This window comes from Rhinolophus ferrumequinum, chromosome 11 (genome assembly GCF_004115265.2).
Source record: "Rhinolophus ferrumequinum isolate MPI-CBG mRhiFer1 chromosome 11, mRhiFer1_v1.p, whole genome shotgun sequence".
Taxonomy (NCBI): domain Eukaryota; kingdom Metazoa; phylum Chordata; class Mammalia; order Chiroptera; family Rhinolophidae; genus Rhinolophus; species Rhinolophus ferrumequinum.
The window spans coordinates 11,407,903-11,529,798 of record NC_046294.1 but is presented as its reverse complement, the minus strand read 5'-3'; the positions used below and the strand labels follow the sequence as shown (position 1 = coordinate 11,529,798).

At 44.6% G+C, this 121,896-nt stretch overlaps 9 protein-coding genes and 1 non-coding gene across 26 annotated transcripts; 6 read left to right on the top strand and 4 right to left on the bottom strand.

Moving 5' to 3' along the window:
* Nucleotides 1-4,575: 4,575 nt before the first annotated feature.
* On the bottom strand, nt 4,576-9,331 carry YPEL4 (yippee like 4). Its single transcript, XM_033121649.1, has 5 exons — nt 9,077-9,331; nt 6,385-6,709; nt 6,188-6,231; nt 5,753-5,861; nt 4,576-5,558 (listed from the first exon to the last, which is right to left on the bottom strand). The coding sequence occupies exons 2-5, from the start codon at nt 6,523-6,525 to the stop codon at nt 5,469-5,471; spliced, it is 384 nt and encodes a 127-aa protein (XP_032977540.1). The 5' UTR covers nt 6,526-6,709; nt 9,077-9,331; the 3' UTR covers nt 4,576-5,468.
* Nucleotides 9,332-13,316: 3,985 nt separating this feature from the next.
* Nucleotides 13,317-16,560, top strand: CLP1 (cleavage factor polyribonucleotide kinase subunit 1). 5 transcript variants are annotated; one of them, XM_033118799.1, is made up of 4 exons: nt 13,342-13,437; nt 13,892-14,004; nt 14,429-15,056; nt 15,469-16,560. In XM_033118799.1, exons 3-4 carry the CDS (start codon nt 14,451-14,453, stop codon nt 16,138-16,140), a joined length of 1,278 nt encoding a protein of 425 aa, XP_032974690.1. In that variant the 5' UTR covers nt 13,342-13,437; nt 13,892-14,004; nt 14,429-14,450; the 3' UTR covers nt 16,141-16,560. The 5 variants fall into 5 exon arrangements, with proteins under 5 accessions (XP_032974691.1, XP_032974690.1, XP_032974694.1 ...); XM_033118803.1 differs by lacking the exon at nt 13,892-14,004 and adding an exon at nt 13,762-13,812 and having other exon boundaries at nt 13,395-13,437; XM_033118801.1 differs by lacking the exon at nt 13,342-13,437 and adding an exon at nt 13,754-13,812.
* A 4,078-nt stretch (nt 16,561-20,638) lies between these two features.
* ZDHHC5 (zinc finger DHHC-type palmitoyltransferase 5) lies at nt 20,639-43,876 on the top strand. The gene is made up of 12 exons (XM_033120927.1): nt 20,639-21,288; nt 24,430-25,622; nt 32,727-32,848; nt 36,035-36,192; nt 37,125-37,297; nt 37,455-37,557; nt 38,182-38,273; nt 38,696-38,828; nt 39,296-39,419; nt 39,831-39,943; nt 40,406-41,265; nt 42,552-43,876. Exons 2-12 carry the CDS (start codon nt 25,519-25,521, stop codon nt 42,715-42,717), a joined length of 2,148 nt encoding a protein of 715 aa, XP_032976818.1. The 5' UTR covers nt 20,639-21,288; nt 24,430-25,518; the 3' UTR covers nt 42,718-43,876.
* On the bottom strand, nt 28,491-28,564 carry TRNAI-GAU (transfer RNA isoleucine (anticodon GAU)). Its single transcript has one exon. It is a non-coding gene; the product is annotated as a tRNA-Ile (tRNA).
* On the top strand, nt 41,602-42,438 carry LOC117030712 (40S ribosomal protein S6-like). Its single transcript, XM_033120928.1, has one exon. It carries the CDS (start codon nt 41,634-41,636, stop codon nt 42,381-42,383), a length of 750 nt encoding a protein of 249 aa, XP_032976819.1. The 5' UTR covers nt 41,602-41,633; the 3' UTR covers nt 42,384-42,438.
* A 1,257-nt stretch (nt 43,877-45,133) lies between the features above and the next one.
* MED19 (mediator complex subunit 19) lies at nt 45,134-50,688 on the bottom strand. The gene is made up of 5 exons (XM_033120929.1): nt 50,337-50,688; nt 46,368-46,624; nt 46,105-46,201; nt 45,702-45,796; nt 45,134-45,527 (listed from the first exon to the last, which is right to left on the bottom strand). The coding sequence occupies exons 1-5, from the start codon at nt 50,602-50,604 to the stop codon at nt 45,459-45,461; spliced, it is 786 nt and encodes a 261-aa protein (XP_032976820.1). The 5' UTR covers nt 50,605-50,688; the 3' UTR covers nt 45,134-45,458.
* A 235-nt stretch (nt 50,689-50,923) lies between these two features.
* TMX2 (thioredoxin related transmembrane protein 2) lies at nt 50,924-59,736 on the top strand. Of its 2 annotated transcripts, XM_033120924.1 has the most exons (8): nt 50,924-51,190; nt 56,815-56,875; nt 57,081-57,194; nt 57,464-57,540; nt 57,772-57,878; nt 58,058-58,123; nt 58,211-58,340; nt 58,872-59,736. In XM_033120924.1, exons 1-8 carry the CDS (start codon nt 50,924-50,926, stop codon nt 59,016-59,018), a joined length of 969 nt encoding a protein of 322 aa, XP_032976815.1. In that variant the 3' UTR covers nt 59,019-59,736. The 2 variants fall into 2 exon arrangements, with proteins under 2 accessions (XP_032976815.1, XP_032976816.1); XM_033120925.1 differs by lacking the exon at nt 58,872-59,736 and having other exon boundaries at nt 50,933-51,190; nt 58,058-58,112; nt 58,211-58,303.
* A 143-nt stretch (nt 59,737-59,879) lies between these two features.
* On the top strand, nt 59,880-61,921 carry SELENOH (selenoprotein H). The gene is made up of 4 exons (XM_033120926.1): nt 59,880-60,468; nt 60,554-60,699; nt 60,807-60,937; nt 61,744-61,921. The coding sequence occupies exons 1-3, from the start codon at nt 60,347-60,349 to the stop codon at nt 60,905-60,907; spliced, it is 369 nt and encodes a 122-aa protein (XP_032976817.1). The 5' UTR covers nt 59,880-60,346; the 3' UTR covers nt 60,908-60,937; nt 61,744-61,921.
* A 727-nt stretch (nt 61,922-62,648) lies between these two features.
* On the bottom strand, nt 62,649-68,572 carry BTBD18 (BTB domain containing 18). Its single transcript, XM_033120923.1, has 2 exons — nt 68,413-68,572; nt 62,649-64,663 (listed from the first exon to the last, which is right to left on the bottom strand). The coding sequence occupies exons 1-2, from the start codon at nt 68,534-68,536 to the stop codon at nt 62,649-62,651; spliced, it is 2,139 nt and encodes a 712-aa protein (XP_032976814.1). The 5' UTR covers nt 68,537-68,572.
* A 7,585-nt stretch (nt 68,573-76,157) lies between these two features.
* Nucleotides 76,158-120,290, top strand: CTNND1 (catenin delta 1). Of its 12 annotated transcripts, XM_033120911.1 has the most exons (21): nt 76,166-76,403; nt 96,758-96,874; nt 98,075-98,364; nt 100,360-100,431; nt 101,131-101,283; nt 102,279-102,814; nt 106,361-106,824; nt 107,945-108,128; nt 108,958-109,075; nt 109,553-109,706; nt 110,117-110,134; nt 110,576-110,644; nt 111,441-111,568; nt 111,665-111,815; nt 112,944-113,136; nt 113,491-113,605; nt 113,991-114,078; nt 116,376-116,438; nt 117,255-117,358; nt 117,774-117,860; nt 118,138-120,290. In XM_033120911.1, the coding sequence occupies exons 3-21, from the start codon at nt 98,170-98,172 to the stop codon at nt 118,147-118,149; spliced, it is 2,904 nt and encodes a 967-aa protein (XP_032976802.1). In that variant the 5' UTR covers nt 76,166-76,403; nt 96,758-96,874; nt 98,075-98,169; the 3' UTR covers nt 118,150-120,290. The 12 variants fall into 12 exon arrangements, with proteins under 12 accessions (XP_032976810.1, XP_032976807.1, XP_032976811.1 ...); XM_033120912.1 differs by lacking the exon at nt 96,758-96,874; XM_033120913.1 differs by lacking the exon at nt 110,117-110,134.
* The last annotated feature ends 1,606 nt before the right edge of the window (nt 120,291-121,896 follow it).

The following is a 121,896-nucleotide window of genomic DNA, read 5'->3' as shown; positions in this document are numbered from 1 at the left end:
GGAGGAGACAGTTGGGGCCAGCCGCTGCCCCTGCTGCTCCAGCTAACCCTCCACCTGCCCTTTCTCTCCCTTCCACAGGCTGGGCCCCATCCCCTGCTGCTCTGGGGGGCAGGGGCCGGAAGATGGTGGCCAATGAGGAGGGGGAGTGGAGAGAACTTGAGCCGGGCCTCCCCTCCCCCATTTCCTCCTCGGTCTCTACACCGCCTCTGGAAGGAGCTGGGGGATGGCTCCTGGGCCCGAGGTGGGGGAGGGGCCCTGCTGGCTGGTGAATCGCTGGGAATCCCGCTCTGGAATGAGTTGGGTGTGAGAGCTGAGGGGATCTTGGCCCCAGCCCCCTCTCTCTCTCTTCCCAAGGAGACATCTGGGCACTCCTTGGTGAAGAATCTTCCTGTAGTCTCCCTGAAGCTCGCTGGGCAGTCCTGTCTTTGCCCCTCTGCCCTCTGTTGACGTGATCTGGTTCCCAGCTGGGACTGGTTTGCCCAACCCAGGAGGAGAGGCCTGGTGACTGACCCTAGCGGGCCTTAGTTTCCGTCCATTAGAACTGTGCAAACTGTAGGACAGGGCCCGTGTTTGCAGATTACAGGAACAGACTCTGCCTGGGAAGGCGGGAGAGAATCTCTCCTGCTTCCTGAGTGGGGGGTGGTTGGAGAAGGTTGGAGGGGAAGGCCACAGGAAGAGCTTCCAAGTGGAATTCTGTCCTCCAGCCCTCTTGTTGGCTGGGGAGTGGGGAGGAGGGCATCTCGCAGGCTTCCCCATCACCCGGAGGCCTTCATTGTTCGACACTGTCGAGGAATCACCCCATGCTTCTGCCCCCCTGGGCTGCACACAGTTCACCAGGTCAGAACTGGAGCTGGGCCTCTGGGGCCATAGCGCTAGCCAAGAGTGCACCCCGCAAGAGCGCTGAACCTTTGGCTATCCAGGTGTCCCTCCAGGGCAGTCTTCTGGCTTTGGGTTTTAATCAGTCAGGGTTGTTCATCCAGCATTGAAGCCCCCTCCACTAGGGCAGGATGGGGAAGTTATAGGTGAGCTTGAAGACTTCTTAATGGGAGGCCCTGGATAAAACAGGAAGCTCAGATTGTAATCCTCCTGCCAGTGAAAGCCTATTCCTACTGCTCAGTACAAGAGGGAATCACCCTCACCATTTTGTTTCATGCTGAATCTATAAGATGGATGTTGAAGATCTCTGAGCAGAGATGCAGGGGTGAAGTGTCACCCGCAGCTTCCACCTCCAGGCTTGGAAGCTTCTCGGTGCTGCCTGGGGAACTGTGACTATAGTCCCCCACCCTCTGGTTCTGAAGCTTCATCTTAGGTTGTCCCCTTGATGCCTAGAACTGCCCTTTAAACTAAAAAGGAGAGAGAGCTTTAGAGTAGGGAAGAGTAGAAGTCTCTGTGGTCTTAGTCAGCAAGCTCCTTTCCAGAATGGAAGCTGGCAGAGATATGAATCCAGATAAACACAACTTCATGAGCGTGTCCCCCAAACTTCTGGGATTTCACCCATTCATTTCCTGTAAAGATTGAATGCCAAACTCAAGGTATCCAGCTGCCTCCAGGGACTCTGTTCCCCACCTCAAAAGCTGAAGAAAATGGTGGTCTCAGTACTGGGAAGGGCACGAGGAAGAAGGCAGAAGGAGGAGTGGAGAGAAATAGAGATTGACCCTGAGAACGGAGAAGAAGGGAGGAAAGGCTGTACTGAAGATGAGAAGGGGCAGAGGGCGGCTGAGTGGGTCAGGGACTGGGAGAAGGGGCGAGGAGGCAGGGCCGGCATGCCTCTGCTGCAGGCCGGAGCTCTTTTCACATTGTGCTACTGTCTGCACCTACCACTAGCAGTGCAATGTTAAAAGGGCATTGGCCGTGTGGTGCTACCAGCGCCGGCTGCCTCCTCAGTGTGGAGACTTCCTCTCCCGTCTGGGCGCCAATCAGCTACCCTGGTGGGAAAGTGAAAAGCCTCACTATTATAGTCAGACTAATAGCTCACATTTATGGAAACACTTCCGCATGCGTTCCCTATGCCAGACACTTACGTCATTGTGAACACTAATGACTTCTTGGCAAGTAATGCCCCCATTTTACAGATGAAAAAAATTGAGGACCAGAAGGTTTAAGCAGTATAGCCAAGGGTATGCAGCTCTAAAATTGCAGAGCCTAGATACAATCCTGTCCTAAGTTTGACAGCTCACCCCCATCTTTTTGTAGACCTACCTGAAGAGGTTTGGGTAGGTTCTCAACTGGAAGATTGCCTGAGCTGAGGGGTGGAAGGTTTTGATGCCATCTGCTGGTTGTATGAGGACAGCTTCCAAAGTCTCAAGTCTTTAGAGAGAAAACTGGTGGCTTGTTGGTCTAAGGAGGAGGAGTCCCCAGACTTGGCCTGGGATTGCAGGGCCGGTAGAGAAGATTGGGAGACTCCCTGTCAGGACCTGAGTAGACCTCCATGAGAAAAGGGATACACAGGAAAGGGAAAAGCCAACCTAAAGGACTGTTTCCCGGGGACAAGGACATGGGTTTCAGGACCCTCCTGGTCTCATTCCACACCTGTGGCTCTTTTCCTGGCCCTTGAGACATAGAAAGGAGACCTCATCTCCTGTAATTCCCAGCACGACCCCTGTTGGTCACAGGTATTTGATAATGGTTCTTGAGAGTATACCTGCCTGGGCATCCACCATTTGGACAGCATTGCCCATGGGCTGATCTTAGAGACTAAATAGGTTTCTGAGTCAAGTGCACAGAATGATCCTTCCAGGAGAGGTTACAAGGAACTTAAGAGCAATGACTGACTGCCATTTACTCCTTTGTTTCCCACAGTGCCTACTTGGCTTAACAAGAACTTCTTAAATTGAAAGAGGCATACTTGAGGATCCTTAAGAAAGCTGCTAGTTTGTGCCCAATTTTTTTTCTTTCTTTTTTTTTTAAGTGTGTTTTTCCAGGATCCATCAGCTCCAAGTCAAGTAGTTGTTTCAATCTAGTTGTGGAGGGCGCAGCTCACAGTGGCCCATGTGGGGATCAAACCGGCAACCTTGATAAGAGCACTGCGCTCTAACCAACTGAGCTAACCGGACGCCCATGTGCCCAATTTTCAAGGTCAGAGTTTGGGGCTTCAAAAACCTTCCAGAACTTTGGTGCAAGAAATAAGACCCAGTAGGACAGGGTTCTGGGTCCCTTGCTAGAGCCTGAGAGGATCTCTAGGCATCGCCAGGCATGCAGAAACTGAACGATGGGACAGACTCCCTCCCAAAGCCTCTCAGGTGGGGTGCTGGACATCATTCCTTAATGGCTTGCATTTGCCTTCTTGCACTTCTGTGTCTTCCAGTTCTCTTCCATCCTTTTGCCCAGACAGCTTCTCCACTGACAGCAATATTTGAGGTGGTACACAGTTTGCTTTATGTCCCTTACTTCAGTCTGTTAACATTTCCATTTCAGTCTCTTCTCTGGGCATGAAACAGCCATTTGATGCCACGCCATTCTTGTTAAAAAAACAAGAACTTTTCAGTTTCCCAGTGCTCTTGGGATGAAATCTAGATTCCCTGAATTGTTCGTGGCCACTGTCTGGCTTGCCGAAGTCATCTCATCTCTCACCTACTTGTACCTCTACCTCTCCAGCTATAGGAAACTTATTTCCTCCTCAAATGGACTAAGCTTGAGCCACTTGATAGTTCTCTGCCTGAAATATTTCCCCTCTTCTCACTCTTCCTTTTGCCCACCCAACTTCTCATCCTTAAAGAGCCATCATAGTCATCACTTTGGCGAAGCCTACCTTGACTCCTCCTATCCAGGCTAAGTCCCTCCTACAAGCTCCCAAGCTTTTGCTTATGTTCAGAGCCCTCTGTTACCTACTGGAATTGCCTGGTTATTGTTTGTCTTTGCACTAGACCAAAAGCTCCATGAAATCAGGCCATGGCTGCCTTGTTCTCTACTGTGTGCCCAGTGCTTAACACAATGCCTGCCGAGTAATAGTTGCTCTACAAATATTTGCAATGTCAATGAATGAATCTGGAAATAACAAGCTAGCTTACAAAAAATGATTTTTTATGATGTGTACAGCTCTCCCTGCAGTTAGTGACCCAACAATAATAGGAATTTCACATCACTTCCCGAAATTGGACTTGGGTCACATGGTTGCATTGATGCTGCAGTTTTGAGCTGTTTTATTCTACCGCGTATCAACCGCCAGGGCAGCCACCTTGGCTGATGGATTTTCCTTTTAGCCTTAAGTGCGGCCATGAGCTGACCAAAACAATACAGAACCAGGTGGAAAGAATGGGCCCAAGAACACCCTTCTTCAGGGATGAGCCCCTTCAAGGTATCCATTCCTGGATCCAGGCAAAAGTTGATTCGTTGTCAAGGGCTCTGGAAGACCCGCTGGTTTTGGATGCTCTAGCTGGGATACCGCTCACAAAAGCCATCCCTCTTGCTAAGAGAAAACTCCCCCTGGATACCCAGCCTAGTAAAAGCTGCAGTGGGGTCTTGCCCCGGTGGAAACAATTGCTGCCCCCTAGTGGCACCAAGGAACAGGCCCTGGGGAAGGGAGTGTGACTACATGGTACGAGCTCGAGGAAGGAAAGTCAGAGGATAATGCCTCACAGCTGCTTTTCCCCTTTTTATTAAAAAATAGACCCAAACACTATGTATCATACAAAAGTTTCGTTCGCTGGTGGCAGCCACGAGGAAGCCTGGCCCCGTAGCACTGATTTCCCACCTCCCCTCCATGGGACTGGGTCCCAGGGAGCAGTGGCTGGGCCTCAGGTAATGCCCATAAAGACTGCTCGCTCCAGAAACAGCCAGCTGGGGGTGGAGGCTGTTCCAGGGGCAGCTTTCCCCACCCCACCCAATGGCAAAGGTTAGATACTCGAAAGTGCCTCTTTAGTGCCAACATAAACAAGTGGAGTGAAATGGAAACCCCTGTGATTCCTTTATTTCCCAGGGCCTGGGATTGGGATTTTCCCCGCCACCCCCGAATCCTTTCTCCTACCAGTGGGGTGAGACACTTCACCCTCAGAGACTGGTATCCCCCAGTGTCTGAGGCCAGAATTTCATTCCAACCCAAGCCTTTTCTCATCTGCTATTCTGCGGCCTAGAATCTACCAGCTCCATGACTCCAGGTTTGTCCTCTGTTCACTCAAAGAGGTGGAGCAAAACCTGATTCCTCCCATGGTCCTCTCTGCCTGAGAGTACGCCCTGCCATCATCTCAATTCACCGGACTTGAGAGGGCTAGGAGGGCCCACAGCCATCCCTTTTCCTCAGTTCTGTCTTCCCCTGACTACTGCCCACTCCTGAGCCTTGAGCACCCCTGGGGTACCCCAGACCCCTGTTCCAAAGAGGCCTGGGAGTCATGAGGTGGAGGCGGGAGGGGTTGGTGGGAGGTGGGTCCCCCCAGGGGTGGGGCAGTACTCATGCTGGTATGGACTGCTTGGCAGGGCCAGGGGACAGGTGGGAGGGTGGGGCATGCGGAGAAAGGGCACAGCCTGCCTGCCCCTCAGTCCCAGCCGTTGTCCTTCACCATGTGTGACATTTCAATGATGTACTTCCCCTCCTTGTACTTCTGACTTGTCTCAAAGGCCTGTTCCTGGTGGAGAGGAAGCAGTGAATGTGGGACCAAGCAGTTCCCCTCCAGGCCCTCCAATCACCTGTATTACCCTGCCCCCAAAGTCCCCCCACCCAGTCCTCCTAGACCTACCCTCCAACCTCTGGCCCACGCAAAGACCTGACGTGGTCACTGGGGCTTGGAGGTCCATGGAGGGCCGTCCCCCAGCTACTTACATATTTCCAGCCCAGTGTGGTTTTGCAGCTCTCGCAGAAAATGTCAGCTACCGAGTGAAGCCCCGTGAGCAGGAGGCGCTGTTCAGCTGGCCCACAGCCCACGTTGACCCTGTCTCAGGAAACAGGAAGGGCCCAGCACCCAATGGGGTTGCTCTGTCAGTCCAACCCCCAAGTGGCCCAGAAGCTCTTCCATCTGGAGAGTTTGCCCTGCCCGGCTGGGAGCCCCTGCCTTCAGCGGTTCTCCCCTTTCTGGCTAGTGCCTGGTCCTTCTCCAATGTGCTGAGTCCAGTTCTGCCCATACTCCCCAGAATGAGTTTCTGAACCCCTTTGCAAGAGGGGAGGAAAAGCAGAAGGTACGAGGCCACCTTCTGGTGCCTAACCCCCTTTCTCCTCAGAATTATGCACACACGCAAGCACAAGGAGGGGTGGACTCACACGGAATTAAACAGGTAGGCTCGGCCATGGCTCCCTTGGAAGGACTGTGGAGACACAGGACAGACAGTGACTACTGGGTGGCCCACGGCCCCACTGCCTGAATCCCCAGGGGCATGGAAGAGGGAGGATGGGTACCTTGTCTCACCCCAGGTGAGTTTGGACAAGCCTGGTAGGAGAGAGGAAGGAAGTGGCAGTACCTTAGAAATAAGCTCATCGTGTTTGGCCAGATGTGCACGGCAGTGGACGCAGCTATAAGTGCGGTGGCAGCGGGGCAGGTAGCTACGGAACGTCTTGGTGGGGAGGCAGGCAGGGCCTGGGCCGGGGTCACAGCTGGGCATGACGGGCTGGAGGACGATGCCCTGGCGGGCTGGAGGGGCTGGCGCCGTGCAGCCCCCACACAGGCGGTCGCAGGTAAAGCAGCGGAGCAGGTTGGCTAGAGCCGTGTTTCAGGGCAGGAGGAATGTGGGGGGGCTGCCCGGCCAGGGCCCCCCCAGACGTGAACCAGATAGAAATGAAAGTCACCTGGGAAGGGGGGGAAGGTGCGTCAGAAGAGCTGTGACGTCATGAGAAGCCCCTCTAGAGGGAATGGAGAAGATGGGGCTTGCCTCACCCCTGCCCCTAGTTCCCTATCACCACCAACCCTCTCAGCTTTCAGTCGCACTGAGCCTCCCAGTGCCCTGGATTCCCATTTGCTCGGGCAAGCCTGGCCTCGGGGGCCATAGCCGGGGAGGTGGTGTCTCCCTCGTGGGACGGGAGCAGCCTCCACCACGTTCCACTGGGAGCAGCCCGCGGGCACAATGCTGCCATGGGAGCGACGTCTGCAGTGCTCGCCTTGATTTCAGTTCTTTGGTGAGGATCTGCCTTCCACATGCTCTGATAGGGTCTGGAGCTCAAAGTCTTAAAAGTTGGGGATTCCTGGCAGTTTTTCTATTCCGTGGCCTCCATTTACCATACAGTTGGTCCTTAATACATTTTGTGTGGAAAGAGGGGCATGATGAGAGGGAGGGAGAGCTGGCTGGCTTACACCCTGCTTCAGCCCGCTCCTGGGGTCAGGGTCCTGCTCTCTGCGAAGCAGAACTGCATGGATGCCTCCTTTGGTGCCAAGGACATCAGATGTGGCTGCTGCCTGGTCCTGACCCTTAGTTCACTCATTTGGCCCAGAGGCAGCACCTTGCTGTCTTCCCAGCCTCTGAGCTCCTTGGCGTCTCTCTACTGCTCTCCTTACCCTCAGACCCTTACGTCTCTCTCTGCCCTCAGTTAAGGACTTAGGCTCCCAGCTATAGGACAGAAACTGTCCTTCAGGCAGATCTGACAGCTGGAACCAATGGGAAATGGAGACCACAGGGAAGACAGCACTCCCGGGCTGAGCAGGGCCGGGTGGTGTAGTGTGTGGGTAACATCCACAACAGGTAGCAAGAGGGGGACTCTCATTTTCCAAAGCTGTGCTTTGGAGCACAAGGCAGAGAATGTTTCCACCTCCCAGGAGCAGGGACAAACAGCAATGCCTCTGTGGGTGACAGAAGGAAAATAATTGCTGGGTTCTGATTACGAATCTTGAGAAAGATGTTGATACTTGTCCAAACTCCACCCCCAAGTGGATGAGGGTGCTGGAGTCAGAGGATAAGAAGGGAGGTGTCCTCTGTGGGCTCTGATAAGCAGGTGAGCTGCCTTCTTCATGGGCCCTTCAGGCCCCACTGTGGGTGGCATAGCCCAAGTCTGGTTCAGAGGTGCCAGCTGGGTGTTCTGGCAACGCTAGGCCACGAAACTGAACAGGCAACGTGGCTCTGGGTAGTCGGGCAAACGGGCTCTCATCCTGTCCTCTGTGGTGGCTGCTAGTGGCCCGGCTGTTCGTTTTTCCAGGGGTCATCAGGCAGTCTCTCCACTAAACCCCCATCAGAGACCGTCTTCAGTTTCAGGTCCTCTCCCTGTGGCTGGGCCCCAGGAAGACACCTTGGGCTGAGTTCAGGGTGACATTGGGCTCTGGCCGCAGGAAATGGGCCCTCCTCACCAGCACACTGGTCAGCGTCCACTTCACTAGTCGGCCTCCAACTTTGCCTGCAAGTACCCCTCTGCCGCTCCACCTAGCACACCTTCAAGGGCCCGGGGAGGGGGCCAGCCAGGTCCCTGCTCTACCTCCTTCCCCAGCCTCCGTCACGCCTCCCGCCCCCTTTCTCTAATGCTTCCCCATCAAGCAAGGAGAGGCTGCACAGAAGGATAGAGAATACTCAGAGGAGGGGGAGTAGGGGTCATTTCTTCCCCATCTCAGATCGCAGGGAAAAGCACATTGGGCAAATGACTGGGGAAAAAACAAAGGCAAGCTAGCTGAGTGCTGGGGAGAGGATGTTTCCCCAAGTGAGCCGGGGATGGATCGTGGGAGGCAGGGGAGAGGGAGGACTGGGGTGGGGGTGCCGGGGAACCATCCCCGACAGCAGAGGCCCAGAGGCGGAGGCTGGAGGAACCAGGTTCGAATCCCATGCCTCTCGGGAGGGGAAAAAAAGGGAGGAGGCCACCTGCTCACAATGGATTTTCTCATCTGCTCTGAGGCTTCGGCCCCCTCTGGGCTGGCATTCTCAGCATGGTATGGTCCAAAATCATTAGCAGCACAGCCAGCTCCCTGGGCGGGCTTTGGGGGGTCCACACCAGCAGCAAAACAATAAACAGTGATGCCTAATGCTGCAGCTGAAGTTGCCAGGAAATAAGTGCGGGAACCATCAGCGCTTGGAGAGGGATGGAGGCTCTGAGAGCGGAGCGGAGGCAGCAGGGAGGGGGAAGGGAGGACAAAGGGTGGATGAATAATGCTTTTGCAAAGGGGAGAAAGCAACACGCAGCAGGAGGAGGAAATTTGCAAAGGGAAAAAAAAATTCATTTGGAGAAGGGCTGCCCCCTCACCTTGAGGTCTGCTCCAGAGATCTCCGTCTATCTCTCTTTTTCTCAATCTCTCTGCTCACTCTTCTCTCTTCTCTTTCCGCTCCTTCAATTGCGAAGGGGATGGGGGCAGGGAGGGGACTAGGGGCTCAGGACGGGCTGCAAAGCTGGCCAGCTGCTGGGGGGCCAGAGGTTGCCTCCCGTCTGCACCGCGGTCTGTGGGTGAATGTAGCTGGTTGTGGGACTGCATCATAACACTGTGAGTCATCCGCCCCCCACCCCCTCACCTCCCACGTCAGAGCAGGGCTGGGAGACACAGGAGGCGGGGCGGGAGGGAGGGGGGACAGGAATCGAGGGGCGGGGATGAGGGAGTGGGGCAAGGGTTGGGAGCAGAGGGACAGGACCAGGAGGGGACGAGAAAGAGGACAGGCTGGTTACCGAGGAGGAAGGCAGTGTGGTCAAGGAGAACCTGGGGGAAGGACAGAGCTGGGCAAGGATGGAGCACGGGTGGCAGGGCTGGAGGAAAGGAGGTGGCAAGGCAAGTGACGCTGAGAGATGGTTGCAGAGTGGCGCCTGCACACATGCAAAATGATATATTCCTCATTTCGGCTCAGATGGACAGCAGCCCTGATGCAGAGAAAAGAAAGACATACTAGTTGTCACATATGGCAAACTGTGCCCCCAAGCTTGTACCAGGCATTTGCAAACCTCAAAGCCTCAGCGTAATAGCCTACCCCACCAAGGAGTCATAGAGCAAATGCGACATCTCACGTGTGGGAACCTCTTATCAACTATCGCCAAATTGCTTGTGCTTCACGAACGGAGACACCCGCATTACATAAGGTTCTCTACCGGGTTGTAAACTTTCTGAGGCAGGTCCCGGGGGCAGTTCCTCTGTTCACCCCAGGACTGCAATGCCTAAGTGCAGAGGTGATGCTCCCAAAACAGCAGTTGAATTGCATCTTCAGGCGTGATCCCAGTGTCTGGCTTTGGTTTTAAAGAGACCTGAGATAAAATCCCATCTCTGCCAATATACTCACCAGGAACCACTGGGCAAGTTCCTGATCCTCTCTGTGCCCAGGTTTCCTCTTCTGCTAAATGAGGCTAACAATATTTCCCTCACAGAGACATGCAGCAAAGTGAGATGACATGTAAATAGCTAAAACGTGCCTGGCACCTGATAGGCACCTGGTAAACAGCCGTCGCTGTTATTTCAAAAGTATGTTCTCAACTTGATACCCTGAAACCCAGAGAGAGGGTTTATTATTAAGTTATGGTAGCTCAAGAGACACATGCCAAATTTGTGTCGTTTGAAGAACTCACGTCTTTCAGTGCTATCTTTCTATCAGCTTCCAGTTATATTTCTTTTGACTCAGAATATTTCTTATGGGGGCGGCCGGATGGCTCAGTAGTTTAGAGTGTGGTGCTCTTAACAACAAGGTTGCTGCTTCACTCCCCACATGGGCCACTGTGAGCTGCGCCCTCCACAACTAAACTGAAACAACTACTTGACTTGGAGTTGATGGGTCCTGGAAAAAAAGACACTTAAAATAAATAAAAGTTTAAAAAATATATTTCTTATGAAGTGCTGCCCTGTGCATGTCACTGAAGTATGTGGACACAGAACACATCCTCTAAGAGAAACTCCCTGATTTCTAACAGAGGCTAACATTCAGGAAATGAAGTGTGACAAAGATGGGGGCTTACAGAAAGGACTGCTTGTGGGTGGTTAGTTTTTCTTTCAAACGTAAGGTAGGATTCAGAGTGAAGGAATATTCAAAATCTGGCTGATATCATTCTGGTTGCTATCTTTTTCTGTGGATTTCCTGTATTCCTTCCTAACCAATTACTTCAAACAAAAAATTAACCTGAACTTTTATTTTAATGAGTCACAAGATAGTCCCTCAAAAAATACTTTTAGTATATAACCTCTTTGCCTTCCATCCTCAATAACTAATGGCATCTTCTGATGCAAGATTTACATAAAGCCTTGTTAAATATAGATTTAAAAAAAAGTAAGGTAAGGAAATGTAATGGGAGGCATTGCTAGCTGGGTGTGAATAAAGGAATTCTAAATATTTAATCAGAAGATTCTGGGGTTTAAGGTAAATTCTGAAAACACAATGTAGGTGATAGTACCAGAACTTTGAAATTGAGAGGGAAAACTCGGTAAAGAAAGAAGAGGGACGTGATCTTGACTGGGCAACAGATAAGAAAGGAAATATAAACACAGGAGGAATATGCGGAACAATTCTTGAGGAAAACAGTGGGAAGTGGGAAAACGGAAGGTGAGTAGTTTTAGGACAAGGATTAAAAGTTTGGAAGCAAAAAGAATATCAGTTTAAATTAACTTGGGAAGAAAATGATCAAGGTAGTTTAGCTGGAGAGGAGGTTGGAAAAGATATGAGGACAGTGTTATTTGGGGGTGGGGTGGAGATGACAGGAGTGCTTGGTGAAAGAGAAAAGAGAGTGTGTAGGCAAGCACAGATGCATTAAATGTGCCCTGACTCTTTCTGTGTTTAGAAAGCAAAATGGAGAAAAGTCTAAGCGGGGGTGGGGGTGTTTCTTTTCCCTAAATTCAGTTTGAGATAGCTATACAATATCCAAATAAAGATGACCTTCAGATAATTGGAAGAAATTGCCTCAGGGGAGAGGGTGTGGAGGCAAAGAAAAAGACCTGGGAAATAAATAGACTGCTCGGAAACAGGAGAAGAAGATGAGCTCACTCGGGGAGAAAACTTGCGAATGGAAGACTGGAATTGAATTTTTGAAGAATGGTGAAAGATTAGGGAATATCTAATAGTTCATTGGAGAGTTAATGCACGCATGGTGAATGCATGAAATATTTAAAACAAGCTATCAAAGAAAAAACTGTGAGAAGTGAGGATGGCACTCTTAGAAAGTGAGTGCTAAGGTAGGGTCAGTGGGACAAAGGCAAACCAGAAAATCTTTCTGGGCTTTCAGTCCAGATTAACCATGTGAGCTGGACTCAAAAAAGTACTCATCTATAAGGCAGGGATGACAATGGTAGTATGTACTTCACAGGGCTCTTCTGAGGATTAAATGAATTTACACCTGTAAAGCCCTAGGACAGCACCTGGCATCTAAGACTATGTGTTTGCTGTTATTATATTAACTGGACTCAGACTCCAAAATCCTGGGTTTGAGTCCTAGCTTGGTCAAGTCCCTTCACCTATCTTCATCTCCCCCTCATCTGAAATTGGAGATAATAAAACTTACTTTACAGGGTGACTGTGAAGAAAGGTAACCTGAAAGGGCTTTGAAAAATGGAAACCACTGTAACAAATGGATGGCATTATTATAGCCCCGCTTCCTCAGACTATAATAAAAACTTAAAAGCTGACATCAAATGTTTTCTGTGTTACAGGCATCGTGCTTTAGAACTTTGTACATCGTGCTTTAGTACAGGCATTAGTACTTTGTGTATCATCCCATTCAATCATCAAAACGACATTAAGAGGTCGGGTACTGTTATCATCCCCATTTTACAGACAAGAAACTGGATCTCAGAGAGTTTAAGGCTATGATTCGCCCAGTCACAAAGTGAGCAAGTCGCATAGCAAAGAATACAAGATTCCAAAGCCCAGGCTGGGGAGAAGTGGCTTATAGATGTAGCCCAACCTGTTGACCTTGTGTAACTGTCAGGGATTTAGGGAGGGCAAAGAGTACCCAACCAAACTCCCCACTCAAAAGAAGAGAGGTGGTTGGGTAATGACTGGGTAAAGAGTAACAGGAAGAAATTCTTGGATTTTTATTCAAAAAAGTTGTTTTCAATGCCCTCTAGGTGCCAAGCACTGAGTCAGGTAGGGGATGACAGCCCAGGTGGGCCTCTGACAGGCTGTTTTCCTCCACTTTCCCTACACCTAGGTTTCTTCGTGTCCAAGAGGGGTTTGCCAATTTCGTCACTTCCTGGCTTGTGGTCCAGGCAAGCAGGCTATCGTGGGACATTAATAGTGAGGCCCCCTCCGTTCCCCTTCCTGGGTAGCAGGTGAGCGGGAACACAGGGCAAGAAACCACACCGGCCGCGCCCACGCGACCCACGGCTCCTCAACCGGTCCCCGCCCCGCGCGGGGGCGTAACCGGCACTCCTACCCGCGTCCCGCCCACTTTGCGAACAACGTTGGCCGCAGCCCCTCCCACTTTGGCGTCATTATCAAAACAATCCTTTAACTACAACTCCCAGAAGGCCGAGCGGCTGCATAAGCTGGGGCTGTTTCTGTACAACTATATATCCCAAGGGGCATCGCGCCACCGTGTCTCCTCCACTGCGCAAGTGCAGAACCACCCTTGTTTCCGGCGTGGGTCCCAGCGAGCTTAGGTCCTGTGTGGGCGGGCTTCTCCATTTGGGGCTCGTGGCTGTGCAGGTGAGATAATAAGTTCAGGAAAGCTACTGTCGCTTCCTTGGGGCCTGGGCAGATTTTGTGTCTGGGGAGGCTGGGACAAATGCCGGACCTAGAGCTGCAGTCTTGTATGAGAAATACACTGGTACCTCGGTTTTTGAATGTCTCTGTTGACGAATATTTTGGTTTATAAAAGCTGTAAATTTTATGGATCTATAGTATCATTAGATAGTAAAATTCATGCTAAATTTGTAGTTTTAGGGGTTGATCTTAAAGGTCTGGAACGGATTAATCCATTTTGTATTACTTTCTATGGGGATACCGCGCCTCTGTTTTCGAACGTTTCAGAACTCGAACGGTCTTCCGGAACGGATTATGTTAGCAAAGCGAGGTACCACTGTAAGTCTTAATTATTCCTTGGCGTTTTCTAGCTTACCAAGTGTTTTTTTTCCCTTCAATAATCCCTGTTAATCCCCAGAACACTTTTGTGTGAGGAAGTTTAAGTGCCTCCGGTTGACAGCTGAGGAAAAGGATCACACTACTAGTCGTTGCTGAGCAGGGCCTTAATGCTGTTTTCTAAGTTCACACCAGGTATTCTCTTCTTTGCATACGGATTGCAGATGCCCTTTCTTGTTGATTAAGGGTTGGGAAGTCGGCATCCCTTGCTTTCTCAAGTCTGGAGTATCCCAGTAGAGTGAAGGGAATGATGAGATAATGTAACCAAGTGTTCTGTCAATCTGTAGATACAGTTTTCTAATTATGTCTGAGTCATTTATTCACTTGGTGTATTTATAGAGGTGCCTATGGGTTTTAAAGTCCTACTCTAGTTACTAGAGATGCAGCAGCAAAACAAAAATGCCCAACCCTAGTGAGGATAGACAGACAATAAAATATGTGAGACAGATGGTGATGAGCGATAAGGAGAAAAATAAAGCAAGATAAGGAGTAACATCCACTGGAGGATTCTGAACAGAGTTCTAACTTGTTTAGATCTGAAATTTACTTTGTATTGTAGGCACAACAGCTACACAGAAAAGATGGGAGAGGAGGCCAATGATGACAAGAAGCCAGCAACTAAATTTGAACTAGAGCGAGAAACAGAACTTCGCTTTGAGGTGGAGGCATCTCAGTCAGTTCAGTTGGAGCTGCTGGCTGGCATGGCAGAAATCTTTGGCACAGAGCTGACCCGAAACAAGAAATTCACCTTTGATGCTGGTGCCAAGGTGGCTGTTTTCACTTGGCATGGTTGTTCTCTCCAGCTGAGTGGCCGCACTGAGGTGGCCTATGTCTCCAAGGACACCCCTATGTTGCTTTACCTCAACACGCACACAGCCTTGGAGCAGATGAGGAGGCAGGCGGAGAAGGAAGAGGAGCGAGGCCCCCGGGTGATGGTCGTGGGCCCCACTGATGTGGGCAAGTCCACCGTGTGCCGTTTGCTGCTCAACTACGCAGTGCGTTTGGGCCGCCGCCCCACTTACGTGGAGCTGGATGTGGGCCAAGGCTCTGTTTCTATCCCTGGCACCATGGGAGCTCTCTACATTGAGCGGCCTGCAGATGTTGAAGAGGGATTTTCTATCCAGGCCCCTCTGGTGTATCATTTTGGCTCCACAACTCCTGGCACCAACATCAAGCTTTATAATAAGGTCAGAGCCAAGGTCGGGTGGAGGGAAGGGTGGGTATTGAGGTAGGAAGCTGTGCAGAAGTTTGCTAGTTAAAACTGTCTACGGCCATTGCTTTGCTCCCTTAGCTGGTATTGCCACATGATTTCAGAAAAGACAGTTTCAGATATAAGTCAACCTCTGATTGTAAATGTTTCTGTGGACCTATTCTTAAGTAATTATTAAATTTCCATAAATTCCCATGTGGAACATGAAACAGGAGACAGAAGAAACAACATAAACATTAAATCCATCTTGTGGGGGTCAAAACCACAGCCATTATAAAATGTTGTTTTTCTTGTACCTAACACCACTTTTTCTAAAGAGGGACAAAATAGCTATGGATTTGTTCTTTTTTGCGGTTTTTTCCCCCTCACCTTGATCCTTTCTTCTGCAGATTACATCTCGTTTAGCAGATGTGTTCAACCAAAGATGTGAAGTGAACCGAAGGGCCTCTGTGAGTGGCTGTGTCATTAACACCTGTGGCTGGGTGAAGGGCTCTGGTTACCAGGCCCTGGTGCATGCAGCCTCAGCCTTTGAGGTGGATGTGGTTGTGGTTCTGGATCAAGAACGACTGTACAATGAACTGAAACGGGACTTGCCTCACTTTGTACGCACTGTGCTGCTCCCTAAATCAGGAGGTGTGGTTGAGCGCTCTAAGGACTTCCGGCGGGAATGTAGGGATGAGCGTATCCGTGAGTATTTCTATGGATTCCGGGGCTGTTTCTATCCCCATGCCTTCAATGTCAAGTTTTCAGATGTGAAAATCTACAAAGTTGGGGCACCCACAATCCCAGACTCCTGTTTGCCTTTGGGCATGTCCCAGGAGGACAATCAGCTCAAGCTAGTACCTGTCACCCCTGGCCGAGACATGGTGCACCACCTCCTGAGTGTTAGCACTGCTGAGGGCACAGAGGAGAACCTTTCCGAGACCAGTGTGGCGGGCTTCATCGTGGTGACCAGTGTGGACCTGGAGCATCAGATGTTTACTGTTCTCTCTCCAGCCCCCCGCCCACTGCCTAAGAACTTCCTTCTCATCATGGATATCCGGTTCATGGATCTTAAATAGAGATCAACAGGAAGCCTTGCTGCCTGGGGCATGGAGATCTGGCCATCACCAAAGGCAGGTGGGCTGAGGTATGAGAATCTGTTGAGAACAGGCTGACAAGTAAATAGTGACTAGTAGAAAGTTTATGTTCTACCTCTAAAAACCCACCTCTTGGGTGGTGGTAACACACCTCTTCTAATTTTGAACCAAAAGGAAAACCATGGGAATATAATTGGTTTCTTTGATCCCGAGGGGCTGCTTTGAAATCTTGAAAGCCCTAGGGAATCCCATTTCTTTTACTGTTTTTATCACTGTTTTATATTTTGTATATAGTACTTTTTATCTCATTTATCCAGAATGAAAGATTGTGTTAAAAGGCCTCCTTGCAATAAAGTTCAAACTTGGGAAAAAATTATTTTAATAAATATTTTTGCCGTATCACAGAAGTTGGTATAGTTTTTTCAAATTGTTTTTTTCCCCTTAAGAATTATAGAACCATCATTGTTATGATCTATTGCTAAATGCTTAGAAGAGAGGAAAGCCAAGAGCGCATCTATGAGCCAAACAGGTGAATTTTTATGATGGTTCCCCGTTCCTCTGCACTTAAGTAACTAGATGGCAAATCTGTTGCCAGAGCCAGGGTTACTATGAGAAACCAAAGAGGCTGGTGATAACTTGGGATGAGATTTCAGATCTAATCATTTTCCAGAGATGGCTTATTTTCTCCCAGCTGCAGCTATCTTTCCTATTGTCTATTTGATTGGAATCAGGCCCTAAATCAAAGTGTAAATTGAGCTTTCAAGGAAAAGTCCATACTCTGATCTCTTGCAAATGACTGGGTTCCTAGTTTGGATCTGGATTATTGAATAAGTATCTGATGCCCTTCATTCCTTCTTTCCACAAGTATTTATCGAGCACCTACTATTTGCTAGGAACCATTCTAGATAGGGAACAGGATAGACTAAAAGTCTTATGGAATTTACAGAACACAAAAAACATAAGTGCTATATGCAGAGACTTCAAATTGGGTGATATGGGACAGTGACCGAGAGGCTACTTTAGATTGGGTGATCAGGAAAGGCCTCTCCTAAGCATACACTTCGAGTTAAGACCTAAATAGCTGTGTAAAATTTGGGTAAAATATTTCTGGTGGAGGAAACAGTGTGAAAACTTAAGAAAGGAAAAAGCTTGATGTGGTTGGTGAAGGGAATTGCCGGTGAGACTGGAGTGTAGTGAATCCAGGTGAAGAGGCTGGAAAGGGCAGCAAACATAATGTAGGGATTTTGTAATCCAAGAGCAGTGGGAAACAATGAGAGAGGGGGTGTGTCTTAGTCTTTTCTGGCTACTTGAACAAAATACCGTCGACTGAATAGCTTATAAACACCGGAAACCTCACAGTTATGGAGGCTGGAAAGTCCAAGATCAAGGCACCAGCATGGTTGTGTTGATGAAGGCTCTCCTTCCAGTTTGCAAACTGCCAACTTCTAGCTGTGTCCTCAAGTAGTGGAAGGGGCAAAGGAGCTCTACGGAGCCTCCTACGTGTGGGCACTAATCCCATTCACGAAGGCTCCGTATTCATGACCCAAGCACCTCTTAAAGACCCCACCTCCTAATAGCATCATCTTTGGGGGTTAAGATTTGAATATATATGAATTTTGGGGGACACACACATTCAGACCATTTCAGGACACAGCAGTTAGAATGATATGGTCTAATTTACACTTTGGAAAGATCACTGCTATGTGGAAAATGGGTAATAGAGGCAAGAGTAGAAGCAGGGACACAAGGTAGTTTCAATGTGAGAACTGATGGATTAAAGTAGGGCAGCAGAGGTGGAGTTGGTGAGTACATTGCCTTGGGACATTTTCGAGGAAAAGTTGATAGGACTTGCTGATGGAAATGGTGAGGAAAACAAGTGGAATCAAAGATGATCCCTACATCGTTTACTTGAACTAGACTGGCTATGAGATTGGGGAAATTCAGGGAGGGAATAAGGGAATATCAATTCTACTTTGACATTGTTAAGTTTGAGCTATTAGTCATCCATATGGAGATGCCACATAGACAGTTGGAAACAAATATGGAGGGTTGGGGAAAGTTAGGACTGAAGGTTCAGAGGAGCTATTGTTTATCGAGGGCATTTAAAGCAGTGGTATTCTAAGTGTAAATCAGGAGGCGGCAGATGGACTTTCAGAACACTACAAACATAAGAGGTGAAGTATAATGGGAGCTAGCAAAGAAGACGACTATGGATCTGGAACCATGGATGTCTGTTGACCTTGAAGAGTGTAGTCTTGGAATGGTGGGGATAAAAATCCTATTGAAATATATCGAGATAACAAAACGAAGAAGTAGAGATAACCATTATGGACAACTCTTTCAAGACGCTTTGCTAAGAAATAGTGTAGGAGGGGGATATGGGGTTAAAGGAGAGTTTATTAACCTTTTAGATAGGATGCCTCAGCATAGCAACACTTTAGAGGGAGATAATTTAAAGATGGGCACGGTGTGTTCCTGACACTTCTATTTTTTTTTTCTGTGTTTCATTTTTCAAATAAAACGTCAACAATTTCAGAAGAAAATGCAGGAGTGAAGGGTGGGATCCAGAACACAAGGGGAGAAACTGTCCTTTAACACAAGCAGAGACATTTCATAGGGATCGGAGGGAAGGCAGCAGTATTTATACACAAAGAGAGATCATTCCTCTCTGCATCTAAACCCAAGGGTAACATTTTGTTGTCTTTTTATTTACCAGTGACTTGAACTAAAAATGATCGTGTGGTTTGCCATCTAGAGGCATGAGGAAATGCAAGTGAAGAGAATTTGAAAAAGTATAAACTACACTAGAAAATTATAAGGTATTTCTTGATATACATGCAAGTAATTTATCTGAAGTTTGATGGTCTGAATATCCCATTTTGTTAGCCTCGATTTTACTGTGCAATACTTTTCAGAAGTGGCTGGTAGTTTAAACCTTATGTTCCATTAAACATTCTTTCCAGGAAATGTCTTGCATGATCTTAAGGAAAACTGGACAAGAAATTGGAATCTCTCTCTAAACCTTGGAGTAGTGATTATGCCGCTGTTTGTGCATATCCAGCTAAGAGATTAGCATCCAGTAGACCCGTGTCCTAGGGGAGTTTAGAATGTGTGGTTGGATGGTGGAAGGTCAAATTTTTTATTCCCATTTAGCACTGTCTAGCAGAGACACAACAATTTACAGGTTCTTAGGAAAAGAAAGATGCCCAATTTGTGAAGTTGGGGAAATGAAGAAGTTTTAAAATCCAAGAAAAATACACAGTTAAAAAAATGAAATTTGAATCCTTCCTAAGGAAACAACCTAAAAGAAAAGCCTCTATAAATAGAAGAAATATTTTTATCTCCAGTGAATACCTTCCTAAGGAAACAACCTAAAAGAAAAGCCTCTATAAATAGAAGAAATATTTTTATCTCCAGTGAATACCTTAACTTTTGTACTGTCTTAAGTATTTTAAAGATTTCATTTTTTAAATGCACACTGTCATTAAAAAAAGAGAACCCTCATGTCTGTTGCAGTAAACGGAGATTGAAGCCCTTAGCAAGAATGAACTAGAACCTGATGTAAATGCCACGTCAGAGAAGGAAGTAGACTAGACCCCAGAAAACAGAAGGTAAACCTTTCTCCTTCACCTACTGCCTAGTGCTGAAGCATCAGACCAGTTAAACCAGCAACATTTGACACCAAACCCCAAGGCAGACCGTAGGATTTAGAATCACACTTGACAGATGAAGACACTTGGCTTCAGAGAAGTGGCTGGTTGTATACTTTTTTGAAAGACAATTATGTAATAGGGCTGCTTTCAAAAGAGAAATGGCCTGGAGCTAAATGAGAGAACACCTGGCCTTGTTCTTGGGTTCACAGTTGAGTAGAGCTAATTAGGGCAAAGTGTGGCGCTGTGATCTACGTAGAGTTGGCCACAACCTCGCCAGGGACTGGAGCTTCTAGAGAACCTTTTCCTACCAGCTAGATTAGGGATGCGGCGCCCATTCCTTGGATTGCAGTCAGAAACTACGGGAATGAAGCGGAACCAAGAGCTGGCTCGCACCCCGGGGGGCCTCCACCGCCTCAGAGGGCGCGCACTCCCTGTGCCTTCCGTCGTTGGCACTACGGTTCCAAGGCTCGCGCTCGCTTTCCTCTTCATCCCGGGCTTTTGGTAGGAGCTTCGCCCCACACTGACGCTTCTAGTCCCGGCAGCCACTCCATGCGGGAGCCACAGCCAAGACCATTCCTTTCCCCCTGGGAGTCTGCTGGTACCGGGCAACTCGCTGGACCGAGAACTGTTTCATCAAGATCGTCTTAAATAAAGTTTTCCCCATCAAAAAAAAAAGAGGAAAAAAAAGTGGGGGAGGGGAGGGATATTTAGTCGCTAAAGGTTTGGCCAATGCCTGAAGGGGCAGAAGCAGGAAGGCGGCGGGGCCTATATCGGTGATTGGTTATACTAGAAGCCTGTCTGGACTGTACCACACTTACTTGGAGGTGGTCTGGTGAATTCGAAGGGGTAGCTGCTTGCTTTTGATTTCTTCCAGCGCACACATATTACTACTTTTTACTTCAAAGATTTCTGCTTGGATACAGCAGGAATAGAAGATCGGACACAGGAAAAGGGAAGACTCGCGGGCCATTTCCCCATTTCTGACTCCTGCGCAGTACGCCAATCCCCCACTCCCAGTCACCTGCGGAACCCGACGGCCTTGCGCGCGCGTTCTCGTTTTCTCGCGTGCGTACGGCGCTGTGCTCCTGCAGCCAATCAAATCGCGAGGTCGCCGCGGTCGTCGGGGTTCGCGCGCACGTCCCAGATTGGAGTTGGGGTGGGGGCCATGGGTGAATGGACGAGTGAGCGGGGGCGGGCGCGGCGGCGCGAGTCGCATGAATGAGAGAAACGTGCCCCGCGCGAGACGTCGCGCGTACCCGGGACAGGGAGCCAATGGGAATGCTGGGAGGGCTAGATACCCGGCACTGAGGGCAACGGTCGCGCGCCGGCTCGAAGACAAGCGTCGCCGAGCGGGAGCGCGCGGAGCAGGGCGGGCGTGGAGCGTGCGGGGGCCGCGCGCTTCTCCTCAGAGGCCGGACGGCACTGCTGGGAGGCAGCAGCGACAACGACGGCGGCGGTGACGGGAACCGCGCCGGGGGTGAGTACCGGGGACACCGGCCCCTGCGGAACCGGAAGTGCGGGGCCAGTGATGTGGGAGGGGAGAGTGACCTCTAGGGAAGGGGGACCGATGTGGGGGAGGTGGTTTGAGGCCCCATTCCTTCTCCGGGCCGGGTCATCCAACTGCGGCGGGACCCGTGGGCCCCGAAAACTGACGACGAGTAGAGGCCTGGGATCCACGGCCACCCGTGCTCAAAACGGGTTAGTGCCCGGCCGCCCGGTCCTAGCTCAGGATCCTGGTCTCTTCGGGCACCTGGCGCCCAGCCGCCGCCCCTTCCGCCCCCGGCCCTGCGCCGCCCGGCTCTGCTGTCTCCCGCAGTTTTCCCCGCAGCCCCAGTGGGCCCTGCCGCCGCGGATTCCGTCTTATCGGTCTCAGCTCACCCCCATACAGTGATTCTCCTTGCCCCAGCGCCGGGGTGGGGACTGGGTGCTGTTCGCCGTTTACCTGCCTGCATTTCAGGTCCCTCGCCCCACTCTGTTGATACTTGTTTTGGCTCAAGCCTTATCCTGTTACCTGTTCTCGCCTATCCGTCCACTTCCTCACCCCCACCAGCCGGGTGCTCCATGCTTTTAGTACTTTATACTTTCTACAAGTGGAGCTCGGTTATATTTGCCAATATTTTACCAGTAGGAATCTCTTTGTGGGACAGGGAGGTGCAAGATGTTTTACCCACTTGGCCGAATTAAAACACTGAAATGAGAAGTAAGAAAGTGACTTAAAGTTATGAAAGGAAGTGTAAGATCAGATATGTTATATTCTAGACCATTTTTCTGCCCTGGATTTTTCACTTCCTGCTCAGTGCCATCTTATCTAGGTTGATCTTATATTCTCAGCCCTCTTCTTTTATCCCAGTATATCCCTCTGTACTGTATCAAATCTCTTCAGAATGCTCATTATCACCCATTCTTTAAAACCCCACTAATGATTACAAGACTTAGATATCCGTGAACTTTGCTACCTCGGTATATAAGGATAACTTCTGCTTGACTTTTCAACCAATAATATCTTGACATGTGGATTATTCCATGATACCTTGATTACTTTGTATTCAGATTTACTATATTGTCTATTACACCACTTTATTTCAACAAACAATACTTGTGCTATCTGTGGTACTGTCCATATCCATTCACTCCTTTAAGGAGATTATTGTAATAAACCTATATTAAAGCCTTCAAACCACATACTCTCTGGTTTGTTTTATAGATACATATTTCCATTCCATAGATTACTCTGTGCCCTACTATGTCATATACATGCTTGTACACCTTTCTCATACTGGTGTGGATCCAGACTGCTGGCTCTGATGAACCATGCTCACCCTGCGGTCTTACCCCTACTACCCACAGCACATCCCTCTGCTAAGACTTGGTGCGTCTTTATTATACCCAATAAATTCTTAAGTTATGTCTTGTCCCTTCTAATGTATACTTCCCAAAGATCTCAGATGCTGATCTCTTGTTTCTCAGTACTATACTCCCAAAATTGCATGGCCTTTTATAATCCTGCATTCCTATGGCAGTATTAGCCCATGTGACTTTTTTCCTGTCAGAAAATCTGTTCTGAAATAATATGTGGTGTCTAAACGATTTCCTATGCTAGCTAAAATATAAGCAGTGCAATTTTCCATCTTCTCTAATCTTTGGGGTTTCGAGGGGAAAGTTTAATAATACTGTCTGCAAACCTGAAATTTGCTTCTCATTGTTAACAGAGTTACTTAGGCCTACATTTAGAAGGTTGGAATTTGATTCCTATAGGAAACCGAGAGTTAAATAGTCATAAAATTAGGGGCTAGAGAGGATTTGTCTTTTTTAGGACTTTAACAATTTCTCATAATCTCTGGGTGTTCACTTTGTTCTAATATTGCTGTTTGGCCCTCTAAAACACTGTTTTTCAAAGAGAGACATGATGCATCTTGAAAGCAGGTGCCTTTGCCTTCCATGCCACAGGTAAGGGAGAGGAAGTGATAAATTACAGGGCACATTTGTATTTCATTATCCAAACTTTCTCATATTTTAGTCTCTGCCTTTGGTATTAAGGGGAAATACTAGATCACTTGGGTGTGATAAAACTTTTAGTTTTAAATTCTAACAAGTAAAATGTTTGGTCTGCAGATTCTAAGTTGTCATTACTGGGCAGGTAGTGTGGATGAGAAAGAGGTAGAAAGGGTTTGTGTTGGCAAAGAGACATGTAAACTCTTGGGTTCTGAACTTGACTGCTCAAGTGGTTCAGTAGAATGGCCTCAGGCATTCTCTAGTCTTCAATTTTACAGAGTGGGATAAGGGACTGTGTCACCGATAATGTGAGTTAAGTACTTTGAGATCACTAGATGAAAAGCATCCTATAAAATCCAAGGTGCTGATGTTATTTTGCTACTACCAACAACAGAAATAATTGTTAACTCTTCATCATTTCAGGGAAGGTGGGGCTCATTTGACTTTCTAATAGGCCAATATAGGAATAAAAAATTGTCGAATTGGGTAGAAAAGGACCAGCCCCTATGGTTGACTCAGTTTCTCATAGAAGGTATCTCACCTTTCAGTCCAAGAACATTTCTCAACGTCCTTTCATGTGTTATTACAGACGACCAAAAATTCAGCTTCTACGTCTTCAGGGTTATAACTGAAAAGTATAGAAGGATAAGAGAGAGAGAGAGAGACATACACAGAAAGGAAATGAGACTCACTGTCCTAATTTTGAGGTTATTTTTTCTCTTTTCATTGTAGCAATAAATACTCTTCGTCCAAAGAGAAATCTCTTTTCTAGGACTGCCCTTCACTGCTGTGCCCTTGTTTGTTTTCAGATTTTGATATTTGTCACTGACTATCTGTGTCAGGTGAGATGGGCCCCTTTCAAGAACTAGTTCTTTGATGACCTTACGCCAGGTGAAACCATGTTCTTCTCTGTCTTATGTGACCAGCACTTAGAAGAGTGAAGGATTCTGGGTCCACTGTCCTCCCAGTTCAGAGTTCTACACACACAGAAGTGAAGTGGAAAATAATCTTTATTTCAAAAGGCACTTTTTAACAGAGTGGCCTGTGCAGTTTTAGCCTTGATATTGTTAAGAAATGCCCTGAAAGAATTTCTTTGATAAAGATATTTGTTTTGTTTTTTTTCCAGGTGAGGCACTGTAACCCAGTTGAGCTCTGCATCCCGAAAGCCCAAGATTGAAGAAGAAAGATCAGAGACATTGACTAACTTGGATACAGGGACCTCTTTGGATTTGCTTTCATCCACAGTAACCTTTAAAAAGTATCATAGAGTGGAATTGGTTTCTTCATCTTATTTTGCTTATCAGGAAGAACATGGCTTCAGGGATTTTATGTTTCCCTTTAGTTTTGCATGAACTCTCTAGGAAACGGAGCCGTTAAAGGGTTTGGGACGAACAAGAAGAGATTTGAAGACATAGAAGCTTGCTGTCTCTCTCTTTTCCCTCCCCCTTCAAGGAAAAGGATTTACAACTCAGTCTTGTAACAGCTGCTGTCCAGCTTTAGCCGTCAAGAGAAAATAAATAAAATTAAATCACTACTGCCAGACTACAAGCCCTGAAGTCAAGGTGTGGGAGTGGTGGCATTGAGAAAACTGCCTAAAAGGGACAAGGACTATAGTAAAAACCGCTTCTCTTTAAAACTGGAAAGGGACCCCAGGTTCCTTCTTGGATGAAAATAGAAGCACAGGGCACCCCTCTCTTGGTGCAGCTCACATTTTGGAAGTGTGGTAGTCGTGGAGGTACTATAGTATCTCTTCAGAAGAATTTTTCCTTGCCCGAAGTGGTCTGCCCTCTCCTGATGGTCTCCCCTTCTTTCCTTTTGAAGGCTTATCTCCATCCATGAACTATTCCTTGATCTGTCTGACTGCCTATGTTCTCTACCTGCAACCATTTGCATGTGTACAGCCTACTGTTTGTCTCCAGTTTTACAACTGTACAAATTGTTTCTTAATCTCTCCTTCTGCCTTGTTCTGGGGAGGTGGTTATTCATCATTTGGAGTCACCTTTCCCCCTCCCATGTGCTTTCCTTCATTTGAGACCTTTTGACCTTTGGTTTTATTTGGGAGGGGGAAGGGTGATAATTTAAAATTTTCTGTTTCCCTGGTGTCCTTCCGTGCTCTTGAATCTCCATTGTTGCCCTCATCCCATTTTCTTGTCTGTTCTGCCGCTGTGTGGGCCTGGGCTATGCGGCAGGGCAGATCTCCCATCAGAGCTCCAACATGCCCGCAGAGTCTGGAAAGAGATTCAAACCCAGCAAGTATGTTCCGGTCTCAGCAGCCGCCATCTTCTTAGTGGGAGCTACGACCCTCTTCTTTGCCTTTACGTGAGTTTTCTCCCAGTGGTGGCTTTTGGGGGGGCATTCCGTGGGAGGTGAGCGGGTATTTTTTCCTCGAGTTTTGCTTTCAAAGCCAAGCGACTGGGTGTGCTCGATGTCTGATAGAGGTAAATCCAGATCTAAGAGACGTGGTAGAAAGAGTGAAGGAAAGCCTGTCCTTTCAGCCTTGTTACAGATTTTACTCCAGTGACTCTTTTATCCTCCCCTGCCTCCCTTCCTTTGGAATCACAGATGTCCTCATATTTTCCTACCCAGCTCCATCATTAGATGATCCTGAACTAGGAAGGAAGTGGGAGGGAACCACCAGAGAGGCTTGAAGCAGCTTAGGCAATCAGTTCTCTGAGAGACAAGAACTAGACTAGATGAAAGGTTTTTCAGATAGTCATTAATGGCTTTTCCCCTGGATATCTGAAGGCTGGATTTTACATTGTGGGAATGGATGGTACTGGAGAATTTCAGAATTGATTTAGAAGATATACCAGAGAGACAGTTTTGGCTTTTAGTATTACCCTGGTGGTTTTCAATGTATTCTTAAGAGCTGAAGCCTGGAAAAGTGAAGGCCACTGGGAAAAGGCAAGTTTTATTTAGAAAGGGAGTCCTAGAAGACTTCCTTTACATTCGTTCCTGCTGAAGGGAATGGCAGTAATTCTCCCATTCCCTGGTCCTGTTAGGAAAAACAGTTGATATTGAAAGGTTTCCCACTTAGGATATTCAGACTTTGTTCGTCTGCTTGTTATTGGAGGAGGGTGGTTTATCCTTAACCCTTTCCTCAGTATTTTAGCCATTGGTCACCTGGCAAGCATCTTTGCTGTTTACCTGTTTATAAATTAACATGTCCCAGGCTTCTGAGCTTTAAACTGTCGAGTCATTGAGTTGGTGTTCTAGATGTAGCTCTTGGAACACTCAGAGCGTGGTAGATTTTCTGGGAAGTTCACTTTGCTGTGTGTGGTTCAGGCTCAGAGCTAATTGTGAGGTGCTGTGTGAGGAACGGGAGGTTGCTGGGAAGAGGAAGAAAATGAAGTGGTAGGGGATGAAAGCAGTTTGGTCTCACTGAAGGATGAACGAGCAGGAATTGCTGGGCTGGGCGGTGGGGGTAGTTACTATTATGGGGAGAAATTGAGAACAGAAATTAAATCTGAGGTAGGAGGGAGGTAAACCCCCCAAATTGAGCTTCAGATGCAGAAAAGAATTCCAAAAAAAATGTGGGTCGTTTGGCTAAAAGAGTCAGCAAAATAATACTGATGTTTTCTATTTAGTTTTTTAAAAGGAAAAAATTTGATACCGAAGGTACGAGCATCATCCTACTCCTCACCTCTTCCTCTGATGAGTAGAAGGTGTAGATTCCGTGGCCCCCAGCTCTCCTGCCTGAGCATACCTGCTGATCTCTCAGACCTAGAGCAGCCGCTCTTCTCTATCTCCTCTGTTCTTCATAATCATTGTCTCTTGCTTAAATCCAGCGTGTTCAGTGTTTGTCCTTCTTCATGCATTGACTACCAATAAGGAGGAGTCTTCAGCTTCAGACTTCTGCTGGGAGGCTAGCCAGTCCGTAGAATCAACATTTTAACCACAGGACATTTATATGGGATCTCAGCGTCCTTGGGGCAGTTGTGGAGGGATATGTATAAGACCACGCTGGCATCCTTAGTCCTGCTTAATTGGCAAGGGTCTCTTTTCCTTCACGGGGTAAAGCCTTTAGGAAGCTAGGAAATTCAGGGGACTGACTGGCTCAACTCATCTGTTCTTGAGATAGGGCAAGCAGAACCCTTGTTCCTAAGTTGCTAATCTGGAACCATTGAAGTGCTTGGCTGGTTATACCAGTTTCACCGTAAAGAGTTGTTCTGACATAGGCATTTTCTCAACTGATAGTTGAAGCCATTTAACCTACTTTCCCATTCCCTGGTGCCAGAAAAGTAGGGGCCTTCCTTATTCCACGGTCTCTCAGCCCCAGGAAGAAGAATTCTGGAGCACAGTATTGACTCTGTTTGGAATTATTGCCTTTCATCCAGAGTTAGAATCCTTAAATCATAGTTTCCCCTGGCAATTTTTTCAGGACCAGTTTCTGGGCTCTTTTTACCTCCCTGGGGTCTCCCTTGCCCGCCTGTGGAGACATAAACACCCAATTTATCTTTATCACTCAGTTCTTGGTACTTCTGAAATTCTCATCTCTTCCTCTCGATCTGACCATGACAGTTCCTCTCCAAGCATGTATCTGAGCTGAGGTGCCACTCTTCTCCAGAACTGTTGCCCACCACATTCTATGTCTTTTGAGGTTCAGTTCCTTGGAGAACCCCCAGTTTAAAATCATATGCAATCTAAAAACGAATTTACGATTTCAAATAGAGAGACAAGAGGAAGGCTGTCTGTGAACCAGCTCCTATTTGGGGCCCTAAATAAGTAACTGCTCTGTCATCCTATTCACTAGGCTACGACTGTCTGTCCTTATATTAGTATAAGCCTCAGGTGAGAATTACTTTGGGACCTAGAGGACTGGGAGAAGGACGAGTCCCTTTCAGCTGGCAAATATAATTAGTAGAGACATGGAGGCCTCAACCAATTAGAAACAATTTACCGAACATGTTTCTTTGTCAAATAGGGAAAGCTATGAGCAGAAATTCTCAGTTGGGCTTGGTCATCAAAAAATGGTCTGCTGCTGCAGAAAAGCTTGAATAAAACAGTTGAGGTCTTCCTCCTAAATTCACTGAATTTGTCTAGTACTAAAACTAAGCAGGTGAGTTATTAGGGATCGTGTCTTAATTCTTTTCCCTTTTCACTATTTGGGAAGAAGGGTTTGCTAAAGTAACCCTCCCCCTCCCAATTAGGTTTTTTTTTTTTTTTTTAGGAGGGCACAGCTCACAGTGGCCCATGCGGGGATCGAACCCGCAACCTTGGTGTTATCAGCACCACGCTCTAACCAACTGATCTACCAGGCCACCCCCCAATTAGGTTCTAGACTCTGTATTTAAGATAACGTGCCTGGATCCTCATCTCTGTGTTTGGTCTCCTTTTTTGATTGGCAGGGGAGCAATACTAGGTAAAAGGAATAAGCTCTCTTCTGGGGGTCAGGAGACTGATTTTGGTGAAACCTGTTAACCTTTGTGGACCTGTTTCTTCCTCTGATAATGAAGAAGTTGACCTAGAGCAGTTTATTCAAGCAACATGACCCTTTTTTCAAATGAGATCTGCTGTGGAACCCCAGTGTATAAAACATAAGAGTAGGACTGTCTGCTTCAAGTGAGGCTGGTGCATAGAGGCAGGTGCACTTGGTGTCTCCTCTGCCTTCCTAGGGACCCTTGAGACCTTTTTAAGGGTCCTGGCAGTACCATTTGAAATAAATCACTGAGTTTTATCCTCTAAAGTCTCCTGGAGCTGTGAGTGAAGTCAGCCAGTGTCTCATTTTGTTTATTTCTAAAGTCGGTAGGGAGGGCATGAGGGGGAGGGCAATCTGCCGCAGGTGAGCCTGTGAGGGAAGGATAAAAGCCAGGGTCGTCCAGTGTCCCATGCCTGAGACAGCTTTCTTCCTTTCAGTTTCTGCCTCTGGCCCCTCCCAGCCCTGTGCCCCAGAGAGTTGGGCAACCTGAGTGACTCTCCCTCGGGTCCTTTTTCATGACTGCGGAGGTGCCAGCACCTGATTTGAGTGGGAGCAGCCTTGTGATTTAGGGCATTAATTGAGCAGTGGTTGTTCCTTTGTCTTCCCACGTTGTTTTCTCATCCAGGAATATGTGTCCTGTGTCTTGCACTGAGCTGCTTGAAAGTCTGGGTAACAGATACACCACAAATGAAGTGCTTTAAGAGAAACTTACCCACCTATACGGGAGAAGTTGTTTTCCCGTGGAGTCTTGAGGGTCCCCACAGGCAGGAAGTAGGATATTCATTTCAGCCCTGCCTATCAACCAGGAACACGAGGCATACACTCTAGCTATGTGCTCGGCATGGGTGGAATGCACAGACCTGTTCTTTAGGAGCGCAGCCTGTGTTCTAAGTGTTCTTGAATGTCCAGTACTTCAGATAGGGGAAGTGGAAAAGATGAAGGTGGAGCTGGAATGATAATTGATGATGATGGTAACAGTTAGTAATGTTTTTTTATGTGTATTCTAGCCAATGAATGCCCAGCATTAAGCCAGCTGGTTTGAAAAGAATTCCAGGATCTTTTCAGACATTGTCTCCTTCATTCTCATATCTGTATTGTGTAGCTGAAGTAACAAGCTTGGCCAGTTTCCTGTGGATTACCTAAGGCTAGGAGCAAAGCCTTGATTGAGCTAGGATTAAAATCCAAAGCTCTTGACTCCTACTTGTGTTTCTTACCAGTAATTGAACCATTTTTTATAATAGGAAGTGTTAGAGCTAGGAAACCGATTTTCAGGACTGTGGGTATTGAAACCTACTCTTCCCGTTTTATTTGGCCTTGAAAATAGGAGTGCTGAATGGGTGGGCAGAAGAACCTGTTTCTGGGATGGTATGGGTCTGGGAGTTTCATCAGTGAGTCAGCCAGCTTTCTGGGCTACGGCCACTCCCTATGCTTCGGAACTCTGATTATTGCTATAGGCTGAGGACGAGCCCCAACAGCTCCTCTCCTCATTTCAGGCCTCCTCTCCTTCCATCAAAGGCAACAGATTGAGACAGGCTACTTGGACTTGGGGTGGTCACCTAGGAATCTGGCAAAATACTATAGCAACAGCAGGTCTCTCCCCGAGCCAAGCAGAATGTGGGATATGGCAGGAACAGGCCTTGCTCATACACGCCTCCTTGGTGAGGTGTTCCTGCAGCTAGAGTGTTCAGGTTGGAAGCAGCCGGTCTCTGGTTTGAATCTAGCAGCAAATACTGCCTGTGAAATTGAGTGACTTGCATCATTTCTAGATACTGCCACACTGGGGGCAGGCTTTATTTTGGCAACATGCTGAACTCGATTCTAGAATTTCGTACTTCAACTGGGATGGGTTGATAGCAAGAAGGTTGCAGGGTAAAGTTCATTATCCAGGGGAAGGTGTTTGGCAGGATACCCAAGAAATTGTGTGATTTGCTTTGTTTGCAAATACAGAACATGAAGAAAGAATGGGGTCAGAAAGACTGACAGCTGAGCCTGCAAGGGGGCTGATGTCTCATTCACCTTAGTGCCCCTCAGGGACGGAGGTACCCTTATTTTTTTCAGATGCTCAAGGCCACAGTAACCACAGTGGCCAATTCTAGGAATGAGACTTTTAAATCATGGCACCTCAGTGTTCTAAGGATTTAATTTCTTTTTCCCTTCTAATTATCTTCCCAGGCTGTAGGAGTCAAGTGAGTCACCCTTTCTCTTCTTCCCCAGGCGGAAATTGAAGCGACAGCTAACTACTAGGGAGGGGCTCTGACCTGGATGACTGGTTTTCAGTTTCTTTCCCTCCCTCCTCAGGAACCAGAAGCAAGCTTTAGGTGGGGCTGTTGAAGGACTCTTCTTTATTTGTAGTTCATCCCCAAATCTGCTAAGGTAGGGGGACATCTTTTCTGAAACAAAGAACCCCCAGAGGAAGAGGCTTCCATGGGAGACTGATAGAATAAACCTAGAACTGTGACAGCAGGTCTGTTTGCCTTTGAAATCGGTGCCTTCACTCACTCTAGCTTCATTATTTTATCTCCCAGTTATGCACTGACCCATCAGGAGAAGCAAAGAGTTAATTGATATTTACTATCTAAAAACCCTAGCATGTAACGAATATTTACTTAATTTTTTTTTTTTTTAATGAATGACTAAATGGAATTTGAATAAATAGATGGTGGCGGTCAAGACTTGTGAAATGCTTTGTGGCAATCAGTTTTGTCTCTTATCATTAGTTTGTTTATATCTCATTAAGGAGCTCAATTCCTGTGAACTGTCCTGAATCACTGTTCAGGGCTGTGCTTTTTGGTTTGAGAGGTCACCTCTTGCTGTGGATGAATTTTTCCAGACTCATATGCTGTGTTGGTCTCCTGGCCCCTCCTTCCTTTCAATGAACTCTTCCTTCCTTCTGACTGGACTAGATAAAGGGGACAAAGACAGATGCTGTCCTAATTCTGGAGATTAAATTCTGAGCCACAAAGCAGATTAAGGTATTTAGCCACTGTCTTGTAATGGGACATTCTTTCTGAGCTGAGACGGGAGAGAGAGGGCAATTGATACTACAGACAAAGCAAGCAGCACATCTGTGTTCTGAAACGTCCAGCTCTCAGGACATCACCAGAGAAGGAAGAGCACTTGCAGCATTCCTACTAGACTCATATCCTGACAAAAGCTGAGCATAATCCGCGACCAGGGCACTTTTTTTTTTTTTTTGGGGGGGGGGGCAAAGGAAAGTTACCTAAAGCCCTAAAGCATAGCTCTTGATTTGCATTCTGTGGAATACTGGATTGTTTGGCCAGTTTCTTTTTCCTAAGGACGTAGGACTGCATTGCTCTGATAGCTTCTCTTTTTTTCTTCCCCGCTCTTCTGCTTCATTTATAGACCCCAAAGGATATAGTTCTGTGTCTTGATACTGATCCTTATCTGGGTGTTGTGTTTTTCTCTTCCCCACCTTGAGAACTAGCCTCTAGTTGAATAAAACTCTCGGGACTGTCTGACGCAGTGATGAAACTTTAGGCAGTTGAGAGTGGTTCAGAGCCAGAGGGAGCAGGAGCCAGAGGCTGGTGGTATCCCAAGCTTCGGGCCAATGTGCAGGTCAGTGGGGCATGGCTGGGATCCAGAAGCCTTAGGCTGCTCCAGAGAAGGGAGTGTAGCCGGTGTCCGTTACATACTCAGTCCGTAACTCCTGTGCCTGGTAAAAAGGAGATAAGAACAGATTCCAAAACGTGGAAGGACCACCAGGGAAGAAAGAATCTGAAGAACACAGACCTTAGTGCAAGGGGTTTTTCAGATTTTTCAGAAATAGACTCAAGAAATCCTGAGTATTGTGCCTTGATCTAAAAGGAGCATTTCCATGGGAAACTAGACCCATTTGTTGGAAAGGACAAAGATACTTTGAGCCTGCAAAGGTGAAACTCACAAGATTTATATATAGCTTTGGGGGCTGAATCTTTATAGATCTTTCTATGGTTGGTGTCCAAAGTGTGCAAGGCAGTCCCTCATTTTCTTTCTTATCTGTGCAGCTGTCCAGGACTAAGCATCTCTGTGTCACCTGCAGTGCCCATCTACAATGCGATTGTTTTTCTCTTTGTGCTGGCCAACTTCAGCATGGCCACCTTCATGGACCCAGGGATTTTCCCTCGAGGTAAGATTTCCCTCCCCTCTTGGAAGCTCCTTAGTGCCTTTGAAAAACAATGATTTTTAGACATACACATTTGGTCTTGGGAGTCTTGTGGTTTTGGGGTACTTTTATAGTCTAATGATGAAAAGCAGGTCAGGGTCTTCAGGAATATATGTCATAACTTTTAGTCATGTGATTTGACTTTGAGTCAACTCTTTGATTTTCAGTTACCTGTTCAGAAATATATTTTGAGCATATGGGTTGGGCATTATTGCTAGGCACAGTGAAATCCACGAAGAATTAGTCAGTTGTCACAGGGTGATGCAACCTGAAATGGAGGCATGAAGAGGGTTCTTTGAGACCACAGAAAAGAGTGCACTTACATTTGTCCAGATAAATTGAGGAAATGCTACCAAGTAGAGGATAGAGGGGAAGGGCATTCTGTGCAGAGGAAGGAGCATATGCAGAAGCTTGTAGCCATGAAAATGCTGGACTCAGTGGGGTGGAAATAGCATGCATGGTGGGGCGAGAAGGGGCAACAGATAAACCCAGAGCCAAATTGTGGGGGACTTTATATGCCAAATTAAATAGATTATATTTCTTCCTTTGGGCAGCGAGAGGTCTTTAATTAGGAATCACAGGATCAGATTTTATTTCACAAAAATAATTCTTGTAAGAATGTACAGATACTGTTTCGGAGGCTATTGGAATAGTGCAAACCAGATGAGGACTTGAATTCAAGGCTGGATTTACAGATTCTTCAGAAGTAGACTCAACAGGATTTTTCATCACCAGTTGCTTATTAGGGGATAGTGAGAGGGTGAAGAAGTTGTCTGGGGTAGTTCCAAGGTTCCTAACTTGGTAGATAAGTTGGATGCTAATTTTTATAAACCAGGATACGAGTTACAGGAATGTTGAACAGGTTTGGAGGGAAGACAGAGCATCTTAGACATGTTGAATTTGAGATACTTATGGGTCAGTTAGCTCGAGTTACCCAGTGAACAATTGAGTAATCACACTTGGAGTCTTCAGCCATGTGGTATTTGAAGCAACAGGAATACGATTATGTAGAGAAAGTAGAATGAGATTAGGAAACAACCAAGGTCAGACCTGACCTGACATTTTATAATAAGGGACAGAGGAGAAGGAGGAGCCATTGAAGAGGGGTTGAGCAAGAAAGGCTAGTAGGAGGAGAAACTGGACAAAGTAGAAACTAAGGAAAGTTCATGAAGTAGCTGATGGTTGGCAGTATGAGAAATTAGATCCAATAATATGGAATCTCAAAATTGCCTATTGTTAATTAAGAAATTAGTGATCTGAACAGAATAGTTTTAATAGTATGTATATATGTATGTATGTGGGAGAGATAGTTAAATTACCAAAATTGTAATGATTTGGAAGACAATGAATGGGAAATGGGGAAGAAGAGTTAATGAGTCTTAAGATTACTCTTTCAAGGAGTGAAGCAGAGAAGACAGAAGATAGAATATCTTACAGGAGAGGGAGGATTTTTTTTAATGACATAGAAGTCATGCTGGTAGCCTGAGGAGATGGTACCAGAGAAGAGAGAGAAGCTGAAATGGGAGAAAGGGGATCATTGAAGAGTGACCTAGAGGAAGGAGATGCTCTCCCATGCATGTTGGGAGGGTGATGCTTACAGAAGGAGGCTGTTTCTGGGATAGGAGGTGAGAGTAAAAACCGTCACTGGTGGAATAAGAAGTGGAAGAGAAATTGGTGGAGGTTGTTGCTGATGACATCTGATTTTTCTCTCAAATGTGAAGTTGTCTTGTAAGAATGAGACAGGTGGAATTGGGATAGCAACTTTGGTGAGATGAGGTTTTTCTGAAATTCATTGTGCTCAAAAGCCTGTGTCACTGCACTTCATTTGTGACTTGTCTTTCAAAGATTAGGTGAATGAAAGGGAACTTTGAGTCTCTGAAGACGAGGGCTGTTTTAATGAGCCTTTAGTGTTCTTTTAGCAAATATTTATCTATGTGGAAGGCATTATGGTAATTTGGGATGATTTTTTTAAAAGGTCTTTGCTTTCAAATAGCTTGGTCGGGAAGGGAAGATGGGGAAAGCGTTTATATATGAATAAGTACGCTGTGTGATAAGAGAGTAATCAAAGAACTATGTAATACTTTAAGAAGAAAAAGAGCTCATTTCTGGTAGATGATGGTGTGGAAGGATCAGAAATTTCAAAATAAGTAGCATTTAATTTTTTTTCCTTTAAAAGAAAAATTTTTTTAAGAAAAGTAAAGATTTTAATAAATAGTGAATGTTTATTATGTAGAAACTGTAAATAAGATAAATATCACCTGTAATGTCACATTCCAGAGATAACTACTGTTTATATTTTCTTCTAGTATTTTGAAGACATATATACAATATAATATATAGATGTGTGTATTTCTATTCTCAAGATGGGATCTTTTTTGTTTGTATAGTTCTTTACCTTGCATTTTTTCACTTATTTATATTATAAGCATTTCCTCAAGTCAGTAAAATTGAGAACTTAATTTTTAACCCCTACACCATAACTTACCTAATTAGTTTTCTTTCCCACATGTATTTTTTTCGAGATTAATAATAAAAAATAACAATTGCACACAGTAGATGAGAAAGAAAATAATATCCTTTAAGTTTTGAAGTGGGATGGTGGGTTTTGATAGCTGAGAATTGAAAGGGCATTCAGGTACAGAGAAATGTCTTGAGCCAAGAAACAATACCAAACTATACACATATCGGGAATTAATAGAGTGGGGGAAGGTCTTTTGGGCAAAAGCCTTGTGCATAGATAAAAAGGTTGACATTTGGTCCTCTCTGGGATTACTGTAGTTCAGTCATGAACTTGGAGGTATTGAACTATTATGCAAACTCATTGTAAATGTGTGCTTTGGTCTGTAAATTATTTCTTTTAAAACAATCATAATATGTACAGCAAGAATATCAGCGTACCCGTAGCAGAGCCACCTCTAAGGTGTGTTCTCGTGAACCTCATTTCCCAGTGCAAAATAAACTGCTTCCTCGCCGGTGCTGCCATCGTCGTATAGAGAGCTGGTCTCAGTGTTAGAGTTACCGGTTCCTGGCCTCTCTCCCCCATCAGTCTGAATTCCTCGCAGGCAGAGGCCAGATCTTAAATAGCCCTGCTTTCCAAGTGCTGAGCACGTCCTGGACAGTTGTTGTTTAATTGACGTTTCCTCTGTGCAGCCGAGGAGGATGAAGATAAGGAGGACGACTTCCGAGCCCCCCTTTACAAAACCGTGGAGATCAAGGGCATCCAGGTGCGCATGAAGTGGTGCGCCACCTGCCGCTTCTACCGTCCTCCTCGCTGTTCCCACTGCAGCGTCTGCGACAACTGTGTAGAGGTAAGAACCCTGAGAGGTGAGACTTGATGCGTAACCCAGGTGATCTTTTTCATTCCCACAGAGTAAGGATTGAATCCCACAGAGTAAGGATTGAATCCAGTGGATTCCTGGCCTTGGATGAAACAGTCTTGGCTGACTCCCTGGGCCGTGTGCTCTAGCAATGTCCAAAAGTGTTAGCGGTGACATACACAGGAGAGGTAGAGAGCATAAATATTCTGCTGTTACAGGAGGGACCTCAAGTGGCCATAGGCTTTCTCAACACCAAGATTCATAGCTCCAGCCTTCCTTCCCTTGGCTTACCTTCTGGTTATTTGTCCTGGCTTTGTGATACCTCTTGCTTCCACTACATCATGCTGTTGCATTCAAATTTTACACTTGTATTTCTTTTCCTGCCTGTCCTTCTGCATCTCTTGATTTTATTTGTAACTCTTTTTCCCCCGAATTTTTACTTAGCTGTAAGCAGTTGCCTGTCAGAGTTTCCTTTGAAGCCTCTTTTCTTGTGAATCTTGATGTTTTTATAAAGTCTCTGACATTCGTCCCTTTCAGGGTTCCTTGGTCACATAGGATAAACTTTGAGAAGCGGCCTTGGCCTTTGATCATCAATCTCTGGAAGGTCTTCCTTACAGATTGATAGAGCAAGATCAACTAGTTTTTCTTTCTTCCTTATCTACCTTCTGGAAGGCACAGCTCACAGTGGCCGATGTGGGGAATCAAACTGGCAACCTTGGTGCTACCAGCACCACACTCTACCCAACTGAGCCAACCGGCCACCCCAAGATGAACTGCTTTTTAATTTTGCAACTAAATGATGAACGTGATCACAGACTACTGAACACAACACTTAAGTTCTGCTCTTTGTTCCTCTTCTTGACCAAAGTGATCTAGTGCTATGGTCCAAGGATGCCTCTAAGTCTGTCTCTTTTTGCCCCTAGGAATTTGATCATCACTGCCCCTGGGTGAACAACTGTATTGGTCGCCGAAACTACCGTTATTTCTTCCTCTTCCTCCTCTCCCTGACAGCGCATATTATGGGTGTGTTTGGCTTTGGCCTCCTTTATGTTCTCTCTCACATGGAGGAACTCTCAGGGGTCCGCACGGCTGTCACGTATCCTTCAAGGCCCGTGGGTTGCACGATTGGGAGGGGGAAGAGTGAGGAAGGTTGAATGCTGTGGTGGTAGTGAGGCTCAAGGGAAGATGGCCACAGCATGGGCTAGGGAAGGTGAGACCATGCTGCTCTGTTCTCCTTGACTGTTTGGCTTCAGAATGGCAGTGATGTGTGTGGCTGGCTTATTCTTCATCCCTGTAGCTGGCCTCACGGGATTTCACGTGGTGCTGGTGGCTAGGGGACGCACAACCAATGAACAGGTACGGGAAGAAGTGACGGGAGACCCCTGTGGAGTAGGAAGGGCATGTGTCAGGTAGCCCTCTGAGTAGTGTGTAGCATAGTGCTTCCATGAATGGATGCTTCGTGAATACTTTTTATGAGGAAAGCCCAAGTTCCTCCTATAAGCATGAGAGCAGAGGCCATCTCTTAGTTAACAAACATTTACAGAATCCATTCTTTATACTGCACAGTTTGGGCTCTGGGCTTGTAAAAAATTTAATAAAAGACCTGGGTCAGCCCTCAAGAAGCTTATGTGCTGCTTAAAGGAAAACAATTATTTTTCTACATAAAATAATAGATAACCTTACTTGTTTGCTCTTATGTGTATTAGCTTTCAAGAGCTCTTTATCCCATTGTACATGAGGAAACTCGTGTCTAGGGTGAGACAGCTACCATGAGTTAGACCTAGGACTTGAACTGAGGACCCTGACTCTAGAATTCCCATTCTTAGCCTCTGTAGGATAAGCTGCTTGATGTCAGGATTGTGTTTCACTCGTTTTTGTTTCTCTAAGGTAGTGGGTGCACAGTAATTTCTCATTGATGTTTTGGCCTTTGGAGGTCAGGGTCCATCGTCTCACTTGATTGGACCTTTTCTTTCCTTCCAGGTTACGGGTAAATTCCGGGGAGGTGTGAACCCCTTCACCAATGGCTGCTGTAACAATGTCAGCCGTGTACTCTGCAGTTCCCCAGCACCCAGGTACATCTACCCTTTTGGTCTAGTGTTCACCCTTGGTCAAAACTTTTGTCGTCTTTGGGCTTTTTCTGGTATGGGGAGGTCTGGTGGGAGACGGCCTTTAGGAAGGATTCTCTTAGAACAGGAAGTACCTGCAAGAGAGAGACATGCCATCCTTTAGTGGACCCTGTGAGTTCAGTTGATGTGCACCAGGTATTATGGTTACTGTCCTCTGCGAGTTGAGGGTGAGATTTACTCCCGAGTGCCTTGAGCTAGGTATCTGCCCAGAGGCCTTGCTTTGCTGCAGTTCTTCATGGAATCAAAGAGATCAGTTCAGTGCTGACCTTTTCACTGGCTTTGTAGGACTGTTTCTTGTGCTTTACACTAGGTAGGCAACCGATAAATAGAGGAATGAACCAATGAAAGCCCTCTTATTCTCGACACAGGTATTTGGGGAGACCAAAGAAAGAGAAGACAATTGTAATTAGACCTCCCTTCCTTCGACCAGAAGTGTCAGATGGGCAGATAACTGTGAAAATCATGGACAATGGCATCCAGGGAGAGCTGAGGAGAAGTAAGGTGAGAAATTTAGGGGAGGAAAGCTAGGTAACTTGGGGACCCTCACTCATGGCAGAGAGATGGAAACTTGCTTTTAGTTTCACCTCTTTTAGTACTTACCACTTTCTAATTTAAGTTAAAATTACTAAATACGTATCTTCTTTTCTCCATTAGATTGTAAGTTCATTGACATTAGACATTGGGTCCATTCATTTCCATGTCTTCATAGGACTTAACATAGCAGCTTGCAGATGGTAGGAGCTCAACAAATAATTGCGGTGAAAATGAACAAAATGACAGGAGTAAACCCTTGTTGAAAAGTTTTCTTTATCCAGTACCATCCCCAAACTGACTCTCGTACTTTGTCTTCCAGCCCCAGTTTAGAAATACATGATAATCGACTCCCCAACACCCACATATACCAGTTTAATACTTTGAGTTGCCCTAATGCCCAGTTCTCCAAATCTGATTCTCCCTCCTTTATCCAGTCTAAGGGAAGCTTGGAGATCACAGAGAGCCAGTCCGCAGATGCTGAACCTCCACCTCCTCCCAAGCCGGACCTGAGCCGTTACACGGGGCTAAGAACACACCTCAGCCTAGCTGCTAATGAGGGTAAGGGCAGCGGCAGGAGTGAGAAGGTGACTAAACCGTGGAGTGGACAGGCAGGCCAGGGCTGGGAGATAATACTTGTGTTGTGGCTGAGACCACCCAACAGGTGCTCCTTGAGCAACACTTCTTTGGTCAACTGGAGAAAGGGGGTGCCACTTAGCTATTGGACGTTTGTTGGGGGACTGCCAACTCTGGACGGAGCAGAGAACATTAGACTTGTTTGGTGCATCCTCTCACTGTGAGTTCTGGGCTAGTATGAGTCTTCAGTATTGATTTCAGCAAAATCATGTTCCAGGACGTTCCCTGTGCTGGCTATGTGGACTCCTACCTTGTTCTCCCCTGTACTCTAGGGAACTGTAGCCAGGCTGAGAGAGCAGCTTGTAAAGTGGTGGCCCCTGGGCTTTTTTCCTGCAGATAGCAGCCTCTTGGGCAAGGACAGCCCACCCACACCTACCATGTACAAGTATCGGCCAGGCTACAGTAGCAGCAGCACATCAGCCGCCATGCCTCATTCTTCCAGCGCCAAGGTACTGAGTTCTCTAAGAAGTAGGTCGTAATGTATGCCAACTGCTGTGGGGAAAGGAGATTGGGAGAAGGGAAGGAAGAGGCAGAGGGAAGAAAAGAAAACCAGACGCATGTTACTAAGTGTTCGTGTTAGTGGGACTGAACCTCCTTGATAGAGTTACTTCATCAAAGGGGGTGATGTTGCATAATAGAAAAAAGCACTGATGGCAGTGTCATACCTGACTTAAAAACCCATCACGGGCAAGTTACTTAACCTCTGTAAGCCTCATTTTGTGTATCTTAAAATGAGATCATTTGTTCCAACTCATAGATTTGCTTCAGGGACTAAGTAAGATAACACACGTAAATGTTGTAGACGTACTGTGGCACAGAGCAGATAGTTTTCCACTGACGCCTTGGGCTCTGGGGCCTAGCGTCTATACACAAGGAGGAGCACTAAGAACCTGCTTTACTTTCTTCCCCAGTTGAGTCGTGGTGACAGCTTGAAGGAACCAACCTCAATTGCAGAGAGCAGCCGCCATCCCAGCTACCGCTCAGAGCCCAGCTTGGAACCAGAGAGCTTTCGTTCTCCCACCTTTGGCAAAAGCTTTCACTTTGATCCACTGTCCAGTGGCTCACGCTCCTCCAGTCTCAAGTCAGCCCAGGGCACAGGCTTTGAGCTGGGCCAACTGCAGTCCATTCGTTCAGAGGGTACAACCTCCACCTCCTACAAGAGCCTGGCCAACCAGACACGCAATGGAAGTCTATCTTATGACAGCCTGCTCACTCCTTCAGACAGCCCTGATTTCGAGTCAGTGCAGGCAGGGCCTGAGCCAGACCCGCCTTTAGGCTACACCTCTCCCTTCCTATCAGCCCGGCTGGCCCAGCAACGGGAAGCTGACAGGCACCCACATTTGGTGCCAACTGGCCCAACACACCGAGAGCCCTCACCGGTCCGGTACGACAATCTGTCGCGCCATATTGTGGCCTCCCTCCAGGAACGAGAGAAGCTGCTACGCCAGTCACCCCCACTCCCAGGCCGTGAGGAAGAACCAGGCTTGGGGGACTCAGGCATTCAGTCAACACCAGGCTCAGGCCATGCCCCTCGTACTAGTTCCTCTTCAGATGATTCGAAGAGATCCCCCTTGGGCAAGACTCCACTGGGACGCCCAGTTGCCCCCCGTTTTGGCAAGCCAGATGGGCTAAGGGGCCGGGGACTAGGTTCCCCTGAAGCAGGCCCAACTGCCCCATATCTGGGCAGATCTATGTCTTACAGCAGCCAAAAAGCCCCAGCTGGTGTCTCTGAGACGGAGGAAGTGGCCTTGCAGCCGTTACTGACACCCAAGTAAGTATTAGTCCATCCTGGCCCTCAGCAGACTTGAAATTAGCATACCGCCCTGCAGAAGGTATTAGGGCTACACTTGTTCATTCTAGTGCAGATGGACCCAGGGTTATCCTGCGTGTAGGTGGCTCTTCGTTTTCACTCTCACTCCAGCTGCCTGTTAAGGGATACTTTAAGTACTTTTTTCTTAATCCTGTCTTCTTAAAAAGTGATTCATTTGTCTGAGATTAAGTATGCAAGATAGCTGCTATTGGAGAGAAGAAATAAATAGGGGAGCTAGGGAATCAGGGTTGTTTTAAGCAGGGCAATAAAGCAAAAGGGAATGTTTGGGTAAAAAAGTGTATGTGTAGGAGGCCGTCGGCTGCTTCAGGATGAAGCTGAACATCTCTTTCCCAGCCACTGGCTGCCAGAAACTCACTGAAGTGGACGATGAACGCAAACTTCGTACGTTTTATGAGAAGCGTATGGCCACAGAAGTTGCTGCTGATGCTCTGGGTGAAGAATGGAAGGGTTATGTGGTTCGAATCAGTGGTGGGAACGACAAACAAGGTTTCCCCATGAAGCAGGGTGTCTTGACCCATGGCCGTGTCCGCCTGCTCCTGAGTAAGGGGCATTCCTGTTATAGACCAAGGAGGACTGGAGAAAGAAAGCGCAAATCGGTTCGGGGTTGCATTGTGGATGCCAATCTGAGTGTTCTCAACTTGGTCATTGTAAAAAAAGGGGAGAAAGATATTCCTGGTCTCACTGATACCACTGTGCCTCGTCGCCTGGGGCCCAAAAGAGCTAGCAGAATTCGCAAACTTTTCAATCTCTCTAAAGAAGATGATGTCCGCCAGTATGTTGTGAGAAAGCCCCTAAACAAAGAAGGTAAGAAACCTAGAACCAAAGCACCCAAGATTCAGCGTCTTGTTACTCCACGAGTCCTGCAACACAAACGTCGGCGTATTGCTCTGAAGAAACAGCGTACTAAGAAAAATAAGGAAGAGGCTGCAGAATATGCTAAACTTTTGGCCAAGAGAATGAAGGAGGCCAAAGAAAAACGCCAGGAACAGATTGCCAAGAGACGCAGGCTGTCTTCTCTGAGAGCTTCTACCTCTAAGTCTGAGTCCAGTCAAAAATGAGATTTTCTAAGAGTAACAAATAAATAAGATCAGACATCCAAAAAAAAAAAAAAAAAAAAAAGTGTATGTGTAGAAAAGTATATCATTTTATTCTCTGAACATTTAAAACTATCTCCCTTTTCTGTTTTATGTCCCATTTCCTGACATTCTCTCTTCTTTTCTTCCCAGAGATGAAGTACAGCTCAAGACCGCCTACAGCAAATCCAACGGGCAGCCCAAGAGTCTAGGCTCAGCCTCCCCTGGCCCAGGCCAGCCACCTCTGAGTAGCCCCACAAGGGGAGGAGTCAAGAAGGTGTCAGGGGTGGGTGGCACCACCTACGAGATTTCGGTGTGAGCCCTTGGCACCTCCCCTCCCCTGCACCTCTGCGCCTACACCAAAGGGCCCCAGGTGGCCACCTTCCTTTCCTCAAGGGGCTCCCCTCCCCTGCATGGACATTTTTTAAACCACCGATTCCAAGAGGATGAGGAGCGTTTTATAAAATGCAACGGGGTTGGGGAGTTGGAGAGTTGGGGCCCTGAGACTGGGGTAGCAATCTTTACCTTTACCGTATAAGACCTTCCCTTCCTTGACCCCTGGACCAGACTCAGTGGACATTTGTGCAATTGCTCGCCCTGGAGGGAACCAGATCATTTTTAAACCAGAAATAATTTTTTTTATTATTGTTACGGATTCTATTTTTTTCCTCTTCTGCGTTACCAGGTGTGTGTGTACATATATATATATTATAAATATCAAAGAAATTATATATCTATCCTGGGATGGGAAAATGAGGGAGGGATATATTTAAGGAGGGGAATCTTACTCTTCCCATTCCTCAGACCAGCAGGAAAAGAGGGGATACAAAGTCTTCCTTTTCCCTAGAGTTCCCTCTCTCGTCCCAGTTACCAACTAAGGAAATAGCACCCCCGGTTGCTGGTGCTAAGTGATCAGGAAAGAAACTGGGGAGAGGCGAGTCTGGGGTCTTGGTCAGAGGAGCGCGAACCTGGAGAGGAGGGTTAGTTTTCTAGGCTCACTGGCACTTAGTTTCCCCAGGAAAGGGGTCACAGCCCCAGGACTTGGGTGGCAGTGGGGAGATCAGGAAAAGAACTTAGCTGAGCTCCAGAGACAATATTAGAGAATCCCCCCCTTCTTGGGGGAGAGGGATTAGGACTAGGGTGGGCTTCTTCAACTAGCCCCTCAAAACCTTCCCCCATCTCACACAGTTAACATTATTTTTAAATCCAAGGCTGGCAGAGAAGAATCCAAAAAGCAATATTTTTCATCACATGCCAAAAACGGGGGATAGAGAGGAGTGGCAGGCCTAGGCCCCTCCGAGTGTCCCTTGGGGGATCCCCTCAGCCCACCTCAATATGGTGCTGGGTAGAGGGGATACCTGGGTTCTAACCTCTAAATAGGGGAGACCCCAGCCTCTTAATAGAGGCCCTTTTATTTTTTATTCTGATTAGCCATTTTAAACCAACAAGGAATAAAAAGATATCCTGATCTAACCAGCTCCCCCTGACTTGCGTTATTTTGTCTGGTTAAGACAGGGTAAGTGATCCCTGGTGAGAAGTTACAAAGAAAACCTCAGAAGTTTCTCTGGTCCTGACCCATCTGTAGGCAGGATTATAATGCAAGTAATCACTTAAAACAATAGGTCCTGTTTTTATTTTGGTGATTTAATTAAAAAATTCCTGGAAAAAACTGTTTTGCAACCACTAAAGCTTGTCATTTTGAAGCTTAGAGAACTCTTGCCTTGTGCCATAGTTGTTTCTTAATGCAGAATTTTGTCTCTGGAAAGTAGAGTTCATTGTGGATGTAGCCAAAAGGGAGAGAGTGGATGGGCAGAGTATGAAAACCCTATTAAAGGCGTACTGGACATACGGGGGCATAGTTCAATTCGATATCTCATATTTTCTATTTGTGAAAGCCAAAGGCTGGGCCCTAATTTTAATGGGCATCCTAAGACACTAAATTTCAGAAAACTGTCCAGAACCTTTATTTTCACTGTCCATAACTTAAGTATATAAACTCTTGCTCTGAAATCCTAGATTACAACGAGCTAAATGAGTGGTTTTCCGCCTACTGATCTAGGAACAGCCTTGGCTCAGAAGAGATTTTAACTGTCCTGTGTCAAATTTAGCTTAAGTCAGATTGCATTAGCTTGGGTTTTTCTAATGGATGTTTTCAGTTACCTGTCCTGCTGCAAAAACTGAAGGGATTTACATTTTCTAGTTTAAGGTGCCTTTTTATTGCTGTCTTAGAAGGTTAGAAATGTTTTCACATCAGCCAAATACTTGCATTGTCTTAGCTAAGGAATGAGGCAGGTCAAAAGTTCTTATAAAGATAAGCATTACCTTTGCTTGCCTGATGTTTACTTCAAAAAGAAATCATAGGCTTGACCAAGAATCACCCTGCTGAAATACACTGGTGGTTGTGGGTAGTTTTTCAGTTGGTTATTGTTTCAACACACAATTGACTTAGTTGGGCTCTAACTGGATCAGTCCTTCAGATGCAGCCTGAAGCTCATCCAGCTGCTTGGCTCTCAACATTATGGGCAGGGTGATACACAGCTGCTGTGGAAAGGTAATGAGCAAGCTCTGCCTACCTTTTGGACCACATTCTCCAGTCTCATTTTGGCTATTTCCCTGCCTGCTGATGAGGTAATGTAATACAAGACCCAGATCCCCTCAGATCTTAGCATGCTTTGCCTTAAACCCCGACTCTCAGAGAAGGGTACTTACCTCTTAAAAAGGCAGCCACACTTCAGCCAGTTTGATAAATGCCATTTTTTTTTCAAAAAAAGAAAAACCCTAACAAATCAGATAAAGTCCTAAATCAGACAAACTGCACAAAAAAAGAGATGAAAGCTTCCTGGGAGAGGAAGAGATGTCCATGAGAAAGCTGGGCTGAGCCTTAGAAAAGCATGGCCCTTCTCTCATAATGCATTACTCTTAACCGAGCACAGCAGGAGCTGCCTTCTGTTCCAGCTGCAGGGGATGCTACGAAGGCTGTGTCCAAAAGCCCGGAGGCAGCTTCTGTCAGCAGGTTTAGTTCAGTAGGAAAAGTCATCCTGGCAGAGTCCAGTGGTCCTGTTAGCGCAGGCTGCTGCTGCTGCTGGCCTGAGAGCTGCCCATACTTGGGTGGTCTGGACTGTGTCGGTTCTGGGGAAAACAAAGGAGGGGTAAAAACTAGGACGTAGCCTTGGCCTGGATCAGGGCTGTACAGGAAAGCACTGTAACCTGCTCTGGGTCCAACCTGAGGCCATGGACTCGGTGTAGGACCGGGGTGAGACATGGGGAGACCCACTGGGCTGCAGCAACAGGCCTCTACCCTACCTTCTTTTTCTTCTTCTCTTTCTTCTTTCTTTTCCGTTCAGGATCCTCTTCTTTTTTCTTTTTCTTCTTCTTGTGATCCGAATCAGATGGTGTTTCTGTAGGAGACATTAGGCGCCTATCACCTGTAGAGCTCAAAATTCCCTCCTAGGACTCTGCAGACTACAGAAAAGCCCTAGTTAGGGGCAAATGCTTCTCTTCAAATGGCCAGAGGCTACCAAGGCACGGCTAAGGCCCCGTCCCAAGCTCCTACTTGCCCAGGAGACCCCAGGACATCAGTTTCTTCTTTCAGGAGAATTTGGGAGTCCAGGGCTCCATAAGGAACTTAACTGGGTTTTTAACTGAGGAAGGCTGAACCAGATTCAGAACGTTAGGTTTTCTGCTTTGTAACAGAACTGCTTCTTACCTGGGGGGACAGGATCCTGGGTACGGCTCTGCTTGTGCTTGTGCTTGTTCTTCTTCTTGGGAGGCTGAATGTGCATCAGACGACACTGCTCCGGCAACTGAAGGAACCAAAGGGAGGTCCAGGTGAGTGGAGTGAGGAAATCCCTTGCTCCCATCATCTGGTCTGCTCAGTAAGTTAGGAAGGAACAGACTTGGACAGAAAAACTACCTCCATGCCTTTCAGGCCTCCCCATTTGCCTTCTTCCTCCCCAAGAGGGGACTCACCGGGCCAGTGTGGAGGCGGAAACCAGCCAGCATGGTCCCTGTGATAGGATTGAAAGAGCCACCGAGAATAGGGGGCTTCTCGATGAGGGAGCGGAGGCTGCTGTTATCATGGGAACCAGGCAGATCAATCATCCCTGGCAGGTCAGGCAGGAAGTTACTCAGCTTCTCCTTCACTTTCTTCCCACAAAATTTATTATAGTCATGTTCCAGGTTGTAGTGTGTGATCAGGTTGGTGCTGCCTGTCAACTCGGTGCTACCTAGAGGACACAGGGAGGAGGATAAAATATTAGTCCCAAGAGTAGAAAATTGTTAAGTCACCCAGAGGGACTATATTTTAGCCTAAATAAGGAATCCTTCAAGTGAGAATTACTAAAATATTTAAATTTATTTTTAAATAATAGCAAAAGTAAATAACATGAACTAAAACCACAATACTAAAGAAGGGTAGGTTGGAATGGGAATGAGGGGAAAAAAGGCAAAAATCCAAATAGGGCAGAGATGGAAACTGCTCTCACCCAAAGAAGAAGACACTTCTCTCCTTGGACTAAGCACAATAACTTCCATGATGCTTACTCTGTGCTGAACACTGATCTGAGTGCTTTTCATAGAAAGGGATAGTGCGAAATTATACTCCCTAACACGACCGGGATAGTAGTACCTCACAGCCCAGCTACAACCAAGCTAAGAGCCAAATATGACCCAATGGCTTCCTTTTTTTTCTCTCCAAACACTGATCACCTTTACACAGAAAAAACAGCCAGGAGATTTTTCTAGCTACTGTTGTCTAACTTATTATCACCATCTTTATTCCTCCTCATAATAATGAGTATAATGCTTTGCCTAGAAAAAAGAAATGTTTGATTAGAAGCTGGGCAACTAGAATTCTAATCCTAGATGTCCTCTATGCCTCAGTTTCTTATCTATGGAATGTGGTAATAACTATCTTAAGTGCGTTAAATTTTTTTGCAAGGTTCAAATGAAAACATACTGAAAAATATAAAGTATTATATAAATGTGAGGCAATCTCAGCATAAATATTGTATATCTGACTTTTGCCAAATAATGTAAACTCATTAGTAATTTAATAAGGATCCCAGTGGCAAGGGTGGGAATATCTAGCCTACAAGTTCATCTAGAGTTATGATAAACACAAAGGGTAAAATGACAAAAGTTGCTTGTTTATAATCCTTCACTTGGGAAAACTCAGGTTCTGAACTGTGAGCCCTGAGGGCAGACAATGCCTTGTTCACTCATGTATGGCTGATGCCCAAACCAGCCACACTTGGTGCTCAATAACTATTAAATGAACAAGGAATTTTTTTCCCTTCATACCTCTAGGCATTACCCTATTCTTTTTCTGTATTTTCATATCAAACATCTCAGAAAAGTGATCTGTTACTATCAGAGGCTCAGTGCCACACTGCCTTTCCTCATAACTTGGCACTACCTTATGCCATTACAGTGTCCTGAGTTCCCCCGCCCCAGTCAGCTCTCCTCCTTCCAGGTGGTTATGCTCAAGGCTCAGGTGAAACGGCACTTTGCTATTTCTGAGTCCATCCAACTTTCTATCAGTTCTATGAAGATGATTTATAAATCTCTCTCTCCGGCCCTGACTCCTTTCCTGAAAACTAATCTTGTATTTCCAACTTCCACTTAGTCAATTCCATGCAGATTCTATTTTTTTTTTAAAACTCTGAATCTTCCTCACTTCATTGATGGTTTCTCTATTTCAATACATGGCACACCCATTTTCGAGATATTTTTAGAAGCAATACTCCTCAGTTCAAAAATCAGTGGTTTCCTATTACTCTCAGGAAAAAGCTCAATTCCTTTGACTGGCACTCATGGTTAAACACATCTTACTGTAACTTAGCTTTGGGGCCCACTCAACCATCAGTCCCCTATGCAAACTTTCTGATCCATCCAAAATGGGTCTCCATTATCTCCTGAAAAAAAAACAAAACACCCTCATAGTGTTTCCTTTTAAGAAATTTCTGTCAGGAAAATTTCTGTTAGGACCTAATTATAGGAAAATTCTTCCTAATATTCCTCACCAATACATGAATTCTTCAAAGTCCAGTCAAGTGACAACTTATTCTTGCTGTCATCTTTTTTTTTTTTTAAGGAGGGCACAGCTCCCAGTGGCCCATGTGGGGATCGAACTGGCAACCTTGGTGCTACCAGCACCACCCTCTAAACAACTGAGCTAACTGGCCACCCTTCTTGCTGTCATTTTGGATAACAAGGAACACATTTTGAAAACCATCATGTAGTTCTTAATAGTTGCCCTATGTGAGGCATGACCACAAAGTAATGAGATTGGCCTTGACAAGAAATATGGTCACTGTCCTCAAACCACATAATTTGCATCCCTAAGTAAAATAAGCTTTTAATCTCTCTTCTCACCACATGCCCCCACCTTTCTACACACCCCGCGTTTGTCCAGAATATCTATTCAACATCTGTCAATTAATTGAGATACAATCAGAACTGGTAAGGATAAAGAAACTGCTGGTAGACATCAACCACCAACCAACCAAAGGGAAGTCAACCTCTTTATACTTGTTTTTTAAACTATAAAGTGAAGATAATGTCTACTTCAGAGGGCTATTCTACGTATTAAATTCATTATTATTTCCCTCGACTGGTGATGTAGCAGTAGGACTTGGGATTAACTGAAAGGCATGTTGGAGTCTTAACTTGTTCAGAATGACTCTTGACTTGCACCTCTTCAAACTTGTTCCTTCCTGGTCTCCATACTACCGTCCGCTCAATTATTCAGGCCAAGAATTTACAAGTCATCCTTAACTCCTCTCTTCCTTATTTTTATATTCAGTCCTTCATTCCAGTCAGCTCTAACTTATCTTGTATGCATTCATTTGTGTCCTCTACTGCTATCATTTAGTCCAAACCATGATCTCTTAACTGGATTACTGAGCAGTTTAACTTCTGATTGATTCCCTCACATTCCATCCCTTGTGTAGCTGCTTGAATGATTAAAAATAAGTCAGATTATGTCACCATCCTGTGTTAAAATGGATTCCCCCTGAACTTAAAATCTAAATGCTTTATAAACGCCTCTGCCTGCCTGGCCCACCTATATCTTCTGTCACTCTTTCCCTGTTCACGTCACTGGAGTCCAAATGGTTTTCTATCCTTTCCAAGCTTTTTCTCACATCAGGGCTTCTGATTTCATTTCTTGTATTTAGAATTATCCCTCTCACTCCTACATAGCTGGCTCTTTTTCTATGCTTCCATTTTAGCTCAAATGGTACCTACTCAGCAAGGGCTTCTCTGATCACTTTAGCTAAAGTAGTTGTGTCCCCTTAATTCTTTGACGTGTTTTTTTTCCTTGTAGCACTAACCACTATCTGCTGTTAATCTGGTTTACTCTGCGTTCCCCCACTGAAATGTAAACTCCAAAAAAAGCAAGGATCCTGTCAGTCTCGTTCACAGTTGTATCTTCAGCATTTAGAACAGTGGTACACAGCAAATGCTCAACAAAATCACTTTCTGAAAGAATCTGATTTAATTTAATTCTGTCACTTCTTCAAACAGATGAAGAAACGCTGAGACCCTGAGGGTAACATGTTCCAAATCAAGAGCAAGTTTGTGACAGATTTGAAACGAAAACCTCAGGACCACAGTGATGTTGAATCGGGACTCTCGAGTTCCAAACTCACTCTGGATAATTTTTAGGGAACCATAATAAACCAGTGTCAGGGACAACGAACGGATATAGCGTGAAAAATGGTTACGGAGATGCATTCTCTTCCCACCTTGAATCCACCCCAAGACTCACGTCATCGGTTTGGTTGTGAATTCTCAGAGGCCTTTGGACTTAGAGCTCCAAGGGCCTAACACGCGTTGTCTAGGTTACCTTGCACCTCCGCCGGCCGGCTAAGACCCACGCCCATCACCCCCTCCTTAGGATCTGATTGGCTGGCTACGGCCAGGCCTAGTACTCACCTGGCAGTTCCCTCATTAGGTAGAAGGGACCACAACCAGCTGCTGACTTGTCGGCGCCGGGAGGGGCCGTGACCGTGGTGGGGGGCGGAGCCGTGCCAGGTCCCCCGCCTGGAGGAGGGGGAGGCGGGGGTGGAGGTTTTCCTGGTCCGAAGCCGAGTGCGGCTGGAGGCGGGGGTGGGTCAGCCTGAGCTCCGAACAGCGCCGTGAAATTCTCCATCTTCCCCTCTACTCCGGCGCTGTCCGGGTGTCTGGCGCTAGTGGTTTTCATTGGACAATCTTTTCACGGTGTACCGCCCTCTTCCTCCGTGAGCCGCTTATCATTGGATGTCTTGGGGCCCGCCTACTTTTTCCGGCAACTACTTCCGTCGCTTTCTGAGCACGTTCAGGATGTGCTATCTCACCCTATTAATTTCTCTGTTGTTTCCGCTCGTCACAGTCACATATCCAATAAAATGACTTAGGTGGAAAAAACGACAGTTAGGTTGACCAATAAAGTGTGAAATCCGTTTTTCAGGTCCTCCCTACTGTAGTGGCCAATCATAGATACACTTCCGGGTCCGGAGGCGGTGCATCCGAGACTAGGCCCAATGGAAGTCTCAATGGTGGGAGAGGCGGGGCCAGACTTATCGACCCTGAAGAGCGGCGAGCGCCCCGGGGCCAAGAAGATGGCGGTCCTGGCACCTTTAATTGCTCTGGTGTATTCGGTGCCGCGCCTTTCACGATGGCTGGCCCGACCTTACTACCTTCTGTCTGCCCTGCTCTCTGCTGCCTTCCTTCTCGTGAGGAAGCTGCCCCCGCTCTGCCACACTCTCCCCACGCAACGCGAAGATGGCAACCCGTGTGACTTTGACTGGGTGAGCGACCCCCACCTTAGGACCCCGCGACCTTGACTGTCCTTTCCCCCGCTATTGCATCCAGGGGCCCCGAAGTTTCCGTCTTTGAGAACTCACACCTGAGTTTTTCAAACTCTAGCCGACTTACCATTAAGAGCATGGGGCCTGGACCGTCATCGAGTCTAAATTTCTTCATGTTTAATTAAGATGGGAAAACAGCAGATTAGCCTGCATAACAGCCTGGGCCTTCTGATTCTTGAGTCCAGGGTTTTTTTCATCTTACCATTCATACTCGTCAACAGCACTCCCCAAACTCTACACACCTATGTACAGTCTTTTACAGTGCTGCTCATGTGTAAAGCCACTTAAGGAGCCGGGTAGATAAACAAGGCAAGTAGTAGTATTTCCTTTTTATTGGTGAAGAAATGATTTCTGCGTGATTAGGAGACTTGCCCTAGGTCACACAACGAGTGGGTGACTGGGATTGGGAACCTCTCTTCTGGCCATAGGACCTGCACACTCTTAATCACCCATTTCTTCGTTAACATTTCCTGAATGAGTGCTATATGCTAGGCACTGTGGTGCATCCCGAGGCTGCCAAAATGAATAAGGATGCCAAAATGAATAAAATTGTTAGGCTTATCGGAAAGGAATTGTAAAACATCCTAAAGAAATCTGTCTCAAGCCTCTTGCTGCACTTCCTGAGTAGGAGTGAAGGGACCACTTAGACAAATGAACTGAAGCTCTACGCCCTCTGCTGTATGGCAGCATCTGTGTTCTGAGGAAGGAGGGTCACCCTGAGTTTTTTGTCTTTTTTCCATTCCTCCCCCCAAAAATGAGCCTTGAACTTTACCAGAACTCACTCCCTTACTTTTATTCTCCATCCCTTGTTTACTCTTTCATACTTCCTCTGCCCTTTCCCAGACAGTATTATTAATTAGCTCAAGTGTAGCCATGCTACTGCAAAAGATTCCTGTTTTTATCTGATATTATATACCACTAACCAAAGTGGGACTCAAAAATATAAATGCAGGGCGCGTTTAAAGTCTGGCTTCCCAGCAGTTGTTACAGTTTGGGCTCAAATAAACTGATAAACATTCTCTAAAAACAGCAAGGAAAAAAAAAGTATACACACAGACGCACACACACACACATATAAAGATTTCAATAAGTGTAAGGACATTTTATATAATTAATTTATCTGTGTACTCTAGTATGCAAAATACTGGAAGGTTTTATATTTTGTTATTACTCTGGTACAATTTTCTTTTAACTACAGATGGTCCTTGACTTACGATTTTTCAACTTTAGAGTGGTGTGAAAGTGATATACATTCAGTAGAAACCATGCTTCGAGTTTTGAATTTTGATCTTTTTCTAGGCTAGCAGTATGTTTTATGATACTCTGTCGTGATTCTGGCCAGTGGCATTGAGCCATAGCTCCCAGTTACCCACGCCTTCAAGAGGGTGAACAACCGATACTCTATTGTGTAGTATTAAATACCTTTTCAACTTATGATATTTTCAATTTTAATGATGGGTTTATCGGGTTCATCGTGAGTCGTGGAGCATCTCTACTTAGGGTTGATATCCAGTGTTTTCCTGGAAAATCTGTGCTTTACTGAATCACCTTGGTGATTGGGAAGTTAGGATATTAGAGTAAATAATGTTAGCAATAACAGGTCAACCTCAAATTTTCAGTGGCTTAACAGAATAAAAGTTGATTTCTATTTTCTTAAAATAAAAGGAAAGAATCAAGCATTTTACTTTTCTTGTATACTATCTCAACATAACCATATAATTAATAAGGGAATGTTCGTATCTTAACAGGAGAATTTGAGCTAATAAATACAGAAGGAATGATCGAATTTAAAAATCATTTAGCAAACCCTAATGAAATAATAAACCTAGGCATTGATTGTCTGTGGATACTGACACCATCATACAGAAGGTTGATAGGTCCTCTGAAGGGATGGAATAGAGAGTATCTAGCACCACCTACGATGTATTTTTGGCAAAAGATTGGGGTTTTATTGTATTCAAACCTCTAGATTTCACTGCCACTTTACAAGAAATATGGGAGACAGATCATCATCAGAACAAATACCGTAAGTGTGCGAGCAGCCAAATCCAGAAAGTGGGAAAGCTGACACTGCAACTGACTCAATTTCTTCAACAAATAACTAGCTTGGGGTAAAAAGGAAAAGCAGTTATCCTTTAGAGACTAAGGAAGACCTTAATCAGCCAAAAGTAATGTGTGCATCTTGCTTGCTTGTTCCTGATTTAAGCAAACAACTGTACAAAGACAATTTGAGGTAATTGGGATCATTTGAATAAGGACCAAGTATTAGATGACATTAAGGAATTATTAATTGTGTTAGGTATGATACTGGTATTTTGGTTTGTTAAAAAAAGGTCCATATCTGTGAGATACACACTGAAGTATTTACAGGTGAAATGATATAGTTGGAATTTGCTTTTAGTTTCTCCAGCAAAAAACGTGGCTAGCATAGACGAAATGGAAGCATTTTGGCAAAATGTTACTGTTGAAGCTGAGTAATAGAGCTTCATTAAAGTATTGTACAGGAGGAAAAATAGTTTCCCTCTATCCTTCTGAGGTCTTGGCTGAGACCGCTGTAATAAAAGACAAAGACAAAGACACAGAAGTCTCATGTACAAGGTCAGACAATTAAGTTCGCAAACTCATCCTAGAAAAAGTGCTCCATATCTCATGGCTAAATATCACTACGTTCACTTTTGAAGTCCTCCCCTTGGGAAGCTATACACCGACGCCAGCACCTAGTCCACCCTTCAAAGCAATTTTGGAACTTTTTCTGGAATGGCCATCAGAGCTGTTGTCATATTACCCTTGATGTCCTGAATGTCATCAAAATGTCTTCCTTTGAATATTTCTTTTATCTTCGGGTGAAGAAAGAAGTCATTGGGGGCCAGATCAGGTGAGTAGGGAGGGTGTTCCAATACAGTTATTTGTTTACTGGCTAAAAACTCCCTCACAGACAGTGCTGTGTGAGCTGGTGCATTGTCGTGAAGCAAGAGCCATGAATTATTGGTGAAAAGTTCAGGTCATGTAACTTTTTCACGCAGGCTTTTCAGCACTTCCAAATAGTAAACTTGGTTAACTGTCCAGTTGGTACAAATTCATAATGAATAATCCCTCTGATATCAAAAAAGGTTAGCAACATCCTTGCAACAAGTTCACAAACTTAATTGTCAGACCTCATACACATGTGAGATACCCAAAGAGAAATAAGTGACTCAAAGAGGAGGCTTACCACTCTGGCTTATATAGCATCTTCAACAAAGGAAAATACATTTGGAGAAATGATTGGATAAAGGGACGCAGGGTTTTTTGTTTGTTTGTTTGTTTTTGGGTTTTTTTTAGTGCTTTTTTTTTTTATTATTATTATTGGGGAAGGGGAACAGGACTTTATTGGGGAACAGTGTGTACTTCCAGGACTTTTTTCCAAGTCAAGTTGTCCTTTCCATCTTAGTTGTCGAGGGTGCTGTTCAGCTTCAAGTTATTGTTTCAGTCTTAATTATGGAAGGCGCAGCTCAGCTCCAGGTCCAGTTGCCATTGCTAGTTGTGCGGGCGCAGCCCACCATCCCTTGAGGGAGAGGAACCGGCAACCTGGTGGTTGAGAGCCCACGCTCCAACCAACTGAGCCATCTGGGAGCTCAGCGGCAGCTCAGCTCAAGGTACCGCGTTCAATCTTAGTTGCAGGGGGCGCTGCCCACCATCCCTTGCGGGACTCAAGGAATCGAACTGGCAACCTTGTGGTTGAGAGCCCACTGGCCCATGTGGGAATCGAACTGGCAGCCTTCGGAGTTAGGAGCATGGAGCTCTAACCGCCTGAGCCACCGGGCCTGCCCCAGAACGCAGTTTTAAGCTTCCAAGGGCAGCAAGCTCTGGGAAGGTAAACTAATGGTAGATAAAGGCTAGCTTGTTATACAGGTGCCTCTGGTGCTATCTTCTGGCTGATAGGGTTTAAAGTTCTCTCTTGACTAACTTTTTTCTGGTAGAGAGCTTTGGAGGGACACCTTTGAAAATTTATGCCCTGCTTTTAGACAAAGGGGAAGAACAGGGAGCTTTTCTTGTATCTACTTTTCGATTGTCTTCAGGCTCAAAATAATCCTTTTATTAAAGTGGCATATTTTGGGGTGGCATATTCTGCTACCCTTCAGTATCCTCTCTAGTGTATGTTTGGAAATTTCCTTTAAAAAAGTTTTAAAACAACGAACAAACAAGCAGAACCACCAAACGGGCTCTGCTTCATAGAGTTATTCTGGAACCCAGTCTCGTACTCTCTTCAACCTATGGCCTTAGGTCATCCCTGTATCATCCAGCCAGAATATGAAGAAAGAAAGCTGGAATGCAGAGACACCCTTTCTTACTGCCTGGGTGCAGAAGTGTCATCACTTCCACTCACATTCCATTCAGGAGTGCTAATCACAGTTCTACCTAGATGCAGAGACTGAGAGAGTGTAGCTGCAGTATGCCTAGGAAGAAAAGGAAATAAGGTTTGGAATATACACAGCCAGTATTCACCATAGACCCATTCTATGTCTTTAGAGAACACTCCTTTTAGTCCTATCTTTGGTCTCCTGATTAACCAGTTCCCCTTTTAAATTCATCTTTCCACAATTGTAAGTCTCAATTCTAAACCAATTTCATTTGTGAAAACTCTTCCTGATTTCTGCTCAGGTGTAATGTTTAGAAAGGTCTGCATCTTCTCCAATCCTCATTTTACATGTCCATTTGTAAATCCTGTCAACTTTTTGTTGGAGATTGAGGCTAAAAACCTACGTCGCCGACTCCTAGCTGTAAATCTGAGTTGATTGGTTCTGTCTGAAGTAATGCTTTGGGCCCCTGTATTATAAACAGCTGTGGAAGGTCTCAGACCATCCCATCCATAGTTGCCCTCCTCCCACGCTTTCTCGCACAGGGCTCTTATTCCTCACTGCAGTCTTTACTGTTTAAAATTATCTTGTTTCTTTGTCATGTTGATTGTCTGTCTCACTTTGCTCCAGTGGAGCTTACGTTCTAGACTGTGAGAAAGAACATAAGCCAAGGGTACTGAAAAGGGCCTTTGAGAGCTATTAAAAGGCCTCCTTAACCTCTCAAATTATATTAAAGAAGTGTGGATTATCACTGAATATTGGGTGGAGAAGAGTGATTTAAACAAAACCAAGCAAATGGAATAACCATATATTGTATTAATGGAATCTTACTGAGAAAGTTTCTTTGGAAAAGTTTTAGCTTACCAAGGTCAGACTGAGTTGGTTGTAATATCTCACATTTTTATACCATATCATACTTGACATAACTCTTCCATGCTCATTATCACTTAATCTTCACGATAGCATTTTGAAATAGATATTCTTCAGTCAAGGAAACCAAAGCTCAGTGGTTAAGTGATTTGCTAAAAGGCACCAGCCAGCTTGTGACGGGTAGAGCCTGAACCTAGGTCTTCTGCCTGGTGTTTTTCCCTCCGTGCCTTAGCGGACTCTAGTTACATCTTTATTTTCACCATTCCCGGTTTGCATCTCTGTTGGTGTTTATTCCGTACTTGGCTCCCTATCCCACCCAGATTTGATGGCATTCCTGTCCCTTTGGTTTTGTTGCAGAGAGAAGTGGAAATCCTGATGTTTCTCAGTGCCATCGTGATGATGAAGAACCGCAGATCCAGTGAGTTCAGCCCGCCACTCGGCGGCCCCAGAGGCACTTCCCTTCATGTTAGGACTCGTCCCTCATTCCATGCCAAGGCTGAATTCCGTCTTAGGTTTTTATCCCCCTCCCCGTCTCCCATTTCAAAGCACTCCAGGAAAAGGAACAAAAAATGGGTCCTAGGCGCATGCAGCCCTGCCTGACCTGTGACATCTTTGTGTTTCAGTCACCGTGGAGCAGCATATAGGCAACATCTTCATGTTTAGTAAGGTGGCCAATGCAATTCTTTTCTTCCGCCTGGATATTCGCATGGGCCTGCTTTACATCACACTCTGCATAGGTAAGGTGCTATGAGACTGGGTTGTGGGGACCAAACCCTAACCCCCAGCCAGTTTCTCCATCCCCTTCATCCATAACTTGTACCTAAGTAATTATATGTGTGGCTCAGACGATAAGAATCTACGGAAACTAACAGGAAGGGAATGTGTCTGTGGTCTGTGTATGTCCATAAAGTGTGTTCTTTGGTGCTTGAAATCTTTGAATTGGTTTGAAAATAAATCCCCTCCCTGAGGCCTTGTAGGTTTCCTTCAACATCTTTTTTCTGTGCAGTGTTCCTGATGACGTGCAAACCTCCTCTGTACATGGGCCCTGAGTACATCAAGTACTTCAATGATAAAACCATCGATGTGAGTGCTCATCCGCCCTTTCCCGTGTGGGTCATTTTATAGTTACGCTCCCTACTCACTGGGAGGAGCAACAGTGCTTCAGAATGGAAGTCAAGGGCACTGTGGTTCATTGTGGGAGCTAGGGGAGGTGGGGAGGGGAAACCAGGATGAGAAGTTAGACGCTAAGGGCTGGACCTTTCCAGGAGCCTATGTGATCCAAGAAGTTCATTGTTTCTTCTTTGTGTGTGGCAGGAAGAGCTGGAGCGGGACAAGAGGGTCACTTGGATTGTGGAGTTCTTTGCCAATTGGTCTAATGACTGCCAATCATTTGCTCCAATCTATGCGGACCTCTCCCTCAAGTGAGTAGTGCAAAGGGAGGGAGGAGGGAAATTGAGATGTCATACCTTCCCTTACGGTTTTTTGGTCTTGATTTTTGCACACTGCAACCAAAGGCATCCCCCCACCCCATGCAATATATGTACTTCCTCTTCCCTTGATCCATTCTCTTCTTTCACTGTGTTAAATCATATATTCTCAGGTACAACTGTACAGGGCTAAATTTTGGGAAGGTGGATGTTGGACGCTACACTGATGTTAGTACACGGTATGTACCGAGGCCGAGGGTCTAAGCAGGGAATCACTTGGAATGGTGTATATAGATGCATATACAGGTATTTTCTGGGTCCTGTAGGTACAAAGTGAGCACATCACCTCTCACCAAGCAGCTTCCTACCCTGATCCTGTTCCAAGGTGGCAAGGAGGTCATGCGGCGGCCACAGATTGACAAGAAAGGACGAGCTGTCTCTTGGACTTTCTCTGAGGTACAGGAAAGAGTGGGCAAGTGGTTTGGAGAAGGGTGTGGAACAGTGGGTGGGCTTTGGAGCCCACCCTGGGTTTGATTCCTAGCTCTGCCATTTGCCCACAAGCTTTGAGAGTGTGTACGAGTTATTAGACCTCTTTCATGAATTCACTCAGCAGATTTATATTATGCTTCTACCATGTGCTAGCCCTGCGAGTACTGGGAAACAATTATAAGTTAAGATTCTGTCTCAAAGGCCCTTGTACCTACAGTCTGTAGGTCTTAGGTTCCTTGGCAATAAATTGGAGACCGTAACACTGGGCTCACAGTGGTTTTGCACGTTATGTTAGATTGTGTGCTCACAGTGACTTGCACATAATAGGTACTTAAATATTAGTTGACTTTTCCAGGTACCCAAAAAAGAGATTTAGTTAGAGTAGATTTCTGTCTTTTGCTTCTTCCTTTCCTAAACTGCGTCTAAATACTTCTTGCTTCCCAGGTCTGAAGTCTCCCTTCTAACCTGAACCCTGATGTATGCATCTCTTTTGTGCAGGAGAACGTAATCCGAGAATTCAGCTTGAATGAGCTGTATCAACGGGCCAAGAAGCTATCCAAAGCTGGAGATAATATTCCTGAGGAGCAGCCTGTGGCCCTAACCCCCACAGCAGTGCCAGATGGGGAAAGCAAGAAGGACAAATAGGTTCCCTGCCTTGTCAGTGCCTTGGTCAATTCCTGGCACCTTTGAGGCCCTGCTCCTTCTGGAACCACAAGCCTTGCCCGAGGCCTCCACCTTTTATTTATGTTTTCCCTGTTTGGCTGTGCCTGGGTAGGGCAGGGTGCTGCTTCTGATTTAAAAGAAGCATCCAGGGAATTGACAGGTACCCTCCAGGAAGGCCTCCCCTGCAGTGGCCAGCTGTTCCACTGGAGGGAGATAGCTCATGTGATGGAGTAGGAAATGCTTTCCCTCCAAGCTTGCATCAATGTGTCAAGTGCTGCCCAACACTCATGTCTCCACCACCTGTGGTTTCATTATTCCTTAGTGGACATACACAGACTACTTACACCCTAACGTAAGATGCCAGGGTACAGTCAACGCTACGAGTTTTCCAAGGACCCTTACTGCTGTAGGCCTTTCTGTCTTGGTCTGTGGCCTGCATTAGAAAATACAAACCTAATCTCGTAACTGGCCCCACGGAGAAACCTTTAACCACAGAGTTTTCTCATGAATATAGCATTGAATAATGTATTTATGGAGATTGGGAGGAAGGGGAATGGAGTTTTGAGACCTTCCTTTGGTGTGATGGGCCTGGAGAAGAAAGCCCCTGGACAGGATTGGGGTTTCACTTACCCTCCTAGCTATTGCCCCTCCCCCAGTTAGTTGATGGTTTTCCATAATAAAGAAACTGGGATTTCCTTTTGATTGCTTCTTTATCCTTGCGTGTTACAAAACCAGGCAACTGCAGAGGAATTGCTTACTTCCTCTTTCACGCCAAAGACCATTCTGATTAGTTTCACCAAACGCCAGACATTGGTCCCCAGGACTGGGGAGAGTTGGTGAAGGCCAGTTTTCCATAAACCAGAGTACAGACCGCACCGAGTTAGATTGTAAACTTGGATCAGGACTGGTCCGCGGGTCCCAGGGAGTAGGTTTTGAGAGCTGGGGGTTGAGTTCACGATGCGCTGTTAACAGAAAAACCTGCAGCCAGTCTTGTTTTCAGAGATACCTAATTCTCGCCCCTGCTGTGCTCGCCACCCCCCTCCCAGGCGCTGGTGGTTTGGTCTTGCTCCCCGTACCTCCCCCCACCCTGCGTGCTGAGTGGCTGTGCCGGGAGGGCCCGCCTCCCGACCACGTGTTCGCGGGCGCCGGGCTTTCCGCCGCTTGGCAGGTTTTGTTCTGCGAGCAGTTTTCTGGCCTGCGGTTTGGACCTCGGAGCGGGGCTGTGCACTGTTCCGTGGCTGCTCAGTGGCCACGTCTGCACCCTATTCCCGCCCCAGGTCGGCTCGGTTCTGGGACGGGCTCCAGGCGCCATGGCTTCCCGCGGGAGGAAGCGGAAGGCCGAGGCGGAGGTGGTCGCGGCGGCCGACAAGCGGGAGAAGCGGGCTGGCGGCCAGAAAGGAGTGGAGGAGGCGACCGTGGTTATCGAGCATTGGTGAGGGACCTGGAGAGTCACGGAGATGGGGGCAAGGGCGTCGCAGACCCAGGGCCCCATTTTGACCCTCCCCGTCTCCCGGTAGCACGAGCTGACGCGTCTACGGGCGCAACGCCGCGGCCTTGAGGCAGGCGCTGCGCCTGGAGGCCCCCGAGCTTCCAGTGAAGGTGAATCCGGCCAAGCCCCGGAGGGGCAGCTTCGAGGTGACGCTGCTGCGCCCGGACGGCAGCAGTGAGTGGGGGTCCGGGTCTGCGGGGAGAAGGCATGATTCCGAGGGGAGGAAGGGCCAGTCTCAGAAACCGCGGAGATACAGTAACTTCATTTCGTTCTTTTCCCAGGTGCGGAGCTTTGGACTGGGATTAAGAAGGGGCCCCCACGCAAACTCAAGTTCCCCGACCCGCCAGAGGTGGTAGAGGAGCTGAAGAAGTACCTTTCGTAGGGAGGTTTGGGCAGAAGTCCTCACGGTGAGGTTTGAAGTGGGGCCTGGGGTTGGGAGGGATTGCGTTGGTCTCGTGGCTATTTGCCCAGCAGCCCTGTGACCCGCTTTTCACACAGGAGCTACATTTTTTCATAATTCGTTAACTGTCCTCAGCATTTTCTTTATTGGGAATCTTCCCTTTTACTGGTAGGGAAAACGGAAATCGTAAAAAATCAGTTTCCCATCTAGTGTGCCCTTTGCTAACTCCATGTTTCATTTAATCGTCTTTGAGCTAAGTCGTAGACTGATGGTAATGTAATGATTTATAGAAATGCAATTTGTGTTCTTTGAAGATGCAGTTAATTATTACCCTCGGGGTATGGACCAGTTTTATATTTTTGTTAAAATACTCGTTTTCCACATTCCTGAAGGCATGTGTTTTGATTGTTTGAAGTGGTTGTTAAGTACCACTGGTTCCCTCATCTATGAGTTAAAACAAAATCATTGACACGTGCTTATCTATATGGGTCGTGATTTTCCCTTTATGGGCAAAATCTTTGTGTAACTTTGGGTATGCTTACCCCTACCGTGTTTTTTCATTTCTAGTATGGCCTGTTAATAGCTCCATGTAGTAACACTGCATGCATTACAGTACTCTCACTCCTGGTCACATGGATTTGACCTTGTCTTATCTGTAGTGCTTCATACAGTGCTTTGGCATGTGGTCAGGCTGGAGGAGGCAATCCTTGAGCTCCCCTGAGTCTGTGGGTTCAAGGGTTGGAGGCGGGGCACATCTTCCTCAGGCTATATACTTGTCTGGATCCCTGCTCTAACCTTTTCCCCCCTCATTTTCACAGCATTCTGTCCCTGGTGGTGTTGGAGCATTTATGACGGGACATGGCCAAACTTCAGCCATGTGCCTGAAGCTGTGGTTTCTACCCCTCCAGAAATGATGGTTCAGATGTGAGGCAACCCTCTAGTAAGGCATTGAAAAGTTCTTGGATTTGGTTTGTTTAATAAAAAGTTGAAATAAAAGTATTTGAGTAATAAAACTTAATCTTATGGTAGGGGGTGAACAAAGCCAGCCTTACGGGATTGGTCCCTTGTTTTTTTCATAGCCTGAGGTCACCACGTTAACCTGGAATTCCTAGGTTCTCTGGTAGAGCATGTGAAATACTTGTAGAAACGATGGGGAAAAGTAAATAATTTATTTTTTTTAAAAGCAAATATATCTTTTCAACTCACTTCTTGGAAGTGATGATGGAAGTACCTGTTCCTGGCCCCTTTGGAGGTTCTGGCAAACTCCCCATAACTGGCAAGAGTAAGCCTCACGGACGGTGCTGGACATGTCCTGTCACTCCCACCCACTCAGTGTCCCACTCCAGCCCTGCTTCGCACCTTCTGGAACGTTTTTTCATACATAAAACTCCTACCACGGAGGGTGTTATTTTTTCCTGAATTAGCAGTGCCTCATAACCTGGGAGATCTGGCTTTGGCTGTTTGTTACTTATGACCCACTAGAGTTGGGGACCACACAGTTTATCATTTCACTTGTTAGTCACTAACTGTAAAATAGATTGCAAGGAAATAAGATGGTTCAAATTCATAATTTTCTACTCATGGTACTACTTGACTTAGCCCTGACTCCCAAAGCCTGGGAGGGGAGGACAGGACATGTGCTAGCCTCTCTGCCAATAAAACCCCTTCTGCTTGCCAACATTTCCCATCCTCCCAGTGCCCTTAAACTGCCTTCCTCACTGCACTACGTTAGTATGTCTACTTCTGTTTCTGACTCTGAGGAAGGGTCAGGCCATACGGAGGGGATACCGGTGGGCATCAGCTCTCCCTCTGATGTCCAGTCTACCACATCAATCTCTTCCTCTTCAAGGCTGGCAGGAAGTGGGTCCAACAGCTCAGAGTTGCTAAGTACTTCCTTGCCTGCTTCTGGAGCAGGGTACAATACCTCATCCATAGTTAGGGACTCTTCCATCCCAGTCTCCACCCAGTGTGAACAGGGAGGTGAGAGGTCTCCGTAGGACTTTTGGCGAGGGTCAAGGGAGTCAGTGTGTAGAAGTTTGTCTCTCTGATCATCCAGTGGTTCGGAGCTGCTAATTTCTAGGTCTTGAGTCCAAGAGCCTTCTACTGAAAGCACTTCCCCTTCACTCATCTCAGAGGGCATGACAAGAGGGCTAAGGGGTTCGACTGGCTCTTTGTTCTCACCGACAGGTCCCTTTTCCAATCCTGTGAGCTCCCTGGGCCAGAGTTCCATGTCTGGTATATACCATTCTTCCCCTTCGATCCAGTTCTTTCCTGTTTCTGTCAGGTGGTAACTAGGGGTCCTACATCCCTCAGCTCTGGCACTCTCCAGAGATGCTGTAGGTGGCTCACTGTCTGAGCCACACAACATGAAGTCCAGGATCTCCTCCAGCTCACTGGTGGCGGCAGCACTTGTGATTCGGTACTCCTCAGCTTCACAGGGCTGCCCGAGCAGGTCTGTGTCAAATGCATATGGCTCTCTGCAGTCAATATCGAACCCAGGTTCCTTCCCTACCAGCTCTGGACTGGACCCAAACTCAGACTTCACCACTGGGGGGCCTGGGGAGCTGCTAGCAGAAAGAATGTCTTGTAGCCTAGAGCACACTGGGGAGTCCTGACACAGGTCTGTTGTAGCAGATGACATTTCCTGCGGGTTAACTGAGGATGGCTGAATCGCTGGAGGCTCTTCTGAGTCTCCAGGTTCTGGGATCTGAGGACTGTCTTGAGAGTTCCTGAGGGGAGGCTCCTGCACCACCTCCCAGCAGGTCCCATTGACAGTCTTACGAAGTTTCACTCTCCCAACCTGCCCCTCCTCTGCAGAGTCCGAGTTAGGTGCCCTGACTTCAGGGCTGCGCTTCTTACTCCCCCCCGTCTTTCCAAGACCAGATGGAGTTGTGGTGCTCTGTAGAAGATTAACTCTCCCTGCTTTCTGCTTGTCTTCTGGTGCTTCTTTATTTATACTTTTTTGTCGCCAAAGACGCCGGCCAGGGGCTGTGGGCACTGAGCTGGGTGCACTTAAAATGCAGGCCGGCTTGGACGTACACACATCAGGAGGTGGCTTGGAACGACTCAGTCTGATCTTTCTGGGCAATAGTCCCTCATCCACAGAGGGGTACAAGTTGGTGGGGGAGGGCACCGTAGGACCAAGGACAGGGTCACTCGCACTCTCTTCCGGTCCCTGACTGTGGCTTGACGGTGAAGAGCTTTTTTCCTGTGGAGGTGGGCAGGCTCTGGCCTTCCTCTTGAGCACAAGAGTGTCAGACAAGTTCTCTGCGTTCTGTCGGTTGCACCTCTCCTGGGACGCCTCCTCCCCCGACGACTTCAACCTCACTGCCCCGAGAGGACAGGGAGTCTGGGTAACAGGCAGTGGCGTTCGAGGGCGGCGGCTGGATGCCACCACCCTGGCAGAGATCGGTGCAGCACTTGGAGGTTGTAAGCACTCCCGGTTCAGTCTTCTGCCCTGAGGGGCCTTCACCAACTTCCCACCCTCTAGCTGAAGGGATTCTAGCTCAGATACTCGGAGCTGACGGGCAGCAGAAAGCACATCCTGGGCTTCTTCTCGAGATACTTCCATCTCTGAGGTATACAAGAAATCTACCAGCTTCCTAAGGGTCCTGATCTTCAGGCCCCCCAGCTCCAGCACCACCTTACGACCCTGAGCTGGTCTCTCCCGTTCCAGGCGCTCTGTGAAGAAGGGGCTGCAGGCAGACAGGATGCAGCAATGTGCTGGGACTGCCTCACCTGGAGGGAAATCCAAACACTGTTATCTCACGCAGACTGTCACATTCATGAGCTGAGCAGATACGACTACCCAAAAAGGCTGCCCCTTCTCTCAATTTCTCTCCATGTAAGTTTAAGTAGGAGGAATATGTTGCTTTTGCTTTCCTGGAACCTGCTGCCATTATCTAGCTAACTCAGTTTTTATCTTTCAACATCTAGTTTAGACATCACTTCTTTCAAAGCCTTCCCCTACTTTACCCTGCATCTGGGTTAGGTCCTCCTGGGTACAGAGAGGTAGTCTAGCTATCACAGCACTTAGCTATCTGTATTGTCCATCTCCTTGACTAAACTGAGCTCTGTGACAGAAACCGTGCCTGTCTCGCTTAGGTATAGCCAGAGCTTGACTAGGGGATCAAATACTTGCTGAGTAAGTTTTTGTGACTTAGGAGAATTTTAAAAGTTTTATAGAAGCTGCTTGTGGTCTAACAGAAAGGTCATGAGCTTTGGATATGAACAGTCAGGGCTCAATTCTCTCCTGAGCTATATCCACTGCCTAAGAGCCAGCGGTCTGTCCTGAGCCACCTTCTCACTTTATGGGCAATCTCAGTCTCTCCCATGGCTTCAATTACCAAAGGATTGCTGATGACTCCTGGGTCCGACCTCTGCCCTGGTATCTTTCCTGAGACATGCCACAGTCTGCATGTCTACAGTGATGTCCCACAAGTACCTCCAATGCAACATTTCTAGAAAATGAACTCATTCCCCACCCCCAAAACCTTCCATTTCTTCAAAATAAGGTATCACATTCATCAAGTTACCCAAGCCTGAGCCCTAGAATTCATCTTTGATTCTTCTCTGACCCACTGTATCTAATCAAACATTAATTTTAAAAAAGCGAACACTTCTTGAGTCCTTATTATGTGCCAGGTGTTATTATAAGGGTTTTATCAGTATTCATTTAATCTTTACTGGAACCCTGTGAAGTAGCTATTATTACAGATGAGTCAATTGTGCCCACATATGCCCCATATTGTGGGCATAGTTATGTGCCCACAATTTTGTGGTAAGTAGCACAAACAAGATTTAAACCCAGGGGGTCTAGCTATAGAGTCTATGCTGTTAACTGCAACAATTGTAAATTTAACAGCTCAAAAGCCAGAAAATTCTCTCAATGCCTTAGTTCAGGCCACCGTTCCTTCTCTTTTGGGTTACAAAACATCTGGGCTCAAGAATAATCCAGTAATTCTTGTCATGCAGCCTGAATGCTATTTCTAACAGGTATCTATATGATCATGACCTTAAAACCTTTAAATATAATTTCCAAAGGTCTGAGAACAAGACCTACTTCCTTTGCATAACACTTCAGACCTTACGTGACTGCTGCTAATTTCTCTAGCAATTTCTGGTCAATACACTTCCTGTTTGCACTCTAGACATAATGAGCCACTCACAAATCCCTGGTCACGTCTCTAATTCTCTGTATGTGCTTTTCTCTCTGAGTGGGACAATTTTCCCCCACTTCCTCCTACTTCTATTTGTCATTCAGACCTCACCTATGGGTTACTTCCTCCAAGAAAATCTCCCAACCTCCTCAAGTCTGTAAAGGATGCTGTATATCAGACTATACTTACCCAGTATGTTATTTATCATACTGCACAGTTACTTGAATACACTGGTTATTTGAATGTCTCCCCCTTACACGATTCCTTATGAGGAAGGACTTTTTATCTTCATATATACTGTATGCCCATGCCAATACAGTGTACTAGCATATAACAGTAATTGATACTTTCTTTATTTTGAATTAAGGAATAAATCCCAACTCTGCACTTACTAAGAAAACTAACAAGCAAGTCACTTAACTCTAGACCTCAATTCACTCACCTGTAGAACTTGAACCATATAACATATCAGAAGGCTGTTAAGACACTACAGCATATGTACTCTGTAGAGTGCTACACAATAATGTAGCATTTTCTTCATTTCTTTATAAAGGAAGAAAGTGAGCACTTGCTCATTTGTCACTTAGTTACTAAGTAACAAAACTAGGACTTAAACTCTAACTCCTAGTCTTAGGCTTTTATACCATACCAGGCTCTTACCTCATGCTGATTTAACATTTCAAGTGTAAAAGGAAGAGGTGGAAATAACATTTTTAGGTCTAACAGCAATCAACAAAAACCATCAATTTGAAGACAAGAAAAAGACAAGCAATAGCTTAACAAGAAAATGAAGGGTCAGGCCAGTGGCTCAGATGGTCAGAGCATTGTGCTCCTAACACGGAGGTCGCCGGTTTGATTCCCACATGAGCCAGTGAGCTGCGCCCTCTACAGCTAAGATTGTGAACAACAGCTCTCCCTGGAGCTGGGCTGCTGTGGGCAGCCATGGGCTACTGTGTGCTGCCAGGAGCGGCCGGCAGCCAGTGAGAGTGGCCGGCAGCCATCGTGAGAGGCCAGCAGCTGCGGAGAGCTGCTGTGAGCGGCCGACGACTGACTGCCTCAGTGGGGGGAGCGCAAGGCTCATAATCCCAGCATGGGCCAGGGAGCTGTGTCCTACACAACTAGACCAAGGAACAACGGCTTGAATCGGAGTGTAGGGGGGGTGGCGGAAAAAGGGGGAGGGAAAGAAAATGAAGAAACATATAATGGTGTCATCAACAAGTAACACATACTCATGTTGTGCTTAGTACATTAAAAGCACTGTTCAAAGTGCTTTACATGTGTTAACTCAGTCTTCAAAACCATCCCATTATATTTGTATTTTATAGAATTTCTACCGTAAAAAAACTTTACAATTAGTTCCATTTTTTTAAAGAGAAAAAGCAGTCTCATTTTCACACTTGAAAATAGTAACTGTCCTAGAAACAAACAGTTCCTTATCAAATAGTTTATGGTGCTCAAAAGTGTTAATAACACGGTTTTTTCTGGTTTTGTCCTGTGGAGGACAAGTGGTCCTAAACCCATTTTATCTTATTTTATGGTGAGTTTTCAATTGAGTCCCCACTACAGCAAGTCCTCAATGTCATTGACAGGTACTTAGAAACTGCAACCTTAAGCGAAATGACGATAAAGAAACCAATTTTATCATAGGCTAATTGATATAAAGAAGAGTTAAATTTCTACAGCATATTTCTGGTCACAAAAGTGTCACCAAAATTCTAAATAAAGAACCAAAACACTTTTAATATTAAACACTGAAATAAATGTGAGCTATGCATATATTCAAGAAAGATTAATAAGAACAAGTCAGATAATTGTTTTCTAATAAGCTTATTCTAGTTCAGGATCATAGGTGGCCTGGCAGCTTAGGGCTCAAGTCAAACCAACCCTGCCTGGAGAGGATGCCCTTCCATCACATGGCACACACACACACCCCACACACACTCAGACTAGCACAATTCAGACCCGCCAATTCACTTAACATGCACGTCTTTGGGATGTGGAAGGCAACTGGAGCACCTGGAGAAAACCTGTGCAGATATGGGGAAAAAGTGCAAAATCCACAAAGACAGTGGCCCCAGCTGGAATCAATTTTTTGAACAAAAGGATCTTACCTTCTTCTTTTTTTTAAACTTTTATTTATTTAAAATAAATAAAAGTTTAAGTGTGTTTTTCCAGGACCCATCAGCTCCAAGTCAAGTAGTTATTTCAATCTAGTTGTGGAGGGCGCAGCTTCCACTGGCCCAGGCGGGGATGAAACCGACAACCCTGGTGTTACGAGCATCGCGCTCTAACCAACTGAGCTAACTGGCCGCCCCAGTAGTCTCTTACCTTCTGCCTGCAGAAGGACATCACAGAACACTCCACTCTGCTGCTGGTGATGAAGCTGCAGAAAAGCTAACCGGAGGAATCGGGGATTCCTATATAGGATTTTTGAACTAGCAGGAGAAAACATGTTGGTCTGTTAACAAACTTCCTAGGTTTTCATGGATCAGATTCCTGTGGGTGAGGGAGAATACATTTCAGAACCATGGTTATTTTGTTTTTTTGCCTTTGAAATCGCAGGGAAATTTTAAAAAGTGAGAGATTGTAGCATGAGTTGGGGAGCCATAAGCCCAGAAATGATGCCAGTAGTATCTCAAGAAAAACTATCATAGTGGTTACATGTAGGAGCTCAGAGATAAACCTAGATTTGAATCTCAGGTAAATGACCCGACTTCTCTGAGTCTCACTTTTCTCATTTATGAAAGGGGAATAACAGTAGTTACTTCATAGGGCTGTTATTTAAAGATTAAATGTGTCAATGCAGGTAAAATTGCTTAGCTCTGTGTATGCCTGGTACAAAATAACTATCACCCCCCCCCCCCCAACACCCGCAATAGTAGCTGTTATTACTCTTAAAACTTCCTCATTCACATTACCACTGAGACTCAACTCCTACAGTGCTGACCACTCATATCCTTCCCGAGCATCACACTGCGGAGTTCCATGGGTATAGTCCTCAATTTAACACTTAAGCAAAAATACTGATACAAAATTCTCTAGTAAGTATACACTCCTGTTCTCTGAGCCTCATCTACCACACTAACCAGCAGAGGGTGCACAATAAAGAAAAGAAGCTGCTGGACTTGGTGTGAAGGTCTCGCACAGACATAAGGATATTGGCACCCTTGGTTCAGATGTTCTTGACCAAAGCAAGCCTGATTCCCCTGGAAATTGGTGAAGACTTTGGCCTTTTGGTTTGTCAGTCTGGTTGATTACCTGGCTAACAATGGAGCAAGGATAATTAAGCATTCTACCGTTCTCAAAACAAACTGGATATTCTGACTTAAGGCAGACTACATTTCCAGCTTTTGCACTGAAACCGCCACTCACTGCACAACTGGTGTTCCTTTCCTGGCATGCAGTTTTCTGTCAGGTGGCACTGAGGATCTGAAGAATTCACGTCAAACTACCAGTAAAGAAAAGAGTAAAAAGGTAAATTAAGAAAGCAGAGATTCAACTCCGATCCCAGCCAGAGCGATGGGGGTTGAGGCTGGCAGCTGTTGCAAGGGCCTAAACTGAGGCCCTGGGGAAGGTTCCCAATCCACCAGCACCTGGCCTTGCCCCCAGACCCAACCTGAATTGGCTCTTCCGTAGGAATTGCTCCTGCCGTCCCCTCTGTCCAGACTGCCTTGCTTCCTCCCGATGTCCAGCCTCGCGCCGGGAGGACTGTCGAAGAAAGCAGCACAGGTGGATGAATCGCCTGAGGATTCGTCTCCCCGGCAGGAGAAAAGGAATCGGGGTTGGCGGAGAAAGCAGGGCTTCAGGGAAGGCCCTGCAAAGCTGGGCACCCCAAAGCTCCGGGCGCCCTGGCCCAACCCTTTTGAAGAGAGAGCCCCCCCCTCGGCGCGAAGGTTTCTGGGAATGGAGCGTGGGGATTCCGGAGGCCGGAATTCAGAGTTCACCCTCACCACCAGCTCCAGCCACAGGGGCTTTGCAGTCACCCACTAGGGCCCTCGTCCTGCCGCGGGCCCCGGCACCCTCATGCACGAGGAGATGATGACAGCAAGAGCCGCCTGAGGGCACGCACGCGGCCCTCGCCACAGACCTCGCGCCGCGGCCCTCCCGCACGGTGCGTCGCAGGGCCGACGTGCTTCCTCCTCCCCAGCTCTCGGGCTTACGTCTACCGGAATACGTCATCCCCATTGGCCGAAGGCTCCTGGAAGAGCCAATCACAGGAAGAGGAGCGCTTTGGGCGGGAGGCTGAGAATCGGAGAACTTGGGAGCTGAGGAAAGATGGTCTGGTCACGAGAGGTAGGGGGAAGGGCCTCCTAGGGAGGAATTCGGATGGCAGCCGACTTCTCGCTCAGCACTCGATGAAAACACTGTGAAAAAGAGGGTCAGGATCCTCCAATCAGATAGGCTCCAAGGCTGCTGAAGGATACCTTCCGCTTCTCTTTGAAGAGGCTGCAAATGGCCTCGGCCCTGCCAAGAGGGCTCCAGGCTTAATGGAGAAAAAAGCCCCAGGATGGCTCTCCTCGCACCTTGTCCCCCATAGCTCTAATCTAGATGTCTCCTAAGGCCAGGGATGTTCTGGAACGAGGTCATTGGGCTAGTTTTTGAATTCAGGTTTTTCTCAGATTCCATTCCAGCCCCAAACCTCCGAGAATTGGTGACTGAGGGTGGGAGGTGGGGTTGCAGGACTTCCCGTCTAGAGTGGTCTCTCTTGTCCTTCCAGAGATGGTTTATTTAGCGCACTTCCTGACTGGAAACAGCTGTTTTCAGGGATGATATTAAAAATTAAACGATCTCGAGATTAAACATTTAGTAAGAATCCTAACCCACGTTATCAATCTGGACAGCGGGTCTTTCCCCTGTGTGCGTTAGGCCCCGGGTCCTGGCTTCAGTTAGATTTTGCCTGATGTCCAGCTCTGGATGAAAGTGGCTGAATCCAAAGCCACTGATGACAAAGTGTGATGAAACTGAGCAGTCCCCCGCTGAGGTCAACTGGAGACAGAAAAGGAAGACGCCTAAAAGGGAACCTGGAAAGGGACAAGATGTGGAAGGGTGAGTAGTACAGTGCCCTCAAATATGTCTATTGATATCTAATACTTTTTCAAAAGGATTTGAGGTAGTTGATTGAAATATGGGGCGGAGTGGGGGGCGGAGGGGGGGGCGGCGGGCGGGGAGGAAGTGTCGGGCATTTCCAAGTCAGGTAATATTTCCCCTGGTTTGAGGCCTCTGTTTTTAAGATGGAAAAAGAAACAAGAACAAAAGACATAGTTTGAAGAGGAAGCAGTTCGTGAAAGGACGTAAAACTTACTAGAAGGACAGATTTTTGATACTGTTTGCGTCACACAAAAGCAAGCAAGCAAGCAAAACAAAAAAAAAGACAGAAGGCAGAACAGTGTTTGTTTATGGCATCTGCTACTGTGGAATCAGGATGTGATTAAGTAAGTGGAGTACCAGTACAGTTATAGGTAATTCTGTGGAGTTCTAACAAAAATATAAATAAATATTCTATCGTCTCATGAATATGTTGTTATCAGGATTAGATTAATTTTCAAGAAGTAGAGAGGACTCACTTCTTGGTTGTTTTCTTTTTTAATCCAATATCATTTTAATTAAATCTTGTGTTAGTAGAATTTCTAAAGGGAATGGTAAGTGGCCATTCTACCTATGGCTTCAAAAAAAAAAAACAAATGACACACTTTGGATGGTAATGTGTAGCCACCAGAGGGTAGAAAGGAGTAAGAAGATTTTGTTTTCCTCTGTATGGACAGCCAGTGATTTTTTTTGAGTTGATTTTTAAAAAAATTTCTTCTCACTCCATAACCATAACCAGTCACTCGTGATTTCCTTGTCTCCCAGTCCCTGGAAACCACAGATCTGCTTTCTGTCTCTATGATTTGCTTGTTCTGGATATTTCATATAAATGGAATCATACAATATATTTTTTAAAAATTTTCTTCTCCTAGGTATTTATTGTTTTAGTCTGTTTTGGAAGTAAATTCATCACAGCTCAGCACTCTGCCCTATATAATAATCTTAATATTTCTTTTTTAAACACAATTTTATTTTCCAGCTCTTCCTTAATCTTTCACCATTTAATGGTTTCTTGTTTCTCTTTGTTTGTAAGTGGTGATGACTGTGGATAGGGAAGTTAAACTTTGAGAGTGGTAAAACTAACAACTGAATGTAATATTCAATGCATAATAAACAAAACAAAACAAAAAAGGAAGGAAAAAAAACCCAAACCAAAAGCAGTGCTGTGTCTCTAAACATATCCTCAATCCATTGACCTCTCTCCATTTTTACTGCTGCTACTGTAGTGAACTCCATGTCACTGTCACTTGACCTTCAAACTAATTTCCTTGCTTTCACTTTGTTCCGTCTTTAATCCATTTGTCACATTAGTAGCCAGATCTTTTCAAAATATGAGTTAGATCATGTCATTCTGCTGTTTAAAACTCTCACAGGCTTTTCTCTACCTAATAAAAACTCCTTTCTCTAACCTATGGAAAGAACCCTTCATATTCGGATTCCTGTCTATCCCTCCCTCATTTCCAACAGCTCTGCTGGATTCAGTGTATTTCAGCCCCACACTTGAGAGCTCTGACATTAGTAGTTACCATTGCTCATATCTTCTCATTGTTGGCCACTTCTTATCATTCAGATTTCAACTTAAATGTCACCTCCCCAGAGAGTTTGTCCCTATGTCCAATCTAGAACAAACCATGAGTCATTCTCATCAGTCTGTTTTAAATCTCTGCATAGTCCTCCATCTGAAATCTTATTTATTAAGCTTCTCTGTTCCCCTGCTAGAAAGTAACTTTTTGAGAGCAAGAGACTTGTCTGTCTCATAATTCTTGACATTTACTAGAAGAGTACCTGGCTCACAGTAGGTGCTCAAAATAACCCAAGTGGAACTAGTCTTTTTATTTTCTATTAACTGATTGTAAACAGTTTTCCCCTAATGAATATTAATCCTCGTGATGCTTTATTTGGAGATAGCTGTTTCAGATAAATTTAATTTTTAACAATTTTTCACCACTGAGCTTTCTTTTTTTATTTGTATATGATTTTATTTTTAATGTTATCTACAAATTCATTAATGTTAAATGATTCCTCCAGGATTACATAACTAGTAAGCCAAGAGACTTCATTCACTCATTCATCTGTTGTGAAATATGAGAGATAAGGCTGAGCTGGGTGCACTTAAAATGCAGGCCGGCTTGGACGTACACACATCAGGGGGTGGCTTGGAACGACTCAGTCTGATCTTTCTGGGCAATAGTCCCTCATCCACAGAGGGGTACAAGTTGGTGGGGGAGGGCACCGTAGGACCAAGGACAGGGTCACTCGCACTCTCTTCAGGTCCCTGACTGTGGCTTGACGGTGAAGAGCTTTTTTCCTGTGGAGGTGGGCAGGCTCTGGCCTTCCTCTTGAGCACAAGAGTGTCAGACAAGTTCTCTGCGTTCTGTCGGTTGCACCTCTCCTGGGACGCCTCCTCCCCCGACGACTTCAACCTCACTGCCCCGAGAGGACAGGGAGTCTGGGTAACAGGCAGTGGCGTTCGAGGGCGGCGGCTGGATGCCACCACCCTGGCAGAGATCGGTGCAGCGCTTGGAGGTTGTAAGCACTCCCGGTTCAGTCTTCTGCACTGAGGGGCCTTCACCAACTTCCCACCCTCTAGCTGAAGGGATTCTAGCTCAGATACTCGGAGCTGACGGGCTCATCCTGGGCTTCTTCTCGAGATACTTCCATCTCTGAGGTATACAAGAAATCTACCAGCTCTGGGGATACACTATTACTAGAAAGACACTGTTCATGCCTTCATAGAGCTTATCTTCTGATGGAGGAGACAGGCACACACACACACACGGAAGGCAAAATACTTGCAAGTTGTTAGTGGTGATGTGAGGGAAGCAAGACCAATCCATTTCTAGAAAATCATAGAATTTTTAGAATATGGCTCTGATCTAGGAACCAACCAGTCAACAAACATTTCTTGTACTGATTGTTTTCCTTCGGCAATCATCTTTGGCTTTTGAATTTGTTATGGAGGAGCAGGAATAGATGGAACGTAGAGGTAGAAGATGTGATAAGGAAATACGGGAAGATTCGTAGATAATGAAAGGCTGTTCATTTCTCTGTTGAATGTATTCGTTTCCCATTCTAGTTCATTTAAAGCCCATCAAACAACTGCTGTGATGCCTGTTTGGTCTTCCTGCACTTCTGAGAGAAGTCCTTTTTGGCCACTTTAGACTAATGGAGTCTGTGGGACTATAGACCAAATATGAGGGGGTGGATAATGACTAGATCTGCCTGATTAGAAAATCACATTCATGCTGAGGAGGAGTGGAATTGGAATTCCAGTTTGGATAATAAGGAAAGGTCAGATTATGGTTAATAAGTGTTACTTTAGTATACTGAATGAATAAATGTGGCTCCTTGAAAGCAGATGAGGATCTTAGCCTTTATCCTGATCACAGTGTAAGATGATGGAAAGAACGTGGACTTTGGAGTCAGATTGCTGAGGGCTTTACTTCTTAGCCAGATTTCAGGCAAGTTTCTTACCCTTGCTGAGTGAGCCTTGATTTCCTCATCTGGAAAATGGTGGTCATAGTATTCTATGGTGGTGTTTTAGAAGTTACAGCTAATGAGTGCAAAGTGCCTCTCACGTGATAGATTCTCCATCATTGGTTGCTATTATTGGGCAATGATGAGCCAATGAAACTTTTCTGGGCAGGTTAGATACTGATAATAATAACAGCTCATTCTTAGTGAGTTTGTACTGTGCCATACATTGTTTAAAGAACTTTATGTGTATTTTAATGCTCACAACAGTCCTGTGAGAGAGAGATAGTTATTATCTTCATTTTATAGTTAAGGAAACTGAGGCACATAGAGAAGATATAATTTGTCCAAGGTCACATAGTAAGTGTAGAGAGGAGGAAGGTTTGAAGCCAGGTAGTCTGCCTGCAGAACCTATACTCTTAACCACTATTCTAGATTATGAAAACTTTATGAAGATTCATCAGCAGTCTACAGGATAGATTTTAGATTTTTCAGTAAGATAGGAAAAGGAAAATTTCAATTTATTACCATCATCGTTTAGTAACTACTGAATGACCATAAAATACTAGTCTTTGTTAAGTTTGTAAAAAAAAAAAAAAATCCAGTCTCTGATCTTCATGACCTAACAGTATAGAACATACTAAGATAACTCTTTACTCAGAAGAATACCTGTATAATCCTTAATTTAGGTCAAGTGTAAAAAGAGAATGTATGAACTAGATTATCTTAAACTTGAAGTTCACAATGCAGGCGAATATTCTTGATGTGAGACTGACTTTTCCTTACACATGCTGTTATCGCCTCTAAATGTATTGCTTGTTTATTGGATTCCATTTATCCTTCCCCTCAAACCGATATTATTTTAATTTGGGGCAAAAGGGAAGACAGTGATTGGCCTTAACTGCCCAGTGGATTCAGCTTCCTTCTAGTTGAAAGTATAGACGCTAAGAACTGTTAACAAGTGCAGACCTTTATTTTTTCTAATTAGCTCTAATGCAATTAAACCAAAACAATGAAATTGAGAGTTTACCTCAGATATCTCCTACCATCCCAATCAACACGTAATAATCCTGTTTTTTAGGATTTTTCTCTCCCACCCTTCCTGTCTTCCTTTGGGAGAATGCTTTGGGGTAGAAAGCAACAAACCAAATAGCAGCAGGCATATAAAATCAGCTCTTTTCTCTTTCTCCACCCGGAAGGGAAGGGAGAGGGAGCAAGAACACCACCATCAAAGGGAACTGATTCTTAGGCAGGCCATTCTAAAACTCCCTTGTTCTTCTACCCCCCCGCCCCCACCAGAGCTCTGCAGTAATTCTTCAGAGATTGTATGGTCTCTACTTTAAATATAAATATATATATAAAACTTCCCCCTGTCTGTCTCCTCCTCTCTCTCCTTCCCCCCCATTTCCTATAATAAAGTTTCCTATTGGATAAAATCAGCTCCCTGATTTATGCCTGGCTCCTATTGGAAGTTCTCAGGGGCTGACATCACTTAGGAAAGCGAGGGGGTAGGGCTGCCAGATCAGTTTGTCACCACCCAGGCTCCCTATCCTTTGGCTGGGTGCAACTTCCATTTTAGGTGTTGGAGCTGAGAGAAAAAAAAAAAAGAGGGAGAGAGAGAAAGAAGACCAGGAAAGATCCTGAAAGGAGGAAGAGGCCGTGAAAAATCACCTACCTTGCTGGATTTGTCTTTCTCACCACATTGACGAAGCCTTGGGTTTCTTTCTTAAAGGACTGGTTTTTAGAAGTCCACATCTGAGGTGTGTGCCTTTTTAAAAAATGTGTACAGACGGGTAAAGGAGGATACGCCAAGTCGAATTTTTGTCTTACGGTAACCTGAGGAAATTTAAAGACGAGAGTCTGCTATGTTAATGGGTGACTTTTAAGCAATTATTAATTTATTTTTCTACTTACTTTGGGGAATTGTATTATATTAAAAAAAGGTAAAATATTCAAGACCCAGAAACAAACTTCTAGGTCTCTCTAATAGAGGGCGATGAATAGATTCAGAAGGGTGAGAGCAATTCTGTAAATTTACAATTTGGTGTGTTCTTTGATTTTATATCTTTTTCTGGATTAAGCTAACAAACTTCTGTTTTCAGAGCCTAAACCAAAGGTTGGTTTTTTTTTGGCATGTTGCGTGTGGGTTGGGAAAGGAATTTGTCCGGGTCGGAAGCTAGTTATACATATGGCTCTTCATATGTTTCAAAACTTTTTTTTTCATCTTTTATCATTAGATTTGTGGAAGCGAAAAGTTGCAGGGAGTTTTGTAGCTTAAATGGTGGTGTTCCCCCCCTAGAGTTTGAACGGCCCAGATCGGTTTCAGCCCTGCTGTCCTGGGTGGATCCCTCTTTTACTTTTCCAGGTGTGGTGGGTGGGAGCCTCATCCTCCTGCTAGACGTTGCCTCCCTGCTTTGCCTTATAAGAGAAAACAGATGGATCCATGTTAAATGAATTGTTATCTCCTTTTCTTCTAAAAACTACCTTCGATGGCAAGATGTGTTGTTGGATGTTCAATCTGCAAATATGAAAGTGTTTGGTTTATGTGCTTAAAGGCATAAGGAAATTGTAATCATGCTTTTTAGTTCACCTAAGTGGCAATACACCTGAAAATATTTTCAGCTTTGTGCTCTCTTAAAGGGCCATGGATTAAATAAGGTTAGGCTAAGAGAAAACACTTATATAAACTTTAGTGTTCAGAATGAATTTGAGAAAGCACAAGGGGAGTTCTTATTTTAAAACAAACAGTTCTTTTTTGGAGGTGAGTTTTTTGTTTGCTATAAAATCAAAAATCTGTTAAGAGCTGAAGGCCCATGACTGCTTTCATATTTTACATTTAATCTTAAGATTTGTTTTTGCAAATGCATTCTTGCAAAAATACTGATTCTAGATAATTACATAGCCAACTCATCAGTAGCTGAAAACTGGGTGTTCTCTTCCTTCTCCCTTTGAAAATGCGAATCAGTCTGAAAATTATAGCTGGATTAGATACTGCCCTAATTGTAACAAGATGGGCCTTAATATGTAAACTGCTCATTAGCTTTAAACTGGAATCTACCTATAATCTCTGATTTTGTGCCCCTTCTAAACCCAGTTTTTAGACGAGAACACTTCCTTGAATTTCTTTTCTAGAACTGAGATTATTTCTTGAAAGATGATTTCATACTTGTAAGTTTGTGGCTTCACAGGAAACTAAACTAATATAATCTATGCAAGGGCTACAGTAAGATTTTAATACCTGGATCTCATAATTATAGCAAGTGCAGTTAAAAAGGAAGAAAAAAAGCCAATGTGTACAGTCTGTTGGGTTATAGTTCTTATTTAATATTTTCCAGTTTTTCTTTCAAATGTTCTCTCTGCCTTGACTCCAGCCTAGAGAGGTTTCTTGGTGGATCTTTGAAGGGTTGGTCATGTTGCTGCCAGAGTGTCGGTTTCCTACTCAACCTTTAGGGGGAGGGATGAGGGAATCTGAAGAAGGAGTACAAAGGCAGTTTGAAAATAGGTTCTGGATGACTGAGTGGTGGTGCTTTGGGTCCAGCTTTAAATATTGGGCTTTGTGTAGCCGCAGTAAGTATCCTAGTTAACTATCAGCCAGGACTATTTCCCCGAACTGAGGCATTGTTTTGACTGGTATGTACCATAGAGCCTTTTGCATGATAAGATGGAAGATTGTCTTTTACCTCACCTCTACCAGTTCTTTCAGGAAATATAGTCAGGGATGCGAATAAGTACATCCTTTTATTTTTTTTGTTTCGCTCCTCCTTTTGGTTTTGGGGTAAAAAATGACTAGTAAGTATGAGTTGTGCAGATTTTTCTTTCCTTGTTTGACTCCTGTATACTGTTGGTTTCTTTGTTATATGACTAAGGTATGTACGGTCTGTGTTCCAGGTGGGGGTCTCTTGTGGGTGGTTAGAGTTCTAGTGCCTTTCTTAGGGTTCCAGTTACAGAGAGTCAGAAGGGCTAGAACATGTTCTTTCAGGTAGTATAAAAATTGGTACTATTGGAAATCTTAGGAAAAAAACGAAAAGCTCCAAGTAATTGCAATTCACTTAGGTTTATGAGGTAGCTGCTCCCTAAGGATGGCTGCAAATAAATTAAGCATAGATCACTATTCATTTGGAATAACAAAATGATTAGCTCTGTATAATTTATTGCTTTCTATTTTGATACTTGATGGCCCCGTTACTAACTGCCAGGCCCTCCCCACCTTGTTTTTTTACTGCTTAGCATTTTTTATGCTTAGCCTTTTGCATAAACCATTTATTTAATTTCCCACAACAACTGTTGTTGTTTTTTTTTGTTTGTTTGTTTTAAAGGAATTTGAGCCTCATAGAAGCTGAGGTTTGCTGAAAATCTCATTGCCCATAAGGGACCAAGGCTAGGCTTAAACCCTGGTCTGACTAACTACAAAGTCCACGGACTTAACCACTAATACCCTGCCATTCTCCAGAGAGAATAGAAAAAAGATCCAGAACTAAAATGAGCCCTTGCTAGAGGCCAGAGTGCTTTATCTTGCAGAGGGTCAGTCCTCACTTAGATTTCCAACCCCCTCCCTGTTGGAATAACCTATGTGAAAAATCCATTTTCCATAAAGCCGTGGGGAGCTGGATATGCTAGAACGGATGTTATTTCAATCTTTAGAACAGAGATCTTTCCATATGCACAGCATTGCTGTCCTAATTTCTTAAACTTACTTGAAATGACTCAAACTTAATTTGATTATCAGTGAAATTTCTTCCAGAGAATTTTCAGGCATGATATTGCCAACTTGCAGGGTAGAGGGTTGTAGCAGGTAGAGCAAATAATGTTTATCATACTGTATTAAAATAGTCTAGTTTTGTCTTTCCTTCTAGACTATGAGCTGCTTGAGTATAGGCACTGTCTTATCTCTGTATTCTCTTAGCACCTATGGTAGTGTGTGGTATATACTGAGGTGTTCAGTAAACCTTGGTTAAATAAAAGGCACTTGATGACAACGAGTGAGGCACCTTTGGGAAACGCTGAAGGGAAGTTGAGATAGGAAGCACTACTACATAGATTAATACAATTGCAATGTAATTTTGAAACTTTACTGTAGTCTGTAGTTTCAAACTTTGACGCATCTCCCACCTTTCATTTTTAAGTAAAGTTTCTGGAAATAATGAAGATTTAAATTAAATTTTTTAAAATCCTGTTTCCTTTCTGGGCAAGCAGTCCAAAGAATAGTATAAAAAAGTAAGGGTCCTAGTCAGTTCATTTCATTACATCGGTAGCTGTTAGTTAACTTAAAGCACTGAAACCTGAGTTTAGCCATTTCTAGGGGAGAGGGACTGGTTACCTAGAACATATTAGGGCAGTGGCAGGCAAGTATTGCTTTCAGCCATGTTGGAAGTGATTGGTTTTTATACTTGTTAATACAAACATAAAAAGCTTGGGATGGTAATTTGAACATCAGTGTTTCAACAAAAGTGTGTTTGGATTATCACTGTATTTTTTGTCACTGCTACTGCCATGAAACTTTGGGAGATTTTGTTCACAAAGTGTATTGGGAAGTTTATGAGTTTAAGAACCCAAATTAATTTTCACGGGTAATTCAGAATAATAGTAACAAGAAACTTGCCTGAAGGAATGTATCGCAGGTAATCAGTATGTTATTTCAGGTTCTCTTTCCTCTCAAAAGGGGCTAAATGCCATGAGAAGCTGAAATAGGGAAGGCGCTGCCTAAACGCAGCTGCCTCCCAGGTTTCTTATAGAGAGCACTGAGACAGCCTGGCAGGGAGCTGGTGAGGAGAGGAAAACAACTGTTCTGGTTAGAACAAGGGGGGAATAAAGGTATGCATTGATTTGTCTGTAATGATACTGTATAATATATCTTTAGAAGGAATTTGTCCCTCTAATTCTACTTGGAATATTTAATATTATCTACTTGGAATATTTAATATTATTAAATATTGTTGATTGTTAAATATTAAGCATTCAGAACATGGCCCACACTTATAATTCTGGTTCAGGGACAGTGTTCCCCATTTTCAGGACCACTTTCTCTCCAGTGAGTCCTTCAGTCTGACTGGAATGGTGTGGGCAGTTTAGATCAGGCGTGTAGTGGAGACCTTATAAGGATCCAGAGTTTTGTTTTTTTGAAGCCGCCTTTGCTCACCAGCAGGTAATTTGGTCATCACTTTCACGAATCGTGTCCCATTATATAATGATAAATGCAACTTTTTACTGTTTTATTTTGAAAAAATTTCAGACTTTCAGGAAAGTTGTAATAGCACAATAACTCCTGTATACCCTTCATTCACTTAGATACCAGTCGTTAACATTTTGCCACAAATGCTTTATTATTCTATATTTTTTTATCAATATGCTGACCAAACGGACTTTCCAATCTGAGAGTTCCACAAATATGGAGAGGCAAGGCAGTGTAGCATGGTGGTTAAGAGCGTGGATGCTGGAGCCAGCCTGCCTGCGTTCAAATCTCGCTCTGCCACTTACTAGCTGTGTAACCTTGGGCAAATTGTTAATTGTTCTGTGCCTTGGTCTCCTTGTCTGTAAAACGAGGACATTAATATTAACCATCTCAGGATTACTGTAATGATTAAGTGATTTAATATATGTCAAATTCATAGAACAGTAACCAGCTCATAAGTGTTTGCTATAAGAATGAATGCTTTAAATGAGTTCCAACCTCATTTGCCTGTTGGACTAAATAAATGAATGCCCTTTAAGGTCCCTTAAAACCTGAAACTCTAATGGTAGATATAGATGCTTCTATTACAGAATAAATGGGCTTCCTGGATGGATAAGCTAACTTTATTTTTTAACGGGAAAAAAGTGTCTTTGGCAATACAGGCAAGTTTGGGGAGTTGTATGGGCATGGTTGTCCAAAATAAGGGCGCTTTGGGAATGGATAACTTTTAATAAAGTATCAGTGTGAGTGAGGGAAAATAAACAGGTGGCAAAGCTTGAATATCTTGCAGTAATTTCTTCGGAGACTTGGATACTTTAGGGAAAAAAAGAGCAATACAAGTTTCTCCCACCTTTTTGTATTTAAGAGACAGACAGTAAGTACTCCAGCATCCCAGGGTAAACTTTAATTTGGGCCGAGAATGGATTGAAAACGCATTGTTTCGGTTTATTATTCTTGACTTTGAACTAGGTTTTTTTTATCTTGAAGTCACACTTGTCCAAGATTTTTAGGACAATATTCCATTTTGAGTGATTGTACAGGAAGCAATTACATAGAAATGAAGGCAGGCTTTTACTATCCATCCCTTTTCTTGAAATAAATCTCCCTCTTTTATGTTCAGGGGACATCATTCTCTATTTCAATCCTTATTTATGGACATTTGCAAAACTGAGACATGTAGAAATTGTGAGTTTCATGTAGAAAATGCTTCCTGTGAGAAATATGCTTCCAAGAAAGAGGTCTGCTCTTATATATGGGAAAGCCAAACTGTGGCCTGTGGGAAATATGTGTTAGATGGAAACTTCTAGGTTTCTTCCAGCCTAGTTTTCCCTCCTTTTAAATAACCCATGAAACTAATGTTCTGAACAGTATTTAAACTAATTTCTATTGGCACTCCATAACTTCCCTTTCATAACTTCCCCCACCAACTCATTTTTTTTTAACTCACATTTCCCTCTACTGATTTTCCTACGCTTTCTCCTTTTCATTTGCTTTCCTGTTCTCTGGTGTTTCCCTTTGCCTCTCCCATCTTTTTTCACCCTTCGGTTGGTGGTCTTTATGGTGTCACTTGCCTCACTAACACTTCATATGGAAGAAGCTTGATTCCTATTATAAAGTAAACCGTACTCGTGTGCTAAAGGTTAGGATTAACTGTTCTGATCCAAGAAAATTGATCTCTTAATAATTTGGATTAGTTTATCTTTTTTGATTTTCAGATCTCATCCACATTTACTAATTAAGGACTCATTTTGGTTCATTTGACAAAGCAAGAGAAATTTACTTTTCCCAGAGTAAACATCAGTTTTGTGTGTGCTTCCCATGTTCTGTATTGGAATGCAGTAGCATATTGAGAGTTTTCTTTGTGAAGTGAAAAGGTTTTTGTTATAGGGAGCTTATATTTTAAGAAACCAAAATATATTCTGATGGTTGTGGATATAAGACATTGTTATAGAAACTAGGTCAACTTTTGAATACCTTTATCAAAGCACCTACAGTTCATTGCAAGTGAAATAAATCTCATTGAAATAAAGTAGCTGGTGTATATTCAGCACACTTTTAAAATAGAGTAGTCTATTTTAAAGGAGACGTTGGTGCCAATCTGATTGCTTTCCACTGTTTCTTTGTTGGAATGGGAGTTCTGTAGCCTCTCTGCTGTTCTGCTCTCCATTGACTACTTTGTTAAACCAGGGCAGAGTTGGCTATTTGAATGTCTATCCTCCTGAAGGTCAGCCAAATCTTAGGTCAGGCTACAGGAGACCCCAATTGATGGGCCTAAGATAGCAATTAGGAAAAAAGTATAGAAGGAAAAATGAAACAAAGTTGATTTATTTTTGTAAAATTTAACTTTTTGTTTTTATTGAAAAAGTAAAACATCTTTATTCATTCAAAAGAAATTTGAGTCTGCTGTATGCCTCGCATTGGAGTAAACAGTATACCAAATAGACCTCACAGAGCTTACATTCTAGTTGAAAGAGACAGATAATAAATAAGTAAATACATAGTATGTCAGAATGTGGTAACACTATTGAGAGAAAAAGAAAGCAGAATATGTAGAGTGGGGATTAAGAAGTGCGAGGGTGGCAGTGAGGTTTTTTTTTAACAGAATGGTCAGGGAAGGCCTCACTTACGTAAAAGGTATGTTGGAGAGAGACCTAAAAGAAATTAGGGTAGAGTCATGTAGCTATGAGTAAAAAGTGCAAAGGCCCCTGGGCCTGGTTGTTACTAGTGAGCAAGGCTGGGAGTGGAGGGGCGGTGAGAAGTAGACCTGTTCAGGGAGGACCAAGGGGTGTGTGTTGGGAGAATGGGGAGGATGATAAAGGACCTCATCTTGGACTAGACAGCACAAAGAAAAGTTGTCTCCTCCCTTCCCACCCCAGAGACAATAGCTGTTACTTTTTGTATGTTCTTTGTAAGGAGTTGAGGCAACACCTGACCTAGCCTCCCTCTTTCTCCCTTTGCAGAAGTTCATGTGAGTGTAGTCAGCAGATGATTTGCAGGGTAGCAGCTTTTGCATAGGTCAGTGACCCATGCTTTGGAGAATGATAATAGAATGACAAGTTTACTTGGAATAAACTTTTATGTATTTGGGAAATGAGATAAAAAGAAAATTTTCTTCCCTAGCGAAATGTATTTCTCCACCTTCTTATCTACTAAATCAGTTTTCTGTGAACAGAAGTGACAACCTAGATCTGGTACAGTTCCTTTTTGAGTACAGTTATTGGTTTAGTTGATGTGCTTTTGGCCAAATATTACGCCTGCCCCACTTATTTGCTGCATTGCCTTTTACTCATTCAACCAAAAATCTCTTGCTTCCCCAAAGCCCCAATCACTGGGATCTCGTGGCTTTCAGAAACCGCTTTATAGGTCACCATATCCGTATTTCTGCCTTGCACATTGGGGGAGGTGATCAACCCTGATGACTAACTGTAGGTCAGTTTTCCCTCTCCATACGTATGTGTGAGCAGGAAGGTTAGTAAAGCATCCTGATGGATTTCGGGAGAATTGAGGAAGAAGCACCAACTATTCAGTGATTGATATTCTGTGGCAATCCCATATGGGAAAGTAAGAGGATTTTTGGTTACGAGTACTTGTGTCTTGAAGCAGCCATGCTTACTACTTTCCCTCTCGAGTTAAGGTTCAGAAGCGGCCGGTTAGCACAGCTGGTTAGAGCGCGGTGCTCTTAACAACAGGATTGCCAGTTCGATCCCCACATGGGCCACTGTGAGCTGCGCCCTCCAAAGCTAGATTGGGGCAACTGCTTGACTTGGAGCTGACGGGCCCTGGAAAAGCACGCTTAAATTAAAAAAAAAAAAAAAGAGTTCTGGTTTAGCTAGTCTGTCCCTTAGTGAGGGAGTCTCTCTATCGCCATCTTTCTTAGTTTAGCCCTGGAATTGGAAGTGGTGACCCTCTGTTCTTCCCTTTAATTATACCTATGTAGTTGTCATCCTGTTACTTAATATCATCCGTGGAAGATGACCTCAATCAACGAAACTTTTTTTTCCCCTTCCATCATCCCCTTTTCCTTTGGTCAAGTAACTTTATCATCTTGCATAGGAAATACTCTAGACAATCACAGATTCCCCCAAAGTTTGAAGTTGTTTTAAATAACTGCTTGACATATATTCAACATTTATAGATGTTTGTAGTTGTCTTCAAAGTGTGTCTTTCAAAGCCATTCTTCATTCTTTTTTTCTAAATCTTTAGTGACACACGCTTTCTTGTGGAAATATTCCTCTTTATGATTCTTCTAAAAACATTTTGCTACTCACTTGCTCTTATTCAGACCAGTTAAAGTGACTTGCTTGGATAAGTGTCAGAGGTAACACTTGAATCCAGAGTTTCTGGTTCTTTCTATTATATTATCAACTGGGCTAGAATTATCTCGGATTTTGAATGCTAAATTTAGGACTTTGGACTTCTTTGGGGATGGAATATGGAACCAGTCTTTGAAAATGTGGCACAGCTCTTTAGTCCTTGGAGGAAAGTTAAACTAAAAGAAGTGAGGACGTTCTTTTTAGGTTCTGAGTCTAGAATACAGGATTTAGGATTGTTTCTTTCCATCTATCCTTATATTTAAATCTATGTTTTCAAAAAGCCTCTAATTCAAAGTGAATGATGATCTGAGCTGTCTGGTGAATGAACAGTAAAGCAACCCAAATAATGTATTTTGTAATCAGTGCCCTTTTTGCAAGAGGAATATGGTGGTCAGAAGGTTGTCAGGGATAGGCCAATACAGTGGTCCCAACAGCCGACTATCAGAGTGACTTTGAGGGGGTTCTAAAAATATGAATTCCCAGGCATTCTCTCCAGAAATTGAGGTATGGGGGTGGTGGGGAGGTAGATTTGGGAGACTATTTTTAAAAGAAAAGCTTCCCAGGTGATTCTAATCCTTCAGGTTTGAGGACCCAAAACCCAAACATTTGAGTTAAGCTACATAGCTATATAATTGCTCAGGTGGGTGGTCATTTAGTTAGTATGAGAAGCAGAGAAAAATAGTTCATGGTAGTAGACATGGTGAGCCGGTGGTTAATTTCAAATTTTCTACCACTGTCTCCTGTATTGTTTTGGAATTACAGATTTCCACCTGAGTTGGGGGTTATGCCAGCTCTTTAGCATGGTATGGAGGACTTGCCTGTTGGGGGAAGGCAAAAAAAAAAAAAGTTGGGGGAAGGACTTTTAGATCATATCTCCGTTTCCTCTCCCCATTTTGAAATTGTGGAACAAATTCAGGAGAGGATGTTAGCATTGAAACTTAACTGGACAATTTGTTTAAAACTCAACGGGAAGGGCCAATGTTACTTCTTCCTGTCTGAAAAGGAAGTTTTGGCTTCCTTCCCTTCCTCCTTGGCTAACTCTGGTCAACTTAAAATGTGGGTGGGGGAAGGCTGATCATGTTAATACTTTTAACTGGCCACCCATACCTTGAGAAATTGGGTTACCATCAGTGTTCTAGCGCGGAAGCATGACGTTCCTTCCCTTCTTTCCTTGAAACGTGAAGAAAGGTGTCACGTGGGCTCCTGTCTTCTTGCTGTTATGTGGGAGCCCTGTAGGTATGGCGGTTGCAGTCCAAGAAGCCTTCCAATCTCCCAGATCTTATTTTGCAATCAATCTTATACCTCCCCTGTATTTTCTGATATTTGAAAATAGATCAAGGAGTTGTAGCGAAGAAACTGAAATCCATTTGACACTGAGAGTTAGGTTGTGGAAAGGAGAACATAATTGGGCAAAGGAGAGTGGATGACAAAGGTTTCTTATTTTTAAATTGAGCCAAGAAAGCATTCCTTGTAAATGGGGCCAGTTGGCAATCTTCCTGCTATTTTAGTCCAGGCTTCTCCTTCCTACTGGCCCGTCAATTGTATTAAGTGTTTGATGTGAGTTTGAACTGTGGTCTCTGGAGTTGGGGGGAGGGAGAGTGGTGGAAACAGCTGGTGCCTTCATCAAGCTATCTCAATTATGCCGCTTTTCAGAGTATGGGGGGTGGCGGGTGGCAGAGGAATTGGATGTGTGTTAGCAGAGTCCCAGCAAACTCTCATGTAGTGGGGATTGGATTCTCTGGCACTTTTAATACTATGCAGGATGTTGGCTAGTTGGAATGTAGCTAAACCTTTCCCAATCACATTCTTTTCTCTGCTTCCCCCCCAGCCCACCCCACCCCAGTGCTTTCAGCTTTCGGCCTGATTTGGTGAGAAAGGGCTATGTGGAAAGTGAGCAAAACAGATTCATGCTTTTTCAACCATTGAGTATTCAGCTTAAGTCTTTGGGCCCCTCCCTTGACTTTTTCCTTACCCATTCATTATTCCTTTGGTTGAGTTTTCTAAATATGTCTGCAAACAGCTAGAGATACAGTTAGAACCAGTTAGAACCTCTGGTGAAGTCATATTGAATTGTAATCGGTCAGCTATGCTGTTCTCCTTTCCTCCCTTGCTGACTATATTACTGAGTCAGCACTCCATTTCTGTCTCACCTGCTCCCTTTGAGGCAGAGAACCTGTCAAGCATTGTTTTGTAGCAGCAGCAGCACTGATACAGGTGTGTCCAGTTCTCTGTCTTCTGGGGTGTATTTTTTACCCCTCTTTCATAAAAGTATCTCAGAAAGCTCTCCTACTAGACTCTACTATTTTTATCTGCTTTTCTGTATCCACCTCATCCTATATAGTACTTAATTGACTGATTTATTTGGCCTAGGCTGTGAATGAGGGAGAATCTGATAATAATACTAACAGTTGTAACTCATTTTTCTGTTCTTGAGAGAAAAAGGGAGTTATAGTCTGATTGAATCCGAGGTAACAGATCTCAAACTGTTGATTTCGCGTGCTTCAGTGATAGCTTGCAGTGGCTAGGCCCTGCTATTGAAGTTCTGTTCTAAAACAGAGTTGCTAAACGATCTCTTTCTCTGTCCAGCCCTAGAATGGCTAACTATTGCATATATTCCTGCCGCGCCTCTTTCCACCTGGTTATATGAGATACAGACATGGACTAATTCCTTCTAAGTGGTGCTGTTTTAGACTTAGTTCCTTTTGCATCAGGTACTATCTAAATCAGAGTTAACCCAGAGTACTTCCAATAGATCCAAGAAGGGAAGGAGTCTAGCAGAGAGAAAGGAAGGAGAAAAGATGACAAAGAATAGCATATTGCGAGGTGGTTGTTCCTGTGGTTAGAGAATTCGGTGCTGAGTTGTGCTCTGCTCTGTGCAAGTGGAATTGAGCCCTTTGGACCTGGGGTGTTACTTCTTTGGATTTCAAGAATATCTGGCTAACTGTCCGCATCTTTGTTTCTGAGGTTTAGGGCTAACGTCCAGTGGGCTTGTACAAGATAATAGAAAATGCATCCGTGATCCCATTCTTGGAAGCAGCTGAGGACCCTTATTAGGAAGGGGGGCTTTTTTGAGGAGGTTCCAAGTCTGCAGCCCCGAGTCCACTCCGGGGAGAGTGTTGAGCAGAAAAAGCCGAGTGAGGTTGCTGTCTTGACCTCTTTGTTGCCAGGGCTACTGTGCAATTCCTAGTGGTCCTCCTCTCATTCCCTAGGGGAGCAGGGAACTTTGCTCCCAGCACCTGCTGGTGCCTGTATCCTGCCTCTTTGCAGGGTGGAGCCTGCTCAGGCCTTTGTTTGTTCTCTGTGGGGCCTCTTAGGAATCAACTTTATGCTTGTGGGGAAAAGTGTTTGAAAGACTTTGAAAAGAGTGGAAATGGGTGATGGAGAAGGTGACAGAGGAAATGTCCTAAAGTAGTCCTCCAGGTGGGAATATTCCAGTGACTGAATCCAGGCTGGAGATCAGATTGCCATGATGAAGCTTTCTTTGGGATGTATTACATGTAGCTGAGCTGAGAGTAATAGCAGCAGTAGCTTTAAAATCCTCTGTGCAGTGCCTGCAAAGTGAAGAAACTTGCCAAGTAGGAATCTTAAAATTCCCCTCACCCACTCTGAATCCTTAGATCCACACACAGTATCTTTCTGCTGATTCTTAAAGGCCTGAGCTTTGTCCTGTGTAGTGTTGGCTTGGGGCAGGGAGGAGGGTTGTTTTCCCGAACATGATAAGGAACTGAGCAGGGCAAAGTGGGAGCTCTGGCTGGTGATTGGTAGACAGGATGCCCTGGAATGCGGTTGGCCTGCAGCCCAGAATCCAGCACTTTGTATTTGTTTGTTTCTGGGAGACTGTGGTCTGGTGCTACTGTGACAGGAAGTGAGAAAGCTGGGAGTGGGGGAACGGAGAGGGGCGATGTCTTTGTGGTTCTCCTGTGAAATCTCTTTGTCCCTGGAGAGCAGCTCTGCTGCGGGGCTCTGCTGAGAAGAGAGCAGCCTTTGTGTGTCTAATGGGTCTCAGAGCATCTAGCTACTCCGAGGGATTAGGGAGTGTGAATTCTGACCGTGGCCTTTTGCATCTCAGCACTTGAGTTATATAAATGTCCGTGGTCTCTTAGCATTGGGGATCTCACGGAGTTTTGTGTGTGCTACTATTATTTATAGATCTCTTGGATTTAATTAAGAAAGGAATTCTAGAAGGAGAGAGATGTTTATACAATGTTTTTTTAATTGTATATATTGCAGATATTTTGTTGGGTCTGAAAGTGACAGAAACAGGCAAAGCTGGGGCTTACCTTTCAGGTCTCATTGTTCTAATTGGCACCCCACTACATCCAGAGCTGGAGAAACCTACACATTCTTTGATTTCGTACTGAGAGGTACTGACAAGTCTGTTTGCACATAACTAGGGAATGGTTGGTAGTTTTCTGGAATTCTTCCCCCCTCTGTCTAGACTGAAATAGCACCATAGCACTTCTCTCTTCCCCTCTTCCTTCCCTTTTTCCCTGTTTTGTCTTTTCCTTGCCCTCCATTCCAGCTGTGAAACAGGCATCTCTTCTCTCACTTTGTGGATTGGGTGGCTGAGTCCTCAAACTTCTTGCCAAGCTGGCTCGTCCCTGAGCACCCACACACAAACGGCCTTTGATTGCCGGAGGACAGCTGCCCTAGAGGCAGACTGCTAACATACCACTAGAACAATTCCTCCCCTCTGTTCTGGTGCTGGCGAGCACGACGACCTTCCCTGCTTCTAGTTCCTTCTGTTTCCAACCCCAGCTCTGATTTCTGCATTTGTTTTAGTGAGATGTCACATTAAATGTAAGAGCAGGGATATTAGTGATTAGATTTTTCTTTCTTGAGGTGAGGGTGATGAGAGAATGTGGCATGTGGGCAGATTTCTAGAAAGGGCCTACCAGTGGAAAGGTAGATGATTGTGTACAAAGTAGTACAACGTGGGTCCCTCGCAGATTTCCTCCTGAATTCTTGTTCCTTGTAACGTGGGAAATCTGAGGGAGACTGCAAGCTATTCTTCCCCAGAACTAAGGTCCTGTTCTTTAAAGTGAAGGTAAGACCAAAGGTCTAGTAGCCTCCATCCACCCACCTCCCTTCCCCCCTTCCCCAAAAGTTTACTTGTGGTTAACGTCTCAATTGGAGTTAGAATGATTTTAACCACAAGAAGCGGAGAAAGATCCTACTCCTTTCACGCTATCAAGGAAAAAGAACATGGACTTGGAGTAGAACAGATGTGTTTCCTCCGCTTACTAGCTAGATGGCCTCAGGCAGGATACTGAACACTTCTGATACGTAGTTTAAAAGGGGGCCAACATTACCTCAGGTAGCTGAGATTAGGAGTCATAATTCGTCGGGGGAGATTAATAATTAGCAAGGCACAACTTTTCTTCCCCTGTACGGTCAGATTTTCTTCTCTGTTAGGGAGAAACATTACCTTCAGCTCTCTGTCCTGTAGCTGAGATAGGACATGGACAATTCCTTTGGTTGCCTCATAGACTCACACCTTCTCTCTGTTGCTTGTCTCAGAAGGGAGCTGCACTCTAAATCTGATAGAGGGGGGTGGGGTGCCTTGTTGCTCTTTTCAGGGCTTTGAAGAAGCAGGACTGTGTAAATATGACTCAGTTGCATGCTTTCAGCTTTTCCGAGTCATCTTCAAATGATGGGCAAAGAAATGGTGGGAATGCCATAGATGGAAAGTAAGGAGGGTTGGTGAAAAGCTGCCTCTTTAAAAAAGGAATGTGAGCTCCGTTGGGTGATCTCGAGTAAACCCTAAGGTCAAGCTTTTTTTCCATGCATTTTTTTCCTCTCGCCTAGGGTAGGGAAGGGTAGAAGATGTCCTCGTTAATGTTAGGATTTCTCTTTTCTGTCACAAGAATTAAACAGTACCTTTCCGTTTCGGTTAGACTTTTTCTCATTTCCCGTTGTGTACCTACCTGACTTCCCTCTCTTTTTCTACCTCCTCTTGTAGGAAGGAGAAAGGCAATTGGCCTCTCCCCTTCAGTCTGATACCGCCCTGGTTTTTGCCCCTCCCTCTTATCTTTGTTTCCTTTTCGGCCTCTCCCTAAAGCTCTGCTTTCTCCTTATAAGGCTAGGTGAGGTGCCTTTGGCAGGGTTGCTACAGGGATCCAGGTAAGTCACTTAGTGTGTCTCAGACTCTCAGGACCAAGAGAAAATTCTGTGTTATCTGTCCCAGTAGAGGGCCTTGGAGAAGCACGTGGGTAATGGGGGAGGAGGAGGAGGCGGCCTGGCCTGAGAGATCAGAAGGACTTGTTAGACCAGTCCTGCGTGTGTGTCATACATGCTCCAGAGAGAAGCAGGTTTTGTTTCTTTCCATACCCTTTCAGTCGTGGGCCCCCTCACTAGCGGGGAGCCACACCCTTCCTTTGCTTCAAAGCCAGTCCAGCATTTAGCCATTTTTAGTATGTTATGGTTTGGGGGTTTTCAGAATACTTAGTAGGGGAAAAGAGATCAAGAAGAATGTTCCATCTGGTTTCTGAATTTAGGGCTAAGATGGCGGAAGTGATTTTTTTTTTTCTTGTGAAGTCGAAACTCTAAATCCTGACAGGTAACTTTGATTTAGGATTATAGGATGAAGTAAGTTTAGGGTGTCTTGTTGACCTATAGAGGTTGCCAGCTCAACTTCCATTTAACAAGTGTTTTTTAAACTTTAATATACTTGCCTCCTTTTCTCTGAAACTCCCATCAGAATGTATCACTCTTTCCTAAGAGGAAGGTGATTTGCCAGATTCCCTTAATTCATCAGAGAGGTTCATGATGGACACAATGAGATCCATTCCTTCCTCGTGGAAGTGAGATTCCTTCAGTCTGACTCTGGGTGCTGCTAAGTGGAGACGTGGGCCTAGTGTAAAGCAGATCCACAGGGAAGTACAGAAACTAACCACCGAAACAAGGCCGTTTCTGGAATATCAGTTTGGTAAGTCTGAGAAGTGCTCACATGAGACTGTGAAGTGAGTGAGCAGAGTCCTCTTTGGTCTTAAAGCAAATCATGTCCAGTTTCTTAGGGTTGGAGCAGCAGGACTGAGTCTTCCCGGTGAAGGGAGAAGGACTAAATTGCTCTGACTGAGCTTCGGGGGGTGGAACATCAAGTTGTGGGTGGGGTACTTAGGCTTTGGACTCTGCTACTAGCACTCTTTGTGATAAGAAGCCATGGAAAAACTGTTAACAAAATACATTCGTTTGATTTAAAAGTAAAATGGCAGTTTGCTCTGTGGTTGAACACGAATAATTGCTTTGAATTTTGAGGCAAATGTCAGTTAAGGCAAATAGATACCTTTTAGGAATCTAGAGGACCTACCTTTCTTGGCTTGAATGTTATGTAATACAGTTCTATAGTGTTACAGGTGCTATATTTTATTGGTTGGTATTCTTTAGTACGAAGGGGCTCAGTGTGCTTTAAAAAAAGCCATTTAAAAATCCCTAGGATGGCACAGAAGAAGAGACTTGCTTGTTGCATTTAGGGGAAGGGCATAACTTTGTAACATTGATTTTGGTTTCATAATGAATAGATAGGAAAAAAGGAGGAAAGCTGATTTTTAGGCTGGCTACAGAAGATAAAATTTCTATCCTAAGAACCCAAAGACTATTTTGTGGGGTTTAGAGTTCTCAGGACAAATAATTTTTCCTCTTTCCATAGAGGCTTGCTGCCTAATTCTGGTCATGTCTTTGGATATACATATCTGAATTGCATGGAGGTAGGAGAGAGGTTCAGAGTCACTCAGCCTAAAGTTTCACGTACATCAGCCCATTAAAGCTAAACTCTGAAAAGTAATAGAAATTGAAGCTTACAGGGATTATAATTTCTTCAAGATCACAGCTAGTTTTTGGCAGTCAGGACTTGAACCCCGGGTCTTTTGACCCTAGTCTGGACTTTCATTTTGTTTTTCCCATTGAGACTAAAGAATTCCTGTAGTTTACAGGGCTGCTGTATGTAAATTGGAGAGGGGAGCATGTGGAGACATGTGGTTTCTTGAAAAGCCCTACCAACAACGCCAAGACTCCAGTCCCTTGTGTTGCTATTTCTAGTAGTACTCGTATTAGTGACAATATTAATAGCTTTCTGTGTGTCAAGACATTTTGCTAAGCACTCTATGTGGATTGTCTCATTCAGTGCTCTCAAACATTCTATGTATTTTATTTCTCCCATTTTACAAAAAAAGAAACCTGAAGTTTAGACAGATTGTGGTACTTTGCCCAGTCATATAGCTAAGAAGCTATGGAGTTGGGATTTGAACCCATCAGTCTGATTCCAAAGTCTGTATTCTTAACTGTTAAGAATTGTAATTCCAAATTACATTTCTACAGTCAGTTTACACAATTTACAGTAGAACAAATCATTCCAGGGACTGCTGTTGGCAAGTATTTTTTTTTTTTTTTTTTTGCCCTGCTGTCTGGTTCGCATTGTCCAGCTGTTTGTCCGTTCTTGGTATTTGAATCAATTTAACTTCTTTTGGTTTGGAATATTTACAAAAGAGACTGCATTTGTCTTGTTGTCATTGCTTGGATGCGGGAACCTTCCTGTAGACTGATAGGTCTATAGGACTTATGGCTTATTAAGAGTAAAACCAGTTATTCTCAGGAAACCTAGCCTTAGGGTATAATAGCAAGGTCCACTTTATGTGCTCCCACCCCCCCATTCCACCCTTTCACTTTGGGAATTCCTTGGTCCTTTTTTAGTAAGAGCAAATGTAATTCATTTAAAAATATTAAGTGGCAAACCTGGAAAGGTGTTGTGTTGGTCTGGACTCATAAGACCTTCCTGACTCGAACTGCCAAAGTCAGTTAATGGTTTGCAGATTGTGGTCTATAGCGCGTGTGTGTATGTGTACACGTACATACATACACATATATATGTAAGTATATGTATGTATATACACACACATATATACAGAGGGTGCCAAAAAATGTATACACATTTTAAGAAAGGAAAACTATTAAGATTGTAATACTCAATATATACCGATAACAAAAGATTAAACAAGTCACGTTTGATGTCTGCAGTTACAAGAGGTGGTGAGAGTGGTTACCATCAGCGTCCACTTCTGATTACGGCGAACTTCTGCTTGCACAACGCTGACCAAAGTGTCCACTTGTAGACATTTTTTTGGCAACCCCAGTATATTTATGATGTGTGTGCATGGAGAAGAAGCTTTGCCTAAGTCTCTTAAGTTATGAGGCAGTTTACTGTAGCTTGCCTAACTGCTTCATTCTCTTCCCCCACATATGCTTTTTCCTTCTATTTATGTCCATTTTCCCACATATATCTTATATGTAGACATATGGATAATCCTTTAACTTAAAAGATAAGTGGAAACATTTTCTTTCCCTTTTTCGTGTGATGTTTGGGGAAGAAAGCTCTCAAGGGTTGTAGGGGAGAAGGGCTGGACCACACATCTTAGACTGCACTTGTATTTTTTGGACTTGACAGCATGTAATAGAAAGAGAACACCGACTTTGGAATGGCATAGATCTGGGATTAAATTAAAAATTTGCTATTAACTGAGACCTTGGGTAATTTCTTCACCTAGGGCCTGTTTTCAGGTTTGCAATTCAACTTACTTCCTTAGGGTTGTAACGAGTGCTAGGGTAATAAATGTTAGTTCTTTTCACCTTTGCTTTCTCCTTGGTAATAAATTGCAAAGGCCTCAAATAAGGAATCAAGAACTTACTATAGAAGATGTGTAATGCTGTGATGACTGCCAGGCACTAGAGAAGCACCCTGTGTCCCAGAAACACTGGTCTAGGTGGGACCTCTTAGTAAATAGAGTTGGAGTAGGGAAACCGGCTCATCTGCTTTTTTAGGACCCAGTTATGCTCTTGATCCGGTTAATTTCATCTACTACACAAAATAGTTTTGGGCTGAGGCGTTACCATTAAGTAATGTAATTGGAAGAGAGAAAGTAACTCTTGAAACAACTTAATACCTCACATTTGTATAACGTACATTATCTCACCTGATCCTTACAGCAGCTGTGAGTTAGATGGGGCTGGTGGTATTGGCGTCTTCCGGATGAGAACATGGCAGGGACTTACTGCTATTGTTGGCTAGTGCCAGAGCCAGGACTGGGCTGGTCTTCTGACTGCTAGTCTGTTCCTACACAGCCTCTACTTCTGTCTTCTTTCAGGCAGAAAATCTCCCCGTGCTTTTAAGGCCCTGGCATCTGATCTCTTTCTACGTAACTGTGGTGTCCTCTTTTCCAAATTAGAGCCAGGTGGTCAGCTTTAAAGCCATGAAGATATAGAAGACACTGCTTCCTGACCTCAAGCCCTGGATAATTTCCCTACTACCCTTCCTAAACCCTTATTGAATTAAAGTTGTGAGGGCAAAAAGTGGCTGTTGATGGATGGGTGACAGTTTCTCTGTGCAGCAGGGAGTGTTGTCACTGTATGCCCCGTAGTAGTGGTAGTTGGAGCTTTTATTAGCAAAGAAAATTACAGGGCGGAGGCTGCCAGAAGGGTAACTGCAGTCCAGGCCCTGTTGAAACCCAGAACTGGAAGAATCCCTCCTGAACTCCGAGTCCTCTTGTGTGGAAGGTTCAGAGGTCATTGTACATAGCGGAAGAGGGCAAGTGCTTAAAATGAAGAAACAGAGATGAAAAGGGAGCAACGTTTTTTTTTATAAGGGTACTTATTAAAGACCTTTGAATTGCCTCTTGGAATGTAGGGTGGGAATATGAGAAAGTAGCAATGGGCTGTGGACTGAAAGGAAGAACGGGAGTTGATAAGTGATTGTGGGAGCCCAGAGCTGGGGGTAGGAGGAATTTAGAGAAGTGCCACCATATTCTTGGATTTAGGGACTGGATCCTCTGGAAGGAGTCTTAGTAATGGAGACTTAATTAAAGAGTTTACTGGGCACCTGTTTATCAGTTCCTCTGGGTACTCTTTGCTTGCTGAATGCTGCGTATGCAGGCATACCTCGTTGAATGGCACTTCACAGATGTTGCGCTTTTTTCACAAATTGAAGGCAAGACCCTCTGCCAGCATAACGATTACTCCTTGCTTTATTGCAGTGATCTGGAATGAACCGCAATATCTCCGAGGTATGCCTGTATTGAAGGCAAACAGGCCCAGGTGTCTGCTCGCTGGGGCTATGGGAGCGTGGGAAAGGGAACTGAAGCAAAAGGCTCAGCCCCGGCTAGTCGCCACATGTCTTCCCCACTACACTGTTGCGCTGGTTTCTCAATGCTGCTGTGGGCATGCTGGGACTGGGCTGGGAGGTTTCTGCCGTAGGGGTGGGGAGGAGGGGGAGGGCATTCCAACAGCATTCCCCCCCCCCCCAATTTGGTTGCTGGGAACAGGGAGTAAGTCACTTTTTATCCGTATTATAACCTCGTGGTTCTGTATATAAGTGCAAGTAGAGGAACCTCTGATATGACGGTAGAATCCAGGTTTTAATGAAAGGTACACCCAAGGTCCAGATACCTGAAAAGAGAAGAAAGTCCAAAGGGCATTTGTCACATTAAGCAATTCCAAGTCATATTTTACTCCCAAGTCAAATTACTCCCTTCCATTCCCAGATTGTCTTTCTCCCGATACCTGCCATTGCTCTTCTTATTTTTGAATGTATTGGGTATATTTTATTTTCCTCTCATTTCCATTTTTCCTCCAAATATTTCTGCAGCTCTCTCCTTCCTGCTTCCTCCTTGCTGTGGTGGCTGGGATGCTTCTCCCATGATTTTTTGAATCTAGACTGGGCTGTTGTTCTCTGTTAAACCAATCAGTTACGACCTCTTAACAGGTGTGTATGGAAATATGTTTATTAAGAATAAGAAAATTTAACTGTCTTTTTTCTTGATGGGTTGATGAGCGGGTGGGGAATAGAGGAGAGGATTTATTCTAAAACCTGCCTTTCAACATGGTGTACTTTGGACTGGCCATATCGTCTGCCATAGCCAACTTGTAAGAGAGAAATCCCGTCAAGTCCAACAATGCCTTTCCATATTTACTAGCCAACTTGCAGTTTACATAATAGGGTATGGTGAACTCTTTATTTCTATTTAACTCACTTATTGTATAAATAGTACACATAAGCCCTCTAGATCTTTTGATATTTACCCTGTGTTAGAATAAGTAAAGAGGTAAAAATACAGTCTGTTTAGAGCTTTTGCAGGATAACAGAGATGTAGGAAGTTCCAGCCATTGATTGTCTAGAGGTTAGAATATAAACTACTAGAGTTTCATAGTTTGAGCCTAATGTTCTTTTCCTATTTCGCAAAGAGCTGAAGGTCACTAAAAATGGTGCCTTTTACACATAGAATTTTTTGTGGTTCTGTCGCTTTCTTGTCTCCATTAGCCAAGGCACATATTTTGCCCTCAATATTGTAGTATGGTTTTGAAAAGCAGGAAGGCCCCTTCATGAATGTATTCAATGTGAGGGCCTTACGTTTTGTTTCCAGCCTTTGATGATGGGAACTTTTTTACTACTTCCATTTCTTGTTGGCATTTTATTTTAGCATATTCATTGAGTATAATTTGCCACTACTGCAGCAATTTCAGTGTTCAGATTTGGGAGAGATTAAGTAAGATCTGTACTGCCCCCTTTTCTCTAGAAGGGGCTTGTCCCTTGCAGGACAGTGAGTACTAGTTTGTACTGTGGAGTTGCAACTTTCATTGAGTTGACGCCATCAAAATTTTCCAGGAGAGAAATAGTATAATTTTAATCTCATGTCTTGACCACAGCCCTTAGCCACAGGCTCCCTTTCCTACCAACAGTGTAAAGACTTGGATCTAACTGCACTTTCCTGCGTGTTAAAGAGGGTAGTGGGCAAAGGATGCTGCCTGAGCAGATACTGGTGATGGGCTCCCAGGCTTGGTGGCGGCGCGCTTTCTGCACTGCAGTAAAACCATGAGAGGGCATCTTTGGCTCTGGGATTAATCATTCATCTGTCTCCTCTGACCTGTGACCTTTTCTCTCCTCTCTCTTACCTTCTCCCGGTAGTGTGAAGTGAGGGGGGCCTTCTCCCTCCTTCCTCCTCCCTCTGTGGTCCACCTTCCTTTTTACCCTGCCCTGCGGCGGCTCCGCCCCTTACCTTCATGGACGACTCAGAGGTGGAGTCGACCGCCAGCATCTTGGCCTCTGTGAAGGAACAAGAGGCCCAGTTTGAGAAGCTGACCCGGGCGCTGGAGGAGGAACGGCGCCACGTCTCGGCGCAACTGGAACGCGTCCGGGTCTCACCACAAGATGCCAACCCTCTCATGGCCAACGGCACCCTCACCCGCCGGCATCAGGTAACCCCTCTATCCATCAGACTTGCAGGTAGGACTTTGTCGTGGTCATAGAGAGGCTATGTTCCTTCTTGGGAAACTGCTTTCCTCACGGTGATGGGCTTGTCCAGAGCCCATGCTTTATGACGAACCTTTACAAGGGCAATAAATGCTGATTAAGAGATAGGGAATGTTGCTGCTGTATTGAGTTGGGCGCACTCACCTCTAGAAGCATCTACTGGACTTCCTGTGTTGCTGGAGTGGGGTTTCCGCGTTGGGATGCAGTTCTGGTAAATGGTAGGTCATATAGTTTGGAGCTGTACTCGGATTCCTTCTGTTTTCTCTGATTTTTTCCCCCCTTGCCATCAGAAATTCAGGAAAGGAAATGCCTGCTTAGTGGTTGGGTGAGTTGGGCACCTTGTCCTCTCAAGTCCAGTTCAGTCTCCCTCAGGGAACAGTCTGTACTCAGAAGGTGTGGCAGTGACCGTCATTTGGGTATTGCTGCTCCATGTGGTCTTCTGTGCTGTGCGAGTCGTGTTGGAGGAAGGGGTTGTTGTTGATTTTGTTGGTTAGGGCTGGAGAGGGAGCGTCGTGCTGCTGTTTAACCCGAATATAAGCACCAGAGCCAGTGGTCTCTGGGTCGGCTCACTCTGATGTGACTTGGGAGAGGTGGTGTTAGAAATGAGAAGTATCTTGTGTTTCCTGTGGTTTCTCCAGTCTGACTTGGCTGTGAGGTCATCTGTCTGAGGTGTGTGTGTGTGTGTGTGTGTGTGTGTTAGGCATTGCCTGATAGCCTGCATCTTAAGAGAGCTCCGGTGGGAACTAAGAACAGTGCTCATGCTTCAATAGCCCTTTCTACTGATTACATTTTAATGATTTTGTAAGACAGAGAAGGTCCCTTATGCTGAGGACCTTGTTGAGTGGGAGGACAGTTTCAATTGGGGGATGATCAGGAGTTTGGAGGCAGTGTGTTTGCAATGTCCCTAGGACTTTTATAGGAAGCAGAATAGAGGGTTAGAGATGAGAGGGACATACTGAAAAGGGGAGAGCAGAACTGCTCAGGCTTGGAGGTGGTGGGGAATTCCAGGACTTAGTACATGCTTTCCCTCTCTCTTTCTCTTTTTATATTTAACTTCTACTCAGCAATGAAACCACACCCTTCCTTCTTCCTGAAAGTATGTTTAACTTCCTTTCTCTGCAGCCTTACACTATCTATGTAATGGGAGTGTAGTGGGGGAAGAGTCTCCCAAGGTGGCTGGATCTCACTGTATTCCATTTGAAGAGGAGCAGTCAGAAGTATTTTTATGTAGTATAATGTCAGTAGCATTTCCTGCTGTTTAAAACAACTTAAGGGTGACATTTTTAAAATATGTTCTATGGCTCTAATAATTGGTGATGAAGATGTTGAGACGTCTGTTTGCTTGAGGGGAGTTGGGGTACTTGCTTTCTTCCTATTTGGAAAGGGAGACTCATATCTGTTGTTTCTTTTGAAAGCTGCCTGGTATGGGAGTTTCCAGTGGTAGTAGAGCATGACGATGTGTGGAATAATAACGAAGGCTTTTGGAAACCCCCCCGACGTAGCTGTTCGAACTTTCCTTATATTCTTATGGCTTTCCAAAAAGACTGTTGGGGAACTTATCTGAGTCTCTGCTCTTTACTCAGCAAGTAGTTTTTGAGTGTCCGTTATGTGTCAGGTACTGTTCAAGGCACTAGGGGTACATCATTGAACAAAACATCATTGACCCCCCACCCTCCAAAAAGAAACCATCTGCCCTCATGGAGCTTACATTCTTATGTTCCAGAGACCCAGTCTGCCAGAGTTCCAGGTCTGATTCCAATTTTGCGGGAAGTGCTAAGACGAAGGAATGATGTGGTTCTTTTATAAGTACTGGCAGAAGGGCTCCAGGCCACAATCATCTTCTTGAAAGCCCTTTTCCTGTTTGGAAAAAAGATCATTTGTGTTTGATTGAGCAAAGGAAGGCCACAGAATGAATTGTCTTCTTGTGGGCTGTATTTCAGAACGGCCGGTTTGTGGGCGATGCTGACCTTGAGCGACAGAAATTTCCGGATCTGAAACTCAACGGACCCCAGGTAATTCTTTTGGCTCACGGTCTGGGTTGCTTCATTCCTATCTTCTCACTCCCCTGGCCTATAGAGCATATTGGTGTCTTGTAAAGTGCCTGGCACATTATAAGCACTGGTTAATTAGTTTCTTTTATTTAGGAAAATAAAAGAGTGGAACTTCAAAGTATATATGTAGTTTTATTGGAATGAATTTTAATGATCATTGATCCAGTGTTTGAGTTTGATCCCAAATTATTGTGTCCCTTTTCTAGAATGGATGTACTTTGCAGAAAAGCCTCCCTAAATTCTGACGGGTCTTGAGCCTTAGGCATTACCCGAAGAATAACATAGAACTAGTGAGAAGACGGCTCTTATTGGGATTTCCTGGTTCATCTTAAAAGTTCTTATTGGGTGAACTCTTCTGAAGAATCGCTCAGATGCAGCTGTAGCTGCAGCTGACACAGTTTGTGTTCACCGATGACCAGAACGGGGAAGTTCAACCTGCTGTCTGTCACGTGGGTGCTGATGTGGCTAGTTAGCTCAGGTCATACTGGTTAGAACTGGGAAATTATTATATCTTCTGCCTTTTTGTACAAGTTCAAAAGATGGGGACAGCCACCCGGCTGGGGCCCATAGAAGATGCGTGAGATAATGCTTCTCATTGGGATGGATTGTGGATACGTAGGGCTGAATAGTAACTCTTTCCTTTTTCTCTTTTCTGTGTAGGATCACAGTCACCTTCTCTATAGCACCATCCCCAGGATGCAGGAGCCAGGGCAGATTGTGGAGACCTACACGGAGGAAGACCCTGAGGGAGCCATGTCTGTTGTCTCTGTGGAGACCTCGGATGATGGAACCACTCGGCGCACGGAGACCACAGTAAGCTAAGATGTATCTAAGGCCTGGGACGAGGGAGGACGTCTTCTTATGGACTCTATTAGGGGAGGGTTTGAGCACTTACTTAAGGAGGATGAAGGGCCGCTGACCTGTAGTGAAAGCGTAAAGACAGTGATCTTTGTCCAGGCAGAAAGGATAGAAAAAATATGGGAAAATCTAATGGAATGGGGAGGAGAGAAGGTACATCTAGTTCTGCAGTAGCTTCCCTTGTAGGCATACAAGGTCGGACAATTAAGTTTGCAAACTCATCCTAGAAAATGTGCTACATGCCTCATTGCTGAATATCACTACGGTCACCTTCAAAGTACTCCCCTTGGGAAGCTATGCACCGACGCCAGCACCTAGTCCACCCTTCAAAGCAATTTTGGAACTCTTTCTGGAATGGCCATCAGAGCTGTCGTCATATTACCCTTGATGTCCTGAATATCATCAAAATGTCTTCCTTTGAATATTTCCTTTATCTTCGGGTAAAGAAAGAAGTCATTGGGGGCCAGATCAGGTGAGTAGGGAGGGTGTCCCAGTACAGTTATTTATTTACTGGCTAAAAACTCCCTCACAGACAGTGCTGTGTGAGCTGGTGCATAGTATGATGCAAGAGTCATGAATTGTTGGCGAAAAAGCTCAGGTCGTCTAACTTTTTCACACAGGCTTTTCAGCACTTCCAAATAGTAAACTTGGTTAACTTGTTTGTCCAGTTGATATAAATTCATAATGAATAATCCCTCTGATAACAAAAAGGGTTAGCAACGTTGTTGCAACAAGTTTCGCGAACTTAATTGTCAGACCTCATAGTTACTGCTAGGACGATATTCCTGCTTGGGGACTTCCTATAAGATGGAGAGAAGGGTGGATGGTAGTTGTAAGGCATTTCTAAGTAAAGTGAGCTGGAGATAGGAGTTTGTTTCTTTTCTTAGAGGAGGCTAGAATTTAAGCTTATATTATTCATTTCATTAATTTTTCTTTTTTCTTACTCGAAGGTCAAGAAAGTCGTGAAGACTGTGACAACACGGACAGTACAGCCAGTCCCTATGGGACCAGATGGGCTGCCTGTGGATGCCACGTCAGTTTCTAACAACTACATTCAGACTCTGGGTCGTGACTTCCGTAAAAATGGCAATGGGGGCCCGGGTCCCTATGTGGGGCAAGCAGGCACTGCTACCCTTCCCAGGAACTTCCACTACCCTCCTGACGGATACAGCCGCCACTATGAAGATGGTTATCCAAGTAGCAGTGACAACTATGGCAGCCTGTCCCGGGTGACCCGCATTGAGGAGCGGTATCGGCCCAGCATGGAAGGTTACCGGGCACCGAGTAGACAGGATGTCTATGGGCCCCAGCCCCAGGTTCGGGTAGGTGGGAGCAGCGTGGATCTGCATCGTTTTCATCCAGAGCCTTATGGGCTAGAGGACGACCAGCGGAGCATGGGCTACGAAGACCTGGATTATGGCCTGATGTCCGAATATGGCACTGCCCGCCGGACGGGGACACCCTCTGACCCTCGCAGACGCCTCAGGTAGGCAAGAAAAGGGGAAGAGAAAGGACCTCTCCAACATAGGGAAAAGGGGTAGGTCTTCGCTCTTCTAAGTGCTTTTTAGGGTCAGAGACACTTATGGCCCCCTCTCCTTTGTCTTTCCTTGTGGAAGCCCACCTTGTTCTTCCCTTTTCTGATTTTACTAAATAGCGACTTGTCTTTTTAATCTCTTTTTTCATTATAAAAGTTATACATTCTAATTACAGAAAACGACTTGTGATGGTTATTGGTCTCTGTCCTGAAAAGTGTCCTTTGCTTCTAATGCCAAGAGTTTCAGTTATTTCTGCCTAAGATCTGACCCCTTCCTGGTACCCAGGGCAATGAAATACTCGTTCCTGTGGATTTCTTCAGCTTCTGGTTTGGTATTAAGAACAGAGTTAAGGGTTTTAGGCTTTCAGGGCTGGAATAGACATATAAGAACATTCCCTGTGGTGGTTTTAATTTCAAGATAAAAACAAACCTTGATCTCACAAAAGCCCTGACCCTTTGCACTTAGGTTCTTTCATTTGATTATAAAGTGAAATGAGTGTGGCATCCTTAGAGGGTGGTACATTGTTGACGCTGAGAGATCACTAAGCAGCTGTCTATTCTGACTTTCCTCCTCATCCTGGGGGATTCTTTGGTGATGTGAAAAAGGGAGTGATTGGTGTTTTGATTGGTAGATGGTTTGCCTTGAGAGAGCTGCTTGTGAATGGAGGTTGGCAAACCTTTTCTGTAAAAGACCAACTAGAACTATGTTAGCCTTTGCAGGTCATATATCCTTTTTGTTGTATGTTGTTATTTTTACAATCTTGTAAAAATATAAAAACGGTTCTTAGTTCTGGAGCTGTGCAAAAATAGGTTTGGCCCATGGGCTGCCAGCCCTGCTTTACAATAAATCAGAGACAGGGTTTTCCAATCAAAGAGAAGTAATAAGAAATAAGGGAGAAGGTTTATGGATGTCTTGATGGTAAGGATAGCCTACCAGCTGTTGCTGAATTTCTGTTTGAGGTCATGACCTTCTAAAGCAAATGCACTGGTACTGACTTCCCCGATTAGGTAGCTTTGGTTAGCAGTAAACAGGTCTGGGCCTAGAAGTACAGGCCCCATTGTCTAAGCCTGAGTCACTCACCTGTCAGGTAACTTGCAGACAGCTAATGCAGCTCCCATGTGACTCACCTTTTATTCTTGGGTGGGGGTCGGGTGGAGGGGAGGGTAGAGCACTGTACCTCAGCTGGTACAATTGGAGCAGTGGTAGATAGCAGCTATCGCCTAAGGAATCTGCCCAGGGTGTTGGCTTCTTCTGCTTACTGAAGTCTGCTTTTTCTGACTTCCTCATTAGTAGAGTGATTAGACCTAGGTGGGTGTGGGTGGCCAGCTCATTCTCTGCTGTCCCTAGATGTGGCACTTGACATGGAGAGGATTTGGGGCCTGGTTCTTGGAAACCTGCTTGACTAGCAAAAATATTTGCAGCTTCCTGTTCCTGGCCTAGGAGAGTAATACAAGGTCAAATGAAAACAGCAAGGCAGAAGGATGAGTGGGAAAGGCATTGAACCAGAAGACCTTAGTTCTAGTTGTGCCTTTGCCACTAGCTCTGTAGCCTGGAGCAAGTCGTTTAATCTTTCTGGTCTCTGCTTTGTTAATTTGTAAAACAAAGGAAAGAATGTCATGATCCACTGCTTGCAAAAAAAGGAAATATTTCTTGAGTGACTACAATCTTGGTTATCGTAATTGCTTATATTAAAATAATAAAAGTAAAACATGTTCACTCCCAGAGTAGAAAAATGCAGAAAAGCATACCATCCATTGATAAAGAACTACTGTTAACACTTGGGTGCGTTTCTTTTGAGTTCTTTTTCCTATTCATGTAAACATACTGTGACTTTATCCCCTACGAAAATGGAATCTTACTTACCTACTATTTTTTTTTTAAGATTTTTATTGGGGAAGGGGAACAGGACTTTATTGGGGAACAGTGTGTACTTCCAGGATTTTTTTCCAAGTCAAGTTGTTGTCCTTTCAGTCTTAGTTGTGGAGGGCGCAGCTCAGCTTCCAGGTCCAGTTGCCGTTGCTAGTTGCAGGGGGCGCAACCCACCATCCCCTGCGGGAGTCGAATCGCTAACGTTGTGGTTGAGAGCCCGCGCTCCAACCAACTGAGCCATCTGGAAGCTCAGCGGCAGCTCAGCTCAAGGTGCCTGTTCAATCTTAGTTGCAGGGGGTGCTGCCCACCATCCCTCGCGGGACTCGAGGAATCGAACTGGCAACCTTGTGGTTGAGAGTACACTGGCCCATGTGGGAATCGAACCCGCAGCCTTCGGAGTTAGGAGCATGGAGCTCCAACTGCTCAGGCCGGCCCACTTACCTACTATTTAGTAACCTACTCAAAATTTAGCTGTGTAACCTGTTCATTTTATTTCAGTGATATTAAAAACTAGTGATTTTTCATAAATGCTTAGTCCATCTGAATCACTGTTGAGGGATTGATGTTGACCGCTGTGAGGCAGGCCAGACCCTCTGCTTAGGCTAACCTTGCGGGTTTGGTGACAGTGGGAGTGGTTTTGTGGAGCAAACAACAGGCTTATTTGGAGAGTTCCACACAATAGATTCTCCTGTCTCCTGTGGGAGCCACAGAGTGAGATGAGCTTACAGATAATGGGTCTCTTCCTTCCTGGTGGTTATGAATAAATAATAGTGTGACAGACTCACCCTCTAGTGGTTGTGGGTAGTACTGAAATAGGGATAATGACCTCTTTACCTTCGATTGCTTTGTTTCTGTTCCTTCTCTTAGTGACTGCATATCCCAAATGTGAGTGTTCAGTAGTCTCTATTTTGACAGAACTGAAGGTTCTGTCAATACATTTGTTGAGTAGCAGAGATGACCTTGGGATGAAATGAAAATGTTCAAATTTATACCTCATCAATACTTAAGCCAGGTCCTCATATGATGTAGCAAGAAGTCCTGTACTGTGTTTGCTCCATCACCTCTTATTTTATAATTTCCAAAATATGGTAAAGAGAGGCTTAAATATGAAGTGTGTGTAAGGGTCTTATCCCACCGGCTGTTTCCTGTGTGTAAATGCCGTATATCCTGTTTAGCTAAGGGTTTGTAAGAACTGTTCTCAGACATTGCTGCCTTCTGTGGTGTTCAGCCAGTTGCTTTGGTTAACTGCTACCAGAAGGTTTATTTCAATCTGTATCCAGAGAAGTTAACAGCTGTCAGGTAGGTATCATTCACTACTAAGCAGGATTTGGTTCCTTTTTTGTGATCAACATCTGTGAATGCTTGTTACTGTCCTCCAAGCTAGTAAACTTCACAAGGAAAAACAACAAACAAAACGTGTAGTTTACAGATGCTTTAAAAATAATTACCTTACCCCATTAAGAAAAACCAATCAGTGTATCATTTATGCAAAGGACAGATAAGATTGAGTATAGTAGAACTGGGGTTACTCCTACCTTAAAGATGAGGGGGTGATGGGAGCTTTCCATGAAACCAGACGTGACAGCTCGATGTGTTCCCCTTTCCTTTTGGTTCTTCTAACACTGCAGGAGCTATGAAGACATGATTGGTGAGGAGGTGCCATCGGACCAGTACTACTGGGCTCCTTTGGCCCAGCACGAACGGGGAAGTTTAGCAAGCCTGGATAGCCTGCGCAAAGGAGGGCCCCCGCCTCCCAATTGGAGACAACCAGAGCTGCCGGAGGTCATAGCCATGCTGGGCTTCCGCTTGGATGCCGTCAAGTCCAATGCAGCTGCATATCTGCAACATTTGTGCTATCGTAATGACAAGGTGAAGACTGACGTTCGGAAGCTCAAGGGCATACCAGTACTGGTGGGATTGTTAGACCACCCCAAAAAGGAAGTGCACCTTGGAGCCTGTGGAGCGCTCAAGAATATCTCTTTTGGACGGGACCAGGATAACAAGATCGCCATAAAAAACTGTGATGGTGTTCCGGCCCTTGTGCGATTGCTCCGGAAGGCTCGGGATATGGACCTCACGGAAGTCATTACTGGTGAGTTCTAGGCCTGCGGGAAACTGTTAGGTCAGGGTCGCTGTTAACCTCTAGAGATGCTGAGACCTACACGGATTTCCAGTCCTTTCACTTTTGATTAAAGGTTGTGAACTCGTGGCCTTTGGGTCAGAGCCATCTCATAGAGTGTTTGGATCACACAAGGTTTTCAAAATTTTGACGAATTGGTTGCTAATGTTTAAAATTCCAGCGATTTCACTTAAAATTCCTAGATTCTTGGCTTCTATTAAAAATGTGCAAGAACTGGTAACAATGGATCTGTTTTGCTACCTGACAGTAGTTGGTTTGAGCTGATTGAGACATGTGTTCTCCAGTTTGCAGCAATCCCCAACACATTCTGTTATCTCGGACTACTGCCATATAGAAAATTGTCACCCAAACATTGAAGCTGAGTGTCAATTGCCATTTATCCATATTCTTGCAATTTCTTTAAATTATCGGCTATCCTGACTCACCTACCTGGCACGTGTAGACATTTGAACTTGTGGTCCTTGCTTTAGAAGAATGGTTTTTCAAATTGTGGGTTGTGATCCATTAGTATGTATTGAACACAATTTTGTGGGTCACAATCAGTATTCAAATAGAAAAGAAAGGAAGAAAAATACATACATACATACATACATACATACATACATACATACATACATGCAGTAATAATGATTGGCAATCTTGTACCCTGGAGACATTTTTGGCTGTCACAACTTGGGGTGGGGAAGTGCTGCTGGCATCTAATGAGTAAAGGCCAGAGATGCTGCTAAACATCTAACAATGGGCAAGACAGCTCCCCACAACAAAGAATTCTCTGGCCCAAAAAGTCAGTGGTGCAGATGTTGAGAAACTGGTGTAGATCGCTCAGAGAGCATTTCTTATGATAAGTGTTGTTTTATGAAACTGTTTCATGATATGTATGTTTGTATTGAGCCATAATGTAAAATATATTTCTTACCATGGGTCACGGACAAAAGCTTGAATATCATTCATTACAAGGTATTTGGTCATTGGGGAAGATGGAGAAGTGTTGAAATCGGGGCTTCTCTTTGGCATTCTTCAAACGTACTAGCTTGGGTGCTGGAGGGCTATCTGACGGAGTTGTCTCTGCCAGGAACCCTGTGGAATCTCTCATCCCATGACTCAATCAAAATGGAGATCGTGGACCATGCACTGCACGCCTTGACAGATGAAGTGATCATTCCTCATTCTGGTTGGGAGCGGGAACCTAATGAAGATTGCAAACCACGCCACATTGAGTGGGAGTCAGTGCTCACCAATACAGCCGGCTGCCTCAGGTAGCATAAGGGCTTTGAGAGTATGGAGGTTGAAATTTTGAGGACTAACTTAAATCTCTTAAAAAAATTCTTTAGCCTGTCAGTCAGCCTCCTTTCCTGTCTATATTGTTTACTGTGACTCCAATCTGTCTTTCTGCCGTTGTTGTCATTTCTTCCTTGTGATCCACACATGCCCGCTATGTCGGTTTGCCTGCTGTTCCCCAGATAGCTTCCCTGCTTCCGTGCCTCTTTGACTTGGTTCATTTAATTTGGTAAACATTTGTTCAATAACTACCACATGCAAGGCCCTTCTCTCGTCCTGGGCTGTGTCCCTGCCCTCAGTTATCTGCATTGCAGGTCAGGCTGCAATCAGTGCAACAAAAAGAGTACAGAGGGCTAGAAGGGTAGGGGGTGGGAGAGGAAGGTCTGTTCTTTCTGTCTGTAATGTTCTTCTCTCCTAAACTCAGGTGCCTTTGTTTCATGAAGATTTTCCTGATTTCTTTTATATCCTATAATAATTGCTGCAGTATATTCTTTCTCTCTTGGGGTTATCCTCCTATGCGCTGTGCCTCATTCTTCATTTGTACTTCTATACAGGAAGCATCTTTTCCGTCTTAAATTATTGTGGTTGGTGTACTTTATTTATACCCTCCCAACCCCTGTCCTGGTTCTAAATGTCCTGAAAGCAGGGACTGTCTTACTCAACTTTCATAGCAGTGCCTTCTTTATAATGGGTATTCACTGTTTGTTACAGTGAATAAAAAAGGTAGTGAGGCTTGTAGATGTTGAGGGAGCTTAAGGGAGGATTTCTGGGTTCGAGTCATCTTGATGCCGCTCCCTTTCCCCGTAGGAATGTCAGCTCAGAGAGGAGTGAAGCTCGCCGGAAACTTCGGGAATGTGATGGTTTAGTGGATGCCCTCATTTTCATTGTTCAGGCTGAGATTGGGCAGAAGGATTCAGATAGCAAGGTAAGTTAATGGCTGAGTGAATTCCATTCATAACAATCATGAGGTACCTGGAGTGCAGACCTATCGCCTCAGGCTTCTAAATAACATTAGATACCTATACCAGCCCCTACTCCCTAAAGTGGGTATTCACCTTAGAGGAAAACTATTTTCTTTAGAATTTCCTTCACTGATACACGTTAAAGCTCTTTAGCTGGACTTCCAAGGTTGTACATTTTTCTAAGAAGGAAAAAGTGAAAAATTTAGGAAAAAGGCCCTAAGTTTAGTGTCATACACCAAATGGGGAGGCAGAAACCCTTCCTTAGCCTGGCTACAAGGATTTTGAGGAGTTTGGGCCTCAGAGGCCGTGGGAGAGATGATGGGTTGGGCTATGCTTTTGAGGATTGATATTTTAGTGTCTGAATCATGGAAACCTATACTTGCTGGAACACCACTGTGGGCATCCCCTTCTCCATTGAGCCTTTTCTTTTATGTTCCAAGCTTGTGGAGAACTGTGTTTGCCTCCTTCGGAACCTGTCATATCAAGTTCATCGGGAGATTCCACAGGCAGAGCGTTACCAAGAGGCGCCTCCCAGTGTTGCCAACAGCACTGGGCCACATGCTGCAAGTTGCTTCGGGGCCAAGAAGGGCAAAGGTGAGTCTTAGTTCCTTGTCCCTTGCTCTTTAATGTAGGACCAAGAAAGGAACACTCAGGTGTAGAATACCTGCCAAGCAGTACAGGTGTCTGCCTAGTCGAGGATGTCTTTTTGCTCTTCTGCTGCTTTCCCTGTGTTGTGTGCTTCATTCGAGGTGGTGGCGTTGGTGGTGGTGGTGGTGGTGGTGGTGTTGGTGGTGGTGTCGGTGGTGTCATCAGTGATGGGGACAGTAAAGGACGAGAACTCAACTAATCTGGGGCTTTGCCCCCATTCCTCCTTTGTGTTTCCTGTGTTTTTCTTTTCCTCTCTGCTTTCCTGCTTATCTGCCCATGATCCCATTGACATCTCTCTCCTGCATTTTTCTTCCTTAATTTCTCTCTGCTTTCCACCTTGGGTGACGCACTGGAAGATGAGTGGTTCTCCAGAGGTGAGTGGAATCTTTTAAGGCGCTTATCTATTTCTAATTTGCATGTTTTGGTTTTAGCTTCCCTAATGTTTCCTTGCCTTACCCTTCCCTGTGGATGCATGTAAGAAAATTCAGTTGAGGAAGACCACTGAAACAAGTTTAGCTTTTTCTGAGCTAATGGATCATGGCATGCTACTTCTGGGCAGCACACTCCCAGTTATCTGAACTCAGGACAATCTCAACAACAGTGGTTAGCCTCATCTTACCAATCTGCTGCCTGTTTTCTGTGATCATTTCAGCGCAGCCCCCTGCTGGGACAAGCTGGGGGCCCACATGTTCCCCCCATTTACCCACTTGATGCATCCCTGATCCAAAGATTTTGACTGAAGAATAAAAAAATGTACCAGGGTGGACTCTCCTTTCTTAAACTTTTACCCTCCCCACCTTTTTTAATTTCTAAAGGGAAAAAACCCACAGAAGATCCAGCAAACGACACAGTGGATTTCCCGAAAAGAACTAGTCCCGCTCGAGGTAAGTTATCTTTTTCTTTTCAGTCTCCAAAGGTGTCATAAACACAGTCCACAGAGAAGTATTTGGTAGTTTAACAGTATACTGTGCAATATGTTCACTCTTCTCTCCAATTTATGGGTTTGAAGTGATGGTGAAAATATTGGGAAACTATAATATTATAGCAGCAACTTACAAAAGACTGCTTGTTACAGCAGCTCTTCACAGTGCTTGAGGGTAGGATAAGGTTCTGATGGTAGTCTAGACTAGCAGCTTAGGCACCTAAGTAGCCACTACAGTTCTTGGGACTTAAACTTTCGCCTACCTGTTATAAGAAGCCTCTTTATCACAGTTAGGTTCTTTATATTCATCAATAAAGTGAGTCCAAAATTCCCAGCTCTCCATGGATATAGAAGTTATAGATGTTGTTAAATCTAGGTTAGGCCGTTTTACTTAGTCACAGAAAAGGTGGGCAGAATGCTTCAGTTAAGTTAGAAATCATTAGTTTGAGAAGAGAAATTTTTAACCCTGAGTGGTATCAATGAGCAAATGAACCCTCTGAGTGCCTATGCTCTGAGTGCCCAGCCAGGCCAAAGTAAAGTGTGGGAGAGAGGAGCTGCATATGATGAGTTCATATCCTTTCTGTTCTTACTGTGGATTAATTCTTCTTAAGGCATGGAATCAAGCCTCTAAGTTTGCTATTGGGTGGGTGGGAGAGTTTCGGGAGCCTAAACCCATCAATACAGAGTACTTCCTGGACTTCCACCAGCCACAGCCTGGTTTGTAGGTACTGCTGAGCATCCTCTGCTTTCTTGTGCAGGCTACGAGCTTTTATTTCAGCCAGAGGTGGTTCGGATATACATCTCGCTCCTCAAGGAGAGCAAGACTCCTGCCATTCTAGAAGCCTCAGCTGGAGCTATCCAGAACTTGTGTGCTGGGCGCTGGACGGTGAGTACCTTTTAGAAGATGGATTTGGAGATGGGAGACTTGGCTAACTGTGTTGCGCCATTTGTAATCTGTTTCACCTCCATGTGCTGCTTCTAGTATGGTCGATACATCCGCTCTGCCCTGCGTCAAGAGAAGGCTCTTTCTGCCATCGCTGACCTCCTGACCAACGAACACGAGAGGGTGGTGAAAGCTGCATCCGGGGCACTGAGAAACCTGGCTGTGGATGCTCGCAACAAAGAATTAATTGGTAAGGAGATGGATGTTCATTCCCTCAGCATCTAGTACAGCGTCTTTAATCCAGCAGGTGCTAAATTGTTTATTTATTCAAGTGATTGAGAGGAAGAATCCTAGCCCTCCACAGTTTGTGAATTCAAGGGTTGGAGAGGGTTATATAGTTGACCTTGAACAACAAGAGGGTTAGGAGCTCTGACCCACCCCCCCAGTCAAATCCACATATAACTTTTGACTCCCCCAAAACTTAACTAGTAATAGCCTATTTTAGAACGGAAGCCTTAGTGATAACAAAGAGTTGATTAACACATATTTTGTATGTTATATGTATTATATATTTTCACAATAAAGTAAGCTAGAGCAAAGAAAATGTGATTAAGAAAATCATAAGGAATAGAAAATACAGTATTTATTGAAAAAGATCCATGTGTAAGTGGACCCACACAGTTCAATTCATATTGTTCAAGGGGGAACTGTAGTTTAATGGTTCTTGGAAAGACAAGAGGTGATGACTCTTCAAAAATAGAATAATAATAGCTGTTGTTTTTTAAACACTTACTTTGTTAGTAGGCCTTGTTAAGCACTTCTGTAGGTTCTCATTTAATCGGCACCACTTTACAAAGGTCCATTTTTTTATAGGGCAAGGAAACTCAAGGGCAGGTAAGTTAAGTAATTTGCTCAGAATTACTAGGTTGGTGCAAAAGTAACTGTGGTGTTTGCAATTATTTTTAACCTTTTAAACTGCAATTACTTTTGCACCAACCTAATAATATAGCTTGTATGTGGCAGAGCCCAGTTTTTTAAATTTATAATGATTGTACTTTTGAACTATTATAATATTAAATATACTGTTTTCATTGAACTATTTGAAAGGACTGTGTAGCATATTTGATATAAAGTATTCACATTGTTTCTGTGTGACTGAAAAAGGAAAGAATAAAAAAAGGAAAAGGAAGGACAATAAATTCATGGCTATTCCAGGTCCTTTGCTCTTTGATATGATAACCCTGTAGGAGAATGAAGTGGATTCCTGGGGACAGTTCCTATACTTTATGTGATCAAGGCAGGTAAGGATAGTGTTAGGCGCCGCGTGGCCTGACTCAGCTTGTTCTCCCGGCACGTCCCTTCTGTCTTCCTGCTGCAGGTAAACATGCTATCCCTAACTTGGTAAAGAATCTGCCAGGAGGGCAGCAGAGCTCCTCTCAGAATTTCTCTGAGGACACTGTGGTCTCTATTTTGAACACCATCAACGAGGTTATTGCTGAGAACTTGGAGGCTGCCAAAAAGCTTCGAGAGACACAGGGTATCGAGAAGCTGGTGTTGATCAACAAATCAGGGTGAGCTTAACACTTAAAATTACAACTGGAAGAATTGAAGTCTGAGAGGGGAGTTGCTCGGAAGGAGCGTTTCCCGTTTGCTTCTAAGGTTATTTTCCCTTAATTACATGTAAAGTTTGAAGAGGTATTGCCCTATTTTCTGTCTTAATGTTGATCCGTAAATTGATAGTAGACTTTTCCATCAAACAGTTTTGTGTGTCACTGTTTGGGATAGAATACAGGAGTTGGTGACCACTTGATCTTGCCCATTTTGGCATTTATATTCTGAAGTTACATTATACTAGAGAGAACAGGTTCTCAGCTTCTTCCCTGGTCGTACATCCAAATTCCATATGGTGTTACTTTCCTCAAAAGGAACCGCTCAGAAAAAGAAGTTCGAGCAGCAGCACTTGTGTTACAGACAATCTGGGGATATAAGGAACTGCGGAAACCACTGGAAAAAGAAGGATGGAAGAAATCAGACTTTCAGGTAGGATAATTCTTGAGACTGAGACCTTAACTATTTTTTTCCTTGATCTCAGGTAATGCTTCTGTCTTTGGTTTCCTCTATTCTCATTATCACATTAAGTCTTCTTTTGACTCGAGTCTCTGATAGTAAAGAAATCATTTGGTTTACTCCACCCCAAAATGAATGGTGCCCACAGTTCATTTGCTGCCAAAATAGCTGTTGTCTTCCTCTGTGTCACAGCCACTGTTAATGCTGGTGGCAGTTAAGGATGATGGCCTTTTGGACTTTCCCCAAATCTGCCACAGCCCTTTGACAGGAGTCGTATTTGGGAAGAGGGACCTAAAGGTCTGTACCCGCTAAGGAATAAGGTATGGGTGACATTGCTGTATTTTATGTTTGCTTCCAGGTGAATCTAAACAATGCTTCTCGAAGCCAGAGCAGTCATTCATATGATGATAGCACTCTCCCTCTCATTGACCGGAACCAGAAATCAGGTACAGTATCCAGTGGGCATAGCCCTCTGCTTTTATTCCACCTCTGCTATTCTTTAGTGAGCTTACTATCCAAGCAACAGGATATATATTGATTTCTGAGTGAGCAAGTCTTTGGTAGAGGGTAGTAATGGTTCACTCAGGATTGAAGCAGGTAGGCTTGAGCTTTAGAAAATAAAACAAAACAGGCAGTTAGCCCAGGTATCCCCCTGTCTTTGCTTGTGGACTTAAAATGACTGGAAAGTGAACCCTAGTCTATTTTCTCTATTTGAGATGCAATTGACATGTAACATTGTATAAATTTAAGGTGTACAGCATGATTTGATATATGTATATATTGCAAAATGATTATTTTTTTCTTTTAAATTTTAACGTAATACATGTTTACTGTTGAAAAATTAGAAAATACTGACAATCAGGAAAATAACAATAGCAAATCACTTATTTCTATTACCAGAGATACCCACTGCTATTTGGGGTTATATCTTTTAAACACTTTGGTCATGTGAGCAAATACGTTTTTCCCCAAAAGATGAGTCATGTATTTTGTTTTGAAAAAGTTTGCTTTTTCACTTAGGTATGTATTGTAATCCTACTTTCTTAATGATACTTAGCTTTTGGCTCCATCAGGTTTCTTGAAATGCCGTCTTAAAATGTCAAGTCTGTTGACATTTGTTCTGATGGTGCAAAAGCCATGGTAATGGGGGCTGAGCATGAACCAGGGCAGTGACACCAAACCAAACGAGTCACTGTAGTTTTCATTGCCATGTACTCACAGCTTAAAAAAGAACCAGCTTCACTTAACAATGCACTTGGTGGAGCTGTGAAAATTATTAACTTTGCTGTTTCTACCCTGGAGTATACATCTTTCTAATATCCTGTGCTGATGAAATAGGAAGTACTCAGAAAGCACTGGCTGCATATAAAATTATGATGGCTATCTTGTGGAAAAGCACTTGTGTTACTAGTTGACTAGCCGCTTTTGTGGAACACCATTTTTACTTGAAAAAAATGACTGACAGACAAACTACGGTTATTCAAACTTAGAGGAAAAATAACTGACAGTACTTGCTGCCTGAATTTTCTAGTGAAAATTATAATTTTGGAAAACTTGTATCTGCCTTAGTAACGTCCCAATACTTCAAAGACTTTTTAATGAAATCAGTGGTGATACTAATGAATGTGATTTTTCTGACATGGTACAATGAACATTTTAGAAGGTCTGCATAACTATGAACTAGTATTTTCCAAGTGACCAAAGCATGTTGTTTCAAAGTCATGCCTGGGTAATGGATCTATTCAAAGTACAAGACAGAACAATGGATTTTAATTTAACAGAATATGAGGATATCCTTTGTTTGGATTCAGACTTTACACTGCTGCTAACCTTAAAGAAACTCTGTGGAGTACCGTGTTTCCCTGAAAATATGACCCAGCCGGACCATCAGCTCTAATGCATCTTTTGGAGCAAAAATTAATATAAGACCCGGTATTGTATTGTATTATATTATATTATACCCGGTATTATATTAATTTTTGTCCCAAAAGACACATTAGAGCTGATGGTCCGGCTAGGTCTTATTTTCGGGGAACTATGGTATTAGTTAGTAGTGTCCTATCAAAGGATATCCACAATTACCTGAAAAGACTATTAAGATTCTCCTCCCCTTTCCAACTTCTTATCTGTGTTTTCTTTATATACTGCAACCAAAATAACATCACAACAGATTGAGTGCAGAAGCAGATGTGAGAATCTAGCTATCTTCTATTAAGCCAAACTTTAAAGAGATGTGCAAAAATGTAAAACGATCCTTTTTATAAAAAGTTAAACGTGTTATTATTTTAAGATAATTTTTATAAGCGTTTATTTGAGCCAGCTGATGACTTGCCGGGGACAAGATCTCAAATGCTCCTTAAAAGTGTTATTTATGTTAACATGGAATAAGTTGATGGTTACTTTTAAGTGAAATAAATAAATATTTAAAATTTCTCAGTGCAGTAGATGTTAATCCATATAACCCACGCCAATGAAAGTTCTTTGGCTCCTCATAATTTTTAATACTGTAAAGGGGCCCTGAAAATTGAAAATTGCTGGCTTAGAGTGAATGGTTAGGAGTCTTTTGGAAAGGAATCTCTTTAAGTGTCATGAGGGCTTTGTCTAGTGCCTGGCACACTGTGTGGGCACTCAGGAAAAATTTAATTGGAGGGAGGGTGGACAGACTAGAGAGCAGTTTTTATGACGAGTATAGATTTTTTGAAGAGTTGGTTTTTGACCTGGATAACTTTCTGTCTTCATATAGATAAGAAACCTGATCGGGAAGAAATCCAGATGAGCAATATGGGATCAAACACAAAATCATTAGGTAGGTGATTAATTCCTGTAAGGATACGGAGTCGTATTTCATTGGGATGCGAACTGTCTGGCTCTGCAGTTTTTTTCTAGTACCCTCATCCATTTGCCATCCACCATTTATAGTGGATGTAGTATCCACCATTTGCCATCCCGGAAGAGCACTGGCTGGACATTTCCAATTGGAAGGATGTGAGGAAATTTAGTAAAACTTGATCCATGTACTTTCTTCCGCATTTCCACATGCTCAGAGGTTTTTTAAAAAGTCTTCATATGCCTTCCTCATTACTACAGTATCATGTTTGTGTCCCTAAACTGTCACTCAACAGCCTTCATAGTCTGACCTCAGGCTCGCTCTCTGTCTTACCTCCGTGTGCTCTGGTTCAGCCCACCTAGTCTGATTTTCTCTCTCTCCACTCTGCACTTGCTTGATTTTGCTCATGTAATACCTCTTACTGGAATATCCTTCCTATTTGCTTTTCTAAATTTTCCTCATCCCTAAAGGCTTAACTGAAAGTCCTGTCTCCTTTGTTAGGTCTTTCCTAACTATTGCTGCATACCTCATGGTCTCTTCTCTTCACTCTAATATCCTTATAGACAGAGCTCTTCAGTTTAGCTTTTTAATGTATGTCATACTCTGTGTATTTATATGTTGGCTTCCCAATTAGATTCATGTTCTTTTTAAGTCAAGGGTGACCAGAACTTAATGTCTTCTGGAGCATTTGGCAAAGTTCAGTTCCTAACAGAGGTACCTAATTCACACTTCTCTGCCCAGTATATGTTACACACTAGAGGGGAATATCACGTTTCCGTGTACTTTTTTCACTAGATAACAACTATTCCACACTGAATGAGAGAGGGGACCACAGTAGAACACTGGATCGATCCGGGGATCTAGGCGAAATGGAGCCATTGAAGGGAACACCCCTGATGGTAAATTCTCTTTATATACTGCTGTCCTCCTATGGCTGATTCTGTTGTGAAGCCTGCATGTTTTGTGAGATAGCGAAAAAGGACCTGGTGAAAGACAGCATCCTTTTCTGCAGGGGCTTTCGGGAAAAGTAGTTTTGACTCCTGTTGGGAATTCTTGGGCCATTATTCTGCGATGGTTGAGATGGGGAAGAAGACTATAAACGTGTAACTGACATAACTATCGCTAACTGGTCTGTTCTTACGCATTACTCGTCTTCCTGTTCCTGCCTGTGTTTTCTCAAACGTCTTTCCCTTTTCTTACTATTACCTCGTTTTGTTTGAGTTGACAGATTTGGGGATTTCCCCTAGATCTGGCACATACTCACAAGGTTCCTATTTCCTTACTCTTATACTAACAAATTGCATGTGTTCACAGCAGGACGAGGGGCAGGAATCTCTGGAGGACGAGTTGGATGTGTTGGTTTTGGATGAGGAGGGGGACCAAGTGTCTTACCCCCCCATGGTATGTCGCCCAGTTCCCCCCAAGATTATCACGGCGGAAGGAGGTCCCTGTGTGCAGCAGTCTGCCAATCACACCGATCTGATCAGACCAGAGACACTGGTCTCAGCACGTGGTGTTTGGGCTCCTCTGTGATTATTAGCTCTCAGGGCTGGGTCGTGCTGCTGGTCTGATGCTCCGTGGTGTGCTCTGCTCTTCCTCCCTCCAGATTTGTTTGGCTGTCTTTCGGTTCTCCTTGTTCCCAACCCTATTAACATCTCTTTCTCTTTTTTCCCTACAGCAGAAGATTTAGCACCACTATCTCCACTACATCTGAGCTTATAATATATGTACTTTTATTTTTTGGTGGTGAAACGGACTGACGATTTTTCCCTTTCTTCGCTGGACTATTGTGCCAACTGCCAGACTGCCTCCTGCCCTTATAGCCCTAAGTGGCTGCCTTCTTTCCATCGACTCCTAACTTCTTCCAGTGAAGTTTAATTGTCCCTCCTCCCCACTCCAGATCCTCTCCAATTGTTCCCAAGAACCCTGACTCAGTTATATACATACCTTGAGAAACTGCTGCAGATTAGCTCTTTTTGCCAGCGCTCCCTGGAACTCCTGGCCTTGTGTGGAGGGCAGGGGAGTGGGGATCTTCACTGGAAGCTGTGGGAAGAATTGGAAGTTACATGCTGTTATATGCATTGTACAGCAAGCTGATAAACGGATGATTCTTAATCAAGATTTTTTTTTTTTCTTGGTGAGGAAGGGACTTTTTGGTTTTTTTGGAGAATGGGAAGTGTGAGCTGTTCCCTTATTCCTGATGACTGTTTTTGAAGCAAAGAAGGCTGGTGACATTGGCACATACCACCTGGCAAGGCCCCTTGAGTGAGTGAAGGTCTCCCAGAACTGAGATTAAGAAACCTTGCTCTCCTCGTCTCCAGGGCAGGGACCGTCAAGGACTTACAGACTCCATCTCCTCCCCAAGCTTCATGCCAGCCCTGGGCTGCCGCTGCCGCTGCCCCACACTGAGGCTGTCCTTACCCTCCGCTCCCGTCCTGTGATAATGTCTGCTGACTTGGCCAGGCTATTGGCAAGAGGCTGTAGAAAGAGGAGAATGTGTCAAGGAAGACTTGAGTGAGAAGGAGCAGAAAGCTGTCTTCTGGGGAGGAGAAGAACCTCTTGGAGGAGCTAGTAGGGATGTACATGAATCAGTTAGTCTGAAACTGGCAGGAAGCTTCAGAGCTGGCTTCCCCCCGCCCTTATCTCTCCTTTCCACCCCCATAGCCCTGTCCTCCCCTGCCTACTCCCTGGATTGGTTGGCTGACTAAAGGACCTGATGTACATACTTCTGCCCCCTTTACCCTAAAAGGTGGGGATCGCCCCTGGCTTTGCCTCTTCTTTGTGCCTTTGGCCTGGGGTGCATCTTCTCCTTCCCTTCCACGTGCCTTTCTTTGCCTCTGCAGTCTCATTTCTCATGATTTTGCAAATTATATTTTGTTGATTCTTACTATTAGCCCTAAATAGCTGAAAGAAGAGGAGAAGTGACCTAGAGAACCTCAGGTTCTCCACTGGCAATTGGTGTAGCCTCTACTTTCAGCCGTAGCAAGCTTTTGCTCAACAGTATATGGTTGGGATTTCGCAAAAATCCTGTTCTGATAAATGTCAAAATGCGGTTGATGGGAGGAGTGCGTGGTATGACTCTTGTTTCTTAGTTGCCCAGAATATACCATCATCTCCGAAGGGGTTGTAGGGAAATCATTTCCACCCCCCGCCCCACCCCATCCCCAAATACCTCCTCCTCTCAGTTTAGTGTACATTAGCTGGTTGGGCTAGAGGGATCAGCAGCTGTGCTGGGTGATTATTTTTTTTTAATCCATTTCCTTATTTGTCTTTTCCTCCCCCCTTAATCTTCTAAAGGCTCAGTTCAGTGCAAACTGGAAATCTTGATTCTTCTCTCCCTCTTCCCTTATATACGGAGACTATGGGGTAGGAGCAAAGTGCACAACTCACCGCCCCTTTCCCTATGCATTAAAATCCCTCAGTTACCCTCCCCCCCTTCCCATTTCTTCCCACTCCTTTTCTGGCAGAAAGGAGCCTTTCCCTCTCTGTGACCCTAAGAACATACTGCACAGGGGAAACTGCCCCCATCCGGACCTGGCTCCACTCTTGGTTTCTCTTGTTCTCTTCTGCTCTTTTCTTGGTGCTCTTTTTCTTGGTGGGGTGTGGGTAATAGAACAGCCATGGGCTTTTGGGGACCTTAACTGTTTTTTTTTTCTTTTTTGTTCATAAAAACACTAAACATTCAATTCCAGAAAACCAAAAATGGCACCTTCCACTGAACACTTATCAGGGGCGTGTCTTCTCCATACCTTTTCTGTTTTTCTTTCTTTCTTGTTAATGCTTTTAAAAACAAATGAGTTTTTTATATAAATAAAGTTTTTAAAGTGTGTATGTGGGGGGTCTGTGTCATTTCTTCACTTTAAGCTCTACCTCTTCCCTCCTTTTCATCTTAATGTATCGGTGGCTGTTTTCTCTCCATAGCACCCAGAAGGGGGTTGTACCAGGATGGATTTATTTTGAGCGCAGTTCCAACTTTGTCAAGCAACACTCTTTTTAATTATATATGAAATGTTTTTCCTCTGAAGATTCTTACAAATTAAATCTGGCTAAGTAAAGCCCGGGAAGCATATTGCTAACTTAGAGATAGGAAACTAAAAGTATAAAGAATTAATGACTTCCTTAGTCACCGGGATTCTTCTGCAGCATTTGATGAAACTAACGTTGAATAAAGCCCATTGCAATACAAAGCCCTCTTGAACGTAAAGCCCTCTTTTTTTCTTTTTTTTTGAAGATTTTATTGGGGAAGGAGAACAGGACTTTATTGGGGAACAGTGTGTACTTCCAGGTTGTTCTTTCAATCTTAGTTGTGGAGGGCGCCGTTCAGCTCCAGGTCCAGTTGTCGTTGTTAGTTGCAGGGGGTGCAGCCCACCATCCCTTGCAGGAGTCGAACCGGCAACCTTGTGGTTGAGAGCCCATTGGCCCATGTGGGAATCGAACCGGCATCGGCGTTAGGAGCTCGGAGCTCCAACCACCTGAGCCACTGGGCCAGCCCCCGTAAAGCCCTCTTGAACGTAATGTTTATGGGTAAAAGATTAGAAGCTACCAACTCCAACTGCCCTTCTAATAAATACGGAAATATAGAATTAAAAGTCTCATGTATAGAAGTACTGAAATTGGGCCATAATGTTGCTTCTCAGGCTATTTGCAAGCCTTTAGTAAGAAGCCAAGGGACAGGCGTGTGGCTTCCTTTGTGTCCTACCAAATATGTGGGTGGCAAATACTTGTTGGATTAGCAGGGATTGCCTTTACTGCCGAGGTCAAGGATTAAGACCTATGGAAAGAGGCTTGTTTTTCTGGGGCCCATATTTCCTGTTCTATAATTAAAAGACTCGAGAATTCATGTAAAATGTTTCTGTGTGCCCAATTTTTAGATTAAAAAAATATAGCTACTTCTGATGATGGTTATGTCTCAATTTTGTTAAATAGGTCTTGTGTTTGAAAACTATTGGCCTAGTGAGACCAGGATATTTAAGCATTATAGCTGATACCGTTTAAAGTTTGGTTTGTGTCTGACAGTTTCAGATTAGAAGAATGAAGCACAGCCAAAAAGATGTTTGCTTTCCAAAGAGGTTTGGTAGCCCTACTTGAGATGGTTTTTATCTGTAGAAAAACCTGCTTGCTAGTGGATAGAATAGGCTTTATTTATATTCTTTATTATCCACTGGCATTGAGCTGTATACAAACCTTAACTCTTCTCCCCTCTTCCTGGATTGGTTCATTTGTTTCATCTCATTCAGTAAATATTTTCTGAGTGTCTTCTATACGCTAGGCATTGTTCTGGATTAGAGAATTTAGATCAGAGAATGAAACAGATGAACCCTTTCTCACATATATTGCAGTCCATGAGAATCCTACTATGTAGATCTGTGATCTAAAAACATTTCTCCTCTCTACCCTTACTTAAAATAAGGTGTTAAACAGAATGATCTGTAAAGCC

Coding starts and splice junctions, on each gene's coding strand:
- YPEL4 (XM_033121649.1), bottom strand. CDS start 6,525: ATGCCCAGCTGTGACCCCGGCCCAGGCCCTGCCTGCCTCCCCACCAAG. Junction 6,232..6,384: donor ACGATGAGCTTATTTCTAAG/GTACTGCCACTT, acceptor GTGTCTCCACAG/TCCTTCCAAGGGAGCCATGG. Junction 5,559..5,752: donor CCACACTGGGCTGGAAATAT/GTAAGTAGCTGG, acceptor CCTCTCCACCAG/GAACAGGCCTTTGAGACAAG.
- CLP1 (XM_033118800.1), top strand. CDS start 14,451: ATGGGAGAGGAGGCCAATGATGACAAGAAGCCAGCAACTAAATTTGAA. Junction 15,057..15,468: donor ACATCAAGCTTTATAATAAG/GTCAGAGCCAAG, acceptor TTTCTTCTGCAG/ATTACATCTCGTTTAGCAGA.
- ZDHHC5 (XM_033120927.1), top strand. CDS start 25,519: ATGCCCGCAGAGTCTGGAAAGAGATTCAAACCCAGCAAGTATGTTCCG. Junction 25,623..32,726: donor ACCCTCTTCTTTGCCTTTAC/GTGAGTTTTCTC, acceptor TTATCTGTGCAG/CTGTCCAGGACTAAGCATCT. Junction 39,944..40,405: donor CTCATTCTTCCAGCGCCAAG/GTACTGAGTTCT, acceptor TTTCTTCCCCAG/TTGAGTCGTGGTGACAGCTT.
- LOC117030712 (XM_033120928.1), top strand. CDS start 41,634: ATGAAGCTGAACATCTCTTTCCCAGCCACTGGCTGCCAGAAACTCACT.
- MED19 (XM_033120929.1), bottom strand. CDS start 50,604: ATGAAAACCACTAGCGCCAGACACCCGGACAGCGCCGGAGTAGAGGGG. Junction 46,625..50,336: donor CCTAATGAGGGAACTGCCAG/GTGAGTACTAGG, acceptor TGTGTCCTCTAG/GTAGCACCGAGTTGACAGGC. Junction 45,528..45,701: donor AAGAGAAGAAGAAAAAGAAG/GTAGGGTAGAGG, acceptor TGTTTTCCCCAG/AACCGACACAGTCCAGACCA.
- TMX2 (XM_033120924.1), top strand. CDS start 50,924: ATGGAAGTCTCAATGGTGGGAGAGGCGGGGCCAGACTTATCGACCCTG. Junction 57,195..57,463: donor TTACATCACACTCTGCATAG/GTAAGGTGCTAT, acceptor TTTTCTGTGCAG/TGTTCCTGATGACGTGCAAA. Junction 58,124..58,210: donor TACACTGATGTTAGTACACG/GTATGTACCGAG, acceptor TGGGTCCTGTAG/GTACAAAGTGAGCACATCAC.
- BTBD18 (XM_033120923.1), bottom strand. CDS start 68,536: ATGTTTTCTCCTGCTAGTTCAAAAATCCTATATAGGAATCCCCGATTC. Junction 64,664..68,412: donor TGTCCTTCTGCAGGCAGAAG/GTAAGAGACTAC, acceptor ATTTCCCTCCAG/GTGAGGCAGTCCCAGCACAT.
- CTNND1 (XM_033120912.1), top strand. CDS start 98,170: ATGGACGACTCAGAGGTGGAGTCGACCGCCAGCATCTTGGCCTCTGTG. Junction 110,645..111,440: donor AAGAACTAGTCCCGCTCGAG/GTAAGTTATCTT, acceptor TTTCTTGTGCAG/GCTACGAGCTTTTATTTCAG. Junction 111,816..112,943: donor TCGCAACAAAGAATTAATTG/GTAAGGAGATGG, acceptor TTCCTGCTGCAG/GTAAACATGCTATCCCTAAC.